At 43.8% G+C, this 144179-nt stretch overlaps 1 protein-coding gene across 1 annotated transcript; it reads left to right on the top strand.

Moving 5' to 3' along the window:
• Positions 1-46767: 46767 nt before the first annotated feature.
• LOC147105274 (liprin-alpha-2-like) lies at positions 46768-137970 on the top strand. Its single transcript, XM_086011457.1, has 3 exons — positions 46768-47296; positions 124444-124523; positions 137401-137970. Exons 1-3 carry the CDS (start codon positions 47057-47059, stop codon positions 137489-137491), a joined length of 411 nt encoding a protein of 136 aa, XP_085867583.1. The 5' UTR covers positions 46768-47056; the 3' UTR covers positions 137492-137970.
• The last annotated feature ends 6209 nt before the right edge of the window (positions 137971-144179 follow it).

Genomic DNA, 144179 nt, shown 5'->3' with positions numbered 1-144179 from the left:
TCATATCTTGAACAATATTCACCAATATAGTAAAACAGCTTTTGTTTAGTGCAATGAGCAGAGTTCCTCTCCTCTCAAACCAATTGGTATTTCAGTGAGTCTGAACTACTTCATTGTTCTTCCAATGTTGTCTGAGAAAGAAACAGCACTAAATTTATCAGCATAATACTATGACAAGAGGTATTTCCCTGTGACCAATGGTCAAAGCTGAACTTCCTAGAGTTGTCACATTGAGCACCTTCCAGTTTGTTTTAACATTATTAACTTTGCCAAAGGCATCAAGGGGTATGGGGAGAGAGCGGGAATATGGCATTGAGATAGAGGATCAGCCATGATCATATTGAATGGCGGAGCAGGCTCGAAGGGCCGAATGGCCTACTCCTGCTCTTATTTTTCTATGTTTCTATCTCACCAAAATTCCTTTTAGTGACTGACAAATTCAAAGAATTCGTGTTCAAAGTAAGTGGTGACTTTTACATGATTGTGATCCCAAGTGTATTAAGCCTACTGTTCAGCGGTTTCAGACTTTACCTACTGACTTATTGGTTTCAGAACAGGAATCTTTTCCACATAATTTGCACATAAAAGACAACATTAAGAAAAGGTTCACTAGTCATGTACAATCTACCCAATCATGAACTCTATCCCACGTATTTGAAAGTTATTGTATTGCACTCTCTCACATCGCAAGCGGTTGCCGACACGCATTGGCTATGCACCTGACATGCCTCTTATATTCTCCTGATACAGAGTCAGTGGAGATAGCCGAAATATTTGAACAGAATATGGAACACGTCTCCTGTGGGCAAAGTTCAAAACAAGTTTTGATAGTTACAGACCTCAGAATGGACATGCAGCTTTGTTGCATGAGATGTTCATGGAATTAATCCTTTCTTTGAGGACTTGCAAGTTTATTCCTTAAGCATTATCTTGGTTATCAACAAACTGACACAGAACTCAAGGCAATATAAATTACAAAGTTGCAAAGTTACATGCAGTTATAGAAGCAGGAAGCTTCAGAATATCACTCAAGGGCAATTATCTCTACAAAGCACCATATGTGGGGGTTAAATTCGATAGCCCCCGAAAATGGGCATGGGGATCGCAATGCATGATTTGGATTTCCAGAAGGCATTCGATAAGGTGCCACATAAAAGGTTACTGCATAAGATAAGAGCTCACGGAGTTCGGGGTAATATATTAGCATGGATAGAGAATTGGCTAACTAACAGAAAGCAGAGAGTCGGGATAAATGGGTCATTTTCCAGTTGACAAACGGTAACTAGTGGGATGCCACAGGGATCGGTGCTGGGGCCTCAACTATTTACAATCTACATTAATGACTTGGATGAAGGGACCGAGTGTAATGTAGCCAAGTTTGCAGATGATACAAAGATGGGTGGGAAAGCAAGTTGTGCAGAGGACTCAGAGAATCTGCAAAGGGATATAGACAGGCTAAGTGAGTGGGCAAACATTTGGCAAATGGAGTATAATGTGGGAAAGTGCGAGGTTATCCACTTTGGCAGGAAAAATGAAAAAGCAAATTATTATTTAAATGGCGAGAGATTATAAAATGCTACAGTTCAGAGGGACCTGGGGGCCCTTGTGCATGAAACACAAAAAGTTAGCATGCAGGTAATCAAAAAGGCAAATGGAATGTTGGCCTTTATTTCAAGGGGGTCGGAGTATAAAAGCAGGGAAGACCTGCTGCAACTGTACAGGGTATTGGTGAGACCACACCTTGAGTACTGCATACAGTTTTGGTTTCCTTATTTAAAGAAGGATATACTTGCATTGGAGGCAGTTCAGAGACGATTCACTCGATTTATTCCTGAGATGAGGGGTTTGACTTATGAAGAAAGGTTGAGCAGGTTGGGCCTATACTCATTGGAATTTAGAAGAATGAGTGGTGATCTTATTGAAACATATAAGATACTGAGGGGGCTCGACAAAGTAGATGCATGGGGAAATCTAGAACTCGGGGGCATAGTTTCAGAATAAAGGGTCACCCTTTTAGAACTGAGATGAGGAGGAACTTCTTCTCTCAGAGGGTCGTAAATCTGTGGAATTCTCTGCCCCAGAGAGCCGTGGAGGCCGGGTCATTAAATACATTTAAGGTGGAGATAGACTGATTTTTGCAAGATAAGGGAGTGAAGGGTTATGGGGAGCGGACAGGGAAGTGGCTTTGAGCCCAAGATCAGCCATGATCTAATTGAATGGCGGAGCAGGCTCGAAGGGTCAAGAGGCCTATTCCTGCTCCTATTTCTTATGTTCTTATGTTCTTAATCCACACATGTTCAATGTGATGCAGGCAGCACAGCAACTTTGTGCTGCCTGCTCATTTTCATGATTTCAGCATGCAGCCAGCGCTAACTGCGTGCACGCATCAGCAGGGGGCTCAAAATTGTGAGAGGCTAGCACCAGTTAAAGCTAGCCTGCACTGCTTAAAGGCAGCCTGCATCTCTTAAAGGGGTGGTGCATTGTGGTTGGAGCAAGTGGTGGAAGTCGTCCTATAACTGAATCTGACCTGGGAAACAGACAAGAATGACACAACATGGGAGGCAGCAGGCTCCAAGGATTTCCAATGCTCCACTGGAGGCTTTGGTGGAGGAGGTGGAAAGGAGGAGAGATGTTCTATATCCACAGGCCGCGAGGAGGCCTTCCAGACACACGCTCAGAAGGTAGTGGGAGCAGATAGCCATAGCGGTCAATGCCAGGAGTCAAGCCCCGAAGACCTGGATGCAGTGCCGCAAGAAGTTCAGTGACCTCACATGAGTGGTCAAGGTCAGTGAATGCATCTGCAAATACCGTATCCTACCAACTGCACCACTAGCCTCAGCCACTGCTCAATGCACCACACCCCCATCACTCACCTACCACCAATCTCTATCAATCAGGGCTCATTCGTAGCTTCACCTCACCCTCACACACTTAGCACTGCTGCAAGCCTCACATCCACATCTCACAGCTTGCACACACTGCCAGCTATTTAACCATGACAACCACATCACCCAAACAGATTGCACGACACTCTCTGATGCGCTTCTCTCTCTCTTGCAGGACAAGGTGGCGCACAACCGGAGGAAGCAGGAGCTAACCGGCGGGGGACAGGTGCGCCTGCATTTCCTAACCCCCATGGAGGAGACGGTGTTCACCATTATTCGAACGACCATTGTTGAGGCCCTGGCCAGCGGGGGACACGAAATCATAGAGGATGACGTATCCTCATATCTAATCCTCCTTCTCACATCCCACTTCCCCCTTAACCCCCAATCTCGTTTGATTTACAAGCTGCAAATGATGTAAGCACGCACCTCTTGCTTGCTCCCCTCCCCTCAACACAACCTTACCCTTGTGCCTTTCTCCTTTCAGATACTCAAGAACTGCAACCTGCCCAGACAGTGGTGGAAGAGCAATAAGGCAGTGATGATGAAGAAACACCATCACTAGATTTCACACTTGCAGCCACTAGCTCAGATACTGTCACTGCATGTAATTTAGAGAATAGTATAGAGGTGAGATCACATGGTGAGACACAACCAACACAAAGACGAAAGCAATGCTGAGTACCTAACGGAACTGCGCAAGCTATCGAAACACTGCCAGTTTGGAGCGGGACTAGCAGACACGTTAAGGGACAAGTTTGTGTGTGGGCTACAAAGTGAAGGAACCCAGAAACGGCTTCTATCAGAAAAGGACCTTACGCTGGACAAAGCTTTCAGTATGGCAGTATCACACGAAGCAGCCACAAGGGGCGCTGCAGAGATACAACGGAGACCGCAAGAATATGGCACCAATGAAATGTCCTATGGAACAGGGAAGTGCTATCGCTGCAGCAGAACAACACATGACCAGAAAGATTGTTGGTTCAAGGACCAAGTGTGCAGACAATGTGGGAAAGCAGGACACATAGCAAGAGTCTGCAGGTCTGGGAAGAAAACCAACAGTAAGAAATCTCCACAGGAGAAGTACAAAAAGGTACACCAGGTGATGGACAGTGGTTCAGATGAACAGAAAAGTGATACAGACTCCGGAAGCAAGGAGCTGGGTTGTCTGAAACTACATAAGGTAACCGAAATGGAGGATCACCAGACTATCTGGGTTACACTCAAGATAGACGGAGTCCAAGTGGAAATGGAATTGGACACAGGGTCAGCTCTAACAGTCATAAATCAAAGAGACTACAAGTGGCTATTTTCACACATACACTTGAAACCTACAGAGATTGTCTTGAAGACGTATACGGGGCAAAAAGTCTACCCCAAAGGAAAAATAAGGGTGAAAGTGACATATAAAGGCCAGGAAATACCTAAAATGGATATATATGTATTGCCAGATGGAGGACCACCACTGCTAGGACGTGAATGGATCCGGAAGATACAATTAGATTGGCATTCCATACAGGCACTGAAGGTTGAGGCCAAAAAGGATGACGACATCACACCTGGACGACTGTCAAAAATGCTAACTGACGCAAAAGAAGTGTTCCAGGAGGGACTAGGAACACTAAAAGGAATAACAGCAATGATTAAAATAGAGGAAAATGCAAGCCCAAAGTTTCTGAAGGCCAGACCAGTGCCTTATGCGATCAGACCAGCTGTTGAAGCAGAGCTGGAAGGGTTGGAACGTTCAGGAGTACTGTCCAAAGTGGACTGGAGCGAGTGGGCTACACCCATCATTCCTGTAATGAAGAGGTCGTTGAGTAATACGCCTGGGGAACCAAAGAAGGTCCGCATCTGTGGGGATTTTAAGGTGACAGTGAACCCAGTCCTTCACACGGTGCAATATCTGCTTGCACAAATTGAGGATATTTTCGCCTCGCTATCTGGAGGTAAACGCTTCACCAAAATTGATCTAGCCCAGGCGTACTTGCAAATGGAGGTAGAAGAAGCTTCGAAACATTACCTTACGATCAACACTCATAAAGGTCTCTATCAATACAACCGGCTGGTGTTTGGAGTAGCCTCGGCTCCGGCTATCTGGCAAAGGGCGATGGATCAGGTCCTGCAAGGGATTCCAGGGACCCAGTGTTATTTGGATGACATCTTGGTCACGGGCGAAAATGACAGTGATCACCTCGCCAACTTGGAGAAGGTGCTCACCAGATTAAAGGAGTATGGGCTACGAGCTAATCGACACAAGTGCGAGTTTTTCCAGAAACAGATCTCGTATTGTGGCCACGTCATCGATGAAGAGGGGTTACATAAGTCCCCTGACAAGATTGAGGCAGTAGTCAAGGCTCCAGCACCGGAAAATGTGTCACAACTGAGGTCGTTCCTCGGGCTGGTAAACTACTACCACAAGTCCTTACCAAATTTGTCTACGGTATTACACCCGCTGAACACCCTACTGCAAACAGGGGTACCATGGAAGTGGGATGACGAACGTAGACGAGCTTTCTAGAAGTGTAAAGAATTGATCACATCAAAAGAGGTGTTGGCCCATTTCAATCCAGCACTACCAATTCGTTTGGCATGTGATGCATCACCCTGCGGTATTGGAGCGGTGCTCGCACAAATTCCCAGACGGGTTGGAGAGGCCAGTAGCCTTTGCGTCTCGGTCACTAACCTCAGCCGAGCGCAACTACGCCCAGATTGACAGGGAGGCCCTCAGCCTAGTATGGGGAGTAAAAAAACTCAACCACTATCTGCATGGGCAGAAGTTCACCTTGCTGACTGACCACCAACCACTTGTCTCCATCTTTAATCCTAAGAAGGGCGTTCCAGTGATGACTGCACAGCGGTTACAAAGATGGTCCCTGTTTCTAGGGGCGAATCAATATGAAATAGAATATAAAGGCACGAAACAGCATGGGAACGCTGATGGGCTATCGCGCCTGCCACTGCCTACTGTGGAGGAAGCACCAGCAGTGGATCCTATCGAGATATTTTATTCGTCAATAATTGAACGATTGCCAGTAACAAACGCGGATATAGAGAAGGAGACCCGCAATGATCCGACGCTGTCACGGGTATATGAATTGACGGTGAGGGGATGGCCAACACATGGCGACTCACTGTTGCCAGCATTCTCATCCAGAAGAGAACAGCTGTCAGAATGCCAGGGGACAGTGATGTGTGGATCCAGAGTGGTGATTCCACCCAAGTTAAGGGAGAGAGTGCTAAATGAGCTACATGAAGGTCATCTGGGGGGAGTGAAAATGAAAAGCCTTGCTAGGGCTTATGTGTGGTGGCCGGGAATCAATCAACAAATCGAAGACCTAACTAAGAGCTGCTTAGGATGCCAGAAGGTCCAAAATGCAACACCACATGCCCCTCTACACCCATGGGAGTGGCCCTCCTCTCCATGGCAACGGGTGCACATTGATTTCGCTGGTCCATTCATGGACTCAATGTTCTTAATAGCAGTGGATGCTCATTCAAAGTGGCCTGAGGTGATAAAAATGTCTTCAACCACTACAGAGAAAACGATTGCAGTCCTACGGACCATATTTGCCAGAAACAGTTTGCCAGAGCAGATTTGCTCTGATAATGGACCACAGTTTGTGTCCGACGAGTTCCAAAAATTCATGAAAAGGAACGGGGTAAGGCATTACACCTCTGCCCCGTATCATCCAGCCACAAATGGATTGGCTGAGAGGTTCGTACAAACCTTTAAGAAGGCGATAAAGGCCATGTGCGACGATGAAATTCCACTACAGCATAAGATGGACAATTTCTTATTAGCCTACCGAAACGCGACACATGCAGTTACCAACCAGACCCCGGCCATGATGTTCTTTAACCGAAGGTTGAGATCTCATCTGGACTTGCTCAGACCAAATGTGCGAAGAAATGTTGAGGACAAACAATTCCAGCACATCAATGAGAAGCCGACAAGGAGCTTCAATGTAGGGCAACCAGCCTTGGCCCGTGACTATCGAACAGAGAAGTGGCAACCCGGAACGATATGTACAAGGCAGGGGCCATTAATGTACACAGTGGATGTCGGGGAGAACATTGTGAGACGCCACGTCGATCAGATCTTAGCGTCACAGGAACGCGTCAACCCCATGTCTCGAGTACCTGGGGATGAACCCGACATACCGGTAGCATCTACTTCAGACCCAGTAGCAGTGGAACCCGATGAACTACCCGATGAAAAGGGGTCAGAATCGCCTCTGCACCAAGAACAAGAACCTCTGGAAAGGCACTATCCCGAAAGGGTCAGGAAGCCGCCCCAAAGACTGAATCTATAAATGGACTTTTGTTGTTTAAAGTACATGTTGAAATGTTAATTGTTATTTGAATATTAGGGGTATTACTAATTTAAAAGGGGAGGAATTGTAGTGTATGTGCCTTTAAGTCAGAACTACTTTTACAGCTCCTGTATACTGTAGTACCGGCAGTGACCACACCGGTATATAAGCTCTGCGCATGCCTCTGTACCCCCAGTCTAGAGACTACCCTCCTCCAGTAAAGACCTGTTATTTGTTAATGTACAGCATCTGTGTGATTATTTAATAATAGCATATCCACTGAACCACGGATCCAACACAACAGTCTTATGAAAATTACTGCTATGAAAAATACAGGTATAAACAATTTCACTTATATGGGAATGGGGAACACACGGTACATCGAGGGAAAACAATTACATTAACAATCCCCTTATCCTTAATCCCACCCCCTATACCTAACTAGATTAAGCTATGAGGGGCCAGGAATTCATGCTCACCAATCCAAAACCTGTTGCTTAAACGGTTGTGAGTTTTGAGGTCCGCTCCCGCTGTCCTTTGGGGTACCCCGTCGCCATGTGGTCTCAGGGCGCAGCGCTGAAGTTGTTGATGCGAAGCACCCCCCTTTTCCTCAGCTACCCTCGTCGTCTCGTCGTGATGGGTTTTCTTCTTCTTCTCCCTCGGGCGGTTGTCGGCGGTAATGTTACGGTTGGGGGTCGGTTGGCGGTCTTTATCGCCTAGATTTTTCTGCCCGTGCTCCGAACGCTAGCTTATCTTTGGACGCCAATATATTCGCAGTGTTCAACATGCGGCGACACCTTTTCGCCAAACGCCAGCTTATAACTATACATTTTTGTTTTCCTAATGCGTCTTTCGCTGCCCTTCTCTGCTTTTACCGGTTTACCTTCTTCTTCGTCTCGTCTCGTCTCGTCTGCCCGTTTGTGGCCTGTGTGTCCTGTGTGGTTTTCGAACTCTGGTCTCGTTCTCCTCCCGCGCTTGGCCCTGGTGTAATGGGCGTCCTTGGTTGTTGAGCGGTGCGGGGAGCGAGAAGAGAGCCCGCCACGAGGTCAGGGCACGAGAACAAGCGGCAGCAAGAGAGCTAAGCGATAAGAGAGCGATTGCTACTGATGGGCCTACAATTATACTCATTCTTCAACTCCTTATCTGCGCGCCAAATCAGGTCAGTCCATTGTTTAACTTTTGGCGGGCTTGTTTAAACGATTACAACCATCTACTTTAACAATTTTTGGAGTGGTTGTCTCCGGGTCTAATGGCCCCGATGTCCTGGTTGTTTGTCATGGATAAGACTTAATTGTCCCCATCCTGACTTGATGGCTACTGTGAGCTGTTACCAATTAAAATATGCAGAAACCTAATGGCCTTGATGAGGCCCATTCTAACCTGATCTGTTTCAAGGCGAATGGAATGCATATTCTGTGTTTGCTTTGTCTGGCCTCACAGAGGCCCATGCATTTTAAGTTTCGTCTCCGGGCCTGCTTGTCTGCAGAGCCTTGCTTTAAAAATCCTGTCGGTTTGGTCGCGAGGTTACATAAGCCATTTTGGGTACCCTGTCTTTAATAATATGTCCAAACAGGGTCCCTTGATCCATAATTTGGGGAGTGTGGGAATTTTGAGAACCCTGGAACTTACACTATGCATGTTGTCATAAATTTTGTTTGGGTAATACAGATTAAAAATTCTGCCTCAGAACTCCTGGACTAGGGAGGGGTATAATCCACCAAGATTTTCGCCGCTGATTGATTGCCAGTCATCCCTATTGGAAAGTACATATATACGGACATTAGGTGAGCACATGATCAAGTTTGGCTGTTGTCATAAATTGCAACTTCTACAAGAAGTAACTCAGGAAGTACTACTGAACGGCCAGCTGAGGGCGCCGCCCGAGGAGTATAAATACTCGGGCGTGGGCCCAACTTGGCCAGAGGCAATCTGGAAACAGGAAGCTAGTGACTACTAACTAGACCTCCATGTTTTGTTACAGGTCGATTAAAGCCTTGCTTTATGTACAACCAAGTGCGTAGTGAGTCTTTATTACGTCAGTTGTGTTCCCCCATGGTTGAATTACCTGCTAATATTCCCTGTCCAGACTCACACACAAAGAATGGCCTCTCGGAAGAGGTGTAGAAGGGAAGATGCCACCTTCAACATGTTAGTGCTATCAGGAGTAGGGGAATAGACCTCAATAAATTGCCCCCGAGTCTTTGCTTCTTAAAGAATATAGACCCAGCTTTTTAAATCTACCTGGGTAGGTAAGTTGTTTTAACCTGGGAATCGTTCTTGCAACCCTCCTCTGAACATTTTCCAAAACCGTAATATAACCCACCATGTGAGGAGACCAAAACTGTATTCTAAATGAGGCCTAACTAAGGACAAAATGGTATGTTTTGTTTTATATTGAATAGTCCTGTGAATGCGGCCCAGTACCGTATTTGCTTTAGTGAGCCTTTAGACAATATGTACTATGATACCGAGATCTTTTTCTTTCTCCACAGGCTTCAGTTCTGTTCTCTGTTAGGTGTAGCATTGGCCTGCCCATGTGCATAACACTGCACTTGTCTAAGTTAAATACCATTTTCCAAACGTAGGCATTCCCCCAATACATCGAAATCAGCTTGCTGCTTTTTCTGGCCATCAAATAAAACCTCTTTAAACTGCCCTTAAACTATGCAAGTTCTTGCTTTTGTAGAGAGTATTAACTATAAAATGCCAAGATATTGTCAGAATTACTGAAGGCTTGCTGTACAGAATCTCCTTTGATAAGCTATCAACCATCTTCTGTCTGGTCACCTACAATGCAACCAAACTAACTTTAACATCAGAATAATGTACTTCTATACCTATTAATATTTCATCACCATAAGGTAAGTGATAACGAGGTCCTTAAGGAAAAATACCATTGATTTCAAAGAATTATCCTCTCAATATCCTCTAGGTGCTTAGCACGTATTCATCTCAAAATAATTGCCGTTCATCATGTAAAATAATCACAGCATAACTGGCAGTTGTAAATGCCACAAAACAAATCTGCGATGTACAAAGCTGTCCAGTTTCATAGGCTGTAATAATGAAGATGACAACTTTGATGACACTCTCACAGTGACGGTGATGGATGAAAAACTTAATGCATCATCTGTTTATTGACTGCACAGGAAAAAAATACTAAAAGATGTAACTGATATCTGTATTACTAAGTGCTTAATCAGCACCGAATAAATATAGAATGGAGGTGAGAGGTTGAAGGAGGATTGATGAAGTTGGATGGATGAAGAAGAATGAAAAAAAGAGATTGTTCCTTCATTGTGGAATTAGAATTGGTTCAGATTATGGAATTGCAATTGCAGATCATAACAATTCTCTATGATATTTTCCATTTGCTGTGCCAGAGATAGCAGGGGCTAAATTATACTGTGTATTGCCCATTTTTTAGGCGATATGCGGCCACCTAACGCTCGAAAATGGGGTCCGAGATGCGCGCACACACTTCCGATGGATTGTGGTGAGGGGAGACGAGAAAGTAAGAAGTGCGTGCTTACACCATTTGCAGCTCTCTGGGATGAGGGAGAAGTGGGACGAGAGAAGGAGGATTAGGCGTGCAGATACCCTCATCATCAATTTCTCCAGCCCTGCCAGTGGCCACAGCCTCAGTGACACCCCGTCCCATGATAGCCAGCATTGTCTCCTCCATGGGGATTAAAAGATGCAGGCGCGCTTGTCTTCATCCAATTCTTTCCTGCTGCCTCCTGCTATGCGCCACCTTCTCCTGCAAGAAAGAAGTGTGTCAGTGAGTGTCCTGCAATATGTTTGGGTGATGTGGCTGTCATGGTTGAATAGCTGCCAGTGTGTGCGAGCTGTGAATTGTGGGTGTGAGGCTTGCAACAGTGTTAGGTGTGTGAGGGTGAGGTAAAGCAAATGAACTAAATGATTGAGTACTGATTGATAGAGATTGTTGGTAGGTGGGTGATGGGGGTGTAGTGAATTGAGCAATGGATGAGGCTAGTGGTGCTGTTGGTAGGATATGCCATTTGAAGTTGAACTCACTCACCTTGACAACTTGTGTCAGATCATTAAACTTCTTCCTGCACTGCATCCATGTTCTTGGAGCAACACTCCTGGCATTGATCTCTGCCGCTACTTCTTCCCACTGCCTCCTGAGCAAATGTCTGGAGGGCCTCCTGCCGCCCTGCAGATACAGGATGTGTCTCCATCTCTCCACGCCTTGCCCAAGGCCACCAGTGCATTGTCAGAAAACCTTGGTGCTCACTGTCTCACATGTTCAACCAAAGTATCACAGCCTAGATTCACTTTAGAAAAAACATCCACCACTTCTTGCAGCCACAATGCACCGCCCCTTTAAGAGGTGCAGGTTGCATTTAAGTAGCGCTAGCCACTAGCAATATCAGGCCCCACTGCTGCTGTGTGCAGCCAATGAGCAGCACAGGGAGCTCTGGCTGCTTGCAGCAATCATTTAAAACAGCAGGCAGCACCAATTTAACATGCTGCCTGCATCGCAATGAACGGGCGGGGGTTAATTGCCTACCGCAATACCCATTTTTGGGGGTAATCCAATTTAACCCCCGATGTCTAATGAGTGTCGGTTTGGCTCAGTTGGTAGCACTCTTCCTTCTGAGTTAGAAGGTTGTGCAGTACAGGCTTTAGCACACAGGAATTGGATAAATACTTGAAGGACAAAAAATTACAGGGCTATGGGGAAAGAGCGAGGGAATGGGACTAACGGGATTGCTCTTCGAAAGATCTGGCACAGACTCGATGGACCGAATGGTCTCCTTCTGTGCTGTACTGTTCTATGATTCTATGATAACCTAAGCTGAGTGCTGCATTACTATTGGTTCCTGCATCTGTGTTTAGATAAGATGTTAATCCGAGATCCCTTGTGTCTGCTCAGTTGGACATAAAAGCATCCATAGCACTATTTAAAGAAGAGCAGGAACTTCTCCTGGTGTTCTGGCCAACATTCTTTCTTCAATCAATACCACTAAAAACAGATGATCTGGCCATTCATTCATTTGCAGATTGTGGGACTTTGCTGTTGGCGATCACAGGTGCCTTGAGGGTGGCTTATGGAGTCTGAGACTGAGTTCCTGTGTACCAAAGTTGTGAGAAGTGGGTGCGGGCTATAGAGGCAGACTGAAGTAAAGGGAGAAGCAGACTAGCCGGGTCAGGTGACAGCCCAAAGCTCAGAATGGGTTGACTGATCACAGATGCTAATTCTTAAGGTCCATGGGAGTGGGGGGGCGGGGGCGGGTGTTGGCTGGCGGAGGTCAAGAGACCGTCACCCTAATGGACAGGTAGGCAGCTGTTTTGGCCAATGGTGGGGAGCCTCCCGACATTGAGCAAGCTCTGGGTAGAGATGGTTGAAACAGTGGGCTGGAGCACAGTTAAGTGGGAGGAGAGGTAGATAAGGCTGTAAGAAGGAGCCATGGCAGTGGAGGAGAGGAAAAGCAAGCCTGATCAGGAGTCCCTATTGAAGCAAAACTGCGGTTTAGGGGAATGAAAATTTATATGACAAATTATACGATATGTAATTATAAAATGTAAAAGTTTGATATGGAGTTGAATGGCCACTAACATGAGGAGAAAAATCACAAAAATATCAAGTTGACAGAGAGCTCAGAAAGCAGTTTACAGTCACTTGTGACTGCGCAATCAGCAAAGCCCATAACAAATGTGAACATAGGAAATTATAATGGGAAAAGTTGACACAAAAAGTGATATTGTGGCAGAGCCACCAAGGAACTCTTATACGAATGTATATAATTGCCTTTAAATCTGTATTCTTTCACTGTATGTAAATAGCGCGGTCTCTAAAGGGTTAAGACCGAACGTGATGACGTCATCACGTGGGTCACGTGACGTTCCCAACGGCGGGAAACGTGATGACATCATGACGTCGGACTGAGGGGCCTCCCCTTCTCAGTCCTCGTGGAGCCAGCATTAAGCAAGCACCTGTTGATTTGTTCTCCTGCGTTTTTGTTTGTTACTTCCACCAGTTTGCATTAAACATCGTTTTGGTTAGCTGATTGACTCGCTCTCAGTATTTTCGTCAGGAATTTACCAATTCCTACAATATAAAACTGACAACAGGAAGTCAAGTGGTGCCGACAGGAAGTGTACTCAGACATAGGAAGTAGGCCATTCAAAGGTATAATTTAAAAAATATATTATAGATATAGTCCATCTCCAATGGCCTTACACATAGGATCCAAGACCAAGGGGGAAAAATTCGGTATTGCCCCGCTTGGGGCGCAATTATCGGCCAAGCGCAAAGTTTAGCTAATTATCGCCTCCGACTGCAAACTTGGCTTCTATCGCCCCTGGAGTTGATTGGAGCGCTAAATCAGGCGCTACACACCTGTCTTAAGGCGCAAAGGCCAAGGAGCGAGGCGCAAACTCAGAGCGCGGGTGCAGCGCAGGTGATGTCAGTTAGCTATGGAACACAGACACGCTGGCTCCGGTCAGTTCTTAAAGGGGAGGGTCGATCTTGCTCTCCATCCACACCCTGCTCATTGCAGCCTTGAATCTCAGCCTAGAAAGACCTCAACTTCAAAGCTGCTGCAAAGGACTATGGAGAGGGCCAGGGAACAAGCTCAGCGCTTCAGCGACCGGGCCTTGGTGGCTCTGGTTGGCGCAGTGGAGCACAGAAGAGCAATACTGTACCAGAGAGTGGCAGGAGGCCATTGCCCTGTGACTATAGAAGAGTGTGGAGGGAGGTGGCTCATCACGTCTCCTCCAGGAGCATGGTGCCCAGGACCCATACACAATGTCGGAAAAAGTTCAACGACCTCACTCGGGTGGTCAGGGTGAGTGGCTGCTTTTCAATACCTCCCCATCCCTCCATCTCAACCTCACTCTATGGCCAGAGAGTGTAAAAACCTCAATGCTCAAAACTCATCCAAGACCTATGGCCATCTCATAAAACATACATGCACCTTCCACACCTTGCATACATTAAGGGCTGTTCAACTATGGGAGGCACATCAGGCAAGCACATGGCTGCATATATTAAGGGCTATTCAACTATGGAAGGCACATCAGGCAAGCACATGGCTGCATATTTACTCAGACGCCGTCCTCTTTCTTGTAGGCCAAGCTATCTCATAACAGGCAGCAGCAGCAATGGACGGGTGGAGGGCCGCCTCAGCTGCAAACCCTCAGCGACCTGGAGGCGCGCGTCCACAGGATCATCGCAAGCCAGGTGACCGGTCCCATCGCTGCTAGAGAGGTCGATCCCCTTCGGGACAGCAATGGTAAGGTTATCAGCTTTCTCTCCTCTCTCATTCCACTTTGATGTGCCTTCAATAACTCAAAGACAAGGAGTTTAGAGGATTCAACTGAAGGCTTTTAATCACTAAGAACATTGCAGCATTGCAGGTCTTTCCACATCGGGTTCGTCTGGTAGAAATGACTCATACAGCTCTTGAGACCTTTATATGGCAAAAGACAGGGGCGTAGCCAATACACACAATAGGAACAAAAGGGGGCGGTTCACACAATACAAAGCAGGTAAAACACAGGGGGTGATGAAGGCATATATTTCATCACATTCACCCCTTCTACAGATTTCGTCTGTCCGGGGGTGTGATAGTCCTTCCTGAACGTCGCAACAGTACCTCGGGTTCCGACCGGGAGTCCGTGGTGCCCTCCTGGGCATACCCATGTGGTGGGGGTGTTGCAGGTACTTCTGGGGGTGGTGAGGATACCTCTGGGGATGGTGGAGGTTCTTCTGGGGGTGGTGGTGATGGGTCATCGTCGTCGCTTCCTGCCGAGGCGAGGTCCTTTATGGACACGGTGTCCTCACGCCCGTCGGCGTGCTTGACGTACGCGTACTGTGGGTTTGCGTGGAGCAGGTGTACTGCCTCCACGAGTGGATCCATTTTGTGGCCCCTCACATGCTTTCGTAATAGGACTGTCCCTGGGGTGGAGAGCCACGAGGGTAGGGACACTCCTGAGGTTGATTTGCGGGGAAAAACAAACATCTTCTCATGAGGAGTGGCGTTAGTAGCGGTACACAGTAGCGACCTTATCGAGTGGAGTACGTCTGGGAGGACCTCTTGCCAGCGGGAGGTGGGGAGGCCTTTAGACCTTAGTGCTAAGGTGACCGCCTTCCACACTGTCGCGTTCTCCCTCTCCACTTGCCCATTACCCCGGGGGTTATAACTAGTGGTCCGACTTGTGGCTATCCCCTTCAACAGCAGGTATTGGCGCAGTTCGTCGCTCATGAACGACGCCCCCCTGTCAGTGTGGATGTAGTTAGGCATGCCGAACGTGCAAAACAGGTTGCCGAGGCACTTGATGACCGTGGCACTGGTCATGTCTGGGCAGGGGTAGGCAAATGGGAAGCGGGAGTACTCGTCCACAATGTTGAGAAAGTACACATTGCGGTCGGTGGAGGGGAGTGGTCCCTAGAAATCTAAGCTCAGGCGCTCGAATGGCCGTGTAGCTTTGATCAGGTGGGCTCGCTCGGGCCTGAAAAAACGGGGCTTGCATTCCGCACAGGTGCGGAAGTCCCTGGTTATAGACCGGACCTCCTCGATGGAATAGGGCAGGTTACGGGATTTTATAAAGTGGAATAGCCGGGTGACCCCCGGGTGGCAGAGGCCATTGTGGAGGCCCTGTAGCCTGTTCCCCTGGATGGTGGCACACATCCCTCGTGATAGGGCGTCAGGGGATTCGTTGAGGGCCCCCGGCCTATATATTATGTCGTACTCAAACGTGGAGAGTTCGATCCGCCACCTGAGAATTTTGTCGTTCTTGATCTTCCCCCTCTGTTTGTTGTTAAACATGAAGGCTACCGACCGCTGGTCGGTAAGCAGTGTGAAGCGTTTGCCGGCTAGGTAGTGCCTCCAGTGCCGCACTGCCTCCACTATGGCCTGGGCCTCCTTCTCTACCGAGGAGTGCCTGATCTCGGGCCCTTGGAGGGTTCTTGAGAAAAAGGCTACGGGCCGCCCATCCTGGTTGAGGGTGGCTGCTAAAGCGAAGTCGGACGCATCGCTTTCGACCTGGAAAGGGATGTTTTCGTCCACTGCCCGCAGCGCGGCCTTCTCAATGTCATGTTTAATGCTGTTGAAGGCGGCGTGGGCCTCGGCCATGAGCGGGAAGGACGTTGATTTCAGGAGGGGACGGGCCTTGTCGGAATAATTGGGGACCCATTGGGCGTAATAGGAGAAGAACCCCAGGCACCTTTTCAGGGCCTTGGGAGTGTTTGGTAGGGGTAGCTCCCGTAGGGGGCACAATCGGTCGGGGTCCGGACCGATTTCCCCGTTTTCCACCGCGCAGCCCAGGATACAAAGGCGCGTGGTGCTAAAGACACACTTATCCTCGTTGTAGGTGAGATTGAGTCTGAGGGCGGTTTTCAGAAATCTCGCGAGGTTCGAGTCGTGGTCTTGCTGGTCGTGGCCGCAGATGGTGACGTTGTCCAGGTATGGGTAGGTGGCTGTTAACTGGTTCTCATCGACCATGCGGTCCATCTCCCGCTGGAAGACCGAGGCCCCGTTCGTTACCCCAAAGGGGACTCTGAGGAAATGGTAGAGGCGTCCGTTCGCCTCGAAGGCAGTGTATGGACGGTCCTCCGGCCTAATGGGGAGCTGGTGGTATGCCGATTTTAGGTCGATGGTGAAAACACCCGGTATTGCGCGATTTGGTTAACCATATCCGCTATGTGGGGCAGAGGGTAGGCGTCTAGCTGGGTGTATAGATTAACCGTCTGGCTATAATCTATCACCATCCGCTTCTTTTCGCTACCCTTAACTACTACTACCTGGGCGCGCCACGGGCTGGTACTGCATTCGATGATACCCTCCCGCTTGAGTCTTTCTACTTCCGACGCAATGAACCGTCTATCCTCCCAGCTGTACCGCCTACTCTTGGTCGCTATGGGTCGACAGTTGGGTGCGAGGTTGGCGAACAGAGAGGGCGGCTTGACCTTCAGGGTAGCCAGACCGCACACTGTGAGGGGCGGCTGGGACCCACTGTAGGTAAGCATGATACTTTGGTGGTGGCACTGGAAGTCCAGACCCAAGATCACGCTCACACAGAGATCTGGCATTATCAATAGTTTAAAATCTCTGTAATCAGTGCCTTTTACCGACAGCATAACCGCGCAGAAACCTGTAATTTTTGAGGTATGAGTCTTATCAGCCATGGCGAGTTTGCCCTGTGTGGGGACTATCGTTAGTGAAAGTCGTTTTACCAGGCTAGGATGAATAAAGCTTTCAGTGCTCCCGCAGTCAATCAAGCATTTAACCTTGTTCCCGTTTACCTCTATGTCCATCATCGATTTAGACAACGGATGCGGCCTGGATTGATCCACTATGATCGAGGCCACCAGTGGGTCCTGGAGGTCCGTGTAGTCGGGGCAAGATGGTGGACTCCATGAGGGTGGACAAGATGGCGTCCAAGATGGCCGCCCCCACGGCGCGCACGCGGCGGTGGTGGAGTTGGAGGCAGGGTTCCCTCTGCAGACTTTGCTGAAATGTCCTTTCTTCCCGCATTTAAAACAGGTGGTGCCCTTCGCTGGGCACAGATGCCTGGAGTGTTTGTCCTGGCCGCAGAAGTAGCATTTCGGGCCCCGATGCATCGCGGCAGTAGTGGGGCTCCTGGGTGGAGGCTGGGGCTCCGATGGTGCTGGGCTGGCCTGAGACCTGGGAGGTGAAGATGGCTTTCAAGATGGCGGCCCCCACGGCGCGCACGAGGCGGAGTGGGCCGCGTGGCCTGAGGAACAGGATTCAGAGTTCCTCTGGGCCATATCCAGCGATCGTGCTATACCCATAGCCTGTTTTAAGTCCAGTCCCTCCTTTTCAAACAGTTTCTGCCGAATGTAATTAGAACTGAGGCCCGCAATAAAGGAGTCTCGGATCAGCTCCTCCGTGTACACGATGGCAGACACGGCCTTACAGTTACAGTCTCTGCCCAGTACTTTGAGGCTTAGCATAAAGTCCTCTAGTGACTCACCATGCCACTGCGTGCGAGTAGTCAGAAGATGCCTGGCGTACACCTCGTTTATTGGCCGCGCGTAGTGGGCCTTCAGAATGGTGCAGGCATCCCCGTAGCTGGTGGCATCTTGAATGAGAGGGGAGACCCGATGGCTCACCCAGTTTCGCAGGATTCCCAGTTTCACGTCTCCGGTGGCGGTTGCGGCTGCTATGGTGGTGGATGAGTTTGCAATGAAAAATTCGAAGCATTGGAACCAGTGTCCGAACTGTGTGGCTGCGTCTGAGGCATGGGGGTCCAGATCCAAGCGCTCTGGTTTCAGGAGTCGATCCATCTTGGTGTTTTAGTGATTAAAATTGATGTGCCTTCAATAACTCAAAGACAAGGAGTTTAGAGGATTCAACTAAAGGCTTTTAATCACTAAGAACATTGCAGCATTGCAGGTCTTTCCACATCGGGTTCGTCTGGTAGAAATGACTCATACAGCTCTTGAGACCTTTATATGGCAAAAGACAGGGGCGTAGCCAATACACACAATAGGAACAAAAGGGGGCGGTTCACACAATACAAAGCAGGTAAAACACAGGGGGTGATGAAGGCATATATTTCATCACACACTTGTCCCTCACAACACCAGCCTTTGACACTTTCAATCCAACTTATTAAATCGCTCCAGTCCTTCCTCCCTTACTGCCCCCCTGTCTTGACGCTAAAGCTACTTTTGTACCTCCCTGCTGTCAGATGGTGGTTCACCAGCCGAGGAGACAGGCCCTCAAGCAGCCAATGGGAGCAACGCTGCAGGCGGGGAGGAAGAGGAAGCCGGAGCATCAGTGCCACGCTCTCCTGAGGAAGCCCATGCCCACACTGGGACCACATCTTCCCTGGAGGGGAGCAGGGGGGAAGAGTCTGATGAGGGTGAAGCTCCGGGACCCAGCTGGCTGCAGCAACGCGGTGTGGCTAGGGAAGCTCGAGGGCCTTCTCCCCAGAGGGAAAGTAGGCCAGCGAGTCCTGCTGCGCTGGACGCAGAGGAGGAGCGGCTCATTGCGGAAATGAACACCCAGGCGTTGGACATGCACACTCAGCTCATGTGTGCAGTGGGAAGGGTGTCCGAAAACATTGATAGACTGGCAAGGAGTGTGGAGCACTATGCTGCAGCACAGGCCGACGCAACGCAACTGCCTAGTGCTGCAATTCAGTCAGTGGCTGTGTAAGCGGTTTTGATCCTAGCCCAATTGCTAGATGGACGGTTCGAATCGCCCCTGCCTTACGAAAGTTCTATACCCGGTGACGTAAGAAAACTACTAGGCACTTGGTCTAAGCATTAAACAAAGCTTTAATCAACAGTTTTACAACATGGAGATCTAGTTGTGTCCTTCACTAGTTCCTGTTAAGAATGTCCTGAGCAAGCTGGGCCCGTGCCTGAGTACTTATACTCTCCCTGGACAGCGCCACCCGCAGACCACCCAGTATCATTTCATAAGTCTTTCTTTTATGAATGACTGAGTCATGTCAACCGGGAATTATTATTCAGAGTGTAAATGGAATAAGTCACAGACAGGAATGCTTCGGTGAAAAATCATACTTATATTTATTTGGTCTAACATACACTGGCTAAAACACGCACTACTAAACAAAATCACTGCCTCTGTGGAGAATAAGATCCAGGTTACAAACAACATACATACAGTACACAACTGGGGACTATAACATGCAGTAATTCCCTTGTTGCTATGGTGGACTCTAACTCCACCCCTACCAACGAATTACCCAGTCGCATAGCCCCTTCGCCTGGCTGAACCAAACGAAGCTTCCACCCCGGAATAGCCCAAAAAAACTTCACTTCTGAGAAAAACCCTGAGCCCTTACACCTCACCCAGCTCGCCTGGGATATCTGATTACCAGCTTGGGACACTCGAGACCACACTTACCACCACACACAGCCGGTCTCGATTGCTCCGCTCAGCTGTGGGAAGTCACTGCCTGGAGGCCGTTCCCTGTGAGGGGTTTGTGGTTCTCAGTCTCAGCGGCTTCTTCCTCTGGTACTTGTTCTTGTTAGGTCGGTCTTGGTGGAGCAAGAGCGAGAGAGAGAGAATGGTGGAAAAGGATCTATCTTTATAGGAGTCTTGCTACCCCTATCTTTCCCGCCAATCTTTAAAATCCTTTTGTTTCTAAGCACTCCGGTGCTTAGTCAGTGATGGGTCATCATCAGACTCATGAGTATTCTGTGATTGGCCTAATGGCCCTAAGTCTGGAACATATCTCAGTCTTTGTGTTGGGAAAAACTGGCTCCTCTTTGGCTGGCTAGGCTAGTGGGTTCATTGTTCTGCTTCTCTCCTGAGATGGAGGTGAGAAGTGCTTTTGCATATTAGAGTGGCTTTCTAATAGGTTCAAGTTAATGGGTGCCTCAGGGTCCTCAACCCCTTCATCAATGCTCCCCCCCTTCCTTTTTCCAGGACTGTTGGGTGAACCCATACATTATGGATGACTGACAGTTCTTTTGTCACAGCCAACTGCCATGTGTTCTCTGGAGTTTTAACAAACCAGTTTTTCACGTATCTGCACAGGACAATCCCATCATAGGGAAAATACCCTCAGAAAAATCCCATAAAGTCCACAAAATATTCTTGACTGAGTCCATTCTTCAAACAGAGTCTTTGCGATCTCTTCAGCTGCTGTGATCCAATCTCAGACTGCACTCATGCAATCTCAGATTGAGGCCACGCGAGCACTGACTGCTGCCATCATTGCTGGTTCAGCCACATTGCCCCGGGGCTCTCACAGTGCCGCAGCAGGCCAGCAATCTGTGCTCCAGCAGATTGCTCCGGATGCTGAGGTGCTGCCCCGTGGGAGTACCAGTGTGTCGGTCGAGCAGGGAGTTGCTGTCCTCTCTCAAGATGACAGCATTCCTGCTGCCACCACTGTCACCTCCCCATTGCACTTCCCACCACCTGTAGCCCAGACTGCTGCCGCCCATGCAGAGTTGGTGCAGTCTGCAGCCGGGCCCTCCAGGCCCAGAGCTGGTCGAGGGCGTTCTTCAAGGGCATCTGTAGTCTCAGGACCTGACATTCAGCAGCCTTCCACCAGCCTTGCTGCAGCCACTGGGGTCCCATTACGGAGGACCAGTAGGGTGGGAAGGGGGGAAGTGCGCAAGGGATGGAGATCACCCTCGAAGGGCAAAAAGTAGGAGGTCTCAAGAAATGTTGGGAATGTTTTTATTAAAGGCCGAGGTTCGTCTGATAACTTTTGTTTAGTGTTTTGGCCATTATCTCCAGGTTGTGAGAACCAGTTATGTTAATTAATGATTTGTTGTGTTTGTTTCTATTAGTTTATCATGAATAAATGACACACAGAGAGGTTGTAAAATAAAAAAGTTGTTGTATTCAAAATGTACATGTTTGGTCTTTGGAATCATTGCTGCCTTGGCCGACTATTGGGGTTGCGGGTTGTTTTCCATCATGTTGGTCTCCATGCCAGAAGCCATCTTCTGAGTAAGGGCCTAGAAGCGGCTTGTTATCAGCCGTTGACGGACAGCCCCTGCAGTTTCAACATTGTGGGCCTCCCTCTCGCCTTGGTGCTGCTGCTGATCATCATCCTCCTCCTCCTCCTCCTCTTCCTCCTCCTCCGGTGGTTTCACCAAGGACTGGTGGCATTGGCTGGGTCCTGAGGACTAAAAGGTTATGAAGAATGCAGCACACAACTATGAAGAGGGAGACTCGCTCAGGCGAGTACTGCAGGGCTCCTCCTGAGTGATCCAGACAGCCGAACCGTTGCTTGAGCATGCCGATTGTCTGCTCAGTTATCTTCCTGGTGGCGAGATGGCTCTCATTGTACCGCAGCTCAGCAGGGGTGTTGGGGTTACGGAGCGGTGTCATCAGCTAGGTGCAGAGTGGATAACCCTTGTCCCCAAGGAGCCAACCACTTGGCTGATGCAGTGCCTGGAAAAGGTCTGGCACACCAGTCTGGCGCAGGATGAAAGCATCGTGGCTGCTGCCAGGATAGCGGGCATTGACGGCGAGTATCAGCTGTCTGTGGTCACAGACCAACTGGACATTTAAGGAGTGGCACACCTTGCCGTTTCAGAAAATCTCTGCATTCTCATGCGGTGCCCACAGTGCCACATGCATGCAGTCAATGGTGCCCTGCAACATGGGGAAGCCTGCTATCCTTGCAAAGCCAAATGCACATTCTTGCAGTTTGGCCCGGGTCATCGGGAAAGAGAGGCACTGGCGTCTCCTTTTATAGAGGGCATTTGTCACCTCCCGGATACAGCAATGGACCGCAAACTGGGAGATATTGGAGATGTCCCAAGTAGCTGCCTGAAAGGAGCCGGAGGCATAAAGATTCAGAGCCACCATGACCTTCACTGCCACCGACAGAGACGTCCAGGTCCTCCGTTGAGGCTGCAGATCTGGTTGCAGCAGGTGGCAGAGCTCAGTGACCACCTCCTTGCTGAAGCGCAGCCTGCGCAAACACTGCTCCTCAGACAAATTAATGTAGGAGAATTGTTCCCGGAATACCCTGGGAGGGTAAGGTCTCCTGTGCAGAGGCCTGTTGGCCCTCTTCCCTCTGGCCATGATTGCCACTCTCTCTCTGTGTCTCTGATGCCTCTGATTCTGCAGGTGCAGGACGACGCTCCGAATCAGTGCAGTCCCCATAGGCTCTTGACAATCAAAGCAATGAAGGTCAAATCCAAAAGAACCTGCAAAGTGCTGCTCAGTAGCCAAAACTACTTCACACAACGTTGAATCTCTCCAGAAGTCTTTCTCTCTCTCAGAATGAGTGGTGCAAAAATGTCTCCCACAAAAAAAGGCAGGAAGAGGGCGCCGTTAAATAGCGCTCCCCCAGCCCTTTCCCGACTGCAAAACATTCCACTCTTCCTGTCGTTGCTTGCAGCAGGCGGAAAGGAAGGGTGCGTCACTCAATATCCGGTCCAGAGCTCCACCGGGGCGTTGCGCGCTCGACTGACATCACGATCTGCGGGCACAGGAGATCATGGCGGTAGAGTTTAGTGCCGCCGCAAAATGTCTGGTTAATTTTGCGAGCGGAGCAAACATCGCAGCGCCTGGGCGCTAGTTGCTTTGCACCCCATTAACGCCCTCTTAGGGTGCTAACGGTGTAAAGGAAAAGCCATATTTCAGAAAAATACACCATCCTATGAACAGAATTCTGATTTTATTAAAACATGACATACTGGGTTTAAAAATCGAAAAAGCCTCAACGACACAAACTGTGAATACAGGCTTCTGAGATAAGATGAAGTGTTAACACAAAAGTTGTAAACACCACACAAGCTTTTGAAATGGGAATTGATTGTTAATATTGAGACAAAGGCCCTATTAAAGAAGCAAAGGCTTGCTTCCAAGGAGTCTGCAGTTTGGAGCCAAAACAATAGCTATACCCAGTTTAAAATGTTAAAAACTACCAGTTCAAACAGAAACACAGAACATTAAAGAACCATGTGCCTTTGATAAATAAGGCATCAAATGAAGGACAGGAAACATAAATTTGTAATACAACCAATTGAAGTAGCTAAGAAATGCATGGAACACACTGGTTGAAGTGGTTTTGATTTACACATTGTAAATATGATACCTACAGAAGACTTTGTAGATATGACTTCAATAGATGACACCAAGCAATCACATGGTTTTTGTATTGAAAATGAAACAGTTAAAAGACACAACGTCTGATTTTAACCAGTTAAGCCAATATTAAGAATGGAATTGAAGTCCTTCGTAAGAATGGCATCAAAGAGATAAATCTGTAATAACTATTATATATGATAAGTGTTATGTCCGTGTATAATCAGACACAGACTGCGGAGAACGGTACAAACGGTGTTTACTCAACGTGGCTCAGACTGCAACTGATCTGTACAGATTACTACTCAACGTTATATACAGGTGTGGTCACTGCCGGTACTACAGTATACATGAGCTGTAAAAAGTAGTTCCCCCCCTTAAAGGTACATACATTACAATTCCTCCCCTTTTAAATTAACAGTACCATAACACTCATTTAACAATTAAATATCAAACTAATTACAATTAACACTTTTAACATGCAACATTAGCTGAAAATAGTCTATTTATAAATTCAGTCTTTGGAGAGGCTTCCTGATCCTTTCTGGATAGCGCCTTTCCCGAGTGTCTTGCTCTTGGTGCGGAGGCGATTCTGGCCCCCTGTCTTCGGTTGGTTCATCAGCTTCCGATGCTACTGTTTCTGGGGTAGATGCTACCTATACGTTGAGTTCATCACCAGGTACGTATGGGCGAGGCATGGGGTTGACTTGTTCCTGTGACTCTAGGATCTGGTCAGCATGGCGTCTCACGATGCTCTCCCCAACGTCCACTGTATACATTAGTGGGCCCTGCCGTGTGCATATCGTTCCTGGCTGCCATTTTTCTGTTCGGTAGTCGCGGGCCAAGACTGGTTGCCCTACATTGAAGCTCCTTGTTGGCTTCTCATGGATGTGCTGGAATTGCTTACTCTCAACATCTCTTCGTACGTTAGGTCTGAGCAAATCCAGGCGAGATCTTAACCTTCGGTTAAAGAACATCATGGCTGGGGCCTGGTTGGTGAACAGGAAATTATCCACCTTGTGCTGCAGCGGGATGTTGTCATTGTACATAGCCTTTATTGCCTTCTTAAAGGTTTGTACGAACCTCTCAGCCAATCCATTTGTGGCTGGATGATACGGGGCGGATGTGTAATGCCTTACCCCATTCTTTTTCAAGAACCTCCGGAACTCTTCGGACACAAACTGTGGTCCGTTGTCGGAGCAAATCTGTTCTGGCAAGCCATTCCTGGCAAAAATGGTCCGTAGAACTGCAATAGTTTTCTCCGTGGTGGTGGAGGACATTTTGATGACCTCAGGCCATTTCAAGTGCACATCCACGGATATTAAAAACATTGAGTCCATGAATGGACCAGCAAAATCAATATGCACCCGTTGCCATGGAGATGAGGGCCACTCCCATGGGTGTAGAGGGGCCTGTGCTGGTACATTTTGGACTTTCTGGCATCCTGAGCAACTCTTGGTCAGGTCCTCGATTTGTTTATCGATTCCCAGCCACCACACATAAGCCCTGGCTAGGCTTTTCATTTTTACCCCTCCCAGATGACCCTCATGAAGCTCATTGAGCACTCTCTCCCTTAACTTGGGTGGAATTACCACTCGGGATCCACACATCAAGGTCCCCCGGCACACTGACAGCTGTTCTCTCCTTGTCGAGAATGCTGGCAACAGTGAGTCGCCATGTGCTGGCCATCCCTTTACCGTCAAATCATATACCCGAGACATTGTCGGGTCATTTCGGGTTTCCTTTTCGATACAAGCGTTAGTTATCGGTAGGTATTCAACTATAGTTGAATGGAATATTTCGACAGGATCCACTGCTGGTGCTTCCTCCGCAGTAGGTACTGGCAGGTGTGATAGCCCATCAGCATTTCCATGCTGTTTCATGCCCTTATATTCAATCTCATAGTGGTGCGCCCCTAGAAAAAGTGACCATCTTTGTAGTCGTTGCGCAGTCATCACCGGAACGCCCTTCTTTGGATTAAAAATGGAGACAAGAGGCTGGTGATCAGTCAGCAAGGTGAATTTCTGCCCGTGCAGATAGTGATTGAACTTTTTCACTCCCCACACTAGGCTGAGGGCCTCCCTGTCAATCTGGGCGTAGTTACGCTCGGCTGAGGTTAGTGATCGTGACGCAAAGGCTATTGGCCTCTCTGAGCCATCCGAGAATTTGTGCGACAGCACTGCTCCAATGCCGTAGAGTGACGCATCACAAGCCAACCGAATTGGTAATGCTGGGTAGTAATGGGCAAATACCTCTTTCGATGTGATTAGTGTTTTGCTCTTCTGGAAAGCTCATCTACATTCATCACTCCACTTCCATGGCACCCCAGTTTGCAGTAGGGTGTTCAGTGGGTGTAGTATTGTAGACAAATTTGGCAAGAACTTATGGTAGTAGTTTACCAGCCCGAGGAACGACCTCAGTTGTGACGCATTTTCCGGTGCTGGAGCCTTGACTACTGCCTCAATCTTCTCTGGGGACTTATGTAACCCCTCTTTATCGATAACGTGGCCACAATACGAGATCTGTTTTCTAAAAAACTCGCATTTGTGGCGGTTAGCTCGGAGCCCATATTCCTGCAATCTAGTGAGCACCTGCTCCAGGTTGGCAAGGTGATCACTGTCATTTTCGCCCGTGACCAGGATGTCATCCAAATAACACTGGGTCCCTGGGATCCCTTGCAGGACTTGTCCATTGCCCTCTGCCAAATAGCCGGAGCTGATGCTACCCCGAATACCAGCCGGTTGTATTGGTAGAGACCTTTATGGGTGTTGATTGTGAGGTATTTTTTTGATGCTTCTTCTATCTCCATTTGCAGATACGCCTGGGCCAGATCAATCTTAGTGAAGCGTTTCCCTCCAGATAGCGAGGCGAAAATATCTTCAATCCGCGGAAGTGGATATTGTACGGTGCGAAGAACCGGGTTCACTGTTACCTTAAAGTCCCCACAGATGCGAACCTTCCTTGGTTCCCCAGGCGTGCTGCTCAACGACTTTTTCATCACAGGGACGATTGGTGTAGCCCACTCGCTCCAGTCTACCTTGGACAGTACACCTGACCGTTCCAGACTCTCCAGCTCTGCTTCGACGGCTGGGCGGATTGCATAAGGTAGCGGTCTGGCCTTAAAAAATTTTGGACTTGCGTTTTCTTCAATTTTAATCGTCGCTGTCATGCCTTTTAGTGTTCCGAGTCCTTGCTGGAACAGTTCTTTCACGTCAGTTAGGATCTTTGACAGTCGCCCAGGTGTGACGTCGTCATCCTTTTTGTCAGCCACAGTCAGTTCCTGTATGGAATGCCAATCCAGTTGTATTTTCCGGATCCATTCACGTCCCAGTAATGGTGGTCCTCCATCTTGCAATACATACAGGTCTAGTTTTGGTGTTTCCTTACCGTTATATATAACGGTCACCCTTATTTTTCCTTTGGGGTAGACTTTTTGCCCCGTGTACGTCTTCAAAATAATTTTTGTGTCTCTCAAGGGTATGTGTGAGAATAGCCGCTCGTAGTCCCGTCAGTTTATGACTGTTAGGGCTGATCCTGTGTCCAATTCCATCTTTACCTGGACTCCTGCTATCTTGAGAGTGACCCAAATGGTTCGGTGATCCTCTGTTGTGATCACATTATGTAGTTTCAGACAACTCAGTTCCCTGCTTTCGGGGTCGTTATCACTCTTTTGTTCGTCTGAACTATTCTCCGTTATCTTATGTACCGTCTTGTACTTTCCTTTGGTCGGTTTCTTATTGCTGGTTTTCTTTCCCGACCTGCAGACTCGTGCTATGTGTCCTACTTTTCCACACTGTCTGCACACTTTGTCTTTGAACCAGCAATCATTCTGGTCGTGTGTTGTTCTGCCGCGGCGATAGCACTTCTCTGTTCCATATGACATTTCGTTTGTGCCATATTCTTGCGGTCTCTGTTGTATCTCTGCAGCGCCCCGTGCTGCTGCTTCATATGATACCGCAATGCTGAAAGCCTTTTCCAGCGTAAGGTCCTTTTCAGATAAAAGCCGTTTCTGGGTTCCTTCACTTTGAAGCCCACACACAAACTTATCCCTTAAGGTATCTGCCAGTCCCGCTCCAAACTGGCAGTGTTTCGATAGTTTGCGCAGTTCTGTTAAATAATCAGCATTGCTTTCATCCTTATGCTGGTTCCGTTTGTGAAACTTGAATCTTTCTGCTATCAGCAACGGTGTGGGGTTTAAATGTTCCTTTAGTATCGTTACTATGTCTTCAAAACTCTTTTCCATTGGCTTCGTTGGGGTGACTAGATTTCGCAATAACCCATACGTCTTTGCACCCATTAAATTCAACAATACCGACGCTTTCTTGTCATCTGACACCCCATTTGCCTTGCAGTACACCTCTATTCGTTCGACATATGTAGTCCAATCTTCGATTTCATTGTCAAATGCGGTGATACTGCCACTCTTCGGCATTTTGGGTGTGGTTTAAAAATGGCGTCTCCCAATGGCTTAAAATGGCGTCTCCCGCGCTTTCCTTCCTCCCCCGCTGCTGCCGGTTCTCGTGGCAATGGCGGCGCCCTGTAGGTTTCGCGCGCTTCTCTCTCCCTCTCTCCGACACTGCTCGGCCCCTGAACACCGGCTGCGCCCTGTGCGCTCTGCCCTCTCTCTCTCTCCCCCGTCGACGCTGCTCGGCCCTTTGCTGTGCCGCTCGGTCGGGCTCTAGCCCGCCGCTGTCCGGGGAGGGTCTGCGCACTACCTGTTGCCAGCCCGTTTCGCTGAACCACCTCGACTGGAAAGCCAAGCCTGGCTCTCGACAGCCTCCCCCACAATTCTCGAGTCTCTGCTGGATGACTGGGCGGTTGCCCGTGGTCGACGCCCGAGTCTCTGGCCTTGACCTCCAATCCACTGATCTCCAGGAACAAATCCCCGGGAGGTGATGCAGAGTTGCAGGTAGGTTCGAACCTGCCTTGTCGCCAATGTTACGTCCGTATATAATCAGACACAGACTGCGGAGAACGGTACAAACGGTGTTTACTCAACATGGCTCAGACTGCAACTGATCTGTACAGATTACTACTCAACGTTATATACAGGTGTGGTCACTGCCAGTACTACAGTATACATGAGCTGTAAAAAGTAGTTCCCCCCCCCTAAAGGTACATACATTACAATAAGTTTTGAAACACCTATACAGCAGACAGGATTCTGAAAGTTAACAGCTGAATTGACAATAGAGTAGAAAGAAGTCAGCAGAGAATGACTGGAGATAATTGGCTTACATCAGTAAAAAACTTCAAAGGATTTACTACTGCAAAAAAGAATGTAAAATATGAAGCTTTCAGATAGAAAGTCAGAAGTCGCTGGAAGGGGCAAGTGATTCTCAACTTCAGAGGCAAGCTCTGTAAGCTTTTAACTCTTTGAGTCTCGGGGATCAAGAGATACTCTTATTTGATTTTGGTGGATATCCTGGATTATAAATAATAAGAAATGTATAAATGTAACGAAGTTAAGATTTGAGAATATGGATCTCTGAGAATAAGAAATGTAAGCTATTTGTATTTTGAACTGTTAAAGTCGCGATTGACTCACCAGTTGTTAACTGCAAGTCGGTTCTTTAATAAATCTGTATATTTTTAGAATTGTCTCACATAGTATTTCTGTGTCAAACTCGGAAACTCAATTTCTGTACTTTCTTTTGTGAGGAGTTGCAGAATTCTGGGGGGATTTTCCGGACCCTCATAATATCCGGAAGGTTACAGTCTAGTTAAACTTATTATAAGTGCTATCTGGAAGACGGTAACATCTTCAAGTCGTTCCTCTCCTTTAGAGAGATATAGCCTGGACCTTTAGACCCAATTAAGCGTCTAATATAATTCGGCTATCTCTAACTTTAGTTGAAGGTGAACGTCTGGGGAATACGCCTGATCTGGGGTAGCCCTAAAAGGGCTAGGACTAGTAATTATCCCTTCAACGGGAGGCGCAAAGCAACCAAATTCCCCCCCCCCAAGTCTTCAAGTGAAATGGCACGAGAGGGTGGGGGATAATTTGACCAGGGTGTGCAGATGTAATTCAATCCCCATTTTAAGTTTGTGCATTCTGTCCTGGTTTTCATATACAGGGTATTCCTAATATAAGTTCCTACTTTGGGAAGTTACTAAATTTAGAACGCCACTTATGTGTTGCAGAATCCCTTTCTTGCAGCATATATGTTATATCAGAGTGCCTTTATTCCCATGATGATGCCTCTGTATAGTTTGAACTGACAACACCTACACTGTAAGCCTATGTTAGGGACAAGTGCCTCCGGAAGTACAGTAGGATTTCAGGCTGTGGTACAAGATTACAAGTCATTATACTAGCATTATACTAGCATTATACTTGCATTAATTGCGGCTAATTTCTGAAAAAAATACCAGGTTATGAAACATCTATCACCACATTTAGCAAACAAATCTTTTTACACACAGTTTGTAATTTAACTGAATTGCCTCAGGGACATTGTAATCCAGTGAGCCTCAATGTCTTTTTGCCCTAAATTACAAATTACAAACTACCACACTCCTGCATTCCCATTACTACTTAAATAATCAAGAAGCCTGCTCCGCCATTCAATCAGATCATGGCTGATCTTCTACCTCATCTCCACTTTCCTGCACTATCCTCATATCCCTTGATTCCCTTAATATTCAAAAATCTCTCAATCTCTGTCTTGAACATACTCAACGACTGAGCCTCCACAGCCCTCTGGGGTAGAGAATTCCAAAGATTCACCACCCTCTGAGTGAAGAAATTTCTCCTCATCTCAGTCCTAAATGGCCGACCCCTTATTCTGAGACTGTGACCCCTGGTTCTAGACTCCCCAGTCAGGGGAAACATCCTTCCTGCATCTACCCTGTCAAGCCCTGTAAGAATTTTGTATGTTTCAATGAGATCACCTCTCATTCTTTTAAACTCTAGAGAATACAGGCCTAATCTACTCAATCTCTCTTCATAGGACAATCCTCCCATCCCAGGAACCAATCTGATGAACCTTCGTTGCACTCCCTCTATGGCAAGTATAGCCTTCCTTAGGTAAGGAGGCCAAAACTGTACACAATACTCCAGGTGTGGTCTCACCAGGGCCCTATATAATTGCAGCAAGACGTCCCCGCATCCTGTGAGGATTTGAGAGCTTCTTTGTTTTCCAAAAAATTTTGACAGAAACTGGAGATTGAATTCTCAAAGTTTTTATTTCAGGCAAATGATGAGTTTATTGAAACATATCGACAATTTTGCTTTTCTGTTATGAAATCCTCACAGACAAACAACTTTGAGCGATAACACATGTGAACAGGAAAGCTGTTTTCAAGTTTTCTTTGTTGATGGTTAGAACAGAAAACAAAGAAGATGTTTTATAAAGAATTGATTTTGTATTCAGTTAATCATCTCTTTTTGGTTGTTTTATATGTAGTTTAATAAATGTGTCTCTCTTGAAACATTTTTAAGGCTTAAGGAATTTGTTTATGCCGTTTCTGAGTTTTATATAAAAATAATGAACTTTTCAGCATTTTATGAGAAAATTTTTCTTCTATGAAAATTTGTGTTTAATAAAAGTCAAAAAACTTGCCAATAATGCATTACATTTCTCCTGGTCCATGCTGGGAGTGCATATCAGGAAACTGTGCACCTCACGCCTGTGATTTTCTGTCCATTAATCATAAGAAGCAGAAAATTTACGTTTGAACGTTTTAAGGCAGCAACAAAAAGACAGGCAGCAACTCGTAAAAGTTTGAGCCCTGATCTCAGGATCTGCCCTAGTATTCCTAGGCCAGGGTCTAAAAATCACGGCCACCTCTTTGCTACCAGACGGGTGTCCAAAATTCGAAATCCATCACCTTGTTTTCTGTTACCTCAAGTGTTCATGGACAATTATGAGGCATAGTTATATAAATAAACATTACATGCTGGTAGGTCTATTAGATACATTTATGGGTTTACAAATTTCAAACCAATAAAAATTTACATAATTATGAGTTTTGCTTCTGTCAACTGTCTGTAGGGCATGGAAGAGTGTCCAAAATGCCTTTAGGGTATGAAATATGTTGATTGGGTCTAATGTCTCATTCATTAAGAAGCACCAACCAAAAGCTGCCACATGTGAAAAAAAGTTCCTAACCCTAACCCTAACCCTAACCCTATTGTTAAAATATTTACTATTTCTTTATTTTTAAAAATCCATTCAGTAAGAAGTAACCAATGATAGAGCAACCAGCAAAAAAGCAAGCAATCAAAATACCCCATTTTTTTCATGTCCTTTTCCACAGTGAGTTTGTTCCTCAGTCATCTCACTATGTATCTGTAATCATAATATTTTTAACATTATAAACTCATTCAAAAATTCTGGGACAAATCACAAAATTTACCCCTAAAGTTACTCATCCCACTCACCCTAAGCTTAGGATTACAATATTTTGTACATTTGCAACCCGTGTGCTGTTTGGTAACCTCATTGTCTCTCAGAATCTCCCAAGCTCAGCTTCCAACATTTTGAAGTAGACACTGGCCCTCCTGTCAATAGGCATCATCAAGCATCCCTAGGATCAAGTGAGCCAGGCCAACCTTTATAGAGATTCGCTTTGTATCATCTGCACAAAAGGATGTGTCTGCTACATCAAAATCATATCTAACTCATGCCTTTACTCTCCACAGGACCATCGAGCGCCCCCCTCCCCACTGTCCAGGATGAACAGCCAGATGACTCCTTAGAGGAACCTGAAGCCTCTAAGGGAGTAGCGTCACCAGGACTCAGCGTACCCAGTGCCAGCACAGAAACGCACATCTCGGCGGGGTCCTCGCGACTTAGAGTAGTGTTGTCACCTGGTCTATCACAGCTCACTAGTGAGATGGTGGAGACAGCAACAGCAGTGGAGAGTCCTCGTTGGAGGTCGCAGGAATCTACTAGCTCTGCTCAGCTGCATGCAGACGCTGTGCCTCTGGGCCATCCAGAAAGAGAGCCATTCGGAAACTACAGGTGTGGTGTATGTAACCTGTTCCACCTTAAGAGAACTGAAGCCTGTTCCACCTTAAGAGATGTACTACTTTCTCTGGCTGCTGTATACGTAATACCGGTGGTGACCACTGGTATATAAGTACTGTGTAGTGATATTGTATTTAGTATAGTCCTGACCTCCAACTAGTAAAGACCTGTTGTACTTTATTCTTGTAGTCTGTGTCAGTAATTAATCTTAATACAACTGGAACACACAGACTTAACAGTGGCGACGAGTCCGATTCTTACCCTGCGGCAGTTTATATCCACGGTGGCTTCGTCTACAGAACGGGCGTCGAAGAGAGGCATCCACCCTCATCACCCTGCTGGAAGACACGTCGCACGGCAGGCACCGAGAACCCGGAGTGCAGAAGACATCCTGAACTTGAAGCCTCCATCAGCGGCAGTCAGCTATCTTCTTTCTACCTTGGTGGCGGGTAAGCCGGTCAGCGATGCGAGCAGAAAGTCGGCCGCGTTGGCTGTACAGACGGGGGGAGGAAGACGGAGGAATAAAGGCGGTGAGATTGATCGCGACCGGAGATAAGGGCCGGGCCGCTTTCGGGCCAAAAAGGCGCAGCGTCTGGGGCGACTGAAGGCGCGAGAGCCGCGGTGAAGGCGAACGCAGCCGGTGCTAATAACCGGGCTGCAAGAAGGGCTGCGAGGCGTGACATCGGGGAAGTGCGAATGCCTGAGGGAGCCGTGGTGAAGCGGAGACAGCGTCGGGGGAGTTACTAACCGCTGGGAAAGGGGAGCAGCAGCGGCACGCCAAACGCCATTGCAGCCAGTGGGTGAAGACCGCCAAGCGCGGGAAAACCGCCATTTTGTAGGTGGAGGACGAAGACAAGAGCGGGAAGCCGCCATCTTGGGATAAAATAAATTGCAACGATGCCTAAACATGGGAACATTGATACCTTTGATAGCGACATCGAGGATTGGGCCATGTATGTAGAACGCATACAAAATTATTGTAAAGCAAATAAAATCCCAGATGCAGAGAAAGCACTAACTTTATTGAACTTAATGGGTGCAAAGACATACGGGCAATTGAAACACCTTTTATCACCAGATGAACCGGCGGATAAGACATTCGAGGAGATTGTTACTGTCCTGAAAAATCATCTAAACCCCACGCTGCTGATGCTAGCGGAACGATTTAAATTTTACAGCAGAAGGCAGCTGAAGGATGAAAGCAATGCTGAATATTTAATGGAATTGCGTAAGCTAGCAAAGTACTGTCAGTTTGGAACGGGACTGACAGAAGCGCTAAGAGATAAATTTGTGTGTGGATTATTAAAAGAAGATACACAAAAGCGACTGCTCGAGGAGAATGAGCTGACGCTTGAGAAAGCGGTCACTATGGCAGCAGCACACGAAGCCGCAGCGAGAGGCACGGCAGTAATGCAGCTACGGTCACCGGAACTCAGTACAAATAAATTGGGTTTGAGTACTGTAAAATGTTATTGTTGTGGAAAGACAACACACGGTCAGAACCAGTGTTGGTTTAAAAACCAAGAATGCAGAACGTGTGGCAGGCTTGGCCACATAGCTAAAGTATGCCGGTCAGGAAAGAAGACCAGCAACAAAAAGTCACCGCAAGGAAAATACATAAAGGTGCACAAGGTGACAAAGACCAGTTCGAACGAACAGAAGTCAGATTCAGACGCTAGCAGTAATGAACTGGGTAGCTTAAGAGTACACAACGTTGGTAAGGATGCAGATCTCCAGACAATTTGGGTCACTCTTCAGATAGCAGGAGTCCAAGTAAAGATGGAATTGGACACTGGATCGGCATTGACGGTCATGAATAAGAAAGATTACAAAAGGTTATTCCAACATATTCCCCTACGGGATACGGAGATTATATTGAAAACATACACGGGGCAAAGAGTGTACCCCATCGGAAAGATAGAGGTAAAAGTGGTCCACAAGGGCGAAGAAAGCCAAGTAATGGACTTATATGTGCTACCTGAAGGAGGTCCACCACTACTGGGACGGGAGTGGATTAGGAAAATGAATATGGACTGGCACTCCTTAAAAGCACTAACGGTAGATTCCGGGGAAACAGATGTCAAACCTAAACAATTGTCCAAAATATTGGATGATGCTAAAGAGGTGTTCCAGCAAGGACTGGGAACACTGAAAGGAATTACGGCAAACATCAAGATTGATGAACATGCACAACCAAAATTTTTCAAAGCCAGACCGGTACCCTATGCAATACGACCTACTGTAGAAGCGGAACTGGAAGCACTACAATGTTCAGGTGTACTGTCTAAGGTAGATTGGAGTGAGTGGGCTACGCCCATTGTTCCTGTTATGAAACGTCCTTCGAGCAACAAGCCAGGAGAACCAGGGAAGGTTCGCATCTGTGGAGATTTCAAGATCACCGTTAATCCGGTGCTTCACACGGTGCAGTATCCGCTTCCGCGGACTGAGGATATTTTTGCTTCGTTGTCTGGCGGGAAACACTTCACCAAGATAGACCTGGCGCAGGCGTACTTGCAGATGGAGGTTGAAGAAGAGTCACGCCAGTACCTCACGATCAACACGCATAGAGGTTTGTACCGGTATAATAGGCTGGTTTTTGGAGTGGCATCGGCTCCGGCAATTTGGCAGAGGGCCATGGAGCAGGTATTACAGGGAATTCCAGGCACACAATGTTACCTGGACGATATTCTGATTACAGGTGATGGTGATGAAGAACACCTCGCAAACTTGGAACTGGTGCTCAACAGACTGAAAGAGTATGGACTTAGAGTTAATCGGCAGAAATGTGAGTTCTTTCAGAAGCGGATCTCGTACTGTGGTCATGTCATTGACCGGGAGGGGCTTCATAAGTCTCCTGACAAGATAGAGGCAGTTGTAAAGGCTCCCGCTCCGGATAATGTCTCTCAGTTGAGGTCGTTTCTGGGATTGATTAACTATTACCATAAGTTTCTACCGAATCTATCCACGGTACTGCACCCGCTGAACGCTCTTTTACAGAAGGGGGTACCATGGGAATGGAGCGAAAACTGTAAGAAGGCATTTCGCAAAAGCAAAGAGTTGATCACCTCAGAGGAAGTGTTGGCTCACTTCAACCCGACACTGCCTATTCGGTTGGCTTGTGATGCTTCTCCATATGGTATTGGGGCAGTACTCTCACACAAGTTGCCAAATGGCACGGAAAGGCCAGTCGCGTTTGCATCCAGATCATTGACCTCCGCTGAGCACAACTATGCGCAGATCGATAGGGAGGCTCTCAGCCTTGTATGGGGAGTGAAGAAGTTTAATCATTACCTGCAGGGCCAAAAATTCACACTTCTGACAGACCATCAGCCGTTGATATCCATTTTTAACCCTAAGAAGGGTGTTTCGGTGATGACAGCACAGCGACTCCAGAGATGGTCCCTTTTCCTAGGGGCACATCAATATCAAATAGAATTCAAAGGTACAAAGCAGCATGGCAATGCTGATGGGCTGTCGCGCCTGCCACTACCTGAAGCAGAAGAGACGACGAAAGTTGACCCTGTTGAGTTATTTCATTCGACCATCATCGAGTGTTTACCAGTCACCAATGCAAGTATTGAAAGAGAAACCAGGAACGACCCGACACTGTCCCGAGTTTACGAGGTGACAGTGAAAGGATGGCCAACACATGGTGATCCTCTGTTACCGGCATTCTCGGCAAGGCGAGACCAGCTGTCCGTCTGCCATGGTACTTTGATGTACGGGACAAGAGTGATTATTCCTCCCAAGTTACGGGAAAGAGTTCTAAAGGAACTGCATGAAGGTCATCTGGGGGGAGTTAAGATGAAAAGTCTTGCTAGGGCTTATGTATGGTGGCCGGGCATTGACCAACAGATAGAGGAGTTGACGAAAAGCTGCGCTGGGTGCCAAAAAGTGCAAAATGCACCTCTGATCGCACCGCTACACCCATGGGAATGGCCTTCAGCCCCATGGCAACGCGTACATATTGACTTTGCTGGTCCATTCATGGACTCCATGTTCCTAATTGCGGTGGACGCACATTCCAAATGGCCAGAAGTGATCAAGATGAATACCACTACTTCAGAAAAGACAATTGCGGTGTTAAGAACAATATTCGCAAGGAACGGATTGCCAGAACAGATATGTTCGGACAACGGACCACAGTTCGTGTCGGAAGAATTCCAAAAATTCTTAAAGAAGAATGGGGTGAAACATTATACCTCTGCCCCATATCATCCGGCGACAAACGGGTTGGCCGAGAGATTTGTCCAAACATTCAAAAAGGCAATAAAGGCCATGAACGATGATCAGATTCCGTTACAACACAAGGTGGACAATTTCCTAATGGCATATCAAAACGCCGCTCATGCAGTGACTAACCAAAGTCCTGCCATGATGTTTTATAACAGGAGGTTGCGGTCCAGGTTGGACTTGTTAAAACCAAATGTGCGGAGGGAAGTGGAAAACAAACAGTTCCGGCATATTAATAACAAGTCCACTCGAAGTTTCGACGTAGGACAACCAGTGTTGGCAAGGGGCTATGGAAACGAAAAATGGCAGTCCGGAACAATTCGGGCCAGACAAGGACCTCTGATGTACACAGTAGATATTGGTAACAATGTGATAAGGCGTCATGCGGATCAACTGGTAGAATCAAGAGCAAGGGTCGAACCCATGGTTGCGACAGAGACAACTGTGGAAGACGTTAATGAACCTGAAGCATCTACCTCGGCAGGGACTGTACCTGATGATGACGTCCAATACATAGGAAACCAACAAGAAGAGTCACCTCAGCAACAAGAATCAGAGACCACTGAAAGGCGTTATCCAAACCGAATCAGAAGGCCTCCTGAGAGACTGAACCTTTGAACTGTTTATACCTGAAGTTATATATGTATATATGTTATTATGTTATGTTAAATGGGGATATGACTGTTAAGCTAAAAAGGGAGGATTGTGGTGTATGTAACCTGTTCCACCTTAAGAGAACTTAAGCCTGTTCCACCTTAAGAGATGTACTACTTTCTCTGGCTGCTGTATACGTAATACCGGTGGTGACCACCGGTATATAAGTACTGTGTAGTGATATTGTATTTAGTATAGTCCTGACCTCCAACTAGTAAAGACCTGTTGAACTTTATTCTTGTAGTCTGTGTCAGTAATTAATCTTAATACAACTGGAACACACAGACTTAACAACAGGAACAAGTGCAGGAGTCTCTGGAAGGGTTTGCCTCCAGGGTAAGTGCGAGTGTGCAGAGAATGGAGGAGTCCATCACTAACATCAGCACTGCCTTGGTGGAGGCAATGGTGCATGAATGCACCTCCATGGATAGGATGGCAACCTCCATGGAAAGGCTGGCAACCGCCATGGAAGAAATAAGTCGCCAGAGTAATGAAAACATGGTGAGTGTTCAAAATAGATTGTCATCTCTGGAGGAGAGATGGGCAGCTATTGAGCAGAGAGACCAGAGCTTCATGGATGTCCTTGTTATGAGGACTGCCAGTACAGATACAGGTCCTCATGGCCCCCCTGATGTGGAGCAAGGTGCTCTCTAGCCACTTGAGTTGCGGCTGACCCATGAGAGGGATGTTGGTGGCAGGCTACAAGGAAGTGTGGGCTCCTCTCCAAGCGCTCACATGACCATGCCACTGCGGAGCCCTCGGTCAGAGGCCCACTTTACAGAGCCAACTGAGATGGCCGTTTCAGCCCCTACACAGCCGCAGGAAGAGCAGACTGTTGCAGAGCCCTCCCAGGCTCCCAAACCCAGAGGACACCCACCAAAGGCATCTAAACAGGCGCAGCATCCTAGTCAGCAAGGTGCCTCTACATCTGCAGAAGCCACAGGGGAAGCAGGCGATCTTATTGAAACATATAAGATTGTGAAGGGGTTGGATCGGGTGGATGCAGGGAGGATGTTCCCGATGATGGGTGAAACTAGAACTAGGGGGCATAGTTTTAGAATAAGGGGCTGCTCTTTCAAAACTGAGATGAGGAGGAACTACTTCACTCAGAGGGTGGTAGGTCCATGGAATATGCTGCCCCAAAAAGCTGTAGAAGCTACATCATTACATAAATTTAAAACAGAAATAGACAGTTTCCGAGAAGTAAAGGGAATAAAGGGTTACGGGGAGTGGGCAGGAATTTGGACATGAGTCTAGGTTCGGATTGGTCATGGCCCTGTGGGTAGCGGAGCGGGCCCAGGGGCCGTGTAGCCTGATCCTGCTCCTATTTCGTGTGTCTAACTCTGTTAGATTCAGGAGATGGTTCTGTGATAGTAGATTGGCGGTTAGGATCAGATCAGCCATGATCTTATTGAATGGCGGAGCAGGCTCGAGGGGCCGATTGGCCTACTCCTGCTCCTATTTCTTATGTTCTTATGTTCACCACGTAGAAGCACGCATAAGAGGAAGATAAAATACATAGGGGACTCACTTGGGTGTTTTGTCATGATTTTTCTGCTCGGACTTGCATTGTGATTCTTTTGTCAATGTAGTAAAGAAAAGTGATGGCAAACAGTTGAATGTGTGGCCTATGTGTTCTGGGAAATGGCAAATGCGCATTGAGGGCTCAGGGCGACTTGCATTTTTAATGATGATGGTGAAAGTGATAGGAAAGACCTGGTTATAGCAGAGATGATGTCTGACGTTGGAGGAAGGTCGCCTACAATTAGAGAGTCATATGGTAGCCACCTATGGTTGAAGAGTAAGCTTATATGAATGTGGCATAGCAGAGTGCATACCCTGCTTGATGGGCAGCAGTGAACTGGAGGGATGCTGCATTGGTCACAACAGGGCCCTCAAGATGCACCTCCTCCTCTTCCTCCTCCTCCTCCTCCTCTTCTTCTTCCTCGTCCTCCTCCTCTTCTTCCGAGGAAGATCTGCGCTGAGCCACACAGCTGCTGCTCCTCTGATTATGACGACTAGGCTGAGAGGACATAAATGGTTCCCATCCTGTTGCTATAGATTTAATTTGAGGCAAGAAGCTTGCAAACGCAGTCGAAGTGGCCTGAAATTATTCCAATCAGGTCACACTGCAGATGGCTGTCAGCTTGAACAGTCACAAGGTCAGTAGATTTGCAAAATCTTATCCCAAAGCTCCAACAACAAAGTTGTTGCATTTGAATGTCAGCCATGTTACAGGAGCGCTTTTAAAATGCTGCACCAATGACTACAAATCATGTCCTCCAGCAACTTATCTCCTTGCAGCTGGATTAGCAAGGCAGTTAACTACCTGCCCCACCGGTTCCAGTCGGGTCAGTTTGGGAGCGGCTGACCCGACACTCACGATGGGCGGGATGGAGGCGGGTTGGCAGTGTGAAGCCATTTTTTTCCGTTTTTTGCTGCCGACCCGCCTCCAAACCCGCCTCCTCAGCGCTATTAAGATCGAGCCCTATGTGTTAAAAGCATCTCCAAGTGTAGTGTCAAATAGAAAAATGAAACAAATTAAAACAAAAAGCCAAAATAAGTAACCTGAACTAGGAAGCAAAATAACAATGATTTAGAAACAGGCAGCACAACTTTTTAAAAAATTGTAAAACAAACAGCAAAAATGATGTGAGACAAAAGTATACATGAACAAAGGAATAATAAAATCGAAGAATCTGAAAAATAACATTTGAAGTAAAGTCAAAATAAGAAAGACAAAATAGTTTTGAAAGATTTGGAATTTTAGAAATATTTTATCTATGGGCTACAACATTGCGGCCAACTAGTGTTATTATAAAATAAAAGAATCGTTGTCGAATGCCACGTAACAATTTATAATGTGTGGCATGTGCTGTGGCAAGTCCTGTGTACAATATTCATTTTCAAAAATAATTTGAGCATTGAGATCCATTATTTATACAACAGCAGGATAGGTACAATTGTGATAAACTACTTGGATCATTCCTGTGAGTTATGTAATCCAATAGAACACAATGAATCATATTGCGTTTTCAACTGATCCACATCAATTATTATAGATATGTTATACAGAGAAGCTATTAATCCAGCACTGACACATAACTGAGTTTATGTCAATTGTGTAAATGGCACATAATTCATACGCAACATAGTTGTGAGAAAATGATCAGATTTTTCTTACAGGTGACAGAAACTCGGTAATCACCTGGAAATGGTACAAAACGTCATATACTTTCAGGGTGCTAATGACCTACAATATATATAAATAACTTCAGCACATTTTTAAAACACTAGTGGATCTTCTAAGGCGATGCTCACCAATTTATATGGAAAGGGCTCTTCCATGTCTCCCGTGCCATCCATGGCTGGTACACAACATGTTGCAGTTATAAGTTGCAGGTTTAGGCTGAGAACCTTGAATTTTTTTGTGCCTCTTCCTGAGTTACGTATGACGTGATACTGTAACATATACCTTGTTCCTTGTTGCTTTTCCCAGGGACAGTTTTTAAGAGTTGGGATAAATGGTTCATTCTCGGGCTGGCAATCAGTAACTAGTGGTGTTCCGCAGGGGTCAGTGCTGGGACCCCAACTCTTTTCAATCTATATTAACGATTTGGAGGAAGGGACCGAGTGCAACATATCCAAGTTTGCCGACGATACAAAGATGGGAGGGAAAGCAGTGAGTGAGGAGGACATAAAAAACCTGCAAAAGGACATAGACAGGCTAAGTGAGTGGGCAGAGATTTGGCAGATGCAATATAATGTTGGAAAGTGTGAGGTTATGCACTTTGGCAGAAAAAATCAAAGAGCAAGTTATTATCTAAATGGAGAGAAACTGCAAAGTGCTACAGTACAAAGGGATCTGGGGGTCCTGGTGCATGAAACACAAAAAGTTAGTATGCAGGTGCAGCAGGTGATCAGGAAGGCCAATGGAATCTTGGCTTTTATTGCAAGGGGGATGGAGTATAAAAACAGGGAAGTCTTGCTGCAGTTATACAGGGTATTGGTGAGGCCACACCTGGAATACTGCGTGCAGTTTTGGTTTCCATATTTAAGAAAAGATATACTTGCTCTCGAGGCGGTTCAGAGAAGGTTCACTCGGTTGATTCCAGAGATGAGGGGGTTGACATATGAGGAAACGTTGAGTAGGTTGGGACTCTACTCATTGGAGTTCAGAAGAATGAGAGGTGATCTTATCGAAACATATAAGATTGTGAGGGGGCTTGATCGGGTGGATGCGGGGAGGATGTTTCCACTGATGGGTGAGACTAGAACTAGGGGGCATAATCTTAGAATAAGGGGTTGCCCTTTCAAAACTGAGATGAGGAGAAACTTCTTCACTCAGAGGGTAGTAAATCTATGGAATTTGCTACCCCAGAGAGCTGTGGAAGCTGCAACATTAAATAAATTTAAAATGGAGATAGACATTTTCCTAGCAGATAAGGGAATTAGGGGTTACGGGGAGAGGGCAGGGAAGTGGACATGAGTCTAGATTCAGATCAGCCATGATCCTATTGAATGGCGGAGCAGGCCCAAGGGGCCGTATGGCCTACTCCTGCTCCTATTTCTTATGTTCTTATGTTCTTATGTTCTAAAGCAAAAGATTATTATAATTCAATAAAGAAGGAAATCTGTCCTCACTTATCGCAGTTACAAAAATAAATAAATCTCCCAAAAAGATCCCAAGGACTCGAGATTTGCATTGCGCTGAACATAACCATAGGTTAAGGGCTCGAAGTGGCAGGAGACAGTGACAACGGACTGGAGGTCCAGGGATGGTGGTTTGGGGAGAAAGGGCTGCTGGGGATTGGGTGATTAGAGCTTGGGTGGGTAGGAAAGAGGAAGACCCGGAGTTGGGGTTGGGGTTTGGGGGTGGGGGGGGGAGGTGGGGGGTGGGGGTGGTTGGAGCTTGGGCGTTGGGGGATAGAGGGAGACTGTGGAATGGGACGGGTGTGGTGCCTAGCATTTCCTGCAGAGCTGGGAGCAGCAGCAGCAACATGGTGAGTGGGAGCGACTCCCGTTCTGACCTCTCTGTCTGGGGCCTCCTACACTGTTACAATGAAGCTCAATGTAAGCTCGAGGAACAGCCCCTGATATTTCTATTAGGCATTTTACAGCCTTCGTTGAGTTCAACAATTTCAGATCATAAACTCTGCCCCCATTTTTTTCAGACGGCAGCTGTTGATGATTCTGCTATTCCCATTTACACCTCCTCTAGACCCATCTTTTGTTTATTTATTTGTCCCATTACCATCTCCTTTCACCTTGCATCATCATCCCTTTTGCCATTTAATCTCTCCTGCTTTCCACCCTATCACAGACTTTCCCTTTAGTACTTTCCTACCCTCCTTCCTTTCCCTGGCTCTGTACTTGCTTAAAACCTGTTACGTCTCTAATTTTTTCCCGTTCTGACGAAAGCTCATCTGTTGTGTATGTAACCTGTTCCACCTTAAGAGAGCTTAAGCCTGTTCCACCTTAAGAGATGTACTACTTTCTCAGGCTGCTGTAGACGTAATACCGGGGGTGAACACACCGGTATATAAGCACTGTGCAGTAATCTTGTATTCAGTATAGTCCCTACCTCCAACCAGTAAAGACCTGTTTTTATTGTTACTCATTAGTCTGTGTCTTAATTAACTAAATAATTCACAGACTTAACATCATCGACCTGAAACGTTAACTTTGTTTCTCTATCACAGATGCAGCCTGACTTGTAGAGTATTTCCAGAATTTTCTGTTTTTATTTTGTATTTATGAACGTTAGTTCTGGTCTCTCCCGCAAGTGAAAACATCTTTACTATGTCTACTCTACCAAACCCATTCATAATCTTAAAGACCTCTATCAGGTCACCCCTCAGTCTTTTCTTTTCTAGAGAAATGAGCTCCCGCCCTTTTAATCTTTCCTGGTAGGTATAATCGCTCAGTTCTGGTAATATTCTAGTTTTTTTAATTCATTCATGGGATGTGGGCATCGCTGGCAAAGCCAGCATTTATTGCCCATCCCTAGTTGCCCTTGAGAAGGTGGTGGTGAGCCGCCTTCTTGAACCGCTGCAGTCGGTGTGGTGAAGGTACTCCCACAGTGCTGTTAGGGAGGGAGTTCCAGGATTTTGACCCAGTGACGATGAAGGATCGACGGTATACTTCCAAGTCAGGATGGTGTGTGACTTGGAGGGGAACTTAGAGGTGGTGGTGTGCCCATGTGCCTGCTGCCCTTGGTCCTTCTAGGTGGAAGAGGTCGCGGGTTTGGGAGGTGCTGCCGAAGAAGCCTTGGCGAGTTGCTGCAATGCATCTTGTAGATGGTACACACTGCAGCCACGTTGTGCTGGTGGTGTAGGGAGTGAATGTTTAAGGTGGTGGATGGGATGCTAATCAAGCGGGCTGCTTTGTCCTGGATGGTGTCGAGCTTCTTGAGTGTTGTTGGAGCTGCACTCATCCAGTCAAGTGGAGAGTATTCCATAACTAAAGGTTTTTGACACCTTCTCCAGTGCCTCTCTATTATGGAGAGCAGAATTGTTCACAGTACTCCAAGTGTGATCTAACTAATGTTCCATACAACTTTAACATAACTTCTCTACTTTTCAATTCTATCCCTTAGAAGTGAACCGCAGTGCTTTGTATTTTTTTATGGCCTTAATAACCTGCGTCGCTACCTTTAGTAATTTGTGTATCTGTACCCCCAGATCCCTCTGCTCCTCTACCTCATTTAGACCCTTATTTTCCAAGGAGTGTGTGGCCTCCTTATTTGTCCTACCAAAATGCACCACCTCACACTCATCTATGTTGAAGTTTATTGGCAAATTACATGCCCATTCTGCAAGTTTATTAATGTATTCCTGTATTTTGTTGCAATCCTCTGCATTAACAATGCCCTCCAATTTGGTGTCATCTACAAATGTTGACATTTTACTTCCAATTCCCCAGTCCAAATCGTTCATGTAAATGGTGAACAACAGTGGTCCCAGCACCGCTTCCCACCTTTTGCCAGTCTGAGTAACTACCTTTAACCCCTACTCATTGTTTCCTATTTTGTAACCAGCTTGCTATCCATTCTGCTACTTGAAGTTCTTGTCCCCTGAAGTCCTTGTACAACAGCTGCTGGTGCGAAACCCGAGCAAAGATGCTCAACTACAAGGGACCCAACCATTATAAGGTAAATGCAGTAACATTTGCAGACATCACGTGATCAATCCTCCAGGAATACCTCCAGAGTTGGCAACCTTACTCAGAATTGTTCTTGATATCCCTACTAACACTTTGTATGTGTTGTGCCTCTTCAACGAGTAAGACAAATTTAAACAAATGGGGATGTGTTCATTATTAAAACAAGGTATGCTTTTAAACCCAAATAACAAAGTGGCTCTTTCACTCCTTAAAAAAATACAACTGCTGAGAATTCACTTTGCTCCAGCCAGGCTTGAGGCATTCCGTGACCGATGGGCGCAGGGTATAGAATGTATTGCAGACACCAATGACAATATTATAGTTTAATTGGTGTTCATTTTCTGTTGCTTATCAAGCATATTATTTAATTGGATGGTTTGTGTTTAGTTATTACATTAATGGTGGCCTGCACACTTGCCCTATTAATTTTATGTTTCCGTTTGGTGACACCGGGGCAACTTAGCGTCATCCACGCATGTCAGCTGTGGCTCAGTTGGTACGACCCTCACCTCTGAGTCAGAAGGTCGTGGGTTCAAGTCCCACTCCAGAGACTTGAACACAAAAATCTTAGCTGACACTCCAGTGCAGTACTGAGGGAGTGTTGTGTTGTCGGAGGTGCTGTCTTTCGGATGAAATGTTAAACCCGTCTGCTCTCTTGGGTGGACATAAAAGATCCCATGGCACTATTTCGAGGAAGAGTGGGGGAATTATCCCCGGTGCCTGGACAATATTTATCCCTCAATCAACATCGCTAAAAAAAAACCAAATTATCCAGTCATTATCACATTGCTGTTTGTGGGAGCTTGCTATGTGTGAATTGGCTGCCGTGTTTCCTACATTACAACAGGGACTGCACTTCAAAAAATGACTAGTGCTTCATTGGCTGTTAAGCGCTTTGGGAAGTCCGGTGGTCGTGAAAGGCACTAATATAAATGCAAGTCTTTCTTTTCAAAATCAAAGAAGTTTTTTTGTGGGACCATAAACAAATAAACTGTAATAAAACATGAAACGAAACTTAACAAATTAAATTGAAATTTGGTTGGCCGGCGTGATGATGCACTCCAGTCCCTGCGGTGCCCACCGGTCGCGGAAGATCAAAGAAGTTTTTTTTTCTCCCGGCCGAACAAATGGATTGTAAAGAAACTTAAAAAACTTAACAAATTAATTTTTTAAAACCTTATCAAATTAAATTTAAATTACATTGGCCGGGGTGATGATGTACTCCAGTCCCCGCGGCACCCACCGGTCTCGGAAGGCCTCAAGTGTGCCGGCGGACACCGTGTGCTCCAACTCCAGGACATCAAAGAAGTTTTTTTAATTTAAAATTTGAACATTTTATTTACAGTTAATAACATTACAGAGCTTAGGTCTCAGCTCTTTGTACAAAGTCACAAGCCATCATTCCCTACAAGGCAGGGGTCCCAGTCTCTTCAAGTTGGTGATGTGATCTCCAAACTTCTTGATCATCTTCACTTGTTCATCCAGATAGTGGGTCTCCAGGAATTCACACAAATGAGGGTCAGCGCTCCCAGTGGAGAGTTTGTGCAGATCCAGCAGACTCTGGTTGACATTCTTCTCCATCTGCAGATCTCTCTGCATCGCTGAGCGGAGCCTCCTGCTCTCCCGGCCGAACACATGAACTGTAAAGAAACTTAAAACACTTAAATTAATTTTTAAAACTAATCAAATTAAATTTACATTGGCCAGGGGTGAGGATGCACTCCAGTCCCCGCGGCGCCCACCGGTCTCGGAAGGCTTCAAGTGTGCCGGCAGACACCGCGTGCTCCATCTCCAGGGCTACCATCAAAGAACTTTTTTTTTTAGTCAAACATATTTATTTAAATATGGGTAGTACTTGTTACAACTCATCAATTACATAATAAATCCATGACATTCATTAGCCGTAATAAAACAAAGCCTTAAAAACAGCTTTAGGATTAACAGTACAAATGCAGTGGTCAATTTTACAGAAAAATATCAAAGAAGTTTTAACCAGGTATTTGGCACAGTGGGCGGGGCGAGAGAAGAAGAAGAAGGAGGAGCCCGAGCATGCGCAGAACCAGACGGTGGTGACGCAGCGGCGAGGAGGAGAGCGTGCGCGCATGTGCGAGGAGCCGCGGATGGATGCATGCGCGGTGGCAGTTGGTGCCGGCAGAGCCCTGGAAGCGCGCGAGTGTGAGTGCCGGTTATCCGAGTGAGCGAGCGGCTAAATTCATGCGAGAGCCGCCGGTTGGGTTGGTTTGTTTGATATATTAAAGAAAAACACATTGTTGGTTTGCGAGTGGCTCGGGTCGGCGGGGAGGATGATGTGCGAGGTGATGCCCACGATCAGCGAGGATACCCTCCAGCAGAGGGGCTCGCAGAACGGCTCGGAGGACGCCAATTTCGAGCAGCTGATGGTGAACATGCTGGACGAGCGCGACAAGCTGATGGAGACCCTGCGGGAGACGCAGGAAACTTTGTCCCTCACTCAGGACAGGATGCAAGAGGTGGCCCACGAGAGGGATCTGCTGCAGCGCCAGCTGAATTCGGCTTTACCCCAGGTAATGGGCGGCCAGGCCGGCCGGTGCACTAGGGCTGTCTGCATTTATATATAAAAAATATATGAAGGACCACCCTCCTCTTCCTCCCTCCTCCCCCACCCCCCCCTCACAAAATCTTTTTAAAATTGCAGAGTTCTGTTGCGCAAAATGTTCGCTCGGGATTGCAACTGGGTGCTGGGATCGCAAGGGAATTCTTTTGTTATTTGTGCATTGCCTCATAATTATATAACGCTTATAAATGATGTGATGTTGCACCCCTTGCAGCACCTGGTCTGTGATCAATGTGGGGACTGTCAGTGATCAATACGGGCAATTATCGACAGTGTCCAATATATTGAAGCAGTGATCGCACACTTTTTTATTAAAGCTGGCACGTATTTTGCTCAATGGAAGGCGGTTTTTGTAGGTGAATCATATAAGAGGACCCCTGATTTCTGTCCCTGAAAGATGCAGGAAACTCTGAAAGGCGGCTCGACGTGTGAATGCACCTGTCTTCAGGTAGATGGGAGGTAACGGGTTTTAAACTGTTCAATACCTGCCCGCAGTCTGCCTGCACGCCGCCACCAGGGGGCTGAAGCTTGAAACAAGAACTGATTTATTTGTGAAGACTGCAAATCATTTTTTTTTTCTTTTTAAAAATTGATGTTTTCGATTTTACAGTCGTAGTGTGGAGCTAGCTGTTTTTAAAAGTCCTACTTGTTTTCCACACAGATTTTGAAATGGTGTATCTATATTAGTACTATAAGGTGATCAAGGGCCATCCTATTGATCATACTGCAGTGTTCATATTTAGATATTCTTAATAAAATGTTTTCTGTGCAGTTCCAGATAGGGATGTAGCCTAATATCTCAACAGACTGTACAATAGCTTATTTTTAATGTTTTAATAAAATTGTGACTTTTTCTTTGAACAAGTTTTTTTTTGTAATGGTTTATTGAAAGCAAAATTTATTGGGGTATCATTTTGACATGGAACACCATGTTCACAATGAGTCCCTGGTGGTAGCTGATACCATATGGAGCAGCAATGCCAACTAAGGGGAAAACCTGCAATACAGTGAAACTAATTACACAATACTCGGGCAATAAAGATTTAATATAGAAAATGATAAATGGCTGGGATTATGCTGTCAAGGCCATAGGACACAGATTTCAGATGATATTATCTAAATACAGAGTGTGCTGCACCTGAGTCTGTTCAGCGTCTTGGAAAAGATGATTTTTCTTCCCCCCCCCCCACCAATCATTTGATTTTTGTCTTTGAAGTTAGTATGTCTTCTGTTTGTACTGGACTCAACTGAGGATGAGCACAAAATAGTAAATATTCTGAAAGACTATTGTCTTCCAAGAATTTACAAGGGAAAACACAAGAAACATGATTTTCCCCAAACAAAGATACACCAATTACTTTGATATAAATAAGATGAGTCCTAGTAAGGTTAAATTGACTCGATATAAGTAAGTACCATGGGATGGATGGTATTTATCCCAGAATGTTGAGACAGTCTGGGGACCAGTTTTGTGTGGCATTGACCGTTATGAGGGATTCACTGGAAACTGGAGCGATCCCAATTAGATTGGAAACAGGCTACCTTTTTTTGTGCACTCATTTTAATCACTTTACTCCTGAATATTATATTATATTTTCAACCTCTGGATTTAGCGACGTTTCTCGTGTTCCTACTGCCACAATTGCTTCCACTTCCGGCATCTTGATTCTAATGCTTCTCATGTTCACATATATACATCGTATTGTAGATTTGTTTCTGCTTGCGTTGCTCAAGTATCTACCCAATTCTGATCTTTGGTTCATGTGTTTCTCTGAGTATTTGTGTCCATACCGACTTGTTGACAGCCTTCTATCTTACGATCTGTTTTGTCGTGGATCCCGTTTCTTGCCTGTCTTTCTTTCAATCCCTCCCGCCCCCAAACAGTCTAGTTTTAATGATTTTCTATTGCTGCTTCAATGCTCCTTGGATGTTGGATCACGGATTAAAACATGATTTTTTTTAGGTGTAGATTCTGATGCTGACAAAGATATATAGAAAGTCAGTTTTCTATTGTTGCAGTTCATTTATGTCTGGAAAAGAGAACACAGCCTTGATAAGATGCTAAAAAACATAAGCAAAGTTGAATGATTTTAGATTTATCTGAGCTCCTTGATGCTACTTCTAGTAAATTATTGTCTTGCCTCTGTTCGTGTCACATGCTGTTTTAGGCCTGTTCTCATGCGTGCAGGTGCCTGTATGCTCGATGCCGCTGAAGTATGAGGAAAGGTTAAAGCAGAAGGGAAGAATCCCTCTGATATAAAATACTTTCTCTTCCGTCTCTCCAAATTACATCATGTTGCACCTCTGAGCTGGTATGAAATAAATGGAGGTAAAGTATCCCCCCCTCTCTCTCTCCCCTCCCCTCCTGTGGAGACCCTGAAAGGTCAGGTCTCCACCCCCCTCAGCATGGAACTCCTTTGTTGCTGGCACTTGTGGGAACATCAGTGAGCATTTCAGTAGGGAAATGTATAGATGGGTGCTCTTTTTCCAATCATAGATACCAGTAGGAAGGTATATGAGCCATGAAAATGTACTACTGATCAACTTCTGGGTCAGATGCCTCAAAAAATGGGCCGAAAGTGTGCTGGTCAGAAGGATGTTCAATATAATTGCTCCAGGAAGCTGAGAGGTGTTTCAAAATGGCAAGCTTCCATTTAGACTGGAGGAGGAGGAAAGTTATAAAATTACAGATCTATCCTTTAAGGAGATTTCTTCCGTTAACAGTACAGGTTGGAGGGATGAGAGTACTTCTGTTTATGTTTCTGCTCTCACTTAATTTCACCTTTTTAATGATTGTGATAAGTTTAGCAAGAAACCATTGCCTATCTCTAGGAATTTCAGTGCCCATTATAGTATGATATGCAAGTTACTGAATTTATTTTAAAAAAGCACACACAAAAAGAACCCGATTAGCAAATTGTACTCCTTCAACTTAATTTTTAAAGTTTGAGAATTTAACAGGATATTTATGTTGTGCCTTTAACATCCCAAGGAAGAAGCAATGCAACTGGAGCTGGAGTCTGAGGTGCAGACATTGCAGGGCATCAGGGATGGGGAGAGTTACCTGGACAGTTTGATCCAAGAGGCAGTCACACCCTTTAGGTTAGGTAGTGGTACAGGTCTGGTTAGGAGGGTGTGACTGCAACTCAGGCAGTAAGGGGACCCCAGGTGCAGTGCTGGAGGAGCCTCAGCCTTTGCCCTTGTCCAACAGGTATGAGGTTCTTGCTGCCTGTGTGGATGAGGGAAAAGCCTGCAGGATGGATGAGCAAGCTGACCATGGTGCAGGAGGCCATTCAAGTGGGGGGAGTGAAAGGGAATGTAGTTGTGGTAGGGGACAGTATAGTCAGTGGGATAGATACTGTTTTCTGCAGCCGCGACCGAGAGTTCCGAAGGTTGTGTTGCCTGCCCAGTGCCAGGGTTAAAGACATCTCCTCGCGGCTGAAGAAGAACTTGGAGTGGGAGGGAGAGGATCTAGTTGTCGTGGGCCACGTTGGAACCAACGACATAGGTAGAACGAGGAATGAGGTTCTGCTGAGGGAGTTTGAGGAGCTAGGATCCAAATTAAAAAGCAGATCCTCAAAGGTAGTAATCTCTGGATTGTTACCTGAACCACGTGCAAATTGGCATAGGGTCAACAGATTAGAGCTTTAAATGCGTGGCTCAGAGTGGTGTGGGAGGAAGGGGCTCCAGTTCATGGGGCACTGTACCGGGGAAAGAGGGAGCTGTGCCATTGGGGTCAGTGTCCTGGCGAACCAAATAACTAAGGCAGTAGCCATGGCTTTAAACTAATGAGGTGGTGGGAGGATTCGGGAAAGAGTAAATTTAAAAGTAGTGAGAAATGTCAAGGCTCTAGAGCAGAGTAGAGTTTTGTGTAAAAATAAGCAGAGTGGGTCAGGAAGGGACAGAGAGTAACAAAGGTAATAAGTCATCAGTGACTAAGGTGACATCAGGGAAAAATAGAAATAAGTCAAAGCTAAAGGCACGATATCTGAATGCGCGAAGCATTAGCAGCAAAATAGATGAATTAATAGCGCAGGTAGAAATTAACAGGTTTGATCTAATAGCCATAACGGAGACGTGGTTGCAAAGTGGCCAAGGTTGGGAACTAAATATTCCAGGATACTTAACTTTTAGAAGATAGGCAGAATGGAAAAGGAGGAGGGGTGCCCCTGATAAAAGGATGGGATAAAGACAGTAGAGAGAAAGGATCTTGGCTCTGAAAATCAAGCAGTAGAATCAGTTTGGGTGGAGCTAAGAAACAGCAAGGGGCAGAATACATTGGTGGGAGTTGTTTATAGGCCCTCAAACAGTAGTTGTAATGTAGGGCAGAGTATAAATCAGGAAATTAGAGGCACATGTAACAAGGGTAATACAGTGATCATGGACTTTAATCTACATATAGACTGGGCAAACCAGTAACAGTTTGGAGGACGAATTTATGGAATATATGTAAGATAGTTTTCTAGATCAGTATGTTGAGGAACCAACTAGGGAACAGGCTATTTTAGATCTAGTATTGTGCAATGAGGAAGGGTTAATTAATAACCTTTGTAGTAAAGGGGCCTTTAGAGAAGAATGACCATAATATGATAGAATTTTATATTGAATTTGGAAGTGATTTAGTTAAATCCGAAACTAGGGTCTTAAATCTAAACGAAGCAAATTATGTAGGTATGAGGGGCGAGTTGGCTACGGTAGATTGGGAAACTACATTGAAAGGTATGACGGTAGACAAACAATAGCTAGCATTTAAAGAATTAATACATAATTTACAACAAATATACATTCCTTAAGGCACAAAAATCCCACAGGAAAAGTGGTCCAACCGTGGCTAACGAGAAGTTAAAGATAGTATTAGATCAAAGGAAGAGGCTTATAATGTTGCCAAAAAGAGTAGTAAGCCAGCGGATTGGGAGGATTTTAGAATTCAGCGAAGGAGGACCAAGAAATTGATAAAGAAAGGGAAAATAGAATATGAGAGTAAACTAGCAAGAGACATAAAAACAGAATGTAAAAGCTTCTATAGGTATGTAAAAAGGAAAAGATTAGTGAAAGTAAATGTGGGTCCCCTACAGGCTGAGACAGGAGAAATTATAATGGGGAATAAGGAAATGGCAGCAAAATTAAACAAATAACTATGTGCCAGATTTTCAGTGTGCCGTGAGGCGGGCCTTTAAGCGTGCGGGGGGGGGGGCAAAAATCCCGAATTCGGGGCTCCCGACACCATCCCGCCCAAAACCCACCTCCACGTAAGTTTCCAAGGAGGCGGGTACCCGCCCCGCACTGGGACCCGCCAACCCGAGGCGGGAAGGGATTAGTGCCAATTAACTGCCTGTTAACAGGTAGTTAACGGGCAGTTTTTAGCCTAATCCCTATTTTGAGGGGTGTCGTGTGGGATTTCCAACGGCTCCAAACCACGCCAGGTTAGAGCAGGCGGGCCGTCGGGTTGAAGGACTTGTAGGGGTCGCGATGTCGGTGTTCAGGTGAGTGATGGGTGCATGAGTGCAAAGGTAAGTGTGTTTGGTGTGTCTGAAGTGTGTGAAGAAGTTTAAATTACCTGTACTTACCTTTACAGCCTTCCTTCCTCTAGGCTTCGGGAGTCCATCACTCAGCCGGCGCAGAATGGCCGCGATCTGTCAAAAGTGACAGCCTGCAGCTTTTGGTGCCGGTAGGAGTTCTAACTGAGTCTGTGTAGAAGGACTCTGGTTAGAACTCAGACAAGACAGTCAGTGTTTTGACAGCTTCAAACAGCTGTGAAACACTGATATTTCATCTGTCAGGACGTCCTGACAGATGAAATTTCAGTCTGTGACGTCACCTGTTGCTGGGTGGCCCTTAATTGGCCTGCTGAGCCCGCTGGGCGGGCTCAACAAGGTCAATCAAGGGAAAATCGCGTGGATTGGCCGGACGTCGATGGAGGCGGGACTAAAACCCGAAAGTTGTAGTCCCAGCTCCTTCCCGACTGCTGGATGAAAATCTACCCCTTTGTGTCTGTCTTCACGGAAGAAGACATAAAAAACCTCCTGGAAATAGTGGAGAACCAAGGGTCTAGCGAGAATGAGGAACTGAAAGAAATTAGTATTAGTAAAAAAAAAATAGTACCGGAGAAACTAATGTGACTGAAAGCTGATAAATTCCCAGGACCTGATGACCTACATCCTAGGGTTTTGAAAGAGGTGGCTATAGAGATAGTGGATGCATTGGTTGTCATTTTCCAAAATTCCATAGATTCTAGAACGGTTCCTGCAGATTGGAAGGTAGCAAATGAAACCCTGCTATTTAAGAAAGGAGAGAAACCGGGGAACTACAAATCAGTTAGCCTGACATCAGTAGTAGAGAAAATGCTAGAATCTATTATTAAGGACGTGATAACAGGGCACTTAGAAAATAATAATAGGATTGGGCAGAGTCAACACGGATTTATGAAAGGGAAATCGTGTTTGACAAATCTGTTAGAACTTTTTGAGGTTGTAACTAGCAGAATAGATAAGGGGAAACCAATGGATGTGGTGTATTTGGATTTTCAGAAGGCATTCGATAAGATGCTGCACGAGGTTAATAAAATTAGGGCTCATGGGATTGGGGGTAATATACTAGCATGGATTGAGGATTGGTAAATGGACAGAAAACAGAGAGTAGGAATAAATGGATTATTTTTGGGTTGGCAGGCTATAACTAGTGGGGTATCGCAAGGATTAGTGCTTGGGCCTCAGCTATTCACAATCTACATCAATGATTTGGATGAGGGGACCAAATGTAATATATCCAAGTTTGCTGATGATACAAAGCTAGGTGGGAATGTAAGTTGTGAGGAGGATGCAAAGAGGCTTCAAGGGGATATAGACAAGTTAAGTGAGTGGGCAAGAACATGGCAAATGGAATGAAATGTGAAGTTAGGTAGGAAAAATAGAAAAGCAGAGTTTTTTAAATGGTGAGAGATTGGGAAATGTAGGTGTTCAGAGAAAGAAAGACTTGCATTTGTATAGTGCCTTTCACGACCACCGGACGTCTCAAAGCACTTTACAGCCAATGAAGTACTTTTGAAGTGGAGTCACTGTTGTAATGTGGGAAATGCGGCAGCCAATTTGCACACAGCAAGATCCCACAAACAGCAATGTTATAATGACCAGATAATCTGTTTTTGTTAGGGACCTGGGTGTCCTTGTACACGAATCACTGAAAGTTAACATGCAGGTACAGCAAGCAGTTAGGAAAGCAAATGGTATGTTGGCCTTTATTACAAGAGGATTTAAGTATAAGAGTAAAGGCGTCTTACTGCAATTATATAGGGCCCTGGTGAGACCCCACCTGGAGTATTGTGTACAGTTTTGGTCTCCTTACCTAAGGAAGGATATACTTGCCACAGAGGGAGTGCAACGAAGGTTCACCAGACTGATTCCTGGGATGGGGGGATTGTCCTATGAGGAGAGATTGAGTAGACTAGGCCTGTATCCTCTAGAGTTTAGAAGAATGAGGTGATCTCATTGAAACATACAAAATTCTTACAGGGCTTGACAGGGTAAATGCAGGAAGGATGTTTCCCCTGGCTGGGGAGTCTAGAACCAGGGGTCACAGTCTCAGAATAAGAGGTCAGTCATTTAGGACTGAGATGTGGAGAAATTTCTTCATTCAGAGGTGGCGAATCTTTGAAATTCTCTACCCCAGAGGGCTGTGGAAGCTCAGTCTTTATGTATATTCAAGACAGAGATTGATAGATTTTTGAATATTAAGGGAATCAAGGGATATGGGGATAGTGCAGGAAAGTGGAGATGAGGTAGAAGATCAGCCATGATCTTATTGAATGGTGGAGCAGGCTCGAAGGGCCAAATGGCCGACTCCTGCTCCTATTTCTTATGTTCTTATGATCAGGAATAGTAGAAAAGTTCTGGAGGGTGACCAAAGGAGCAGACTGAGATTTTGAGGAGTCTTTTGAAGGAAGGGGAAAGAAGTATCAAGTGAAGAAGTTTGCTAAATGCAGTGATTTAGGGAGATATTGGAAAGACCTTGGTAGCTGGAGGGGGATGGAAAGATGCAGATGTTGCTCATAGTGGACTGGACTGAGAAGGTTAGAGCTAGGGCAGGATAGAGCATGGAGGAATTTAAATGAGATTGAAAATTTTAAAATTGATGGAATGGGGGGCAGGAAGCCAGTGAAAGTCAGCAAGAACAAGGGTGATGGGTTTGTGGCAGAGAATACAAGAAGCCGAATTTTCAATGGGTTGGAGTTTATGTAGGGTTGAGCCTTGAAGACCGATGAAAGTATAAGCCTTTAGTGAGAAAGCTGGTTATTAGGGCTTCAGCAATTAGGGGGGTATAAGACCGCGGCAAGGGTTACCATAGCTCCAGTTGTAACAATTATTGGCAGTTAAAGCGGGAGGTACATTTTATGCACCCAGCCAAACAGGCTATTAAAAGATTAAATTCATTGTATATCTAAAGCAGAAGGTGGTAGTACAAGCACAGCATCAGAAATTGATTGTGAACTGACTAAACAGCAAAGGAAAGAACATTAAAGCATGACGAGGCAAAGGAAGATGGGATTTGTTAGAATTCTTTAAACTGGAGACTTGACAAAAGAGCAGTATGAGATTGCAGAAAATGCACAGGACTAGAAATGGAGGAAGGAAATATGTTGCCGATGAGCAGTAAGTGAGAGTTCGTGGATTCAGCCCAAGATTCAATATATAATTACTTTTGTTAAATCTAACTTTATTCCAAAATTTCCAAAGAAGAATTAATCAGGTTCTTCAGAGCTTTCCAATTGTTAGTAAACTACTGAAAAAGAAATATGAGGAGAGAGACTGGTACTGTCACTTAGTACTAAGGCATTTAATGCATTTTCATTGTGTGTATCGAATGTATAGTTGCTGCTATGATGTGGTAAAATGGGAAATTGTTTCTGCGTTTGAACTTGTGGCAGAAGCACATCGGTGTAAATTTAAAATGCACTATAAAGCTAATTGCCGTAGTTATGAGTTCTGGTGCAGTGGCCTATATACATTCGGATACATCAAATTCTCTTAGTGGGTGGCTATGTATTATGGGAGGAAATGGTGCCATTTCAAGAATTTGCCAGAAGGAGCTGAGTGAATATGCTGCTTTAACAGTCATTCCAGTTGTACCTATTGTAAATTAGCTCTTGTGCTGTATAGTATCTGTCTATATCTCTGCTTCTGTAAACACCTAACTGTAAATGCACTTCAGTAGTTTTAGCCTGTATGAGGTGAATCTACTGTCCGATGTTTTTCACTTTCCAGAGTAACAAGAGGCAGTAGGAATCCTATGTAATTGCCAGTTTATGTTTGAGGTAATTGTTAGCCCTGGACTCTGCGGGCTAAGATTTATATTTCCATTTCTAGAGGAGAGACTCGCTGAAGGGGAATCTAGTACAAACACTGATAGGAAATTAGTGTCTCAATAACTTAGAATCTTGGTGTTGGCTATTAGCTCAGATCATTAGATAGAAAGCCCAATATGATGTGGCCAGGTAATTAAGTGAGGAATTCCTGTCTTGCACACATGCAGGCAGGGAATGATGTAATGGGCTGAATCTTACTGGGAAAATAAGGGTGTGTTAATGACGCTCGCTGTTATTAATGTGTAAGTAAATTAGCCAGCAAGTTCAGGGGATTAAGATACGTCGTGAGTTGCGAATCTCCAGAACTTGCTGGTTAATTTACGCCGCATCTGTTGTGTTTGATTTAGTTCTCTGAGAATGGTTACAGCACGGAAGAAGGCCATTCGGCCCGTCGATCCCGTGCCAGCTCTCTGCAAGAGCACTTCAGTTAGTTCCACTCCTCCGCCCTTTCCCCATAGCCCTACAAATTTTTTTCCTTCATCCAAACGGCTCAGGAACCATTGCTTGCTAGTTTCACCCTCTGATGTGATCTGTACTTTGCTCAGACTGAAGTAATAGCTAAATTACAAAAGGATGAACAAGATCAGGATTTCTTGTTTCATTTTTGAAGAGGACTGCGAGTAGTAAAGTTTCATGTTGATCAGGGTGAAGGATCCCATACTGGCAAATGCAACACTTTTTGGTATTACTGTCAGCGCGGAGTACAAACAGACACAAAATTACATTTCTTATGCACTGACTCGTGCCTTTGAAGATCACCCTACCCTGCACAAGTATGTGTTTCTACTTTGAGCAGCGACCATTTTTACTTTTCTAGGTGAGATTGCCTGTTGTGGACAGTTTCTGAGCTGAGGATCTGCAGCCAAAGAGAACTGGCTTGGAACTTCCTATTGGTTTCTCACGTAGGCCACTTGTTTTTTTGCCCAATAGAGAGAAAGATGACTTTTTTTTTTTAAGGCGCTACTGTGTGATTCACAGGTAAGAACCCTTTGGTATTTCAAGTGGACATGCTTCATATGTGTGCCTAAATAGTGAGTGTCAGCAGGCTACTGATTGGTGGAAATAACAACAGAAAATGCTGGAAAAACTCAGGCCAGGCAACATCCGTGGAGAGAGAAATAGTCAACGTTTCAGGTTGAAACCCTTTGTCAAGACTGAAGAAGCACAGGAAATGAAACAGATTAAAAGGCCAGTTTGGGAGCTGGGAGAGAAGTGAAGAGACATTAAGAGGTATTCAAAACGAGATGAGATGGTGATAGGACTAGTGGAGAGACAAAAGATGGCTCTAGATTAGGTGTGAAATACGCTGGCAGAATGGGAGACAGCTGCCAAAATGTTGCTATCGTACTGATTGGTGGAGGTGGGAGAGAGATGGAATTTTGCTGAGCCTGAATCTAATCCTGCCCCTACCCAGAAAGCTTGGACACCTCGAGTGTATGGCATCTCTTGAGTTTAGAACAGGCCATAAAATGAATGCTAACTTGGGAAAATGCACAACTTGAGTTTCTAGCTGTTTTAATTTAGGGTGACCGAATAATGCTAATAAGAACCTCCAGTGGAATGTCTGCACTTGATATGCAAACATTAATGGATCGGCATTTTATTGTTTATCTGTGACTGAATAATACCTGCGTCGTTGCTCTAAGGTGTCTGTTGCCTTTTAAATGGATTACAGTTAAGTAACTATAGTTGCTGCAGCAAAGCTATATGTGCTAATTGTTTTACTGAGTGTCTCCCAAATCTTTTATCACCGCATTTACGTGAGAATGGTAGGGAAGCAAATTAAAACCGTGCGGTGCAGTAAGTTTTGGTGTTAAAATATATGTTTGAAATAAAACTATCCATGAAGTAAAACCTTTGGAAAGATGTCACTGCAAGCTTGGATCAGTTCATTGTGTGTGTAGTGATTACAAGAATAAATTATTTTAAAGCAAAATTGATCAGAACTGTTTTTTCTATGTGCATTTAATAGAATCCATTGGGGAAAACTAGCTATAGAATTCAAATTGACCCAATTTATAACTGTTGGCTGCTATATTCTTGCACATAATGGGCCATTTGTGAATTAAATGACTTTGGTATGTCTAGCATCCAAGAACAGTTGAATTATTTCTTTACTGGTTGGGTTTGGAGTTGAATTTTGCCGGTTACTTGAATGTGCCAATTACATGTTTACCTTCATCTGTTTTTAGTTGAACTGTTAGGTGGGAGCTGAGCACTGTGGGTGGAAGATGGATGAAGGAATTAATTTTTACTTGTCTTCTCCACCCCTCTTCTGCTTTTCCCCCCAGTTGAGCAGATTGCACCATTCAGCTGAATACAGAGCAATTCAGTAGTTATGCAAGTCTAACCTGTATTTTACCTTCACAAGGTGTCTGGAGGCAATTGGCTAAAATGGATGAAGTAATCTTGTGTAAAGACTGTGTGTATAGATAGTGGATCTCTCATGTTGCTCACCGGTGATGCAGAGGGCATGCTGTTCTATGCAACGAAACAAGCAATATATTATCAGGGCCATCAATTTATGGTAATTAAATAAGTAAAATTGTAATTTTATTAGCGTATTGTAGAAGTGTTAAGTGATATTTTTAGACTCCTATGTAGTACAGGAAACTCTTGTTTAAACGGCACCTAAATATCCGGAATTCTCTATTAACCGGCAAAATTCATACTCCGAAAACACCTCAATAACCGGAAATGTTGCCGAGTCCGAGTCTCCCGCGGTGGCTGAGTTAGTCAGTGGGGGTAGTTCTCCAAATTGCCACTACTCGGCTTCTTGGCACTGTCAGAAGTCCGAACACCTCAATAACAGGAGTCTGACTCTTTGTTTGTTAAAAATAGCCTCGGTAGATAACCCTCTCCGTCATCCGGAATTTTTAATCAACCGGCACCATCCCGGTCCCGTCGGTGCCGGATACCAGAGAGTTTCCTGTAAACTCATACTGTCCTGCTTGATCACACTTGCTGCAATCCCCTCTATCCACTGCAGTAATTCTGTCCTTTTTTAAATATTGCTACTCTTCCTCCCTTCCCAATTTCCCTGTCCCTTCTAAAGATCCTACAGCCTAGAATATTTAGTTCCCAGTAATGTTTGGTGTGTTACCCTTCAAGCTGAATTTGTGCTTCTAACTCATTGGTTTTATTATGCTAAGTGCATTTATGTACAGATCTTTTATTTGGGGTAACTGTCCCCACCCTGCCCATATGTCCTCATGATGGAGTCTCTCTCTCACACTTTTTGACTTGCACTGGATTGTCCCCTCCCACCCCCTATCTGGTATACAACCGATAAGTTTTACGGTAAGATTGAGTCAGAAACTAAAGGCCACACATTTAAGATCACCAAAAGAATGAAAAGAGAAGTCAGGGAAAAAATGTTTACACCGAAGATTAGAAACTGTGGTGGAAGCCGAATCCATAATCTCTCTCTAATATATGAAAACTCTTATGTGAAATGAAAATTGCTATGTAAACATTTTGTATGGGATTTGCAATATTAAAATGTTCAATTGTCCTGATTCCTTGTGATGCCTGTAGATGGTGCTTTAATAGGAATTATGTTAATCTGATGAATACGTTGCCAACAGCAGGTTCAGCTGTACCACCAGAAGGAGCTGTGGAGTATGCTGATCGAACTTCCCCACAGCTGCAGCCTATGCAGTTGTGAATAAATTACTTGGACCTTTTTAACAGTTGAATTTCAAGTTCTTATTCACCCCTAATTGAAGCAATCTCTGCAGCCCTTACATCTGAATTGGTGATAGTGCACCCAGAAATCATGAATTCTATTTGCTCCTCTTCATACTTAATTTATATATAATTTATATATTTAATAATTCCAAATACAAGTTGTTGTTAATTTGATGCTTCTCACTTATCCCCATTCTGCACTGGCAGGTCACCCACATGCTGACTCTTCCTGGCCTGACTTTCCTGCGCACTGGCCCTGAAATGAGATTTTCTGCCTCACTCACAGACTTGAGCTGGATCTCGCAAAGATTTGCTGACCTCCTGAAATATTTGACACTGCCCCTTCGAGACATTTGCCGGCTCCTGTTCAGCAACGGTCCCGCTCTTGCGTTTCCTGCTCAGAGTATGGCCTGGCCCCACTAATGTTTGCTGCTCCCATCCAGTATAATTCTTCCTTTAGCAAATGTTCTATGTTCTGAATAAAAAGCAATACAATGATTAATTTCTAATGAGGATATAAAAGTTTGTTTGGTAAGCAGCAAGCCTCATTTGTACAGTAACTTGGACATTTTTCTTGGTTGTCCAGGTTTTTCAACCATTGTGTTGGTAAATAGCGCTTGATTATTGCTGATACTCTTGTGCGTGCTCTTTTCCCAAACCCTTTTGTATTCTTTCTTCAAATTTACCCAATTCCCTTTTATATTATGTTGTAGTCTTCGCTTTAATAGATAACTGTGGTACAGCAGTCATGTTTTAACAACCCCTGCCAAACAATTTATTTTAACCCTTCATTAGTGATAATCCTGAGTTTTGACCCCTTGTTTCCGATTGACCCACCAGCAGAAACTATTTATCACTATTTACCCTTTAAAACATTTTGGAATTATGAAAACCTCTAATATATTGCCCCATAATCATCTGTTTGTTAAAGTTTTAATTATTTTGAGTCCTTTTTCATAACTGTAGCCTCTCGTTGGCATTATCCTTCTATTGAATGAGAGGCTATAGTTATGAAAAATATTTGCTGTACCTGTTTCATAGTTTTCCAATCATTCCTTTAATGAGCTGCCTGGAACTGCAGACCTAACCAATGTTTGTACAAATTATATATCAAGAAATAAGAAGTGAAGAACAAATGGACAAGGAGTGCTGTAAAAGATAGATCTGAAAGTGAACAATTGGTATCTTAGTGTGTTGAATGGATTGGAAGGACATGAAGAGCCACTTGTATTTTGCCTGGCGGTGAGGGGCTGGTCTACATCAGGATGTTGGGGGGCAGGGGGAGGGGATGGTGCCAAGCAGATATGTTGTCAGAAGAAGTGAAATTTAAAGTGATCCACTTTTGCACATCATTGAGCAACTGGTTCAAGCGTGATATGGATGAAGAACTGGGATCATGTTGCTTGCCTGTTCCATCTATGGTGTGGAGATGCCGGAGTTGGACTGGGGTGGACAAATGTAAAAAGTCACACAACACCAGGTTATAGTCCAACAGCTTTATTTGAAGTCACAAGCTTTCGGAGTGCTGCTCCTTCATCAGGTGAAGTGGAGAGATGCATAAAGACACAGCTTATATAGTCAGAGAATAATGTCAGATGTTTACAGGTAATCTTTCTAACTGCCATTTATCACCCTGCCAGTTAGAAAGATTACCTGTAAACATCTGACATTATTCTCTGACTATATAAGCTGTGTCTTCATGCATCTCTCCACTTCACCGGACGAAGGAGCAGCGCTCCGAAAGCTTGTGACTTCAAATAAAGCTGTTGGACTATAACCTGGTGTTGTGTGACTTCTTGCACTAGTCATAGATGGAACAAATGTATGGTGTGGGCGCATCTTCGAATTGGAGGTGAAGGACATTAGAGCTCTGCAATAAAAGATCTAACAAATTGCACTGGTGACACTGCTGTCAGCGTTGCAGCTTATGGTATTGGAGCTTGCAATTCCGGAATGATCAGCATGGGGTAACTCCACTTTTCAGCCCCAAATCATCTGGTGGAATATCATTAGTAGAGATACTGTGTCGTAAATTTAATGCAGGTAGCACCAGTGATGTCATGGAAAAAAACTAGCGCAAAACTTTGATTGCCCAGTGAATGTTTTACACCCAAGATTCTTGAGCAGAGATTAATTTTGTTTTGTTGCCATGGTTAATGTAGGTTTCCAATTGAGAGAACAATAAAGCAGTAATTTTTTTTAAAAAGTGAGCATTAATGACCTTTAAATTTTATAACAGGATTTACATGTAATACCCACTGGAAATGTTATGTACGCTAAGTATGGTTATCAATCTTTAACTTAGACACTGTATTATCATTGTTATAAATCCCTGGGTTAAAGTTGCCCATGTGAAGGTACGGCAAGAACTTTTAAGGACACAATGTGACTAAGAGCAGACTTTCCATAATTCTGCACCAGTATCAACTGTTGCAGACAGTGAGGCTGCGCAGTCTCCAGGCAGAAACCCCAGGAGGAAGGGGTGGAGTCGGGTTTTTTTGAGCTGGAAAAGGAGCGACTGGAAGATAAGAGGACGGGAGCTCTGAAAAGAGGGCTCAGGAGGCAAATGGCTGCCACATCCCGTCCCGGGCTTCCAAACTCGGCTGCCGTCCTTCGTATTAGTAGCTCTGCATCCAGAACTCAAAGTGGGATTCAGTGATCGTGAAGAGAATTCAACGAAGGGGTTCGGAGTCGTAAGTCTTGCAGACATTATACATACCATGAGCTCCAACTTAAGCGCGCCAACGAAAGAGTGCACTCGAATTTGGACACAGGGACAGATTCTCCTTTGAATCCATGTAAATGGAGAATGTATGTTTATTATGTCTAGATTCATTCTAATGTATGCAAATGTCTAATTTAGTTCATTGACCTGTAATCATCTTATACTGTCTGACGTTAAAACTATAAAGTAAGATAATTAGAATTAAGCCATTGTAGTAGTGATCTCCTTACTGGACTATAGAATACTGTCTACAACAGAGACCACATCTCACATATATCTAGAGAACCGTGAAGGGGTTACATACACCTGAGTGATTTAAAAGAAACAAATAATGAACTAGTTCAAATATTAAATATAGCAGTGGATAATTTAGGTGCGCCTTTAGTTTTTTTTGATAATTTATTAGCAAGCCTGATGCTGATTTTTTTTTTCCTCCCCACATAACAGACTAACTTGTGTGGTCAGCATGCAGGCCATGGGGTTTTAATCTTAACTGGGTTTTCAGCTTGAAGACACCCATTAAGACCGATGTTCATGTTTCTGTTCCCTGTGAAAACTAGTTCCAAAAGTCTAGTCATGTAAATAATTGGAACCAAAAATCCAGGGAGAGTGGAGAGTATCAGTAAGGCAAATATATTTAAGGAAGAATTCCAGAGTCCTGGTGGATGAAAGCTCTGCCAACAACTGTAGAAGAGGATAGAGGAGGGGAAAAGCCTGCACTAGACTTGAGTTAAATAGAGAGTGTAAGAACTGGAATGTAGGGCTGACGAAGATTGTAGAAATAGGGTTACCAAAGGCATGGAGGGATTTGAAGACTAAGATAAGGATTTTAAGGTTCATGTGCTGGGAGCGACAAGAGTTAGTGCAAGTAGGCAAGAATGGGGCAATGGCTATGCAAAGTTTTGAGTGATAGGATATGGGTAGCTTGTGAGTAATAAGGTATTACTTGTCTTGCAGGTTAGAATTTGTGTAATATAAAATTGGTAAGGCTATCTCTGAGAGAGTTGGAGAAATTGAGCCACAAGGTGAAGAGGGAATCTTTCAAGGCTCTTTCTGTAGTGTATGTGCCTTTAAGAGCCCCAGGTGTGCTGTAATGCCGGTAATGGCCACTCGGGCTATATAAGCCTGTATATTGTGTATATCCATTAGAACCCCCCCCCCCTCCGAGACCTTGCTTAGTAAACACCTATGAACCAACTCCTGTCTTCAGTGTCTTTATCAACACACGGACACTACAGTGGTGACGAAGTGGAAACGGACTTACCTGCAATTCGGCAGCACCTCAAGGACATCGATTCCTTGGGCGTCCAGAAGACTCAAGGAAGTGAGAGAAGCTGTGGTTTCACCAGTTGGCCAAGCTGGTGGCAGGTACTGCGCTAATCCTTCCTGGGCATCAGGCTGGGGCTCCAGCGGCTGGCTCTACAGCTGAGACAGGCAGCGAAATCGGAGGCAAGCAATAACGGACTGGGAGGGAGCACTCGGGAGACGGCCGGTGCGGCAAGCAGGTCAGCGTTCAGACCTGCAGAGAAAGTCCGGCGGGAACGAGTCTCCAACTGTAAACAAATAAAATGAAAAAAAATAAAAAACAAAGAACGGATACCGCAGGAAACAGCGTCGTCATCGGCAGCAGCGGCGGGAAAGCGCGGGAAGCGCCATATCTTTTCTGAAATGCCTAAGTCTGGCAATATTGATGCTTTTGATAGCGAAATAGAGGATTGGACCACACACGTGGAAAGAGTAGAGGTATATTGCACTGCAAATGGAATAGAAGATGAAAAAAAAGCTTCAGTACTGCTGAACCTAATGGGCGCAAAGGTATACGGGCTGTTAGGAAATTTAATCACTCCAGCCAAACCAAAGGACAAGAATTTTAAAGAAATTGTTGATACCCTGCAGGAGCACTTAAACCCAACACCGCCGCTGATAGCGGAACGATTCAAATTCTTCAAGAGAAATCAACACAAGAATGAAAGTAACGCTGATTACCTAACCGAATTAAGAAAGCTATCTAAGTACTGCCAATTCGGGGCAGGACTAGCAGATTATCTTCGAGACAAATTCGTTTGCGGTCTCTTAAGTGAAGGAACACAAAAAAGGCTGCTTTCTGAAAAAGATTTAACATTGGACAAAGCTTTCAGTATGGCTGTATCATACGAAGCAGCAGCAAGAGGAGCTGCAGAGATACAACAAAAGACACAGGACTTTGGCACCCATGAAATGACACAGGGTTTCGAAAGATGTTATCGCTGCGGCAGATCCACCCATAACCAGAAGGACTGATGGTTCAAGGACAAAGCATGCAGGCAATGCGGAAAGATTGGACACATTGCACGGGTATGCCGATCTGGACAAAATAAATCCACAGACAGAAAAAAAAAAAATCAATAAAGGAAAGTACAGCAAGGTACAAATGATGACGGACAGTAGCTCCGAAGACCAGAAGAGCGATAGCGACTCCGAAAACAAGAGACTAAGCTGTCTCAAATTGCATAATGTACTTGCCAAAGATGATTACCAAACCATTTGGGTTACCCTCACGATAGCAGGGTCCCCTGTTAAAATGGAACTAGATACAGCATCAGCTCTAACTGTAATAAATCGACGGGATTACGAGAGGCTATTTTCGCATATACCTCTAAAAGACACATCCATTATCTTAAAAACATATACGGGGCAGAAAGTATACCCCAAAGGAAAAATAAGGGTGCCTGTTGTATACAACGGCAAAGAAATACAAAAGTTGTATTTATACATTCTACAAGATGGTGGTCCACCGTTGGGACGTGAATGGATCAGAAAGATACGTTTAGACTGGCACTCCATTCAGGCACTGATTGTGACAAGTAAGAAAATAAACAATGATGACATCATACCTGAACGATTAAAAGACATCTTGGCCAATGCCAAAGAAGTGTTTCAAGAGAAACTAGGAACCTTGAAAGGTATCACCGCCTCAATAAAAGTGGAAGATGCAGCAGTTCCCAAATTTTTTAAGGCAAGACCGGTGCCATATGCAATTCGTCCAGCAGTCGAGGCAGAGCTGGAGAATTTGGAAAAGGCAGGCGTATTATCCAAAATAGATTGGAGCGAGTGGGCAACACCCATCGTTCCAGTCATGAAAAAAGCATTGAATAATGATAAATCTGAAGAACAGCGAAAAATTCGCATCTGTGGAGACTTCAAAGTGACTGTAAACCCGGTCCTTCATACAGTACAGTATCCTCTTCCGAGGATAGAAGATATTTTTGCCTAACTATCCGGAGGGAAACGTTTCACCAAAATTGACTTGGCACAGGCATATCTACAAATGGAGGTTGAGGAGACCTCTAAAAAGTATCTCACGATAAACACACACAAAGGCCTGTACCAGTAAAATCGACTGGTTTTTGGAGTAGCATCAGCTCCAGCTATCTGGCAAAGAGCTATGGAGCAAGTCCTGCAAGGGATTCCGGGGACTCAATGCTACCTAGACGACATCCTTGTAACAGGAGAAAACGACGACGAGCACCTTGCCAATTTGGAGCAGGTGCTCACGAGGCTGAAAGAATGGGGCCGAACGGGGCCTACGAGCAAATCGCCCCAAGTGCGAATTTTTCCAAAATCAGATATCATATTGTGGCCACATAATTAATAAGGAAGGGTTGCATAAGTCACCTGAAAATTGAAGCGGTCATAAAAGCCCCAGCACCTGAAAATGTTTCACAATTAAGGTCGTTCCTGGGATTAATAAATTACTATCATAAATTTTTACCGAACTTATCAACTCTTCTACACCCTCTTAATGAACTGCTACAAACAGGAGTGATTTGGAAATGGAACGAAGACTGTAAACGTGCCTTCCATAAATGCAAAGACTTAATCACATCCGAAGAAGTTTTGGCTCATTACAACCCATCACTGCCAATCAGACTGGCGTACGATGCATCCCCTTACGGCATAGGAGCAGTATTATCCCATCCTCGTCGCCACTGTAGTGTCCGTGTGTTGATAAAGACACTGAAGACAGGAGTTGGTTCATAAGTGTTTACTAAGCAAGGTTTGTTGGGGGGGGGGGGGTTCTAACGGATATACACAATATACAGGCTTATATAGCCCGAGTGGCCATTACCGGCATTATCCCATAAATTCCCTGATGGCTCAGAACGGCCGATAGCTTTTGCGTCACGCTCATTAAACTCAGCTGAGCATAACTATGCCCAAATCGACAGGGAAGCACTCAGCCTGGTATGGGGAGTGAAGAAATTCAACCATTACCTACATGGACAAAAATTTACCTTGTTGACTGACCATCAACCCCTCATCTCCATATTCAACCCTAAAAAGGGTGTTCCCATTATGACAGCGCAAAGGCTACAGAGGTGGTCCCTTTTTCTAGGGGCACACCAATATAACATAGAATACAAAGGATCAAAACAGCATGGGAATGCTGACGGTTTATCGCGCCTACCGTTGCCAACGGTAGAAGAGGCACCTACAGTAGACCCAGTGGCGATGTTCCACTCAACCATAGTGGAATGTCTACCAGTAACAAATTCTGCCATTGAAAAGGAAACGAGAAATGACCCGACTCTCTCACGAGTCTACGACTTAACGGTGAAGGGATGGCCAGCACGTGGCGAACAACTGTTGCCAGCATTCTCGCAAAGAAGAGAACAGCTGTCAGTGTGCCGAGGAACCTTGATGTGTGGATCCAGAGTGGTGATTCCACCCAAACTCCAGGATAAAGTGCTAAAGGAGCTTCACGAGGGGCATCTGGGTGGAGTGAAAATGAAGAACCTAGCTAGGGCGTTTGTATGGTGGCCAGGTATCGATGGAGACATCGAAGACATGACCAAGAGCTGCCTAGGATGCCAGAAGGTCCAAAACGCGCCACCACAAGCCCCTCTACATCCATGGGAGTGGCCCTCATCTCCCTGGCAAAGGGTGCACATCGACTTTGCTGGTCCATTTATGGACTTGATGTTCTTAATCGCGGTTGATGCACACTCCAAGTGGCCTGAGGTAATAAAGATGTCCTCCACCACCACGGAAAAAACCATCACAGTATTAAGGACCATATTTGCCAGGAATGGGCTGCCGGAACAGATCTGATAATGGACCGCAATTTGTGTCCGAAGAATTCAGGAAGTTCTTAAAGGAATGGGGTTAAGCACTACACGTCCGCCCCATACCATCCTGCCACCAATGGATTGGCTGAAAGGTTTGTCCAGACCTTCAAGAAGGCCATAAAGGCCATGGGTAATGAAGACATAAAACTTCAGCACAAGGTGGATAACTTCTTATTCGCATACAGGAATGCAACACATGGTTACCAACCAAACTCCCGCCATGATGCTCTTCAATAGAAACCTAAGATGCCAGCTGGATTTGGTCAAGCCCAACATCAGAAGGGACGTGGAGAACCGGCAGTTTCAAGGCATGAATGAAAGGCCAACTAGAACCTTCCAGATAGGTCAACAAGTTTTGGCTCGGGACTACCGTACCGAGAAATGGCAGCCTGGAACTATCTGCACACGACTAGGACCACTGATGTATACCGTGGACATCGGAGAAAGCATAATAAGGCGCCATGCTGACCAAATCATAAAGTCATCCGAAAAGGGACAACCTACACCACAACTCTATACGTCTAACGATGAAGTAGAGATACCCATATCTACCTCCGATCCGGTGATACTGGAACCCGATGAACCCGACACTGGCATGCAAGCCGAATCAGCCTTGCCAAAAGAACCTACTACACCACCAGAAACTACTACACCCCCGAGGCGTTATCCGGACCGAGTCAGGAAGCCTCCTGAGAGACTGACTTATAATTAATTAACTACAGCAATGTGTATATTATTTTTCTTATAACATGTAATTAATAATTACTTAAAATATGATGTACTGGCTAGCTAAAAGGGGAGGAATTGTGGTGTATGTGCCTTTAAGAGCCCCAGGTGTGCTGTAATGGCCACTCGGGCTATATAAGCCTGTATATTGTGTATATCCGTTAGAACCCCCCCCCCCCCCCCCCCCCCCCCCAGACCTTGCTTAGTAAACACCTATGAACCAACTCCTGTCTTCAGTGCCTTTATCAACACACGGACACTACACTTTCCTGTAGTACTAAACTCTGCTCAGTTCTGCACTAAGTAGGCAGTCCCACTCAGAGGTCGTACAGAGACATTCAGTGCAGTAGCTGATCACATCTGCTGAAATTGAAGCTTAAGTTCATTGTTGAGACAGATTAAAAGGAGCTGTAATTTGAATTTGACCATGCAGCACTTGCCCTGATCATGTTTATCATTTGCTCTGGTTACTTGATTTATATTTTTAGAAATGTTTTGTTCCAATGATCCTCCATTTGCTTAATGAGGTAAGTAAGTCTGTGGTCTCAGCATTACGCACATAATGGGGTGATACTATACATATAATAGTGGTTAGTGAGTTTGTTAAGTAAATGTGGGAAGAAGTCAGTCATTGCTGCTGTGGAGTTGAGAGAAAACATGAGGTTGTTGGGGATTTTCTTTGATTGTGTGCTGCAAAACAGTTAACTTTGTTCAGAAAGGGGTGCCTCCACACTGCACCAGCTAGTTAAGCAGTGGGCAACCTTCTGGTATTACCAACTGAATTAATAAGTTTTTTAGAAAAAAAACTTATTCTTGGGGATGCTGGCAAGGCCAAATTTATTGCCCATCCCTAGTTGCTCTGGTGGACCTTCTTGAACCAATACAATCCTTGTGGTGATAGTACTCCCGCAATGGTGATTGGTAGGGAATTCCAGGAATTTGATGCAGCACCGATGACATGATGGCAATATATGTCCAAGTCAGGATAGTGTGTGACTTGGAGGGGAATGTGCCATGATCTTGCTGCTCTCGTCAGTTTTGGTGGTAAGAGGTTGTGTTGAAGTAAACTTGATGATTTCCTGCAGTGCATACTGTAGCTAGCACATGCTTCAGCCATAGCACACTGGTGGACAATGGGTTGGTTATTGAGGCTAATGGTTGGGGTGCCAATCTAGCAGCCTGCTTTGTCCTGAATGGTGTTGAGAGCCAGTTTTGCATTACTAGCTGGCTCATGAATGTCAGCTTTTTAGAAAATAATTGAGATCTTCTCTTTGTTTTCTGCTGTTTACTGGTTCCTCACTAGTACTTTTTGCTACTTTTGAATTGTTCAGATTTAGTCAGATTTTTTAATTGGTAACTTAAAAGATGGGGTGGTTTATTTGATCCAACCACGATTTTGAGCCCTACTGACATGTGACCCCTTTGAAGGGTGTGATGCCACAGCCACATGCCAGTCACAAGACCTTTAATTACACACAGATAAATACTTAATTCTACTCTTTAAAAACATTTCAGTTGCTCGCCACAGGTACAATATGCAACAGCTAATGTCACAACGCATTATGCCCTGGATCTCATAGCAACAGGAATAGGTCATTCAGCCCCTCAAGCCTATTCCACCATTCAATTAGATCATTGCTGATCTGTATCTTAACTACATCTACCGACCATAGTTCTGTAACCTTTAATACCCTTGCCTAACAACAATCTGCCAATCTCAGTTTTTACATTTTCAATTGACCCAGCCGCAACAGCTTTTTTGGGGGAGAGAGTCCCAAGATTCAGCATTAAGACCATTGCTGTTTCTAATTTACACCAATGACTTGGATTCAGAAACTCAGTGCCAATTGATGAAATTTGTAGATGATACCAAATTCAGAAGTGCACTGGAATCAAAGGAGGTAGCCCAGAAATTACAGAATGAGCTAAACAAAATATGTGAGGGGATCCAAACAATGGAAAATGAAGTTTAATGGGTGACGCACGTACTCCAGGAATGATGTTGAAATAGCTGATCCTTACAGCAGATAGAGGAGACTTCGATACTATAAATCTGGGCTGTATTTGATCCCAAGCCCCAGAGGTGAAAAGGCCAGTATCCAACTCACTCCGCCACCCTTGCCTGAACTCTTTATATTTAAAAATGCATTGTTGCACTCACTCATTTTTTTGGCTGTAGATTATGGTCATATCATTGTATGTAAGTTGTTGTATGCAAGATGAGCATATGTGGTTGTGCTTTTACTGTGACTACAAGGGTTGAAATTCTGCTGCTGCATGTGCAAATGTGTTGAGTTCATGCATATTATAATCTCTATTTTCTCATGTTGCTGTAATAACTGCCTAATGATTGACTGACTAATTGCATATAATAATGCCAAGTTTCTCTAGCAAGGGATCAAAGAAAATAAAGGGAATAAAATGGATGTAATTGGGATTGTTTGTTTTGGGATTCAAAGAGTGGTATAATAAAAAGCTATCACATCTGACCCAAGTCTGAATATTTGTGTATAATTGTTGGCTGTCATGACCTTGTCATAATTGAAGTGAAAAATAAACTCATGCAGTTTGCCTTTTATCTTTTAAACTATTGAGTTCGTTGATAATTTTATTTTTGCAATGGGATACTTTGCGAATGGTGGTGACTTTTAGTGACAGCAGCAGTAGAATGAAAACCTAAATTGTATTCAAGTTAAATTTTGTGTTTCCTGATCAACTGTAGATAATCACTCAAAGAATCTGATGGTGACAATTATTCTTCCTCTGGTGAAGACATAATCATTTATCGACAGCATGGATTGTTCTGGCCTTTGTTACCTGTTGTTTCACTTGGTATCAACAAAAAGCATTAACGTGCCTTAAACAGCTCCAGTGTATATGTATATATAATTAACCCCTCCCCTCAGCCCCCAATGTCCCCAATTGGTCCTGACCATGTACCCTGCCTGGGAGGAAAAATGTGACTAGTTCCTAAAGCGCTCTGCTGGGGTTCGTTCTTGTGCCATGTCTGGTCTGTTGTAGACTAATGATCGAGATTGATTGCTATGATTAGTCAACATCTCCATTGTTATTGTACCACACGACTACCACGATGGTAGAAGATGAACTAGATGGACCTCTTGTCTAGCAATTCCTATGCATATTTTACTATTTGTATGATGTCACCAGAAGTGTTGTCAGTCAATTCCTCACAACATTTGCTGCCTTCGGATGGTACAGCATCTTGAAGTGGGGAAAAAAGAATGCTTGATTCTCCCTCTGCTCTCAGTTTTGGACATCTGGTGAGCTGTGTAGGGATTTGCAAGACATCTTTGAACAGCGAAGAAAATCGGACAGGGTGTCCTCACTATGCCTCTGACAGCTGGCCTAAGAGCAGCAATGGCAGTGGCTTGGAAGTGAATTAGATTTTCAGCAGCGAAGTTGCATAGTTTAAAAGAGTACACTGGACAGACTTCTGAGAGCACCTGGACTTCCTTTATGTATTTACCATACAATGAAGTAATGATGCTTTAAAAAGAAGACATTACTTGCCTATTATGTATCTTTTTTAGGCGCATTTGCCTTGTGGTCATGAAATTCGGTTTCATCAGAGTGGCGCTATACTGCCCTCTTGGTACTGTGCTCGCCCGGTAATCCTCTTCATGTGATGCCAAATAGGAACAGATCTGTTTTCTGCATGTGTGCGCAGCATAATGATGCCATTTCAGGTCTCCCAACCAGATGTTTCCATCTGGCAGCTATTGATGTCATGACATTTGACACACTAAGCTGGCTGTGCATGTTTACTAGTCAAAGCAGATAGAGGCAGGTAAAAATTCTCTCAAAATATTGAGTCTCTCCTGTCATCGGAGTAATGACTGATGTGTTCTTCACATTTCTAAATGCAGCCAATAGTGTGAAAAATTGATATTTGCTTTTGGTTGCATTTTACAGGACAGAAGGAGGGAGGCCATTCAAACCATTGTGTGAATGCTGGCTTTCTGAAAGAGCTATTGACAGTCCCATTTGCCTGCCTTTCCCTCATACCCTTAAAAAACTGTTCTTTTTGATCTTAAATTAACACCCTTGAGTTACCAACTCTGAGTGGAAATAGTTTGTCAAAGCTCTCATATTGAACATCACTATTAGAATTTTTGTTCTAATGAAAAGAGCCGCGGTTTCTATAGTCTTTCCTAAAGACTAAAATCTCTTATCCCTGTTAGTCTCTCTCTCTCTCGTACCACCTTACATCTCATCTGACTATCTGCAATATAATGTCTGTGCATCTTTTATGTACCGATAACACCTGTGCTGGTCTAGATTTGGTTTGCTATGTAATAAGTGTGCCCACGATATTCTATAGGGCCTTGATTAAAAACAAAATGAAACCCCTGTTGTTAATTGGTTAAGTATGTTACGTTCGTAATGTTGTAATGCTTGCATATTGGGAATAAACTTTCTCGCCTGATATCCTAATGGCCAGATATTGGTCCATGGTGTTTTTCTTAAATTTGCTAAGCCATATTTTCACATTTGCAGTGTACCATATATTATCCACATTTATCTTATTTTTTTAAATTGCAGGACAACCTTTATTGATCAGTTCCAGTAGAACTAAAATAAGCTGCATGTTGATTTTTCTGGCATCCCTGAAACCATGTAGGAAAAATGCAGAATTAACAATGAAGAACTCAATGAAGGAAGGTAAAGGAAAAGTGAAGGAGAGGCAGGGGTAAGAGAAGGAAGTGAAAACAACTAGGAAGTTAATGGGATGAATAAAGAATCTAAAATACCCATGGGAAGGAATATTTGGACACTGATGTAAAGAATTACAGATAACAAAGTTTTACTTTTTAGGATATGTGGTCCTCTTTCTCATTTTGTCTTGCTCTGATTTCACTGAGGTAGAGATTGTGGCAGTTCCAGGTGAATAATTTTACGACAAATAAAATATGTATGAAAACTGTTGTTTGCCATAACTCTAGAATTTTGGGGGAAATGTTGCATTCCTTGTTAACAGAACTGTGACAACTTAGATATAACCAGTGTTCTTTCTGTATACATGTTTCTTTATAAAATTGAAATAAAAAGTGATATAAGACAGAAATTACATTTTAAAAATGTGCTGGTTAAACAGGTTCTCATTTTATCGGGAGTTTATCGTTGTATATGAAACATGATTGCCTCATTCTTGAAGCTGACTTCCATCAAGCTGAATTCACATAGGTCTTTAGTTGCTGAGCTTGCTGATGTGTTGCTGTCCACTCCAATTATTAGTTTATTGCAGGGGAAAAATACTTCAGTTCTGTTCAACAAAATTTAGTTGAAGGGGAAAAATATATCTTTAATGTATTCTGTTTTGAAATGAACTCTACATCCTTTTCCCTATTCTTCTTCCTCCCAATCTCTAAATACCATTCTGCAGGTGAGATGTTGATTTGTATAATTTGCTTTCAGGCTTCCTTGTATCCCTGCAATCAGCTTCAAGGAAGTGTATGAAAATGTCCCAGAAAGGCACTTGCCCTCATTTTATTTATTCTCCCACCTTTCCTGTGGTTTATCACCTGACTTTCATGCCGCCTCTTAATTCTGTTGATGTGGAGAACAAGATGGGGGGAATCATGGACACATGTCCACATGCTAGCATTCTGCATGTGCTGTCATTTGCTCAGAAATTTCATAACACCCAGTTACGTCTCTGCTGCAGTGACGTTGAGTAATCAAGCTGGAAGTGGTAGACCAGTTACAGATTTCAATTGTGAACCTAATGTGCTCCACTGAACGGTGGAGCAGGGTGAGTCGACAAAAGAACATGGATGGGCCACTCTCTAACTGTTGTGATCAGTCGGGCCCATCTAAATCTGAGGACCATTAATGGTTCAAGTGCTTAAGTTTAATGTACACATCAAAACCGAAATAAAGTTTTTTGAGATCTTGCGATTAATGCCTAGTTTTTACAATATAAGATACATTGAAATGGAAGAGTCACAAGCGTTGGCTATGTGCTTACGCATCTGTGATCATTACAAATGAACGGCGATCTATTGGAAAGACCAGTGACAGCTTGTGTATGTATTGCATTGTCAACAGTTAAATCTGCAACACACACACTGAAGGACTCTTCTAAAAGTGAATCAGATGAACTTGTTTTAATGCTTTGGTAAACAAAATGCTGTACCTGGGGAGTTTGTCATCCAAGTTCTCCTGCCTTTTAATCTTTTGTTCAACTATTGTTCCACCCCCTACTTGGAGGTGTCACCTTCGATGCAATTCACCCAATGCTTCTTCAGCCTTTATTGTGAGACGCCCTGCAAATCAAACACCTGGCATGTTTGTCAGGTAATGCTCCGCATTCATCCGTGTCAGTTGTTAACCGTATAATATCCATTTAGTGATTACTCCTTCGGTGTCCTGCTTTGTTCCAAGCTGTTGCATTATTTTCCGATTCTGGCTCTTCTGGAATCTTATGCAGACAGTTTATTTCAATACTTTTTTTTTGTCATCTGTGTTCTGTACCTTCAATGCTGCTATGAATTTTCACTACACTTTCACTTTGGTTAAAGGTGCTGTACAGTACTGCTGTTACAGCTTGGTCACTGGTATTTTTACATCTTTAATACTTGTATGCTGTTTTTTTAATTCCTTCTTGGGAGATGTGCATTGGTAGCAAGGCCAGCATTTATTGCCTATCCTTAGTTGCCCTTGAGAAGGTTGTGGTGAGCCATCTTCTTGAACCTCTGCATTCAAGATGTACAAACCTCCCAAATTGATTGGAGGCTTTCTTGATTGATTAGTGATACCTTCCCTAAACTAAGTGTTGAATTCTGTCATCTCTCTTTCTCTTCAAACACATTCCAGAGCTAAATGTTTACTCTGGGTGGATGGTTATAGTTCTCCTTGTGGTGCTATTGCAATATCATCAATCTGATTAAACAGAATTTGCACTGGTGACTGCATAAATACAAGGTTCCCCTTTTTTTTTCCAGAAAGGGAACCTGTTTTTATTAAATGTTATTACTAGGCCAGAACTAATTAGGTTTTTTTTCTGTATTTTTGTACATATGGCATTTTGCAGCTGTGCAAGTGGCAATTTTCAGACCAGCTTTGAAAGATATGTACGATAGCAAAATACTGCAGATGTTGGAAATCCGAAATAACAACAGAAAATGCTGGAAAAACTCAGCAAGTCAGGCAACATCCGTGGAGAGAAATTTGAGTTGACGTTTCGGGTTTGACCCTTCTTCAAGACCCTTTTGAAGAAGGGTCAAACCCGAAACGTCAACTCAAATTTCTCCACGGATGTTGCCTGACTTGCTGAGTTTTTCCAGCATTTTCTGTTGTTATTTTGAAAGATATGTATTTGCTTGGGCACTGGCTGTTATTAGTATACAGAGCACATCTGTTTTCTCCAGATGAGCTTTTAAAAATAATTCTCTTGCATTCTCCTTCCCCCCCCCCCCCCACCCCCTGGGCACATGTAGAGTACTGTACGTACTCACTGCTCTCTACAGCACCTGCAACATCTTCACTATCAAACCCGAAAAGAGGTTAATGTCCTGAGATGTGATTTAAGTGGCCGTGGAGAAGCACAAACCTTTGAAGGTGGCTGGACAGGTTCATAAATCATGAGATCCTGGGCTTTATAAATAGAGGCATAGAGTACAAAAGGTAGGAAGTTATGCTAAAGTTATAAAAAAACACTAGTTCGGTCCCAGCTGGAGTATTGTGTCCATTTCTGGGCACCACACTTTAGGAAGGGTGTGATGGCTTTGGAGAGGTACAGAAGAAATTTACCAGAATGGTTCCAGGGGTGAGAGATTACATTTATGTGGATAGACTAGAGAAGCTGTGGTTGTTCTCCTTGGAGCGGCGAAGAGGAGATTTGATCGAGGTGTTTAAAATCATGAAGGGTTTAGATAGAGTAAAAAGAAACTCTTTCCAATGGATGAAGGGTCAATGAGAGGGCACAGATTTAAGGTGATTGGCAAAAGAACCAGAGGCGAAATGAGGAAAAACTTTTTTACGCAACGAGAGTTTAGGACTTGAAATGCACTGCCTGATAGGGTGGTGGATACATGTTCAAAGTAGCCTTCCAAAGGGAATTGGATAAATAATACTCGAAGGAGAAAATAATTGCAGGGTTCTGAGGAAAGAGCGAGGGAGTGGGACTAATTGGATTGCACTTTGAAAGAGCCGGCACATATTCAATGGGCCGAATAGCCTCCTGTGCGCTCTGATTCGATGGTTTGACCTTTCCTGGTTTTCTCCAGTTTTGTTCAGAATAAAGGAACCATTGGAATGGGCAAACCCAGATTATTCCACCAAGTGGATGGCCACTGAATTAGGCATTCATCTTCGACATGTTTCTCCTACCACCTGCAAGGCTTTTACTGTCCACATCCTGCAATATGTTTTAAATTTTAATAGAACAAAGAATGATTTTTTTATGTGAGATGTACAGACCCAGCCTGTATACATTGCATTGAATAGCAGTGTATTCATTATCTTAGTAATCCTATGTGAGAAGTTCATTCTAATTTTTTTAATGGAAAGGCTGCTGGCTATTGAAAATAATTTAGATTGAGAATGCTGCTTCTAACTGGATGCTATAATAGAGCAAACTGCAACTAATCCATTATTGGCTTAACAGCTTTTATGAGACACTAGGAACTGGCCATTTCATCTAGTTGTACTTGGCAAAGTTTCATAGTTGTGTACAATGTGATATGCTAAAAATGGATAAGGTGCTCAATTAAAGGTGGGATAATGAATGTTTTGACCGCTTTCTAGTCATGTTACTTCGATTATAAACGATTACACCTACTTTTAATTACATTTGCTCAAGAGAAACAGCAGATAGAGGAATTTTACCTTGTATGGAGGAGTCCGCATTCAATGGCATCTGCTGTGTTTTTTGAACTTCGGTTTCATATGTTTCCTTGGGTCTACTGAACATTTTGCTAATTTATCTAGCTTTTTTTTCCAGAACTGGTTGGCTACCGATCAGTTTGTGAAATAGTAACATTGGCTCAGAATTTGCTGTCAGCGGCCAAGGAACGGCGCTTGCTGTTCACGCTTGCAGCTGCCCAGACTTCTGAGCAGCAACTTGCTGTTCTTGGTCTGATCTGATCCAGGAGATCTGTGCTGTGTCTGAGCAGGATAGGCAGCAGCGTGGCTTTTCAACCAATCAGATTGAAGAATCTTCACCTGAGACATGCAGAGTCTATACCAGGAAGTATAAATTAGAATATTTAATTCATTTTAAAATCGTGTACAGAGAGTGAAATAGAGATGGAAAGAAAGATGGAATTAAGAGAGAGAGAGAGATAACTGACAGAAAAAAAGTTGAAGAAAAAAATTATTTAAAAAATAACCTCCAATAATTCAATTCTGAAGGAATGAGAATCCACAGTTGTAAAATTAAATTTTCAGGGCCAGCAAGATTGCTTGGCAGTAATTATGATTGATCATGCCGCTAAAAATTCACTTACAACTGATTGCACCAGCCCTCACTTTTTCTGGTGTGTTTAGTGGGTAACTCGTGGGCAAGTACAGCAACTTCACGCCCTTACATGGAGTTCAATGCCAAGTCTCTTGGTGAGGTACTGGTGGAGCACAGCTTGTGGAGGAGCAGGGTAACTCGGACAGCATCTTCCTGATTTCCGCGTTTAACTGTGCACGTGCGAACTACGGAAGTTGCTGTCTGATTTACTCCATAATAACGGTGAGTGCTGATAGTGTCACCGTTAATATTAACGCAAAATCCCGGCCAATGTTTCGATATTGAGGCAATGACCTGGGGCCATGTTACAGAAGGGCGCTTTCTCGACTATTAAGAGCCCAGTATGGATGTTGGCTAAGTTGCTGGGGTGGGTATAAGGCAGGAATGTTAAGAATGATTAATTAGGCTGAACATCAATTTTAAAGCAGTGATTGCAATTTTTCCCCACCCCTTACAAATTACTGGTCCTGAGCCAGGAAACAAAAGTTAGTTGTCATGTGAACTCCATTACTGGACTTCACAGTTTAATAATCCAAAGAAGTACCTACTCCTGTGCTTTAGATGGCATCATCATCATCATTGGCGACCACTCTAATTCGAGTATGGTATGTCCTTCATCAGTCATCTACTTGTGGGTCTTCAGGTGGCTGTGGAGGCCAATCCGAGATCCACAGACTCTACTACAGCGTGGGCATGTAAGACTATTGGTAGTGACTGGAGTATGGGTCTTCATAAGTTGTTGTCTCTCCTTACGGCGCTGGCGTTTATCCTCAGTGGCACGCTGGAGATTCTTTTCATGTAATGCGGCACCGTTGATGCATTTTCTCCAATTGTCTCTGTCCAGTGCGATTTCCTCCCAGTTATTAATATTGATATGGAACTTTTTAAAAATTACTTTGATGTTATCTTTGTAACGCTTTTGACCACCAGGAGGCCTCTGCCCTTCCTTCAACTGGGAGTACAAAACCTGTTTTGGGAGACGCGAGTCTGACATGCGAATGACATGTCCAATCCATCGGAGTTGATGCTGCATGATGAGCGTAGTGATGCTGTAGATATTGGCCTCTTCAAGTATACTCCAGTTGGTACGCTTGTCCTCCCAGCTGACCCTCAAGATTTTGCGTAGAGAGTGTTGGTGGTATTGCTCTAAGGCTTTGAGATGTCTACTGTACGTAGTCCAGGTTTCAGCTCCATATAAAAGGGTGGGAAGGATGATGGCTTTGTATACAAGAATTTTAGTTTGGACTTGGAGGTCATGATTTTCAAAGACTCTCCTCCTCAGTTTAGAAAAGGCTGCACTTGCACAACTCAGGCGGTGATGGATTTCAGAATCAATGTCAGCTTTGGAGGATAAATGGCTACCAAGATATGGAAAGGTGTTGACATTTTCAAGGGTGTTATTATCAATCTTTATAGAGGGAGGAGTTGCAAGCTGATTAGGTGATGGCTGGTGGAGCACCTGGGTTTTCTTTATATTCATGGTGAGGCCCAGAAGTTTGTAGGCTCTGGAAAAAGCATTCAAGGTGTTTTGTAGATCATGCTCGGAAAGAGCTGTGATGGCGTTATCATCTGCATACTGTAACTCCATAATGGTAGTGATGGAGACTTTGCTCTTGGCCTTAAGCCTGTTGAGATTGAAAAGTCGGCCATCAGTACGGTAAAGGATTTGAATTCCGGTGGGCAGATCATTGCCGATGAGATGGAGGATAACTGAGATGAACACTGCAAAAAGGGTTGGAGCAATGATGCAGCCTGTTTTACTCCTGTCTCAACTGTAAAGGGCTCTGAAATAGAACCTGCTGAGAACTTCTGCGGACATGTTGTCATGTAGCAGCCTCAGAACTAAGATGAATTTATCGGGGCAACCAAGCTTAGACAAGACATGCCATAAAGTCTGGCGATGGACAGTGTCAAAAGCTTTAGTTAAGTCTATGAAAGCTATGAACAGTGGTTGCTTTTGTTCACGGCATTTCTCCTGTAATTGACGTGCTGTGAAGATCATATCAGCTGTTCCTCTGGATGGTCGGAAACCACACTGCGACTCCGGAAGCACCACCTCAGATAACGGCAAAAGTCTGTTAGCAAGGACACGGGCAAGCACTTTTCCTGTGGAAGAAAGAAGGGAGATACCTCGGTAGTTACCACACACCGACACCGACTGAAGAACAACTGGTGGTCTCAAAAGTCCCTAGAAATACAACGTATGGCTGATACTGGGGACTCCAGAGGCTTCTTCAGTGCCACCAAGGCAGTTTTCGGACCAAGCTACCGTGGCTTAAACCCCTTACGCTCTAAGGACGGTTTAACTCTGCTCAAGGACAAGGAGGCAATTGACACAAGATGGAGGGAGCATTTTCAGGAACTGCTCAACCGACACAGTAGTGCAGATCTGGAGTCCATCAATCAATTACCGCAGAGACCAGAAAGGGAGGAAATGGGGGCACCCCCAAGCATTGTAGAAGTGCAGAATGCCATCAGGTCCATGAAAAACAACAAAGCTGCCGCTCAGATGGGATTCCAGCAGAAATCCTTAAAAAAAGGTGGCCCTGAGCTCCTGACACACACACACACATGCCTTCCTCCTTTTTAAAAAAAAAAAAAAAAAAAATATGGCAGCAGGAAGAAATTCCACAAGATCTCAGACGCTTTGATTGTTACTATCTTTAAAAAGATGGCATCACCTTACAGTTGAATCAACAAGTGTTTTAGCTAAGAACTTTTAAGCTTGGTTCCGGACTTTGATAAACTTCCAACAACAGCCAATTTTCACACTTTTGTACCTATGACTGCTGCATCATTTATTCAAAAACTGATAACATATTTATTAAAGTGAATAAAGGTCTAAAATTTGTCTGTTTCCAGTGAAATGTGACATTACGAATGTGTGCAGAGCTTCAAAACAAGATGGAGAAAATGTTATGCTTGGATCAGGATTTAGTTTTTAAAATATTCTGCTTGAATGAGAAATTGGTGAAAAGGACATGATTCAATGCAATGGAACGTTTTACTTGAATATGACGAACAGCATTTAATAGTTGAAGAACATCAATTGAGATCAAATTGAATAGCTTTATAGGCACACTATTGCGCATGCAAGATAAACAGATACCAGGGACTATTCAACACAGACTGAACAAAAGTTATCTCCAATGAATTAAGCACACTGAGTGAAATCAATAATAAAAATAAACTCTGCAAAACGTACAAGGAGAAAACGAAAGGAAGCAGCTGGGAAAAATACAGGAGCTGTTCATAGAAAATAAAATGCAAAGGAGTGAAGAGGCTAAATGTAATATTCAAGAAATCCTTCCATTATTCTAATGGTGCGAGAATCTCAAGGACGCAAACTGGTTTAAACGGAGGATGCACTTGATGGGTGCAATTTATGACCATGAGAGTTGGTCCTAACGGGTTGGTCTCAATGGATTGAACAACCATCATTGAAGGAGTGATGTCCCAAGTGGCTAATGGGACACCTTATGATCTAATGTAACTAGACTACCAGCGAACTTTTAATCATCATGCATGAAGGTTGCTACACAAGCTAGAGGCTGTGGTTATCCATGGTGAAACCGGGAGGTAGGTAGGTAAATAACTGTCTGAAAGAGAAGAAGCGATATATACTAGTTAGAATAATGTCAGGCGAGTGAAATATACTGTTTGTAATCTACACATGACCAAGATTTGAAATATAATTTGCATTTAATAAGCATCATGAGGCATAGTGGTTAGAAAGATAGAAAAATAGGAGCAGGAGCAGGCCATTTGAGCCTGCTCCGCCATTCAATATGATCATGACTGATCCTCTATCTCAATACCATATTCCTGCTCTCTCCCCATACCCCTTGATGCCTTTTGTGTCTAGAAATCTATCTACCTCCTTAAATATATTCAGTGACTTGGCCTCCACAGCCTTCTGTGGTAGAGAATTCCACAGGTTCACCACCCTCTGAGTGAAGAAATTTCTCCTCATCTCAATCCTAAATGTCCTACCCCGTATCCTGAGACTGTGACCCCTCGTTCTAGACCCCCCCCCAGCCAGGGGAAACATCCTCCCTGCATCCAGTCTGTCTCGCCCTGTCAGAATTTTATACGTTTCAATGAGATCCCCTCTCATTCTTCTAAACTCTAGTGAATACAGGCCTAGTCGACCCAATCGCTCCTCATACGACAGTCCTGCCATCCCAGGAATCAGTCTGGTGAACCTTCGCTGCACTCCCTGTATGGCAAGTATATCCTTTCTTGGGTAAGGAGACTAAAACTGCACACAGTACTCCAGGTGTGGTCTCACCAAGGCCCTATATAACTGTAGTAAGACATCCTTGCTCCTGTGCTCAAATCCTCTTGCAATTAAGGCAAACATACCATTTGCCTTCCTAACTGCTTGCTGCACCTGCATGTTTGCTTTCAGTGACTGGTGTACAAGGACACCCAGGTCCCTTTGTACATCAACATTTCCCAGTTTATCACCATTTAAATAATACTCTGCCATTCTGTTTTTCCCACCAAAGTGGATAACTTCACATTTATCCACGTTATACTGCATCTGCCATGTTTTTGCCCACTCACTCAACTTGTCTAAATCGCCTTGAAGCCTCTGCATCCTCCTCACAACTCAATCCCACCTAGTTTCGTGTCGTCAGCAAACTTGGAAATATTACATTTGGTTCCCCCATCCAAATCATTGATGTATATTGTGAATAGCTGGGGCCCAAGCACTGATCCCTGCGGTACCCCACTAGTCACCGCCTGCCACCCCGAAAAAGACCCATTTATTCCTACTCTCTGTTTCCTGTCTGTTAACCAATTTTCAGTCCATGCCAGTATATTACCCCCAATCCCATGTGCTTTAATTTTGCACACTAACCCCTTATGTGGGACTTTATCAAAGGCCTTCTGAAAATCCAAATACACCACGTCCACTGGTTCTCCCTTATCTATTCTACCAGTTACACCCTCAAAAAACTTCAGTAGGTTTGTCAAACACGATTTCCCTTTCATAAATCCATGTTGACTTTGTCTAATCCTGTTGATATTTTCTAAGTGTCCTGTTAGCACATCCTTCTCTCTCCATCCTTTTTTAAATAGTGGGATTACATTTGCCACCCTCCAATCTGCAGGAACTATTCCATAATAATCTATAGAATTTTGGAAGCTGACAACCAATGCATCCACTATTTCCATGGCGATCTCTTTTAGTACTCTGGGATGCAGATTATCAGGCCCTGGGGATTTATCAGCTTTCAGTCCCGTTAATTTCTCCAGCACTTTTTTTTACTAGTACTAATTTCCTTTCATTCCTCCTTCTCACTAGACCCTTGGTTCCCTAGCATTTCTGGGAAGTTATATGTGTCCTCTTCCGTGAAGACAGAACCAAAGTATTTGTTTATAATTGCTCAGCCATTTCCTTGTTCCCAATTATAAATTCTCCTGCTTCTGACTGTAAGGGACCTACATTTGTCTTCACTAATCTTTTTCTTTTTACATACTTGTAAAAGCTTTTACAATCCACGTTTATGTCCCTTGCAAGTTTACTCTCGTACTCTATTTTTCCGCTCTTAATCAATCACTTGGTCTTTTTTTGCTGAACTCTAAACTGCTCCCAATCCTCAGGCTTGCTACTTTTTCTGGCAACTTTATATGACTCCTCCTTTGGATCTAATACTATACTTAATTTCTTTTGTTAGCCATGGTTGGGCCGCTTTTCCTTTTTGTTTATGCACCAGGAAGGAATGTATAACTTGCAATTCATGCATTCATTCCTTAAATGTTAGCCATTGCCTATCCACTGTCATGCCTTTTAATGAAGCTCCCCAATCTATCATAGCCAACTCACTCCTCATACCTTAGTAGTTTCCTTTGTTTAGATTTAGGTCCCTAGTTTCGGATTGGACTTCTTCACTTTCCATCTTAATGAAGAATTCTATCATGTTATGGTCACTCTTCCCTAAAGGACCCCGTACAACAAGATTATTAATTAACCCCTTCTCATTGCACAATACCCAATCTAGGATAGCCTGTTCCCTAGTTGGCTCCTCAACATACTGGTCTAAAAAATCCATCTCGTACACACTCCAGGAATTCATCCTCCACAATATTATTGCTAATTTGGTTTGGCCACTCTATGTAGATTAAAGTCACCCATGATTACTGTAGGACCCTTGTTACATGCATCTATAATTTCCTGTTTGATGCCATCCCCTACATTACCACTACTGTTTGGAGGCCTATAGACAACTCCCACCATTTTTTTCTGCCCTTTGGTGCTTCTTAGCTCCACCCAGACTGATTCTACATCTTGATTTTCTGAGCCAGTATCCTTTCTCACTATTGCTCCAATTTCATCTTTTACTAACAAGGCCACCCCACCTCCTTTTCGCCTGTTCTTCCTAAATATCGAATATCCTTGGATATTCAGCTCCCAGCCTTGGTCACCCTGCAGCCATGTCTCCATAATCGCAATTTATATCTACCTTATTACGAATGCTTCGTGCATTCAGATATAGTGCCTTTAGATTTGTCTTTTTAACATTTTTAGACATCTTAACATATTTGTACTATGGCCTTATTTATCTTATTACCATTTTTTCTTACCTGGACCCTATTTGTTCGTGCACTCCTTTGTTTGTAGTCTCAGTCTCTTCCTGACACAATCTGGTTATCCTTACCCCAATCACTTTCCTGCACTCCTTCCTTGTCTTTTCTCTTTAGCATTCTAGATTTCTCTCCACCAGGACCCCCCCCCCCCCCCTCCCCACTTATTTAGTTTAAAGCCCTATCTACCTCCCTAGTTATTCAATTCGCTAGAACTCTGGTCCCAGCATGGTTCAGGTGTAGTCTGTCCCAACAGAACAGCTCTCTCTTTCCCCAGTACTGGTGCCAGTGCCCCACGAATCGAAAACCACTTCTTCCACACCAATCTTTGAGCCACACATTTATCTCCCTGATCCTATTGACCCTATGCCAATTTGCTCGTGGCTTCGGTAATAATCCAGAGATTATGAACTTTGTGGTTCTGCTTTTTAATTTAGTCCTTAGCTGCTCAAACTCTCTCAGCAGAACCTCTTTCTTTGTCCTACCTATGTCGTTGGTACCTACGTGGACCACGACAACTGGATCCTCCCCCTCCCACTCCAAATTCTTCTCCAGCCTGGAGGAGATGTCCTTTACCCTGGCACCGGGTAGGCAACATAGCCTTTGGGACTCATGCTCCTGGCTGAAGAGAACAGTGTCTATCCCCCTAACTATACTGTCACCTACTATAACCACCTTCCTTTTTACTCCCCCCGCCCCCCGCGCCCCCCCCCCCCCCCCACTTGAATGGCTTCCTGTACCATGGTGCCGTGGTCAATTTGCTCGTCCTCCCCGCAGTCCCTGCACTGGTCCACAAAGGTTGCAAGAACCTTGAACCTATTGGACAAGTGCAGGCACTGAGGCTCCTGCAATACTACCTCCTGGATCCCCGTACCTGCCTTACTCGCAGGCACACCCTCCTGTCCTTGACCACATGTCAATTCTAAAGTATTTAATGTAAGGGGTGTGGCTGCCTCCTGGAGCAAATGGTCCAGGTAACTTTCTCCCTCCCTGATGTCTCGCAATGTCTGCAGCTCGGACCCCAGCTCCTCAACTTGGAGCTGAAGTTCCTCGAGCCGCAGGCACTTACCGCAGATGTAGTCGCCCTGGACAAAAATGTCCACAAGCTCCCACATATTGCAGCAGCAACACATCTCCTGTTCTCCTATTTTATTTATGCCACAGTCACTACCAATCACTTACCTGCCTTACCTGTAATGTCACACTGCCGTTTTCTCTTGTTGATGCAGGTCTGTTGCTGCTTTTATCCCCACTCTCGGGCCTCGCTCTGCTCCCACTCGGGTCCGCCGCCGCTCTGCGGGAGAAGTTAAGAAAAGCAAGCACCTCCTTCCTCCACTTCACTGAACTCCCACACTTACCAAACTCGCAGTTGTTCACTCTGTGCTGCTGCACTCTCAGGCCCCTGTGGTTATACTGTTTGTGACTCAGATGAGTCACTGCTCTGCTACTGTTTCAGGAACCAGTTTAATCAAGTTAGCTAATTAACTAACTACAGCAGCCCTCCAGCAGGAGATCTTGCTTGTTTGTCTCTGCTTAAGCCTGAAGAAACTTAAAATTTTAATGTTTAAATTTTAACTTAAACTGTTGTTAATTGCTAGTTGCTCTTAAGTAAGAACATTAGATTTTAAGAGATTAACCCTTAAAACTCCCACACTTGCCAAACTCGCAGTTGTTCACTCTGTGCTGCTGCACTCAGTTTGACGAGGTAACCAAAACACTGCAGAACAAAATTTGTAAGTGGGCAGAAATGTGGTAGGAAAATCTTTAATATGGATACAAGTGCAAGATCAATCATAGAATCATAGAAATTTACAGCACAGAAGGAGGCCATTCGGCCCATTGTGTCTGTGCTGGCCGACAAAGAGCTATCCGCCCTAATCCCACTTTCCAGCACTTGGTCCGTAGCCTTGTAGGTTCCGGCACTTCAAGTGCATATCCAAGTACTTTTTAAATATGATGAGGGTCTCTGCCTCTACCACCCTTTCAGGCAGTGAGTTCCAGACCCCCACCACCCTCTAAACTTCTGACCAATTACTTAATTCTATGCCCCCTGGTTATTGATCCTTCTGTTAAGGGAAATAGTTCCTTCATATCCACTCAATCTAGGCCCCTCATAATTTTATACACCTCAATTAGGTTTCCCCTCAACCTCCTCTGTTCCAAAGAAAACAACCCCAGCCTCTCCAATCTTTCCTCATAGCTAAAATTCTCCAGTCCAGGCAACATCCTCATAAATCCTCTGCACCCTCTCTAGTGCAATCACATCCTTCCTGTAATGTGGTGACCAGAACTGCACGCAGTATTCTAGCTGCGGCCTAACTAGTGTTTTATACAGTTCAAGCATAACCTCCCTGCTCTTATATTCTATGCCTCGGCTAATAAAGGCAAGTATCCCGTATGCCGCCTTAACCACCTTATCTACCTGTCCTGCTACCTTCAGGGATCTGTGGACATGCATCCAAGGTCCCTCTGTTCCTCTGCACTTATCAGTGTCCTGCACTTCTCAGTGTCCTACCATTTATTGTGTATTCCCTTGCATTGTTAGCCCTCCCCAAATGCATTATCTCTCACTTGTCCGGATTGAATTCCATTTGCCACTGTTCTGCCCACCTGACCAGTCCATTGATATCTTCTGCAGTCTGCAGCTTTCTTCTTCATTATCCACCCCAAGGCCAATTTTTGTATCATCTGCAAACTTCTTAATCATACCCCCTACATTCAAGTCTAAATCATTGATATATATCACAAAAAGCAAGGGACCGAGTACTGAGCCCTGTGGTACCCCACTGAAAACAGCCTGCCAGTCACCAAAACACCCATCGACCATAACCCTTTGCCTCCTACTTCTGAGCCAATTTTGGATCTAACTTGCCACTTTTGCCATGGCTCCCATGGGCTTTTACTTTCGTAATACATTACAAGGAAAAAACGGGGAGTACACTTAATAAGTGGTGTTGAACAAGCTGGTGGTGAGGCTGAAATGAGTTCTGAGAGGGATAGATTGCCCAGTCATTTGTGAAGTAACAATCAATAAAGCTAAGACAGTGCTGAGCCAAATCAGTAGAGTACATGCTGAGGTCGTCGGGCTAAAACTGCCACAAAGCTGCCAGAACACACTATATGATACTTCATCAATCAAGACTGAACAGTTCCATGTTGGGCAAGTAAAATACCCTATCTACGCTTTGTGTGTTAAAAAAAAAAGCCTGATTATAAACCTTATAAGGCACTGAATGATTAGTGACTTAGAGAAAGGGGGAAAGACATGCATTTATATAGCACCTTTTATGCCATCAGGATATCCAAAGCATGTTACAGTCACTAAATTACTTCTGAAGTGTAGTGACTTGTTTCATGGGTAAGGTGAGCTCTGCGGTGAAATCTTTTTCATGAAGCACTTTTTCATGGGTGTGATTTCTGTGGTAATTTTCTGTTTTATTTATAAATCCATAATTTAAAGTGTGATGCTGAAGAGCCCAGAAAATGGCATTCAGTGGATGAAGAACTGAAGTGCTCTAGCATAATAAACCAAGCAGATCTTTATAGGGTATGCCTCTCATCTTCCTGCTCTTCTCTTCAATTGCTAGCATCGTACTAAATTTGGATTAGAAATTCTCTGCACAGTAAATCTGTTGGAAGTGGCTTGGTACATTAGAGTTTTATGCACCTGGAGGTTTTCATTCAATACTGTGGTCTGGTTGACTAATTTGAAACTATTTAAATTTTTGTGATTGGAAAAAGAAGAATAAAATTGTATTCTCTCCTCCCTATTCACACAGCTGGGTTTTAACATTCCCAACACTCAGATGGGCTGAGGAAATCGACATCTGTGGCGCATTAATCACTTCCAATAGAGTTCTGTTTTTTTTAAAGCTATTGAATGGACCTGGCAGCGTAAAGATGGCAACCTAGCCAACAACATAGTGCATGGTCAGTCCTTCTACTGTACATAAAAAAAAAAAAAACAGAAGGTCCAGAATTGATTCCAAATACATCTTTGTAAAGAGATGTAAAAGTGGATTAGAAGAGTGACTTCAGATTTGGCAACCCAACTTAGCCCAAGCCTCCGAACAAGTAGGTGAGCCATAAGAACGTGGAAATGACAAATTATTCGTTTCCACAGTAGCACATATGTATTGAATTGGACGGTATCTAAAAATGTGACAATGTAGACAGTTTTTTGGTTAATGCCTGTAACTGCTAGATAATGCCATGCTGTTTGCGTGGGAAGGTGATGCATTTATCACTTAAAAGTAACCAAGATCCAGAAAATGAACTGAGGAAGAAGTAGCATCTGTGAAAAATAGCAGTGCTGTAGTCATCTTCACACCTTGTGTACAACTGCGTAGGTTGAAGTATTCATGGATTTTCAATTTAGAAAATGCACTCGGTAATGTGGAGGAAATCAATTGGATGTCCAATATCGTTGCAGGGGCACAAAAATTACCGCCCTGACTTGTTCTAAAAGCATGCCATATAGCAACAGAACTGTACCATGGAAACTTAAACTTGTCTAAATGTTTTATTCGGCCTCTGTGGTACTTGTAGCATGTTGACATTTTTTTGCAAATAAATAATTTCTCGAATAGGCGAGCTGAAAAATTGAGGCTCCAGTGCCCAGTGAATTCTTGTTTGAACTAAATTTATGCCTTTTTGCTTGAATTAGAAGAAAAATTTAGACTTGTAAATCTTTTGAACCAATGAGTCAAAATATGTTTATTGTTGATGTCCATTGCTAAAAGCCCAGAATGACCTCTGCACCACACCATGCAATCCGGGTCAGTTCACATGACCAGTTTTTAGATTTAGTGTGTTTTTTAAAACTGCAAAATTTGAAATGTTATGTACAGCAAAACCTTTATGAAATCACTGATATCAATTTGTATCAACAATTTGTTTGGAACTGGGGTTGGATAGCCACTGGGGGCAAGGGATGTCTCTGCATAGGTGGATTCCATGGCAGCTTTTGCTTTAGGAGAGTACTGTCTGACTGCAATTTAAAGCACATTTTGATATGTTATCGGCGAAATGTTTGTCGGATTGAATTGCATAATTATTTTTGGTAAACTGTACACCTGAACTTCGATATATCCTGAATATATTGACGGTCATCATTGTTGTTTCCTTGACTCCGTTTTTGGTAAGAATCCACATAATTTGGCTATAACAGTTTAAATTGTCCTACATTTTTATTCTTGAGTCTCAATGTTTTCTGGCAAACCTATTAATGTCGGGGTCTGATTCATCAAAAACATAATGGCCCAAAAATTGCTGTCAAAGTAACGGCGAGGCTAAGAGCGCTTGCCGTTATTTAAGTGCAAATCCCACAGCAACTTCAGGCAAGGGCAGATACGTGATTAAACGTGGAACTAGAGAAGGTGCTGTCGGAGAGGTGCCGCTCTGCTGTTAGCTTTGGAAACAGCATCTCACTGTCTGGCTCCCCATTCAAATGCATTGAGTGACGCGAAGTTCCTTGCACGACAGATATGACGACAACTACTTGCATTTATATAGTGCCTTCAAGGTGCTTCACGAGTGTTACAAAACAAAAATTTGACACTGAGCCACATAAGAAATTAGGGCAGAAAAAGAGGTCGGTTTTAAGGAGCGTCTTAAAGGAGGAAAGAGAAGTAGAGAGACGGAGAGGTTTAAGGGGGGGGGGGGGGGGTGGGGAGTTCTAGAGCTTAGGACCTAGACAGCTGAAGGCACAGCCACCGATGGTTGAGCAATTATAATCAGGAATGCTCAAGGGCAGGATTTGAGCGCAGATATTTCAGGGGGTTTGTGGGGCTGAAGGAGATTACAGAGATAGGGTGGGGCGAGGCCATGGAGGGATTTGAAAACCAGGATGAGAATTTTGAAATCGAGGCATTGCTTAACTGGGAGCCAGTGTAGATCAGTGAGCACAGGAGTGATGGGTGAACGGGACTTGATGCGAGTTAGGATACAGGCAGCCGAATTTTGGATGACCAAGTTTACGTAGGGTGGAATGTGGGAAGCCAGCCAGGAGTCATTGGAATAGTCAAGTCTAGAGGTAACAAAGGCATGGATGAGGGTTTCAGCAGCAGACTAGCTGAGGCAGGGGCGGAGATAGGCAATGTTACGGAGGTGGAAATAGGCGGTATTAGTTATGCCATGGATATGTGGTTGGATGCTCATTGTCGGGTCAAATATGACCCCAAGGCTGCAAACAGTCTGGTTCAGCCTCGGACAGATGCTAGGGAGAGGGACGGAGTCTAATACGAAGTAACCTCGCCACAAAGTCCAGTCAACCTCGCTGCCACTGAAAATGAACTATTAAAAGTGTGGTGTCTCATTCCTTCAGGTTTTAATTGTTGGAGATTTAAAAAAGAAAATATAATGTCCCTTTTTTTTCCTCTCAATCTAATCCATCTTTCCCTCTCTATTTCTCTTTCTGTACCTGATTTGACATTGAATTCACCCATTCTAACTTGTACTTCCTTGTTCAGACTGCACTGTTCATTTCACAATCCTTCAATCTGATTGGTTAAGGAGATGCACAGTTGCTTGCCCTATTCACACAGACCCCAGATGCTCTATAGGGGGTGCCCCGTCGTTTCCATCTGTCACTTCAATCAACTTGCCACACAAAATATCATGGAGATTAAATGGGCAAAGGCAAGCCTAATGGTAGGTGCCGTTCATTGACTGGTTGCACGAATTTTGGGGCCAGTGTAATTTATGAAGGTTCAGTGCTACAAATTGACCAAAAATAATGCTAAACCACTTGGATTAGAGGATAACTTTTTGTTAAATAAGTCTGTTGCTTGAAATATTAAACCTTTTTTAGCATTGCCACCATAATGGTATCTTTACTGTTTGAAGTTGAAATACTGGTAATAAATATGGTTTAAATCAGCTTCATAATATGTTACCATCTTCTGACCATAGGATACTTGTATTTCTAGCAATCCAGATAAACTCACGAGGTGAATCTGATTTAAATTAAGCAGTACTTTAAAACACACTATGTATGCATTCTCCCATTGACCAACATAAGACCTCAAAATACTGTCAAAATTAAGGTGGGCTGTTTTATGAACAATTTTTTTCCTGGTCTAGATACAGTGAGCTCCAATAAGCTATAGTGATCTTGTAGCCTTAATCACTTTTTGTCAAGTGTGCAATTCAACTGTCTAACAAATTTGCTTTTCTAATTTTGCTGTACACCTGTGTGGCATAGATTACTTTAAATAATGGCCTGGATTTTGCAGTGGTAATGATGGCAAAACTCCGCATTCACCGTCATTACTCCTCTGAAAGTGACAGCAACTAATGGAGTCTGTGCACGCGCAGATAAACGCAAATATCCAAAAATTGCTGTTAGTGATTCTACGCTTCACAGGTTGTGCTGTGGAACTCCCCAGAGCCCACAATCAATTCTATTCACACTGAAATATGGTTCCAAGAACATAAGAAGTAGGAGCAGGAGTAGGCTATACGGCCCCTTGGGCCTGCTCCGCCATTCAGTAGGATCATGGCTGATCCGAACCTAGACTCACGTCCACTTCCCTGCCCGCTCCCCGTAACCCCTAATTCCCTTATCAGCTAGGAAACTGTCTCTCTGTTTTAAATTTATTTAATGTCGCAGCTTCCACAGCTCTCTGGGGTAGCAAATTCCATAGATTTACTACCCTCTGAGTGAAGAAGTTTCTCCTCATCTCAGTTTTGAAACGGCAGCCCCTTATTCTAAGATTATGCCCCCTAGTTCTAGTCTCACCCATCAGTGGAAACATCTTCCCCGCATCCACCCGATCAAGCCCCCTCACAATCTTATATGTTTCGATAAGATCGCCTCTCATTCTTCTGAATTCCAATGAGTAGAGGCTCAACCTTTCCTCATAAGTCAACCCCCTCATCTCCGGAATCAACCGAGTGAACCTTCTCTGAACCGCCTCGCGAGCAAGTATATCTTTTCTCAAATATGGAAACCAAAACTGTATGCAGTATTCCAGGTGTGGCCTCACCAGTACCCTGTATAACTGAAGCAAGACTTCCCTGCTTTTATACTCCATCCCCCTTGCAATAAAAGCCAAGATTCCATTGGCCTTCCTGATCACCTGCTGCACCTGCATACTAACCTTCTGTGTTTCATGCACCAGGACCCCCAGATCCTTTTGTACTGTAGCACTTTGCAGTTTCTCTCCATTTAGATAATAACTTGCTCTTTGATTTTTTTCTGCCAAAGTGCATAACCTCACACTTTCCAACATTATATTCCATCTGCCAAATTTCTGCCCACTCACTTAGCCTGTCTGTCCTTTTGCAGGTTTTTTATGTCCTCCTCATTCACTGCTTTCCCTCCCATCTTTGTATCGTCGGCAAACTTGGATATGTTGCACTTGGTCCCCCTCCTCCAAATCGTTAATATAGATTGTAAAGAGTTGGGGTCACAGCACTGACCCCTGCGGAACACCGCTAGCTACTGATTGCCAACCCGAGAATGAACCATTTATCCCAACTCTCTGTTTTCTGTTAGATCGCCAATCTTCCACCCATGCCAGTATATTACCCCCAATCCTGTGATTTTTTTTATCTTGATCAGTAATCTTTTGTGTGGCACCTTGTCAAATGCCTTTTGGAAGTCCAAATACACCACATCCACTGGTTCCCCTTTATCCACCCTGTTTGTTACATCCTCAAAGAATTCGAGCAAATTTGTCAAACATGACTTCCCCTTCATAAAACCATGCTGACTCTGTCCGATTAAATTATGCTTATCCAAATGTCCTGTTACTGCTTCCTTAATAATGGACTCCAACATTTTACCAACCACAGATGTTAGGCTAACTGGTCTATCGTTTCCAGCCTTTTGTCTACCTCCCTTTTTAAATAAGGGCGTTACATTAGCAGTTTTCCAATCTGCTGGGACCTTTCCTGAATCCAGGGAGTTTTGGAAAATTACCACCAATGCATCCGCAATCCCTACCGCTACTTCTCTCAAGACCCTAGGATGTAAGCCATCAGGTCCAGGGGATTTATCCGCCTTAAATCCCATTATCTTACCGAGTACCATCTCCTTAGTGATTTTAATCGTGTTTAGCTCCCCCCCCCCCACCCCCCTATAGCCCCGTTTGTCCAGTGTTGGGATATTTTTAGTGTCCTCTACTGTAAAGACTGACTGACGAAAACTTCCCCTATTACGCTGGAATATAGCTGTTTTAAAATCCCCCTGGCCAAAAAAGTTACGCCTCATTGAAAGAGGTGTAACTGGGTTTTTAAAGGTATATTGACTGCTGAACAAATGTTCTGGCCCTGAAAAACACATTTTATATTTGTGGGATGCCAAATTTTTCCATTATGATAAGAATTACATGGAAGTTTGTTTACGATATTTTGGCTTCTACCTTAATCCTATGTGTATGTCCCAATCTTTATTTTGCTCTCTGTAAAAGTTATAAGAAGTAAATTATAATCTGTGCATTTTAATTCCTGGTTTGCTGTGTGAGAATTCTTCATGGTGATTGGCTGCTTAGACTGCTTGATGACATCACTGTTGCTGGACACTGGAGATTCGCCTGATTTGGTGCAAGATTCAAACTAACGTCGGGAGAAGTGAAATTCACGCCACAGAGATTGTTCGATCTTTGTGGCAGCTTTCTTCAAGGTCAGTGGCAAGCACTGTCACTTCACTGCTGACGGTAAATTCCAGGCCATTAAAAGTCTACCAAGTTGTGTACTACAACAATACGCAACATGCTTTGGCTTGCTTTTAATAATGGGAATTTCTGGGAATTTTTGTTTTGGACAATGTTACTTTCCTTTTGAGGAATCAACTACTACACGGACAGTATGTGGAATTTCTGGGAATTTTTGTTTTGGAAAATGTTACTTTTGAGGAATCAACTACTATACGGACAGTATGTGGTTTTTGTTAGTACATGTTGCTAAATTTTACAAGGAAAAAATGACCAGACTCTAGTTATTGCGAAAGCACAGAATGATCTATTAGCTGCAATTCCTAAAGTGGCAAATATTTGGTACAGTAAACAAGATGTATGCTTGATTTCAAAGTGCCACCTTTTCAAAGGTTTTTAATTTTTCATGGCGGAATGGTACTGGTGTCATACAGATGATTTGCTAAATAAGATAATATAGGCTAAAAGAAAAAAAGCTGAAGTTTTCTCTGAGAACTTAGCAACATACAGGAAACTTTTTTTTATCTGGCACCGACGGGACCGGCGTGGTGCCAGTTGATCAAAAAGTCCGGATTACAGAGAGGTATACTTACCAAGGTACGAGAGCCCCGTACACGGCCACAGGTGCAGGAGCCCCGGTTACCCGGCACTTGTGCAGGAGTCCCAGTTACACAGCCACAGATCCAGGAGTCCCTGTTGCACGGCCACAGGTGCAGGAACCCCGGTTACACGGCTACAGATCCAGGAACCCCGGTTATACGGCCACTAATATATAGTAAAACTTACCTGAACCTACTCCTGAATTTTGCCGGTTAAGAGAGATTTCCGGATATTCAGGTGCCGGTTAAAAGAGAGTTTCCTGTAGTTTCTTATACGGCAGAGGGATCAAATTGATCAGCAAAAACTAGCCAGCTGTCCTTGTCCAAACAGCAGCAGAATTCTTGTGATTTGGTTCCACTTGTTTTCTTTCACAGACTCCCCATTTCTGGCGCAACTACAATTGGGGATTGGACGTAGCAGTTAATCCAATTAAGTCATGGTCATTACAAAGGTCAGGTAGGTAGGTGGCTGTTGTACTGGCCTGCATGCCAATCTAGAAAACTAGCAAAAGCTGACAGAACCTGAAAAAAAGCAAAGGGGTCAAAAATGTCACTAAATACAGGCCTTGACATATGAAAAGATGGAATTAGGCTGAAACTGCAGTGGGATTTGGCTTGCCACATCTTCGGGTGCAGGTATATCCAACAATTCATCACTTTGATTCCAGAGGAAAAAATCTTAAGTATACCAAAGTGCAGTTGTGGTCGATTTAGAAATTACTTAAAGGAATATAAGCGCTGAAGGCAGGCGATGCATTTTTATAGTAAGGGAGAGGGTGGGTAAGGGTAAGTGGTGTGCCCCAGGGGTTATTGTTGGGACTACTGTTCTTGTTGATGGATATTAATAACTTGGATTTGGCTATACAGGGCAAGTTTGCAGATGACCGGGAACTCAGAAATGTAGTAAACAGTGAGCAGGATATTAGCAGACTTTTTTTTATTAGCTCCTGGGATGTGGGTATTGCTGGCAAGGCCAGCTTTTATTGCCCATCCCTAGTTGCCCTTGAGAAGGTGGTGGTGAGCTGCCGCCTTGAAAAGCTGCAGTCCATATGGTGAAGGTACTCCCAAAGTGCTGTTAGGGAGGGAGTTCTAGGATTTTGACCCAGCGACGATGAAGCGATATATTTCCAAGTCAGGATGGTGTATAACTTTGGGGAACTTTGAGATGATGGTGTTACCATGCGCCCGCTGCCTTTGTCCTTCCAGGTGGAAGAGGTTGTGGGTTTGGGAGGTGCTGCTGAAGAAACCTTGGCGAGTTGCTGCAGTGCAGCTTGTAGATGGTATACACTGCAGCCATGGTGCGCTGGCGGTAGAGGGAGTGAATGTTTAAGGTGGTGGATGGGGTGCCAATCAAGCACGCTTTGTCCTGGATAGTGTAGAGATTTTGAGTGTTGTTGGAGTTGCACTCCTCCAGGCAAGTGGAGAGCATTCCATCACACTCCTGACTTGTGCCTTGTAGATGGTGGAAAGGCTTTAGGGAGTCAGGAGATGAGACACTCACTGCAGAATACCCAGCCTCTGACCTGCTCTTGTAGCCACAGTATTTGTGGCTGTTCCAGTTAAGTTTCTGGTCAATGGTGACCCCCGGGATGTTGGGGGATTTGGCAACGGTAATGCCGTTGAATGTCATGGGGAGGTGGTTAGACACTCCCTTGTTGGAGATAGTCTTTGCCCGGCACTTGTGTGGCGCGAATGTTACTTGCCGCTTATCAGCCCAAGCCTGAATGTCGTCCAGGTCCTGCTACATGCGGGCATGGACTGCTTCATTATCTGAGGAGTTGCGAAAGGAACTGAACACTGCTATCATCAGTGAACATCCCCAGTTCTGACCTTATGCTGGAGGGAACATCATTGATGAAGCAGCTGAAGATGGTTGGACCTCGGACACTGGGCTCCTAAAAGACTTCAGGAGGACATAGACAGACTGGTGAAGTGGGCAGACACATGGCAGAGGAAATTTAAGAGGTGTGAAGTGATTCATTTCGGTAGGAAGAATGAGGAGAGGCAATATGAACTAAATGGTACAATTTTAAAGGGGTGCAGGGACAGAGGCACTTGGCGGGGGGGGGTTGTGTATGTACGCATGTCTTTGAAGTTGGCAGGACAAGTTGAGAAGGCTGTTAAAAAGGCATACGGGATCTTTGGTTTTATAAATAGAGGCATAGAGTGCAAAAGCAAGGAAGTTATGCTAAACTTTTATTCAACACTGGTTAGACTCCTGCTGCAGTATTGTGGCCAATTCTGGACACCACACTTTAGGATGGATGTCAAGGCCTTAGAAAGAAAAAAGACTTACATTTATATAGCCAATTAAGTACTTTTTTGGCGTGTAGTCACTGTTGTAATGTGAGAAATGCGGCAGCCAATTTGTGCACAGCAAGCGCTCTCAAACAGCAATGTGATAATGACCAGATAATCTGTTTTAGTGACGTTGGTTGAGGGATAAATATTGGCCAGGACACTGGGGACAGCTCCCCTGCTCCTCTTCGAAATAGTGCCATGGGATCTTTTATGTCCACCTCTGAGAGCAGATGGGGCCTTGGTTTAACGTCTCAACTGAAAGACGGCACCTCCTGACAGTGCAGCACTCCCTCAGCACTGCACTGGAGTGTCAGCGTAGCTTTATATGCTCAAGTCCCTGGAGTGGGACTTGAACCCACAACTTTCTGACTCAGAGGCGAGTGTGCTACCCACTGAGCCACAGCTGAAACTTATTGAGGGTGTAGAGGAGATTTATTAGATTGGAACCAGGGATGAAAGACTTCAGTTATGTGGTGAGACTAGAGAAACTGAGGTTGTTTTCCTTCGAGCAGAGAAAGAAAGGGGAAACTTAAGGTGTTCAAAATCATGAATGGTTTTGATAGAGTAAATACGGAGAAACTGTTTCCAGTGGCAGGAGGGCCAGTAACCAGAGGACACAGATTTAAGGTAATTGGCAAAAGAACCAGAGGTGACATGAGAAAAGTAAAATATTATGCAGTGAGTTATGATCTGGAGTACACTACTTGAAAGGGTGGTGGAAGCAGATTCAGTAATAACTTTCCAAAGGGAATTGGATAAATACTCAAAGGAAAAATTTGCTGGGCTATGGAAAGAGCAGGGGAGTGGGACTAATTGGATAGCTCTTTCAAAGAGCCAGCACAGGCATGATGGACCGAATGGCCTCCTTCTGCGCTGTATCATTCTATGATTCTGTGATGGGGAGTCTGTGGGCATGCTTCCTCTCCCCTGTAAATGGGTTAAATCTTCTGCTAAAATAATGGACAAACATGTTATATAAACATATTAACCATCATTGTGCTATTGTTGCCGCAGTAATTTCTAGTTTATATTGCTTTTTTGACTTTTATTAAAATGCTTCATAGTCTTCTACTGGAAATAAAAATCATTAGATACTATAATAATCTTAAAGAAACTGAGATGCACGAAAACATGGTTTGCAGGGCCTGGCATCATGACCTGTTTTTTGTGTTCACAAGTGGGTCTGACTGGTTCCTTACAGACCATAATGGCCCTGAATTTCCGATCGGAGGCTTCTTGTTGGCGGATGCCTCCGATCGGAAAAAAATCTACGAACTTACCTGCTGGTTCCGTAGATCCCGAGGCTTGCGATCCTGGGCCTCTCCTCTTCGAAATGCACAGAGGCCCTGGTATCCCAGGGGCGCATGTGGTTCGCAAATGCCCCTGGGATCACATGGGCCAGGCGAACCAATGAAAGGAGGGAATCCCCCTTCATCCTTTCGACAGTTCCGTACGGACAGAACTGTCAAAAGTATGAATGAGGATCACATTTAAAAACACACAAACATTAAACCATTTTTAAAAAATTACATATTTAAAATGAATTAAAATGCCATTTAATTAAATATTTTAAACAAAAGTTTAATTTTTTGAAAAAATAATTAAATGTTTTATGGGGCTAAAAATAAACGTACCTTTTTAAAGAATATTTTTAATTTATAAATTAGTGATCTAATTTTATTTGTCTTTTTTTTATGCTGGTAAAAGCAGGCCTTACGTCTGCGATTACCAGGCATAAGAATTTGACAGGCTTTCAGCGGGCGGAAGTTGTGCAAAAGGTGCAACTCTCCACCCTCAGAGGCACTTTTCTTGGGCATGCGGATGATCTGTCAAGAGAATTCTTGACAGATTGCAAGTGCCGGCTTTTAGCGCATGCCTGAAACCGGCACTTGCGCGGCCCCTACGGGTGCGTACACACCTCGTACGCGTTGGAAATCTGGCTCATTGTATACCCTCTCTTCGCTTTTTTTTTTAAACAACACAATTCAAGCTGTTGTGGAATCTGAATTCGTACTTTGTTTAGAACACAATGGATGCCACTTCAGATGTCAATTGGAGCAAATTAACATCTATTTTGTACATGACATAAGCTGATTTCCATAAGTGACTACCTTATTTCTCTCCTTTCTCCCGAAGGACTGTGCCTAGTCTTGGTTTGGTTTTCTAACTAGGTGGCCAGTCATGATTGGGATGCATTGCTGTGAAACACTTTTTTTTAATGCTGTGGGACATCGTCACTGGACCAATGTGCTAAATTTTTTAAAGGCATTCATAATAACATTACAGCTTGCCAAATTGAAGAAATATGATGAAACATTGGCATGTTTTATGTAAATTCTGTGTTCTGAAGAACTGATTTAAAAAAAAAAATAAGTTTAGGAAAAGTTATATCAGAGTATTTAATTTCTTGAGTGACTCCTGTGCGTTGCTGAATTGGACTTGTATTTGTTTCCCCCCCAGATTTGTACCAACTTTGCAACTGAGTGGTACAAAACTTCAAATTGGTGCATCCTTGATTTAATTTTGTATAGGGTACTCGTCAGCATCGTGGGTTATAAAAGATGCAGAGATTGTAATTGAGGCTTTTTTTTCCTTTTTAAAACACTAAGCTCTCCTGCTCGCCCTCCTCGCTGCTTTCCCTAGAAATATATTTTGGCTGGGGCGGGAGAGTGGCTGCTGAAAGCAAGTACTTCAGCATGTAAGACAATATTTTACCCAACCAGTTCAATTTTGCAACTGCAGAATTTAACTACTTTTGGCCAGGTTATTGATTACTCTCCCATTCCAAAACACAAGCTTTAATTTCTTGTTAGCCTACGCCTAACCAGTAACAGTTCCTCTGGGTGAATTGAATTACAGGATTTGTGACCTCTATACAGAGGCCATCTCTCCATTCTCCTTGAATCTCGGATTTCTTTTTTTGAGGGTAGAATCTATGTATTCCCACAGGAAAGTGAGAAACTATAACTATACCCTCTGAATACCACCTCTTTTGACCCCTTTACTGCCTCTGATTTGTCATGCTGCTTGTTTGAAATCCAGTATTGGATGAGCAGAAATTTCCTCCACTTGAATATTGTCTTTATTCCTTGTCACAAACTCTGTTCCAGCCTCCGACTCCATCCCTCTCCCTAACCACTCTGAGGCTGAACCAGACTGTTCACAACCTTGGCGTCCTATTTGACCTTCAGCTGAATGTCCCACCCCATATTCTCTCCATCACCAAGACTGCTTACTTCCACCTCCCATTCTATCGCCCGTCTCCACCCCGCCTCAGCTCATCTGCTGCTGAATCTCTCATTCATGCCTTTGTTACTTCTAGACTCAACTATTCAAATACTCTGCAGGCCGGCCTCCCCACATACACCTGCCGTAAACCTGAGCCCATCCAAAATGGTGCCTGAATCCTACCTCGCACCAAGTCCCGTTCACCCATCACCCCTGTGCTCACTGACCTCCTTTGTCTCTCAGTTCTCAATATTTAAATTCTGATCCTTGTTTTCAAATTCTTCCATGGTCTCGCCCCTCCCTATCTCTGCAACCTCCTCTAGCCCTACAACCCTCCGCGATCTCTCGGTTCCTTCAATTCTGGCCTCTTGAGCATTGATTTTCATTACTCCATCATTGGTGGCCGTCCCTTCAGCTGCCTCGACCTCTCTTCAGGCCCTAAGCTCTGGAATTCCCTCCCTAAACCTTTCCACCTTTCCTCCTTTAAGACACTCCTTAAAACCGGCCTCTTTGACCAAGCTTTTGATCATTTGCCCCAATATCTGTGGCTCGGTGTCAAATATTGTTTGATAACTCTTCTGTGAAGCACCTTGGAATGTTCTACTATTTTAAAGGTGCTGTGGTAATGGTAGTATTAGTAGAATTGACGACATAATGACACCTTCACAGTACAATTCAGAGATGAATGACCATCTTTGGTCCTTTTACCAAATTAGTTTAGTTCAGTGATGCAATAAAGATGGTATAACATCAAGAGCATTTATTCTCCCAACATACAAAATAGTTATGAAGAGCCACTTATCGTACATTCTCTTGAACATGTGTGTATTTGATTATTACAGCAAGATTAAACCATGTACTGTGAATTAGTCAATTTTCTCAATACAATACCCAAATCTAGCAATGGGGTGACTAGGGATTTTGGGCAGTGATTTAGCTTTATAATTCATGGATACTTTTTTTACACTTGTATCAAGCAATCTCCAAGATGGTAACAATGAGAATGAAATGGGATGTGATTCCTTTGCTTAAAAAAAACGAGAAAGAAGTACTTGCTGCTACTTCACTGAAGGAATGGTCTTGTCTGCTGCCTCACCTCCTGCCCCATTCTCCTAATATCCTGACAATGTCGCAAAAAACTATAGAAATTAAAGATCAGAATGATTGTTTAAGGAGCAATTTCTCTTTCCGATACGTTCAGGTTGAAGGGCATTTGAAATGCTGTGGCAGCTAAGGCTGCAGTTTGAACAATTGCTGGAAGAATTTTTTTTTAGCTTTTCAAGAAAAAAGTTGATGTTTCAAATAAGTTTACTTGATATTTATAAAACTTTCCTCTTCCAAAAAGAGTCTGAAAAGAGCTGTAATGAAAACAGGAATAGCTGGAAATACTCAGCACGTCAGGCAGCATCTGTGGCGAAAGAAACAGAGTTAACGTTTCAGGTCGATGACCCTTCGTCAGAACTGGAAAAAGTTTTCCCAGCTGTACCTGAGTGAATAGTTCCAGTGTGTTTGCTGAGATTGATCTAAAGTGGTCCATTTTGAATGTCTGAAGTGATAAAGTTCTCCACCTTGCTGCACGAGTCCTACCCCTCTCATGTTTGAGCTGAGAATGACTTGCTCATGTTTCCAACAGGCAGAATGGATGTCAGAATCCATTCTTAGTTATCTACATGTGGCAGGTCTATTTTGGTACAAATGAAAACCTTCCAAGTGAAACTCTGCTTCTGAACTTCAGGGGAATATTAGGCTTTCAAGTATATTTGTCAGGAGTGGTAGAGTTCTTCTGTCTGAAATGAAAGAATCTGATGACTCTGTTGAATTAATTGTTCGAATGGCCCAGGGTTTAATAAACCGAGGTAGATTTTCTGAAGGAAAGCAGTTTGGTGGATTCTACATTCTTTGCAAAGCCTTCATACATTTTTTTTAGCAATGAAATCTTTTCCATGTCATCATTGTAAATCTCCAGGCACTTTACTATAACCTCCAGGGTGCTGAATTTATTTTTCTAAATATGCGTGCCATCTATGTTCTGTATAATGTGACCTTCTGCCACCTTTACCTTTGTGCTCAGTTCTTTGATGCTAATCTGAAGTGAATCTAATTTCAGAATTTGAATGCTGCCCACAGTCACTCAGCGCTCCAACAGGTAATGATTGTTCTATTCCCTGGTGACATCTTGGAGTAGTGGGCTTTTTAGCTCCTTTTTAAATGTCTTACTACTTGTGGTTGCTGATTCAGGAGGCAGATTCGCTGACTATTCAGTGTTTGAAATGTTTAGGATTGTTAATAGGCAGAGGGAAAAAATCTGGTTCAATTTGGTTGATTCTAGCAATGAAATTGGAGCTCAGCAGAGTTACTGCATCCCTGTTGGCGATGGTGACCACTTTGACAAGTCTCCCAACAAAGTCCAGTTTTGAGTAGTTTGCTTGTGTCAGAGTTGCCCAACAGAATGCACTTCAGCTGAAAGCATACCTTCCAAGCAATTCTCTGCATATTGAAAATATACTCTGCCGTCCTTAAATGTGGCTAATGAACAGCTTAGACCTGTATAGAGCCTTTCATGTAATACATGTCATGAGGAGTAAGAAGTAGACAAGTAAGCTACGTGAGGTGACTGTAGGTGCAGTCAGAGGTAGTTTTTGAAGATGAGGGAGAGGTGGAAAGGTGCAGGTGTTGAGTTTATTCCAGAGTGCATGCATGTGGTGGGTGAAGGCTCTGCCAGTAAGGGGTTGGATACAGATTGCAGCTGGGAGAGTGGAGGGTGTGGTGGGTGAAGGCTCTGCCAGTAAGGGGTTGGATACAGATTGCAGCTGGGAGAGTGGAGGGTGTGTAATGGGATATAGGATGTAGATTGCAAAAATCGGATGGAGTGAGGCCAGGAGGTTTGAGGAGAAGAATTTTGAAGTCTTCTTGGGTATATGGGCCTATATGGAGGTGGGCAAAGACTGGGATAATAGGTGTGTGAGACTTGGTATGGGATAGGATACTAGCTGCAGAATTCTGAATTGAATGGAGTTCAGGATGCTGGCAAGGAGAGTGTTGCAGAAATTAAACATTCACTTTATAAAAAAAAATTTAAAAAAAATGCATTGGTAAGTGTCAGTGGGACTGGCTTATAGGTAGTGGCATAGACGAGATGAATGGAAACAGTCTTGAAGGTGGATTGGATGTGGCTTTGAAGTTTAGATCACAGATGAAAATAGCATACTGAGGTTATGCCATGTCGGATTCAGCCTAAGCAAATAACTGGAAAGGGGGGAAATGGAATGGAGGGTGGCTTCCATCTTGCCAATGGAGAGTTGGAGAAAGTTCCAGCGCACCTAGGAGTTCAGGTTGGTGGAGAGGTGAAGTTGGTGTCATTGGCATTCTTCTGAAAGCTGACTCCAGGTTTATGAATGATGTCACCAAGGGATAACACCAATCAGGAGGATGGAAGTTTGGGGCATGCTAGAGGTGATTATGTGACCTGTGAGAAGAAGCCATTGGAGACTAAATGCTGGCCAGATTGTAATCCATTTTGGTGTTACATTAGGAACAGGATTAGGCCATTCAACCCCTCAAGCCTGTTTCACAATTCGATTAGATTTTGGCTGCGCCCACATTTAATCTCTAATAGCTTTTCCCCTCACGCCACATAATCATCTCTAGCCTGCCCCAAAGCTCCATCCTCAGAAGGTTATGGGGAGATTTAATAGAGGTGTTCAAAATTGTATGGGGTTTTGATAGAGTAATTAAGGAGAAACTGTTTCCGGTGGTGGGTGGGTCAGTAACCAGAGGACACAGATTTAAGATGATTGGCAAAGGAACTAGAGCAGAGATGAAGAATTTTTTTTTTTTTTTTTTTTTTTTAAACCGTGAATTATGATCTGGAATGCACTGCCTGAAAGGGCAGTGGAAGCAGATTCAAAAACTTTCAAAAGGGAATTGGATATATACTTGAAAAGGAAAAAATGACAGAGGAGTGAGACTAATCGATAGCTCCTTCCACGAGCTGGCACTGGCACGATGGGCTGAATTGTCTTTTTCTGTGCTGTATTATTATGATTATCAACTCAATTTTCCGTATACCTTGATACCCTTACCTAAAAAAATAAAAAAATAAAAATAAAAAAAAAATAAAAAACCTCTCTTGATCTTAGTCCTGAAAATTTCAGTTGACCCAGGATCCACAGCCATTTGGGGGAATGAGTTCCAGATTTCCACTACCCTTTGTGTGGAAAAAAATGTTTCCTGATTTCACTCTTGAATGGCCGAGCTCTAATTTTAAGATTATGACCTCTTGTTCTGGATCTCCCTACCAGAGGAAACAGTTTCTCTATCTACTCTATCAAATGCTGTTATCATTCTAAACACCTGAATTCGATCACCCCATATCCTTCTAAACTGCTGGGAATACAAGCCAAGTTTAAGCAACCTGTCCTTTTTTATTTAACCTTTGAAGCCCTAATATCATTCTGGTTAGTCTGCGCTGTACCCCTTCTAAAGCCAATGTATCTTTCATGAGGTTCGGTGTCCAGAACTGAATGCAGTACTCCAATGGGGCCTGACCAAGGCACTGCACAATTGAAGCATCACTTCCTCACATTTGTATTCCAACACCCTGAGATAAAGGCCAACATAGTCTTTTTGTATCTACGCACGAGGTTTTTAGTGATTTGTGTACCTGGACACCTAAATCCCCATGCTCCTTTACAGCTCTCGCCATTCAGAAAATATTCCAATTTTTTTTGATCCAAAATGGATGACCTCACACTCCCTCACATTGAACTCCATCTGCCATAATTTTGCCCATGCACTCAGTCTGTATCCCTTTTCAGCTTCCTGCTCCCATCCACAAATTACTGTGTCTTCTATCTTAGTGTTATCTGAAAACTTGGATATACAATTCTCCATTCATTCAGTCTTTAATATATATGGTGAAAAGCTGAGGCTCCAGTATGGATCCCTGTAAAACATCACTTATGACATCTTGCCAGTCGGTGAATATTTTCTTTTTCCTGACTCCTACCTCCCAACAAATAACTGACCTATGTCTCAAGGTTACCTCTAATTCCGTGCACTCTAACTTTTGCTAAAAATTACTTGTACGTAACCTTATCAAGTGCCTTCTAGAAGTCCATATAGATAACATCCATCGACACTCCCCTATCCACCATGCTAGTGACCTCAAAAAAAAATTGAACTAGATTACTTAGACATGACCCAGCCTTCACAAATCCATGCTTGACTCTCTTTACTCAACTGATCGGTGTCCAAGTGCTCGGTCACCCTGCCTCTGATAGTAGATTCCAGTATTAGCTCCAGTTCAGTATTACAGGACTAGTGTACTTAATGGAAGAACTACCCTTTTGGGTGAGATGTTTAACCAAGTTTTTCTCCATTTGCTGCGGTGAACAATTAAAACTCAGATAGCTATCACAGATAGTAAGGACCAACCTTCGTACGCAGTCCAATACTGCAAGCAAAGGTAAACACTCCAAACCTCCCGCGTTTGAGGGCTCCGGTATAAATGTTGTATACAGTTTCATTGGACTGCCTCAGCTAAATAACTTCAAATATTCTACAACAAGTATGGATAATTTATCTTTATCATTGTAGAGACACAAATCCTATATAAATGGGATTATTTTTCATAGTGACAATATTGGGTTTTATCAAAGCTTCAGTGACTGAGAACTGTCGTATTGTAAGTACGATATGCAGCATGAAAATTAAACTCACCAGCGGTATAGTAAATTACAGAATCACCATTCATAGTCACATTGAAGTGAAGTACAAAAAGCTGGTTTTGATGCCTGTGATGAAAACCTAGAACTGTGACGAAAGGTCATTGACCCGAAAGGTTAACTTTGTTTTTCTCCACAGATACTGCCTGACCTGCTGAGTATTTCCAGGATTTCTGTGTTTATTTCAGATTTCCAGCATCCGCAGTATTTTGCTTTTGCACCTTTCCAAATTTGCTTTGGGTAGATTGAGCACCAGTATAGATCACCGATCAAATAATGATTTAAGTCCGAATCATTTATTCAAAAGCAAAGTGTAAAATCTCAACTTTAGAAAGGCCCATTAGAAATAGATACTCGTACACTCGATACTGGAGACACATTTAAGTCCATAACCTTTGCACCAATGTCGGATAAGAACATATATTGTTATGTCACCTTTTTCTGAGGTTATAAAGTTAGGTGAAAAGATTGACGCTGATGGGTCTGTGGGAAATATATTGTGTGTGCCAAGAAGGTACCAGACTCCATGCTCCGCACTGAATTAGGTCATCTCAGTTTGGAGGGAGGGGGAATGGATGCTGCCACATCAACTCACTTAGCCTCAACGTGTGCAGAAGGAAAAAGGAGCCAGCCAGGATCTCATTCCTGATATAGCTGGGTCATCATGGTTGAGGGAAATGGATTGTGCTTGGTTGTATTTACTCTTGTAATCAAATAACCCACTGTCACTCACTGTCTAGGTGTACATAACCAATTGTGGAAAGCTATTGCATAAGTATCAACATCAATTATTACAGAAAACAATTTTAAGTAGTTTTAGAAAGATATTTATAAATTACAAAACATTCCTAACACATTTCAGCAAGTTCCCATGTAAAATTAAAATGGGCTGATGTGTAAAAATGAATCTGAAGGGAAACTCAACTCTCGGTCCTCTCATACCGTTTGAAACATAAATTTTTGAATGCTGCAGCGAGAAAGATGACTCCCGAGACCGAAGAAATATACAAAGTAGGACAGCCGATCAGGGAGGCACTGCATTATGGGCTGGATGGCTGTTCTAGAATTCTGCTTTATTTCTCTGGGAGGGAGAAACATTGTTGATCCTTTCTGATAAACACTGCGAGTTATGTAGAGCAGGAGAAGGAGAAACTAAAGGATAAGATTACAAAAAAACGGAGTCAAGATTGAGTGGTTTGTATGTGAATGCTAAAAGCTTTCAGGACAAATTTGTAGAGTTAGAAGCAGAAGTAGCTATGAAAGGGTATGATAAAGTATCTCTGTCGGATTGGGCTCTGCTGTGGAAAGAACTGAGAATGCAATCGTCCTGGTTTTCAGGAGAGCGCGAAGGAGAAAAGGGGGATAAGTATTAGTATTAACAAAAAATCCTATCAATGTAAGAATGTTCTAGTAGGTTCTGTTAAGATCGGATACATATGAATAGGGCAGCACGGTGGCATAGTGGTTAGCACTGTTGCCTCACAGCGCCAGGGACCCGGGTTCGAATCCGGCCTCGGGTGACTGTCTGTGTGGAGTTTGCACATTCTCCCCGTGTTTGCGTGGGTTTCCTCCGGGTGCTCCGGTTTCCTCCCACAGTCCAAAGATGTGCGAGTTAGGCTGATTGGCTATGATAAATTGACCCTTAGTGTTAGGGGGATTAATACGTGGGGTTACGGGGATAGGGTGGGATATGTGTTGGTATAGGGGTTACGGGGATCGGGTGGGATATGTCGGTGCAGGCTCGATGGGCCGAAATGGCCTCTATCTGCACTGTAGGGATTCTGTGATTCTGTGATTTGAAGAATATGAAGGGAAATGGTACAATTCTCGGTGTGCATTACAGACCACCAAACCATGGCGATACGATAAAGGGGGAAATTAGTAGATAATTCAGAGAAATGAAGAACACGGCAATAACGAATGATTTTACTTAACCCAAGATAGACTAAGATAAAGGTATGCTTTTTCATAGGAACAGGAGTAGGCATCCAAGACTGCTTCCCAGATCATTATATGTCAAGTCCAACAAATGAAGAAGCATTGTTTGTTTTAGTTCCAGGAAATGAAGTGGGATAACTGATGTGACAGTAGAAGAATTTGGAAACCATGACCACATCATCGTTTGGGTTCATTGTGAAAATGGGGAAGAATAATTAATTGACAGAAATAAAGGTGCTGGACTGGGAAAATGACAAAAGAAGGAGTTCTTGCCCAAATTCACTGGGCAGAAAAGTTAATGTGATGGTGATGGAGGAGTCTGGGACATTTGCTGAAAGGTATGATTCTGTGAGGATGACGATGTCAGGCTGTTGCTTGACTAGTCTGTGGGACAGCTCTCCCAATTTTGGCACAAGTCCCCAGATGTTAATGAGGAGGACTTTTCAGGGTCAACTGGGCTGGGTGTGCCGTTGTCGTGTCCGAAGCCGGTGCCGAATTCGATGCCGGGTGGTCTGTCTGGCTTTATTCTTCTTATGGTTTCTTGTAGCGGTTTGTTACAACTGAGTGGTTTGCTAGGCCATTTCAGAGGGCAGTTAAGAGTCAACCACATTGCTGTGAGTCTGGAGTCACATATAGGGCAGACCGGGTAAGGAAGGCAGATTTCCTTCCCTAAAGGACATTAGTGAACCAGATGAGTTTTTATGACAAAAACTGGAAGTTCCATGGTCATCATTACTGATACTAGCTTTTTATTCCAGATTCTGAAGGGGGAGGGCGAACAGTCAGAGGTCATGGTTCACATTGGCCCCAATGACATGGGTAGAAAGAGGGATGAGGTCTTGCAACAAGAATTTAGGGAGCTAGGTAGCAGATTAAAAAGCAGGACCTCAAAGGTTGTAATCTCTGGATTACTCCCAGTGCCACGTGCTCGTGAGTATAGGAATAGGAGGATAGAGCAGATGAATGCATGGCTAAAGAGTTGGTGCAGGAGGGAGGGCTTTAGTTTCCTGGATCACTGGGTCTGTTTATGGGGAAGGTGGGACCTGTACAAGTCGGACGGGTTGCACCTGAACCGGAATGGGACCAACATCCTTGCGGGGAGGTTTGCTAGTGCTTTTGGGAGGTGTTTAAACTAACTTGGCAGGGGGATGGGATATGGAGTGGAGCTATAGTAGGGGGTGATGCACAGCCAAATATAGAGGGGAAAAAAACAAGTCAGTCTGGAAGGCAGAGCAAATATGTAACGGTACAAGGGAGTATGGCAAGGCTGGATGGCATTTATTTTAATGCAAGGTGTCTTGCGAGTAAGGCAGATGAATTGAAGGTGTTGATGAACACATGGGAGTATGATATTGTTGCTATCACAGAGACATGGTTGAGGGAGGGGCAGGACTGGCAGCTCAATATTCTGCGGTATAGAATCTTCAGGCGAGACAGGAGGGTGTAAAAGGGTGTCGCAATATTAATCGAGTCAATTACTGCTGTAAGGAGGGATGATATCTTAGCAGGTTCCTCTAATGAGGCTATATGGGTACAACTTAAAAACAAAAAGGGGGCAAGCACTTTGCTGGGAGTGCACTATAGGCCCCCAAACAGTCAGGGGGAGATAGAGGAACAGATATGTAGGCAAATCTCAGAAGTGTAGAAATAATAGGGTAATAATAGTAGGGGGTTTCAACTTCCCCAATATTAACTGGGATAGTCAGAGTGTGAAAGGCTTAGAGGATGCGGAATTCTTCGTGCATCCAGGAGAGCTTTTTGAGTCAGCCTGTGGAAAGTCCTACAAGAGAGGGGGCGGTACTGGACCTAATTCTAGGAAATGTAGCCAGGCAAGTGGTAGAAGTGTCAATGGGAGAGCATTTTGGTGATGGTGACCATAATTCGGTGAGATTTAAGGTAGTCATGGAGAAGGACAAAGATGGACCGGAAATAAAGGTTCTAAATTGGGGGGAAGGCCGATTTTAATATGATGAGGCAGGATCTGGCCAAAGTGGACTGGGATCAGCTACTTGTAGGAAAATCCACATCAGAGCAGTGGGAGTCATTCAGAAAGGAAATAGAGAGAGTACAGTGCCAACATGTTCCCGTAAAGGTCAAGGGTGGGACCAACAAGTCCAGGGAACCCTGGATGTCAAGTGATATACAAGAATGGATTAGGAAAAAAAGGGAGGCTTTTGGCAGATACAAAACAGTGGAAGCCCTAGAGGAGTATAGAAAGTGCAGGGGGGTATTTAAAAAAAAAAAAAAATAAATAAATTAGGAGATTGAAGAGGGGCATGAAAAACACTGGCGGGCAAAATAAAGGAAAATCCCAAGGTGTTTTATAAGTATATTAAGGGCAAGACGATAACCAGGGAAAGAGTAGGGCCCATTAGGGACCAAAGTGGCAATCTGTGTGTAGAGCCGGAAGATGTAGGTGGGGTTTTAAATGAATATTTTGCACCTGTGTTCACTATGGAGAAGGACGATCTAGGCATGGATAAATCCTCAGGCCCTGATGGGATGTATCCCAAGCTGCTGTGTGAGGCAAGGGAGGAGATTGTAGGGCCTCTGACACAAATTTTCAGAACCTCTCTGGCCACAGGGGAGGTGCCAGAGGACTGGAGAACAGCTAACGTAGTACCATTATTCAAGAAGGATAGTAGGGATAAACCAGGGAATTATAGGCCAGTGAGCCTAACATCAGTGGTAGGGAAATTATTGGAAAACATTCTGAGGGATAGAATTAGTCTCCACTTGGAGAGGCAAGGATTAATCAAGGATAGCCAACATGGCTTTGTCGGGGGGAGATCATGTCTAACTAATTTGATTGAATTTTTTGAGGGGGTGACTAGGTGTGTGGATGAGGGTAGTGCAGTTGATGTAGTCTACATGAACTTCAGTAAGGCTTTTGACAAAGCCCCGCATGGGAGACTGGTCAAGAAGGTAAGAGCCCATGGGATCCAGGGCAATTTGGCACATTAGATCCAAAATTGGTTTAGTGGCAGGAGGCAGAGGGTGATGGTCGAAGGTTGTTTTTGTGACTGGAAGCCTGTGTCCAGTGGTGTACCGCAGGGATCGGTGCTGGGTCCCTTGCTGTTTGTAGTGTACATTAATGATTTAGATATAAATGTAGGAGGTATGATCAGTAAGTTCACAGATGACACGAAAATTGGTGGTGTGGTAAATGGCGAAGAGGGAAGCCTCAGGCTACAGGATGAAATAGACGGGTTGGTCAGATGGGCAGAACAGTGGCAAATGGAATTTAACCCTGAAAAGTGTGAGGTGATGCATTTTGGGAGGACAAACAAGGCAAGGGAATACACAATGAATGGTAGGACCCTAGGAAGGACAGAGGATCAGAGGGACCTTGGTGTGCATGTACATAGATCCCTGAAGGCAGCGGGACAGGTCAATAAGGTGGTTAAGAAGGCATATGGGATACTTGCCTTCATTAGCCGAGGCATAGAATATAAGAGCAGGGAGGTTATGATGGAGCTGTACAAAACGCTAGTTAGGCCACAGCTGGAATACTGTGTGCAGTTCTGGTCGCCACACTATAGGGAGGATGTGATTGCATTAGAGAGGGTACAGAGGAGATTCACCAGGATGTTAACTGGGCTGGAGCATTTCAGCTATGAAGAGAGACTGGACAGGCTGGGGTTGTTTTCCTTAGAGCAGAGAAGACTGAGGGGGGACCTGATTTGAGGCGTACAAAATTATGAGGGGCATAGATAGGGTAGATAGAAAGGAACTTTTCCCCTTAGTAGAGGGGTCAGTTACCAGGGGGCATAGTTTCAAGGTAAAGGCCAGGAGGTTTAGAGGGGATTTGAGGAAAAACTTTTTCACCCAGAGGGTGGTAGGAATCTGGAACTCACTGCCTGAAAGGGTGGTAGAGGCAGGAACCCTCACAACATTCAAGAAGCATTTAGATGAGCACTTGAAACGCCATAGCATACAAGGCTACGGACCAAGTGCTGGAAAATGGGATTAGAATAGATAGGGCTTGATGGCTGGCGCAGACATGATGGGCTGAAGGGCCTCTTTCTGTGCTGTATAACTCCATGACTGTATGACTATGATTTATTTAATTAACTGAATTTAAATTCCACAGCTGCCATGATGGGATTTGAACTCACATCTCCGGATTACTAGTCCAGTAACATAACCACAATGCTACCATCCCTGGGTATGTCCTGTCCCACTGGCAGGATAGACCCACCAGAGGTGTTGGCACAGTGGTATACAGTCGGGAGGGAGTGGCCCTGAAAGACCTCAACATTTGAAGTCTCATGGCATCAGGTCAAGCATGGACAAGGAAACCTCCTGCTGATTACCACCTACTGCCCTCCCTCTGCTGATGAATCAGTACTCCTCCACGTTGAACACCACTTGGAAGAAGCACGGAGGCCAGCAAGGACACAGAATGTACTCTGGGTGGGGGGATCTTAATGTTCCTCACCAAGAGTGGCTCGCTAGCACCACTACTGACCGAGCTGGCTGAGTTCTGAAGGACATAGCCGCCAGACTGGGCCTATGGCAGGTGGTGAGAGAACCAACACGAGGGGAAAAACCTACTTGACCTTGACCTAACCAACCTACCTGTCGCAGATACATCTGTCCATGACAGTATTGATAGCAGTGACCACCGCACAGTCCTTTTGGAGACGACAGTCCCATTTTCACACTGAGGACACCGTCCATCGTGTTGTGTGGCACTACCACCAAACTAAATGGGATAGATTCAGAACAGATCTAGCAGCTCAAATCCATGGCACTGTGGGCCATCAGCAGCAGCAGAATCTGTAACCTCATGGCCCGGTATATCCCTCACTCTACCATTACCATCAAGCCAGGCTGGTTCAATAAGGAGTGCAGAAGAGCATGCCAGGAGCAGCACCAGGCGTATCCAAAAATGAGGTGCCAACCCGGGGAAGCTGCAACACAGGACTATATGCATGCAAAACAATGGAAGCTGCATGCTATAGACAGAGCTAAGTGATCCCACAATCAATGCATTAGATCAAAGCTCTGTAGTCCTGCCCCATCCAGTTGTGAATGGTGGTGGACCATTAAAAAACTAACTGGAGGAAGAGGCTGCATGAACATCCCCATCCTCAATGATGGCGGAGCCCAGCACACTAGTGTAAAAGACAAGACTGAAGTGTTTGCAACCATCTGCAGCCAGTAGTGCTGAGTGGATAATCCTGAGGTCCCTGCCATCACAGAAGCCAGCTTCAGCCAATTCTATTCACAAGAAATGGCTGAGCGAACTGGATACAGCAAAGGCTATGGGCCCCGACAATATCCCGGCTGTCATGCTGAAGACTTGTGCTCCAGAATTAGCCGCGCCTCTAGCCAAGCTGTTCCAGTACCTGTATAACACTGGCATCTACCCGACAATGTGGAAAACTGCCCAGGTATGCCCTGTCCACAAAAAACAAGATAAATCCAATCCAATTACCGCCCCATCAGTCTACTCTCGATCATCAGCAAAGTGATGGAAGGTGTTGTCGACAGTGCTATCAAGTGGCACTTACTCACCAATGCTCAGTTTGGGTTCCACCAGGGCCACTCGGTTTCAAACCTCATTACAGCCTTGGTCCAAAAGAGCTGAATTCCAGCGGTGAGGTGAGAATTAATGCCCGACATCAAGGCAACATTTGACCGAGTGTGGCATCAAGGAGCCTGAGTAAAATTGAATAGTGGATGCATTGGTTGTAATATACCAAAATTCCCTGGACTCTGGAGAGGTCCCAGTGGATTGGAAAACCGCAAATGTAACACCCCTATTTAAGAAAGGAGGGAGACAGAAAGCAGGAAACTATAGACCAGTTAGCCTAACATCTGTCGTTGGGAAAATGCTGGAGTCCTTCATTAAGGAAGCAGTAGCAGGGCATTTGGAAAATCATAATGCAGTCAAGCAGAATCAGCATGGTTTTATGAAAGGGAAATCATGTTTAACAAATTTGCTGGCGTTCTTTGAGGAGGTAACGAGCAGGGTGGACAAAGGTGAGCCAGTGGATGTGGTGTATTTGGATTTCCAGAAGGCATTCGATAAGGTGCCACATAAAAGGTTACTGCATAAGATAAGAGCTCATGGAATTGGGGGTAATATATTAGCATGGATAGAGAATTGGCTAACTAACAGAAAGCAGAGAGTCGGGATAAATGGGTCATTTTCCAGTTGGCAAACGGTAACTAGTGGGGTGCCACCGGGATCGGTGCTGGGGCCTCAACTATTTACAATCTACACTCAGTCCCTTCATCCAAGTCATTAATGCAATGTAGCCAAGCTTGCAGTGATACAAAGATGGGTGGGAAAGTAAGTTGCGCAGAGGACTCAAAGAACCTGCAAAGGGATATAGACAGGCTAAGTGTGTGGGCAAATATTTGGCAGATGGAGTATAATGTGGGAAAGTGCGAGGTTATCCACTTTGGCAGGAAAAATAAAAAAGCAAATCATTATTTAAATGGAGAGAGATTACAAAATGCTACAGTTCAGAGGGACCTGGGGTGTCCTTGTGCATGAAACACTAAAAGTTAGCATGCAGGTACAGCAAGTAATCAAAAAGGCAAATGGAATGTTGGCCTTTATTTCAAGGGGTTTGGAGTATAAAAGCAGAGAAGTCCTGCTACAACTGTACAGGGTATTGGTGAGACCACACCTTGAGTACTGCGTACAGTTTTGGCCTCCTTATTTACGGAAGGATATACTTGCATTGGAGGCAATTCAGAGACGATTCACTAGGTTAATTTCAGAGATGGAGGGGTTGACGTATGAGGAAAGGTTGGGCCTATACTCATTGGAATTTAGAAGAATGAGAGGTGATCTTATTGAAACATATATAAGATACTGAGGGGGCTCGACAAGGTAGATGCAGAGAGGATGTTTCCCCTTGTGGGGAAATCTAGAATGTGGGGGCACAGTTTCAGAATAAAGGGTCGCCCTTTTAGAACTGAGATGAGGAGGAATTTCTTCTGAGGGTCGTAAATCTGTGGAATTCCCTGCCGCAGAGCGCTGTGGAGGCCGGGTCTTTAAATACATTTAAGGTGGAGATAGCCAGATTTTTGCAAGAGAAGGGAGTGAAGGGTTATGGGGAGCGGGCAGGGAAGTGGCTTTGAACCCAAGATCAGCCATGATCTTATTGAATGGCGGAGCAGGTTCGAGGGGCCAAGTGGTCTATTCCTGCTCCTTGTTCTTATGTTTTTATAAAGTCAATGGGAAACGGGGGGGAAAAATCTCCACTGGCTGGAGTTATACCTTGCACAAAGGCAGATAGTTGTGGTTGTTGGAGGCCAGTCATCTCTATCCATGGACATCGCTGCAGGAGTTCCTCATGGCAGTGTCCTAAGCCCAACCATCTTCAGCTGCTTCAGCAGTGACCTTCCCTCCATCATAAGGTCAGAAGTTGGGATGTTCACTTATGATTGCATAGTATTCACTTCCATTTGCAACTCCTCAGATAATGAAGCAGTCTATGCCCGCTTGCAATAAGACCTGGATGACATTCAGACTTGGGCTGATAAGTGGCAAGTAACATTCGTGCTGCACAAGTGCCAGGCAATGACTATCTCCAACAAGAGAGCGTCTAACCAGCACCCCATGACATTCAACAGCAGTACCATCACCGAATCCCCCAACATCAACATCCAGAAACTTAACTGGACCAGCCACATAAATACTGTGGCTACAAGAGCAGGTCAGAGGCTGGGTAATCTGCGGTGAGTGTCTCACCTCCTGACTTCCCAAAGCCTTTCACCATCTACAAGGCACAAGTCAGGAGTGATGGAATACTCTCCATTTGTCTGGATGAGTGCAGCTCCAACAACACTCAGGAAGCTCGACACCATCCAGGACAAAGCAGCCTGCTTGATTGGCACCCCATCCACCACCTTAAACATTCACTCCCTCCACCACCGTCGTACCGTGGCTGCAGTGTGTGCCCTCTACAAGATGCACTGTAGCAACTCGCCAAGGCTTCTTCGACCGCACCTCCCAAACCTACCACCTAGAAGGACAAGGGCAGCAGGCGCATGGGAACACCATCACCTGCAAGTTCCCCTCTAAGTCACACACCATCCTGACTTGGAAGTATAACTACGTTCCTTTATTGTTGCTGAGTCAAAATCCTGGAAAACCCTCCTTAACAGCACTGTGGGAGTACCTTCACCACACGCCTTGCCAGCGACACCCACATCCCAGGAATGAATTCAAAAAAATATGCAGGACAGTGTCATTAGTGGAAAATCTTCACATATGAAAAAGAGTACAAAATGGATATATTCCTATAAGACGAAAAGGGGGTGCATCAAAAGATAGATTTCTGTGGATAAATAGAGATGAATCTGAAACATGATGGAGGCCATATGGTAAAATTAGGGCTAACCACACTGAAGATAGTATAGCGGGGAGGTAAAAATGTAGAAGGGCTAAAAGGGAATATGAAAAAGGCTAGCAGATAATGTAAAATGAAATGAGGACTTTTGTAAGCATGTAAATAGTAACACAATAGTTAGATAGTAGGAACACTCTGGGATGAAGGCAGGAATCATCTTGTGGAGGATGAAGGTTTGGAAGAGATATTAAAATATTTTGCATTTGTCTTTACAAATGATGGTGGAAGGGAGAGTGTAGGTGTTCTAGAAGAATGTGAAGAAATTGTTAGAGCTAACAGTAAAAAAACCAATTGGTTCCGGAAAAAGGAGCAGATTCAAATTAGGCAAATCACTGGGTCCAAATGGTCTTGTACCCTTTGCTGTTGAAGGAAGTCAGAGATGAGAGAGCGCACCCTTTGAAGATGTGATTAATTGTTTATAGGAAGAGATGTAGTACATATGGATTTTCAGAAGGTGTTTTGGGACTTGTTAGAGGGTTAGAGTATTCGAGTTGATGGGTAATGTTCAGATTGGCAAAGGCTTGAGGAACAGTTGGCAGATGCAACTTGGTGCAGAGTTGTGTGAGGTAATGCATTTTGGGAGTAAACAAGGAATGGGAATAGAAACATAGTGGGAAGTTGCTGAAGGATGTGGAGGAAGAAACACCTACGGTGCAAATGTATACTTAAAAATGCAAGTGCAGGTAGATAAAGACATAAAGTAGCATTTCAGGTTTTATAAATGGCAAGAGTACAAGTGCAGAGTTTAATATATTTGTACAAGGCAATGGTTAGGCCATATTTAGAATACTCTGCAGTTTTGATAGGGTGAACAGGAAAATATTACTTCCTCTAGTTGGGAAGGAGTGATAAGGAGGTCATCAATTTAAAATTGTCCCTGAGAGTTTGAGAGAAATTTCTTGATATGGAGAGTAGCTGGAGCATAGGGAGTATATGAGGTAGAGACATTTGCATCTTAGAGTAACATAGAAACATAGAAGATAGGAGCAGGAGTAGGCCCTTCGAGCCTGCTCCGCCATTCAATGAGATCATGGCTGATCATCCAAATTCAGTACCCTGTCCCTGCCTTCTCCCCATATCCCTTGATCCCTTTAGCCTCAAGAAATATATCCAATTCTTTCTTGAATATAGTTAATGAACTGGCCTCCACCGCCCTCTGTGGCAAAGAATTCCACAGGTTCACCACTCTCTGGGTGAAGAAATTCCTCCTCATCTCTGTCCTAAATGGCCTACCCCTTATCCTTAGACTATGACCCCTGGTTCTGGACTCCCCGGCCATCAGAAACATCCTTCCTGCATCTAGTCTGTCCAGACCTGACAGAATTTTATAGGTTTCGATGAGATCCCCTCTCAATCTTCTAAACTCCAGTGAGTATAAGCCCAATTGACACAATCTCTCCTCGTATGTCATTCCTGCCATCCCAGGTATCAGCCTGGTGAATCTTCGCTGCACTCCCTCCATGGCAAGAACGTCCTTCCTCAGGTAAATGTTGGAGTCCATTATTAAGGAAGCAGTAACAGGACATTTGGATAAGCATAATTTAATCGGACAGAGTCAGCATGGTTTTATGAAGGGGGAGTCATGTTTGACAAATTTGCTCGAATTCTTTGAGGATGTAACAAACAGGGTGGATAAAGGGGAACCAGTGGATGTGGTGTATTTGGACTTCCAAAAGGCATTTGACAAGGTGCCACACAAAAGATTACTGCACAAGATAAAAAATCACGGGATTGGGGGTAATATACTGGCATGGGTGGAAGATTGGCTATCTAACAGAAGGCAGAGAGTTGGGATAAATGGTTCATTCTCGGGTTGGCAATCAGTAACTAGTGGTGTTCCGCAGGGGTCAGTGCTGGGACCCCAACTCTTTACAATCTATATCAACGATTTGGAGGAGGGGACCAAGTGCAACATATCCAAGTTTGCCGACGATACAAAGATGGGAGGGAATGCAGTGAGTGAGGAGGACATAAAAAACCTGCAAAAGGACATAGGCTACGTGAGTGGGCAGAAATTTGGCAGATGGAATATAATGTTGGAAAGTGTGAGGTTATGCACTTTGGCAGAAAAAATCAAAAGAGCAAGTTATTATCTAAATGGATAAACATTTGAAACAGTGGAAGCTACAGGGCAATGGGGAGACACCAGGACAGTGGGATTAGTTTTAGTTTGCTGCAGCACAGAGCTGGCACAAAAACCAATGTCTCACTGGCCTCCTATGTGCTATAAAAAATGTTATGGTTCTTGGGCATTGAGTAAGAACTATCATGAGCTCTGACAAAAAGTATATACAGTACCTGAAGTGTTGACCTATCTTCAGATGCTGACAACCTGCTGTACATTTCCAGCATTTTCTATATTTTATTGCAAAATGTCCATGGACATTTTACCTAAAATTGTTTAACCTTTGAGCATACATATCACGGTCACATCTAATTCTATTTGAACTATCTGTATCTGGTAATCTTCCTTCACATAAGAACCGATATCCATATCTTACATCTGCATGCACTTCCTGTTATACAAAAAAAAATCTTGCTTCATGTGGTCCTGTTTATTGTGACACTTTTATTCATTTTAAATTCCTATATATACATTTATAATAATGGAAAAAGCCTCAACTTGTCACATTGTAACTGCCACTCTGGCCACCAGGAGATTCTGAACCAATTCTCCCAACTGGTTTTCCAGCAATGACAGCATCTTTTAAAGAAGCTTTCAGAAGATAAGTATGCAACCTTCTGTAACTTTTAACTTCAAGTTTTTTTTAAAAACTTTTTTTTTAAACTTTCTGTTAAGCAAGGTTTAGACTGTTTCGGTGGCTGTTGGCTGTCCTGCTCCACTTCCCCTGGCTTTTGTTTATTCACCCACTGGCTGATCATCTGGATGTGTTTCTGTGCCATTGGCATCCCTCCTGCTGGATCCTGCTCTACTCTGGCTTTCCCCTGTGTTTCCGCCCCCCCCACCTGCTCAGCTCCCCATCTGTGCCATTGACATCCCTTCTGTTGGGCTCTACTCTGTTCTGAAGCTTCCATGGTCTTTTCCTGCTCCCTGCCCTTGTTCTTGCTACCGTTGCTCTGACCTCGCTGCTCGGTTGGTCCGGAAGCCTGTTGGGCTATTCTCGTCATAGTTGCTTTATGCCCCAGGACAAGTATTTTTTACTGAAAAAAGGCTCTTTAGGTGGGAAAAAACCCATTTTGTTTCCGCCTTCGCTCAGTTGTAGCAATCTTGCTTCTGAATTAGGTCATGAATGCAAGCCTCACTCAAAAAACTTGAGCGCATAATCTGGTTTGACACTTTGGTTTAGCACTATACTTGCTCAAGAAGAACGTTAAAGATCCCATTGTAGGAACGGAAGTTCCTATCCGAATAACAAGTCCAACGCAGTGAAACGAAATAATTAAACTTTAATAAACAAAATACTTTAACTGATAACTACAAGAGCAAAGGTCAGCAGGTCTGTTCCGGTCCCCAGCCTTTCTCAGACTGCCCTTAAATACTGGAAGCCGACATCATGACGTCATCACGTTTTCCGCGCCAACTGGGGGTCACGTGATCGGCGTCATGACGTCATCACGTGGAAATACAAGAACCTACACACAGCTTAAAGGTGCAGTCCACAACTGCACTACAGAGTGGTTAAAGGAATTATTACAGATTGTTCAGTGTCTCTTGGTGGCTCTGCCACACCATAGCACTAAATGAAGAGCAGCAGTGGAGTTCTCTTTCTTTCTTGGACACCATTTATCCCTCAAACAACATAATTAAAAACTAGATTATCTGACCATTCATCACTTTTATGTAGGAATTTCTGTGTGCAAATTAGCTACTGTATTTGGCTACAAAACAGTGCATAACACTTAAATCATTTAACAATTAAATACTTTATAGGACATCCTGAACATGTGAAATGATATTGTAATATAAAAGTAATATACACTATCTCTTTCTTTCTCTCTCTCTCTCCTAATAGGTAGATATTGATATCTGTAATGGACAACAACTTGTATTTGTATAGCTCTGCTAATGTAGAAAAATATTTCAAGGTGTTTCACAGGCAGAATCAGAAATAAATGAATGCTGAGTCAAAGGCGGCACTGTTAGGGGTGACTGAAAGCTAGTGTTTTAAGGAGGAGAGGGAAATGGAGAGGCAAAGATGTTTGGGAGGGATTGATGGAATTCCAGTCTGTGACATAGGTGGCATGGTTGCCCATGGTCTGGTGAAGGAAAGGGGAATGCACAAGACCCAGAGACAGGAACATAGTTTGGGTGGGTGTTGAGCTAGATGAGGTTACAGAAATAGGGAGAGGCAAGGCCATAAGGGGATTTGAACACACTGATGAGAATTTATGTTTGAGGTTTTGAGGGACTGGAAGCTGTGTAGATTGGTGAGGACACGTGTGATGGGTGATCAGGACTTGACGTGGGCTGCAAAGTTTTGGATGAGATGAAGTTTACTGTTGGTAGAGGGCGAGAAGCTGGCCAGAGAGCATTGGAATGGGAAATTGAGTCTGGTGGTGACAAAGGCATGGATAAGGGAAGAGTGAAGTATATAAAGTGATCGTGTAATCCTCTTGCTCCTGAACATATATTTTACTTTAAATGAGCTTATATTTAGGAGTTTTAATACTTAGACTTTAACCTCTTCTACAGCCTAGTATTTTACGGAAAATGTAGGTCGGATCCATTTTGATCTGTCAAAAGCTGTCTGACTTGAGTTTTCAATCAGTGTGGGTGCAAATCAGATTTTACTCAAGAATAGATCATTTGTTAGTGCCTTGTTGTCTTTCCTTCCCCTCCCTTCCTGCCTTGGTTATATTGAATGGAAATAATCCTACCTTGGCTGTTGAATTTTGGGTTGGTTTAACAATAATGCATTTATACTACAACTAGCATTGCTCAGACACTAAAGCTGCAGTACAAATCCAGACTTGGACCCTGACCTGACTCCAGAGAAAACCGATGAGACTCCTGGAGTGGTTGCCTTGCACTGTTTAGGTTTGACACGGCATGGAGTATAATTCTTGTGTGGTGTCAAAACGCTTAGTGCTCAGGGGCCCAGTGAACCTTCTAGACACTTATAAACTTAACCTAAAATTAAATGTTGAAAGTGCAGGCATCTTAAATGTAAAATGTTAACTATTTGAAAAGGAGCTCTGCTTTTGTGTATAACCACATGCACAGAGCTGTCCCCAGGCAGTATAAACTCTGCCCCCCAGCTGGAATTCAACCTGGCAGCCGCAGTATAAGTTGCAAAAAAGAATTCATGATATGCAGGGGGGAAAAAACGAGTACATGCTTAAGCGCAATGCAGGTATGAGCTGTTAGAATGTCAAGTTGACAAATTAGGGAATTGTCTTTTCCCGGTGAGGATATTGCAGTTGCATAGATAAACGTATTTAGTGTCAAATTTTAATAAAATTGGTGGTAATTTGTGCTGTTTTATGAATGACTGTTGGAGCCACATTTTAGCCAGCACCATTTATGATTAATGATCAAGAATTAAGTTGCTTTTCAGAATCTTTGTTTTGAAAACCCAGGTAATGGATTGCTTTGTCAAACCTGCTGGATACCCAATATTTTCAAATTTACATTTTGCTTTTTACAGAAACTTAACACAGTATGTCACTATGTTGTAGTTCACAGTATTGATAAGTTTGTTGTTCTGAGGTAACTTGTAGTTATTGCGCAACCATAATTTAAAAGTTTTCAAGGGATAATGTGTTGTCTAGAAGAGAGCTGGGTTACCTAGATTCTTAGTTTTGTGAGGATGCATTCCCATCCAGGAAGCCTTCTGACCAGTTCATTAAGAAGTTGTGTTGGCTATGTCCATAGGCTGATAGGTCTCAGCTTCCCAACCAAAATCCTAGCATGTAGGATGAAATAGCAAAGGAGAGGGAACTGATACAGAAGGAAAACTGAAATAATGTGCTACCTATGAGTGGTTGCACAAGACTGTGATTAGAGATGTTTCTAACCAATGTGCCAGTCTTCGCAATCATCCAGGTTAGATCACTGAATGATCAGATTTTGTTAAAAGTAAGTGGAACCAGTTGAAAATTTCCTGAAATCAAGGGAGTGTTGGTCAGTATTACTACACTAGTTCAATGAAGAGGGATACTTTTCTCCCTCCAAAAATAGATTGATTTTATTGGACAATTATGGCTCTAGATCTGTCCAGGTTTACTATCCTGTGTAACGCGCGGACCTCCGCTCAATGTGCTGTAAAGATTATTTTTTCATTTTGAGCACTACTAACTGTTGGAAACCCAAATAAAAATAAATGCACAATATTGGCATCTGAATGAGAAAAGATCGGTTAATGTGTTTGGTGTAAGTCAGTCATAAAAACTGACACATGGCTATATTGTCAACTTTCTTATGCTGCACATTTCCAGTAGTTTCTTGGTAGAATTTCTGTTTCAAATTTTAATAAATGAATATAAACTTCTCTTGATCAGCTTGCATGGAATTGCTGGTAGTTTCCATTTGTTTTTATGAAGTGCAACTTGGAGATCTAATGGGATAGAATGGAAATTGTTTTAAGAGAACAGGAAATACAGCTGCGTTGCTACACTGATCTCTATGAAAGAAAACACTTTTGCACTGTCTGGTCTGCCGTATTCACTGCTGAATGTCAATTAGTTTTTTTTAAAAGTAAAACTGCTGGGATTTCAGGAAAGTTTTATTAATCTAGGCATATAGCCGATTCATTTTTGTCAAACAATCTGTTTGCTTTTTATGACTGAATTCAGTAAACTGTTGCCAAGTATTGGAATTTCTTTACAAGATCTTATGAATACTCACTTTGAATGCAACAAAATTAGACAAGATCACAAAAGTAGACAAAACTTTAAATTCATAATTGTGTCCACTTAAGTTTGGTGTGATTACTTTAAAAGCCAAATAAGTGAGTTTTTCGATGAATTAAAAAAAAGCAATTGATAAAGTAGGTACAATGCTGCTGTGTCTAGGCAGATAATCAGAATACAAGTTAGAATATTTACTGCAGCTGTGCTTGTTGAGCTGTCAGCTGTGCCTTGTAATCACTTAGTGTTTAGCTTTCTAAGTGTGAGTCAGCCTTTCAGGAATGGTTGTAAATTATATTAGCGCCATTACTTCTGTGAATCTGGGTGTTTCAGATGGCACAAAAATAAATGTTTTTTTCTAACTGAACAATATAAATGCAGTGGAACTTGGGTGAAGTGGCCGTATTTTAACCTGAATCTCCATTTCAAATTCTGATTTAATTTCCAAGATTTTGGGGAGAAGAGCAGCTGCAAGCACAAATTGTCTCTCTTTCTGCCTCCCTCACCCCTTTGATCCTCACCCCATATCTGGCTGGCAGGAAGTGCTGTTCAGCTGAAGCCCTTTCACAAGTAGCAGTGCTGGGGAAATAGCCGAATTTGGAACGGTTATCTCAGGGCAACTTCAGTTTCTGCAGCAGCAGTTGCCTTGATTGTAGTCGTCTAACTTAAAAACAAAACAAAGGGTGAAGAAGAAGTATTTGTAGCAGAAACAAACTGCTTAAAGAATAGGGATCCAATTTCCAAATTTTTAAAAAAGTTTATTTTGTGCTCCTCAGGATGAGGATATCAGTGCTGGGAAATGGAAGACTTTGTTGTTTTTGGCACCTGCTGTCAGTAGCAGACACTCCCACATCAGGTATGTCAAGGGATGGATACAGAGAAGAGCTCCCTCTACTGTGCCCAATATTGCCTTCACCTGAAGGACATTTCATGCTGCACAATGTGACAGTTTGACTCTTCGTGCCAGCTGGTTTTGTAGTTTCTCTGAGCTTGAATACCAATTTAATATTACTCCGTGCAAACTGAGCAGTTTGTGCCATGGGCATTGAACTGCCAAACTCATTTCATATGCACTCTTACAACTGGTGAGAAGAGGAGACTTTCTCCATCAGTCTAGATGAAGAAGTTCCACTGTTTAAGCACTTGTTAGTTGCAAGTAATTTTGAAATTCATTAATAAAAATGCAATGTTATTTTTTTGAATGTAGGATGGAGTTGCAGAGTGAGTAACACAATCCAATGACACAAATGACTTGAGTTGTGTAAGCCCCCTAATTGTGCTATTGTCGTTGTCTCTCCCATCTGTTTATAATTGTGTAGCGCCGTGAATTTAGTACATAATTAGGAATCCATGTAATCCTTTTCAGTGAAGATGTCAAAATACTTGTTTTTAAATGAGCAAGGTCGAGTAGATCGCGAATGAAGCTGTGCCATTAATCATGTGATTTGTTGTCAAATATCTTGGTCCAGGTTTAAAAAAAAAAAAAAAAAAAAAATTCCATGCCATTGTTTTCTTGACTCCTATATTGTCAGGTTGTAATTGATTCTAATACCTGGGGTGCGTAAGTAGAAAGATGTAGACGAGCAAAACTAACAATGAACATTCTCCACAGACTCTTGTCAACCTTAATTAGAATTATTGCTTGCTGCAGAGGTTTTCCTATACTTAACCCAATAAGCAAGTGCCTTCCATTGCAACATCAGGCCTTTCCTCACTCTCTGCTCTGACTCTAGAATAGGAGTATGATGAGCTGAATACGGTTGTGGACACTATATTGTCCACCTAGGCCATTCTAATCATAAATGTTCTGTGTGCCAAAATATGTTGAGGTCATCACAGTTGGATAATGAACATGATCTGATAAAAGTCCTGTACAAGCTGAACTGAAATAACAAGTTGAAGATTTTAGTTGATGCTAAACGTATGGGTATAACCTGTGAGTTGTTTTTGGAAAATCAGTTGCAGTTCAGTCCATTAAAATGAGTAGAAGTGTGAAATGGCAAATTTTCTGTGGTGTGCTGTACAATTATAGCTTCAAATCATGTTTTTAAGTTCTAGCTTTGCTACGGATTCTGTACAGAAAGGTGTAACATTTGCCAGTTTGTGTAATCCTCTGATCAGAATCAAGTAACGTGTTTTGTTGGAGTTTCCGATGCCAGTTTCATGCTAAATACTATTGTAATTTGCATAATAATGGCAGAAATCAAAACCTATAATGTAGCAAATGCACAGCAGGTTGGACATCAGTAGGAGACCAGGTAGATATGTGTTTCTAGATGGACTCTTCCCATTACTTTTATTTCAAACTTCCAGCGCCTGCATTTTCTTCTTTCCATCTCTAAGATGAGAAATATAAAAAGCTGCTGTAAGGTACTGCATCTCCACTTCTCCAAGGACAAGTGTCAAAGACTAAATGTGCATCAATTAATAAATCATTGGCGAATAAGGACAGATGATGGATTTTAAATGGCCTTGAAGTGAAATCATTCTTTTGTGAAGGGTGGGAGAACTGGTCCGTTCATTTATTCTGCCAGCATGAAGCACTGAAGTTCAGAAGATGAGCAAGTGAAATGTCACCAAAAATATTTTATTCCAGAATGTAACCTTTTTTCATTGGTGATCATGTCCTTACATACTGGCTCTTGTACATTTGATTGTGGATCCCCATCAAATGATAATTTGAGATCAAAAACATGTTTTTTTTTTGATGGAACGAGCTAATGTTTATTTTTCATAAAACTTTGGTGGGTGGAGTAGCTGTATAATTACAGATTACATCCAGCGCCCATGTAATGCATGTATGAAATATGACTGAGTGAGTACACTGGTGTGAACTATTTTATATATTGCATGTTGCACCTTGTGAAATGCTTTAATCAAGAGATTCCATCAATAGCAATTCCATTTTTTCCCTCTCGCACTAGTGCTTTTTTTTGAGGATGTGCCAGATGATCAATTCAACTGCAGGGGAATGGCTTTGAACTTAGAAATGAAGACGACTTGTGGGATTTGCTGTTAAGAGGTGATGTTAACAGGGATCTGCTTAATATAAAGGCCTGTACAGGAAAACTCTTAGTTACAGCGACTGCATCTGTTGTACTTGCCTTTCAGCCACAACATTCTGGCCTGTAATTGGTTGGTTGAGCAGCTCTGGGTGAGTGAATTGGAGCTTCCAACACTGCGATCGATTGATTTTTTGTTAGGTAAGGGTATTGAGGGATATGGAGAAAAGACGGGTAAATGGGATTGAGGTACAGATCAGCCATGACCTAATTGAATATCTGAGCAGGCTCGAGGGGCTGAATGGGCTACTCCTGTTTCTTGTATTCCTGTGAAGCATTGTAAAATACTTTGAAGAGATCAGTTTGCCATTTGTTTTTGTCTCTTTTGCATAGTGGAGTCAGGAAGTGCTTCAAAAGTTAACTGTGTATTGCTGATCCTGTATGCATCAGTCGAGTAACTTGGAATAAGCTGTGGCTTGTAGCAAAATGAGATATTGTACGTTGGAATCTCCATTATCTGCCCTATTTGAGTGTTCTGATGGATTACAGAGTCTCCAAATGTTGGTCTTGCATGTGTGGTGCAGCATTAATCTAAGCACTAGAATACAGACGTGTAATATAAACAACATGAATTGAATTTGAGCTTCAAGGTTGAGTTAAGTGGAGATTGACAGACTATACAGTGAGGCTACATCTTGCTCGCAGTTTTGTCCTGAAAAATTCTTGCAAATAATCGAAGCATGAATATTAGAGATTCCGCTTGAAATTGTAATCAGTATAACATCATTTCATTATCAGTGTTTTGGAAAAAGTTCCAAAAGAATACAGTTGCCATTGAATTATGCTTTAAAAAAAATTTTTGGGGAAATTATGCAGTCGTTTACGGAAGATGAGGTAGTGACTCTTACAATGCTTTGGTATTTATCGAAAACTGAACATTTTTGCTATGAATTTCAGCGTACAAACCTTCAACACAATCCATACTGGAACTGTCAAAGTCAAATTTGTTCACGCTCCTGTCCAGAGTTTCCATAACTCGCAGGTTCCACTTCATCAGAAGAGTAACCTAGTACTAATTAAATAACAACAGAAAATGCTGGAAACACTCAGCAGGCCAGGCAGCATCCGTGGAGAGAGAGAAACAGAGTTAACGTTTCAGGTCTGGGACCCTTCATCAGAACTGATTCTGCTGAAGGGTCCCAGACCTGAAACGTTGGGGTCGGTTTTCCTGGAGCCGTCAGGCGGGGTTTCAGGCATGTGGGGAGGGGAAAATCCCGAATTCGGGGGTCCCGACACCATCCCGCCAAAACCCGCCTCCACGTAAGTTTCAGGGGAGGCGGGTACCCGCCCCGCACTGGGACCCGCCGACCCGAGGCGGGAAGGGATTAGTGCCAATTAACTGCCTGTTAACAGGTAGTTAACAGGCAGTTTTTAGCCTAATCCCTATTTTGAGGGGTGTCGTGTGGGATTCCTGACTGCTCCAAACCACGCCAGGTTAGAGGAGTCGGGCCGTCGGGTTGAAGGACTTGGAGGGGTCGCGATGTCGGTGTTCAGGTGAGTGATGGGTGCATGAGTGCAAAGGTAAGTGTGTTTGGTGTGTCTAAAGTGTGCAAAGAAGTTAAATTACCTGTACTTACCTTAACAGCCTTTCTTCCTCTAGGTTTCGGGAGTCCATCACTCAGCCGGCAATGAAAGCAAAATGGCTGCGAGCTGTCAAAAGTGACAGCCTTCAGCTTTCATTGCCGGTGAGACTTCTAACTGAGTCTGTGTAGAAGGACTCAGGTTAGAAGTCAGACTGTCAGTGTTTGACAGCTTCAAACAGCTGTGAAACACATATTTCATCTGCCAAGACCTCTTGCCAGATGAAATTTCAGTCTGTGACGTCACCTGGTGCCGGGTGGCCCTTAATTGGCCTGCTGAGCCCACTGGGCGGGCTTAACAAGGTCAATCAAGGGAAAATCGTGTGGATTGGCCGAATGTCGATGTAGGCAGGACTAAAACCCGAAAGTTGTAGTCCCGCCTCCTTCCCGACAGCTTTATGAAAATCGACCCCGTTAACTCTGTTTCTCTCTCCACGGATGCTGCCTGGCCTGCTGAGTATTTCCAGCATTTTCTGTTGTCGTTTCAGATTTCCAGCATCCGCAGTATTTTGCTATTATACCTAGTACGAATGCATTGCTTGGGAATCCCTTTCTTGCTAAGGCTGAGTATATGACCGCTTAATCCTCCTCACATTTTAAGGCTTGTTAAATGAAACCTTTATTCACTGTCTTGTGATGTGCACTGATAACTATTGTAAGCATTAAAGAAGGCTGCCCTTGATTTTAAATACAAATGGTGTAGAGAATTTGAAAGTCCTAATAATTGTATATTGTAGTAGCTTAGCAGTACAAGTCCTGTCCTTTATTTTAACAAGGCATTGATTGGTGTTTGGCAAGGTCCTATCATTAAAGAATGTTAAATTAGTTCCTACTTCAGCTCTGGCATATTTGCTGAGCTAATGGCATTAAAGAAAAAGGCCTGTGACATGGAGAATAACCATAATAAAGATAGGATAATCAAAGACATGAACAAATGCTCTCATCAATGACCTGGTGGAGCATACTTCAAATATTAGGGGCAATGCAGTGTCAGAAGTTGGACATCATTTTGAGACAATTCTTTTGGAAGTTTTTCAGCGAGAGCATACAAACCAATTGTAGAGAATGCACTTTAAAGAGTAGAATAGTGAAGGTTAAGTGGCTTCTGAAAAAGCTCTTAAGGTTATTACATTTGGAGAATTGTGCAGTTTTGTCAGATTTTGAAAGTCGTGTTTGCCGATCAGTAGCTGAAGTTGTTACTATTTTTTTTCAATTGCAGTAATTTAGCCACTAGCATTTGGCTACTGTTGAGAGTATTTCTTGCATTAATGTGAGGTTTCATTATTTAACCTCCTATACATTTCAATGCAATCTACTTGTACCGAATACTGTACCTGGAGCACTACGAATGTATTAACTGCACTGAGCATTTGTCAAGCTTGTTTGTTTGGGTATGTTGACTAGAGTTAACTCTGGACCCTAGGTATTTTCTGGCCCAACTTTATTTTAAGAAAGAACAAGTAATGTGACTAGGTAGAAACATGGGTTTAAATTTTATTCAAAATGCTGAAGTAAGTGCCACCAATAGATGCACTGGCATCCAGCTTTATATACAGCATACAGCAAAATGTTCCAAACCAATTTTCTATTTTTTGTCAGTATTTCCATGTGGAATCAGTTAGTTACTGGAAATTTAAATTTGTTCTGGGGAACTGCTCACTACTTGGGCAAGCTATTTGCAACAAAGTGTCAGTGCTACTTTCTACTCTTCCCTGTCTTTACCCCCCCCCAAGAAAAAAATCCCTTACTTCACTCAAACATGGGTGGCAGAGCCTTCAGCTGCTTTGGTCCCATTATTTGTAACATGCCTGCCTCTGCACATCTCTCTTCACTTTTTAAAAAACTTCTTCAAAACCCTTTTTGACCTAGTTTTGGGTCACGCCTCCTAATCTCGTCCTCCTTTGCTTGCCATCATTTTTATTAAGCCTACTTGTGAAGCATCTTGGCTGTTTTTACATTAAAGATTCGAGTATAAATGCAGCTTGTTAAATGTATCTGTTGTGCTCACGTGCACTGGATACTGTACTGTTGTAATATAGTTAATAGAAGTTAAATAGCGTTCTGGTGAATTGCTCAACCACCTTGTGGGGAAAAAAATCCAACTTATTGACAAGACGGCCTCAGGCTGTCTGCGTCAATTTTTTTCTTTCCCCATTTTACGTCTTGCACCACCCACCATGTCAACGAAGGTACTACATTTTTCTATTGGGTTTTCCCAGTGGGTAACCAAGTCTGAATTTGGGTAGGCTTGACAAATGCATAACCTTGGGGCTGAGGATATGCTTCACTCCATGTCCTTGAGCTATCTTTGTACTTCATACTCTTTGTGGATCTTGAAGTGCTTGGTACTAAGTACTTGGGGTGGAGGCGGGACTTATGTTACTCGGTCACTCTGGCCTCCTGGAGCTTGCTTGATCACCTTTGGTGGTCATAGAGAAAGTTCTCTGGAGCTATTTCCTAAATTGGCCTGATGATTTTTTAAATTAGAGTGGGTGATATCGAAGTCAAATCATGCACTGCGAGAGGAAATAAAGATTGGATGAGAGAGAGGAAAAAAACAAATCAAAAAGTGACAAAGGAAAATTAAGAAAAAAAAATTAAATTTAAGATTTGACTTTTTAAAAATCTCCAACAACAATTGACTACCTCAAGGAATGAGACAGCACACTTTTAATTGATCACTTTCTATCCCAGCGAGGTTGATTGACAGACATTAACAATAATCAAAATTATCGTTAAAGGGGTACTTGCGGCATTAATTATTAGACTTAACTTTCTGTGGCGAGTTTAATAGGCAAAAAATGTGGAAATGCAGCAATTTCATGGAAAAACTCTGAGGTTAAGGGCGAAATGCTGTTTTTGCAATTCTCCGGGTATCTCTTCCTCACCACAAGTTGTTGGCTGATTTGTACGTTAATAACGGTGCGTTTTTCACACTTATTTTTTTTCAGCAAATTCTGGTCCATAAAAATCTGAAATTTCTAACTACCCAACTTCCTTTCTCGGCCCCCATGCTAAACCTTGTGAACGGCTCTTGCTCCACAAGTACTGGTCCCCTCCCTGTCAAAACCACGGTGGTCTGTGTGGAGTTTGCACATTCTCCCCGTGTTTGCGTGGGTTTTCTCCGGGTGCTCCGGTTTCCTCCCACAGTCCAAAGTTGTGCGGGTTAGGTTGATTGGCCATGATAAAAATTGGCCCTTAGTGTTAGGTGGGATTAAATACGTGGGGTTATGGGGATAGGGCTTGGGTGGGATGGCTGTCTGTGTAGGGACCGGGTGCTAGGGTTTGGATGATCAGCCATGATCTCGTTGAATGGCGGAGCAGGCTCGAAGGGCCGAATGGCCTACTCCTGCTCCTATCTTCTATGTTTCTATGTCATCCCTCTCCACAAGGAAACCCACCCTTGAACCCCTTTCCTCTCCTCCCAAATCTGTGCCCATCTTTGCAGTAGCACACTGCTTGAATATCTCCAATCAGGTTTCCTCCCCGGTAGTGGCACTGAACCTCCCTAGCCAAAGTCACAAATTACATAGGAACAAGAAAAAAGACTGAAAGAAAAAGCCCACTGATCGATCGAGTCTGTACCATTCCGTCACGTTGCAACTAGGCATCGTAACCCTCAGTGTTTCCTTCTACCAGCAGCCATGTAATCCCCTGTGAGAAGCAGAAACCAAATTTAAAAGAAACCCTAGGCCAATTCAGATCTAATGACTGATGTTTGGATAGTATCTCTTCTCCTCCCCCTTCCTCCCTCCCCTACTCTGGCAGCTTCATACAACACATACTTTCCAGTAAATTGATAGCCAGAGGTCATTTCCTAGATCAAGCTAGTTTTCAGGTTCTAAGTAATAAATTCGTCATGATCCTGTCATAGTATCTGTTCAGCACAACTGTAGCTTCTATCTGAAGAAATGTGTAGACTAGAGGGAAGGCTGTGTCTGGTAGAAATTCACTCTTCCATGACTATGAACAGACTGCAAAGGGTATTCACCAACCAGGACAGGAAGGAGCGTTTGGACTTGGTACATGCAGAAACTGGGATGTTATGGAGAATCTGTTTTTGAAGCTGAGCCCATAAATGCTTTTAAATAATTGCTTCAAAAGGAGGGATTTTAGGGTAAGATTAGACAAGCTGGCTTGTGTGGATAAAAACACTGGCGCACACAAGTGCCATATGGCCTGTTTCTGTTGCTGTAACATTGATTCTAAGAAAGACGCCTTCCCGGAGCTGTGGCAAGACTGTCTGAAGACCTGGAATAGGAGAGCATCAACAGCTGTCCCGTTAGCTAAATAAATCTAAATATATCTCGGTGGAAGATCGGAGTGACAAAAGCAACATCAATCGCATTTGGGACTGCTTTTCTTCAGTCAGTACCAGTGGAATTCCAGAGTCACTGGGAGTTGATGCCCGCTCATGGAGAATACAGACCAGTAAGATGCACGTGGGCTCCACCGATGTCATCACTGCTTCCAGGTCTGATTGGGAGATAATGATTAATAACATTCAGTGTGAGAGAAGTTGTTTGAAAATAGCAGTTCTGAATTGTGAGGGTAAACTACTTAATGTAGTGCAAATTCCAACCAACGCGAGCACAATGGAGAATTCTTCCCTCAAAGATTCCTCCTTAGACAGGACACCAACCTGGTGACTGACGTTAAAAACTGGTGAGTAGGGAGAAAACACAAACACTTACTTGCATCCCCTTTATACAAGGCCACAAGATTAAATTAGAATTGGAAAAAATAAATACTGAATAAAAATAAGTACATTTCCACCTTATAATGTAATTGAAATGTCTCAAATCACTTCACAATGAATTGCTTTGAGTGGAATGACTTGATAGCATTAGCATAGTTCTGATGTAAACATTTCATACAAAGTTAAGACCTAAATCTAGATCTATCTAAATATCTTTGACCACTGCATTGCAATGAAAGAGAAAAATGACTGGTTCGAAATTGTTTTCTTAAATTGATGTAATAGACTTACTTGTCTAGTTTATCTTTATTTTTCTCCTCTTGAACCCAAATCAAAAATGAAGTATTTAAGAAATGTGCAGCAGCTTGCAGTAGATCTCTTCATTGCTCCCGACATCATGCACCCTAGCTGCCTAAAATTTCAACAACAGGAGAAGCATGCAGTGATATTGATCAGTGTTTCTCAAACTGGGATCCGCGGACCCTTGGAGGTCCGTAGAGACTTTTCAGGAGGTCCGTGACCGGAGGTAATTTGAAGCCTGCTCCTCTTTATAAAATAGCTGGGCCTACCTCCTCAGAGGCCCACAGCTTTCACTCACTTTGCAGCGAGTGCTCCCTGCCAGTCGAGCTGATTTCTCTCCCTGGCTCTGCGACTCTGTACCATCCTCCTGTCACGTGATCAGAGCGCCTGTGGGGCCCTTCAGACATGTACCTGAACGTGTTCACACAAATACTTACAATCCCACAGTGCAGCTGTTACAGAAGATGCCAGTGGGGCAGTACGGCGGTGAGTCATGCTTCCAGCAGCATCCCAGCATGTGCACAGGTGCTCGTGCCCTCGCTCACCTTGGCCAGCCTGCTGACAGCTTTAAAAATTGTCCAGCACTAAGTGGCTAATAGTGGCCATCTGTTGCTGCGGAGTGCCCAGAATTGGTGAGAAGCAGGCGCATCATCTTACTGATACCTGTAAGTAAATACCTGTTTACTTAAAAGCATTATTAAAACATGCTTTACATGCATTGAGTATTATGTAGTATTAGAATTTAGATTGGGGGGTTCCGTGATTACTAATTCATTTGAAAAGGGGTCCTTCAACCAAAAAAGTTTGAGAACCACTGATATAGATTACAGCGCGGCTTTTGCAAGGTGATGAGCTAGACAGGAGCAGATACTGTGAAGAGTGACCATTATTTGATGGTGCTGTAGCAGTATCTAAAGGGCGATCTGTGCGTGGCTGGATTTCCCAGCTGTAATTTTCAAGTTGTATTTTGTGGAGAGTGGCCTTGGTATTGACATCCAGATCCCATGAGTTTAGCCCTTTTAGAAAACCACTTGCAGAACTGAAATCGGTGTAGTAACTAATTTACAGGCTTCAAACTTTTAAATTGAAGTTGAATTTTGACGCCATTGCTGTGTGGAGCTAAACGTTTACTTAGTGGCCTCATGCTTAATATGAACAACCTTAGCAAAACCCTAGTTTGCAGAACAAATGAGACTGCACAGCTATTGTATGCTGTATCTTCACCACATAGAGCTCTGAAGAACTTAGCCGTTTACTATTTTTAACCATCTATTTTCCCACGGCAAAGCAGTTTCTTGGTAAGGAAGTATTGTTCAGATGTAAAAAACTTATTATTTAAAAGCAACAAAGAAGATTCAGTAATTGTTGTTGAGGTGTTAGTACAGGAAAGGCAAATGATGAGCTTCTGGTAAGCAAATTTCAGATTGATACACTGGGAAAAGGCTCAGCATTGCCTTGATCTGAGCCATAGTTTATCTGATGCTTAATACTTAACAGTATAAGGCAAAGTGTTATTAGTTGCAATGCAATTATTGTTGTCCAACCCTTCATCCTACTTTGTGGAGCTCCCTAATTCATTTACTTTTGTCTAAACTGCACTGATTTCCTGAATATGGTGAGCTGTAACCGTAACATTTTTCAAGATAAGACACTGTTGAGCAATGCATTTGGAAATATAAAAAGCGCACTATTTCTCAACACTTGACCTCCTTATCAAATGGTGTCCAAGAGGAACTTAAAGGTATCGTATTTATGTAGTTTTACCCAGAGTTCTGGAAATGATTGCAGTCAAGAAAGTGGAAGGATGACTTTTGGATACAGGGAAACCCAGATAAATGGACCCCCCCCCCCAAACAATGGACTCCTGTAAAATACGGACACTAAATGACTGTCTCAAATAACGTGCATTGTAAAAGATACAAGAGGCACTCTGAAACGACGGGCAAGCAAATTACAAACTATGGACAGCCTTCAATGTACCGAGCCCTATTTGTGTATTTTACACCGCAAAACACCAGACTCTTCAAAATGTTCAAACTATTGTTCCTGTATCGGAGTCAGGTGGCTGCTGCAGAGCTGCTCCTGGAAGTTGCGCATGTGTTTCAGCTGCCAGTCAGTGTCGTCTTTATGCAGTTGTGCACTCTTGGTGGCAGTTTGGTTGCTTGGCAACAGGAGAAGGATGCACTTGCAGAAAGATAACTTAAATGGTTCCTGCTGTGGTATTATTTGCCTGCCTGGTGAGGCCGGGGAGAGGGGGGTACTGCCTGTCGGGTGAGGCTGGAGAGAGGGGGGTGCTGCCTGTCGGGTGAGGCCGGTGAGGGGGGTACTGCCTGTCGGGTGGGGCCGGGGAGAGGGGGGTACTGCCCATTAGGTGAGGCTGGGGAGAGGGGGGTACTGCCCGTTGGGTGAGGCTGGGGAGAGGGGGGTACTGCCCGTCGGGTGAGGCCGGGGAGAGGGGGGTACTGCCTGTTGGGTGAGCCCCGAGGGGGGTGGGGTACTGCCTGGGGGTGAGGTACTGTTCACCGGATGAGGCCAGGGAGAGGAGGAGTTGCTCGTTGGGTGAGGCTGGGGAGAGGGGGGATACAATAGCGCCATTCTCTCGGAGAGCACTGCAGATGGAACAGATTGCCCTTGATGTGGTAGCGAGTTCCACATTTCTTACCACTCTTTGGGTAAAGAAGTTTCCTATTGGATTTATTAGTGAGTATTAAATTTGTGGCCACTAGTTTTGCTCTTCCCCACAAACGGAAACATTTTCTCTATGTCTATCCTATGGGCATATGAAGAATAGGCATATAATTGGCAAATGAAATTCAACACATAAATGAGATATTACATTTTGGTGAGAAAAATAGGGAGGTCACATATTACTTGAAAAATACAAATCTAAGTGGGGTAGAAAGAGCAAAGGGATCTGAGTACAAATACACCACTAAAAGCAGTGATGCAGGTTAACAAGGCCATAAAAAAGCAAACCAAGCACTAGGGTTTATTTCTAGAGGGATTGAATTGAAAAGTAGAGAAGTTATGCTAAACTTGTTTCGAACCTTGGTTAGACCACACTTGGGAGTACTGTGTACAATTCAGGTAGCCATATTATAAAAGGATATAGAAGCACTGGAGAGGGTGCAAAAAAGATTTACAAGGATGATACCAGAAATGCGAGGGTGTACCCATCAGAAAAGGATCAACAGGCTGGGTCTCTTTTGAAGAGAGAAGGCTGAGGGGTAACCAAATAGAGGTCTTTAAAATTATGAAAGATTTTGATAGAATGGATAGAGAGTGTTTCCATTTGTGGGGAAGAGCAAAACTAGAGGCCATCAATATAAGAGAGTCACCAAGAAATCAAATTGGGAATTCAGAAGGAACTTCTTTACCCAGAGAGTGGTGAGAATGTGGAACTCGTTACCACAGCGAGTGGTTGAAGCAAATACTATAGAAGCATTTAAGGGGAGGTTAGATAAGCATATGAGGGAGAAGGGAATAGAGGATTATGCTGATAGTTAGATGAGGAAAGACGAGAGAAGGCTCGAGTGGAGCACAAACGCCGGCATGGACTGGTTGGGCTGAATGGCCTGTTTCTGGGCTGTATATCCTATGTAACCCTATCAAACCCCTTGATAATTTTAAAGACCTCTATTGGGTCACCGTTCAGCCTTCTCTTCTAGAGAAAAGAGCCCCAGCCTGTTCAGCTTTTCCTGATTAGTATACTCTCAGTTCTGGTATCATCCTTGTGAATCTTTTTTGCACTTTCTTTGGTGCCTCTATATTCTTTTTATCATATGGAGACCAGAAGTGTATTCAGTACTTTAAGCAATGTAGGAAAGATCCACCTCCTCTTTCTTCGAGTTGGTGTGTCACCAGTGGTGTTCAGCACTTTCGCTGGAAAGGCAGCGCAGCATAGCTGATATTGAGATCCTTTTATAGAAGGGCCTATAAAAAGGACTGTGATCAGATATTGAAGTGGAATTTGAAATCTAGCTGCTCACCTTTCCAGGTACATTTCTAACAAAGAATATCTAAATGTTTCAGTGTTACTTTCGGCAGCCAAAAAGTGAACCTGAGTTTGAAACCTTTGACTCTTATCCTCAGAAACCTGTTGACCCTGATGCACACTTCTTCTGAAGCAAAGTTGACCATTCTGCATCAAGCCCAAAGTTCTTGGAATGCCTGTGCTGTTTAAAATACGTGAAGTAATCTCAAGATTCCTGGGCCCGCCAAGTCCTTGTTTACTAGAAGCTCTGCTTAACTAAATGTATGTGTATACTGTATATACAATATTGAGGGTGGAAGGTCGTATTGTATCTGTACAAGAAAAAATACTGTAACGGGATTATGTGATCTTCCTATAATAGGTGATGACATCGTATATCTTTGAGCTGCTCGGTTCTGTGGTGAAAACTGAATACACATCATTCACATAGCAGACGGCAGTAGAATAGCTTGCTGTTTATAACCAAGGATGGAAGAGCAGCAAAGGGTTTCAGATTCTTAGTTTTACGCGTACGAGTGTTAATTCCCTGAGCCATGCAGCTTTGCACTTCATTTATACATGGTGTAGCGGATGTATTAATTTTTTTTCAAAAAATTGTCTTGATTTAGGATCCTGATGTACATGGAGTGCTAAATTTGCATTTATATTAAAGTTTTTTTTTGATTATATCTCCGTGTCTTTTAAAAAAAAAAAAAAAAAATTGTTTTTAACTTATTGATGTTTTGGAAAAGTTAGATAGATTATATATGAATGGAAAAACTTGTACATTTTTTGCTGTTCCTTCATTGTTGCTGGGTCAAAATCCTGGAACTCTTTGAGCTAACACATTGTTGGAGTACCTTCACCACACGGATTGCAGTGGTTCATGAAGAAGGCCCACCACCACCTTCTCGGGCCACTAGGGATGGTCAATAAATGTTGGTCTTGTTAACATCCTGAGAGTGATTGTTTTTAAATGACAAGATACAGACCCCCAAACAATGAGAGGGAGATGGAAGAACAAACATGTAGACCAATTTCTGAGAAGTGCAAAAACTATAGGGCAGTAATAGTAGGGGATTTCAACTACCCCAATATTAATTGGGATAAAATTAGTGTGAAAGGTATAGAGGGTGTGGAATTCCTAAAATACATCGAGAACTTTATTAGCCAGTTTGTAGCAAACCCAACAAGGGAGGGGGCGGTTCTGGGCTTAATTTTAGGGAATGAAGCTGGACAGGTAGAAGGCGTATCAGTGGGGGAGCACTTTGGTGCTAGTGACCATAGTTCTGTTAGATTTAAAGTAGTTATGGAAAAGGACAAGGATAGACCAGGAATAAAAATTCTAAATTGGGGAAAAGCAAATTTTGCTAAGCTGAGGGGATTTAGCCATAGTGGACTGGAAACAGCTACTTGAAGGTAAATCAGTGTCAGAGCAGTGGGAGGCTTTCAAGGAGGAGATCTGGAGGGTTCAGACCAAATATGTGCCTTAAAAGAAAAAAGGTGGGACTAACAAATCTAGAGGCCCCTGGATGTCTAGAGACATACATGGTAGGATAAAGAAAAAAAGGGAGGCGTATGACAGATACTGAGGGCTAAATACTCCAGAATCTTTATAGAGGAATACAGAAAGTGCAAGGGTGCAATTAAAAAGGATATTAGGAAAGCAAAGAGAGAGCATGAAAAATTCTTGGCAAGTAAAATCAAGGAAAACCCAAAGATATTTTATAAATATATTAAGAGTAAGAGGATAACTAAAGAAAGGGTAGGGCCTATTAGAGATCATGAGGGTAATCTGTGTGTGGAGGCGGGAGACGTTGGTAGGGTTCTTGATGAATACTTTGCATCTGTTTTCACAAAGGAGAGGGGCAAAGCAGACATTGCTATCGGGGGAGGTGTGTGAAATATTAGATTAAATAAACATAGAGAGGAAGTATGAAGGAGTTTAGCAGCTTTAAAAGTGGATAAATCCTCAGGCCCGTATGAAATGTATCCCAGGCTGTTAAGCGAAGCAAAAGAGGAAATAGCAGAGGCCCTGACCATCATTTTTCAATCCTCTCTGGCTTCAGGTGTGGTGCCAGAGGACTGCTAATGTAGTACCCTTGTTTAAAAAGGGAGAAAAGGATAGACCGAGTAATTACAGGCCAGTCTGCCTAACCTCGGTGGTGGGAAAATTATTGGAAAAAATCTGAAGGACAGGATAAATTTTCATTTAGAAAGACACGGATTAATCAAGGATAGTCAGCATGAATTTGTTAAGGGAAGGTCATGTCTGACAAACTTGATTGAATTTTTTGAGGAGGTAACAAGGTGGGTAGATGAGGGTAGTGCATTTGATGTAGTGTATATGGACTTCAAGGCTTTTGACAAGGTTCCACATGGCAGACTGATCACCAAGTTAAAAGCCCATGGGATCCAGGGCAAAGTGTCAAGTTGGATTCAAAACTGGCTCGGAGACAGGAAGCCGAGGGTCATGGTTGATTGTGACTGGAAGGCTGTTTCCAGTGGGGTTCCGCAGGGCTCAGTACTAGGTCCCTTGCTTTTTGTGGTATATATCAACGATCTTGATTTGAATATAGGGGGTATGATTAAGAAGTTTGCAGATGATACTAAAATTGGCTGTGTGGTTGATACTGACGAAGGAAGCTGTAGACTGCAGGAAGATATCAATAAATTGGGCAGAACAGTGGCAAATAGAATTTAATCTGGAGAAGTGTGAGGTAATGCATTTGGGGAGGGCTAACAAGGAAAGGGAATACACATTAAATGGTAGTGAGTAGTGCAGAGGAACAAAGGGACCTTGGAGTGCATGTTCACAGTTCCCTGAAGGTAGCAGGCCAGGTAGATAAGATGGTTAAGAAGGCATACGGAATGTTTGCCTTTATTAGCCGTGGCATAGAATACAAGAGCAGGGGGATTATGCTTCAACTATATAAAACACTAGTTAGGCATCAGCTAGAGTACTGCGTGCAGTTCTGGTCACCACATTACAGAAAAGATGTGATTGCACTAGAGAAGGTACAGAGGAGATTTACACGGATGTTGCCGGGAGTAGAGAATCTTGGCTATGAGGAAAGACTGGATAGAAACGTAGAAGATAGGAGCAGGAGTAGGCCATTCGGCCCCTCGAGCCTGCTCCGCCATTCAATGCGATCATGGCTGATCATCCAAATTCAGTACCTTGGATAGGCTGGGTCTGTTTGCCTTGGAACAGAGGAGGCTGAGGGGAGACCTTATTGAGGTGTATAAAATTGAGGGGCATAGATAAAGTGGAGAGAAAGGACCTATTTCCCTTAGCAGAGGGGTCAAAAACGAGGGGGCACAGATTTAACATAATTGGTGGAAGGTTTAGGAGGGGATTTGAGGGGAAATTTCTTCACCAAGGAGGGTTATGGGGGTCTGGAACTCGCTGCCTGAAAGGGTGGTAGAGGCAGGAACCCTAACCACATTTAAAAAGTACTTGGATGTGCACTTGGGATGCTGTAACCTGCAGGGCTACGGACCAAGAGCTGGGAAGTGGGATTAGGTTGGATAGCTTTTTGTTGGCCGACGCGGACACGATGGGCCGAAATGGCCTCCTTCTGTGCTGTAACTTTCTATGATTCTATGATGAATGGAATTGTATAATGTGGCATCGTAAATTTATTCTGGTATCAAAAATGTATCTTAGTCTTCATGCAACGTGGGGTGCGGGGTGTGCAGAGAATGATGTGAGGAAAAGGCAGGGCAACGAGAGCAGAACTGGGAGATAGCAGTGGTCGTGGGGGGAGGGTGGGGAAGAGAGGAGATGGGAAGGGTGGAAGGGGAAGAGAGGAGAGAGGCTGGGATTGAGAGAGGATAGAAGAGGATGGGGTGGAGGGCACAGGAGCAGCAGAATTGCAAGGGTGGAGGAGCAAGTCCATCGTATATACATATATCGTATTTGTAGGGAATTGGTGTTAGGAAAATTGACGGGATTGAAGGCCGATAAATCCCAGGGCCTGATAATCTACATCCTAGGGTACTTAAGGAAGTGGCCCTAGAAATAGTAGATGCATTGCTGATCATCTTCCAACATTCGATGGAATCTAGAACAGTACCCATGGATTGGAGGGTAGCTAATGTTACCCCACTATTCAAAAAAGGTGGTAGAGAGAAAACGGGGAATTATAGACCGGTAAGCCTGACATCGGTAGTGGGGAAAATGCTAGAGTCCATTATAAAAGATGTAATAGCAGAGCACTTGGAAAACAGTGACCGGATCGGACAAAGTCAACATGGATTTACAAAAGGTAAATCGTGCTTGACTAATCTACTGGAATTTTTTGAGGATGTAACTGGTAGAATAGATAAGGGAGAACCAGTGGATGTGGTGTATTTGGGCTTTCAGAAGGCTTTCGATAAGGTCCTGCATAAGAGATTAGCGTGCAAAGTTAAAACACACGGGATTGGTGGTAAGGTACTGTCTTGGATAGAGAACTGGTTGGCAGACATGAAGCGAAGAGTTGGAATAAACGGGTCTTTTTCCGAGCGGCAGGCAGTGACTAATGGGTTGCCACAGGGATCGATGCTAGGACCCCAGCTATTCACAATATATATAAATGATCTAGACGAGGGAACTAGATGTAATATCTCAAGTTTGCAGATGACACAAAGCTGGGTGGGCGTGTGTGCTGTGAGGTGGATGCCGAGAAACTGCAGTATGATTTGGACAGGTTGGGTGATTGGGCAGATGCAGTATAATGTGGATAAATACGAGGTTATCCACTTTGGTGGCAAGAACAGGAAGACAAATTATTATCTGAACAGCAATAGATTGGGAAAAGGGGAAGTGCAACGAGACCTGGGTGTCCTTGTGCACCAGTCGCTGAAGGTCAGCATGCAGGTGCAGCAGGCGGTTAAGAAGGCAAATGGTATGTTGGCCTTCATAGCGAGAGGATTTGAGTACAGGAGCAAGGATGTCTTGCTGCAGTTGTACAGGGCCTTGGTGAGACCACACCTTGAGTATTGTGTGCAGTTTTGGTCGCCTTATCTGAGGAAGGATGTTCTTGCCATTGAGGGTGTGCAGTAAAGATTCACCAGACTAATACCTGGGATGGCAGGAATGACGTATGAGGAGAGATTGGGTCGATTAGGCTTATATTCGCTAGAGTTTAGACGAATGAGAGCGGATCTCATTGAAATTTATAAAATTCTAACAGGACTGGACAGACTAGATGCAGGAAGGATGTTCCTAAAAGGAAAAGATTAGTGAAAGTAAATGTGGGTCCCTTACAGGCTGAAACAGGAGAAATTATAATGGGGAATAAGGAAATGGCAGAGAAATTAAAGAAATACTTCATGTCTGTCTTCATGGAAGAAGACACAAAAATTTCCCGGAAATAGTGGAAAACCAACACACTAGTGAGAATGAGGAACTGAAAGAAATTAGTATTAGTAAAAAAAATAGTACTGGAGAAATTAATGGGACTGAAAGCCGATAAATCCCCTGGACCTGATGGCCTACATCCTAGGGTTTTAAGAGGTGCCTTTAGCGATAGTGGATGCATTGGTTGTCATTTTCCAAAATTCCATTGATTCTAGAATGGTTCCCACGGATTGGTAGGTAGCAAATGTAACCCCACTATTTAAGAAAGGAGGGAGACAGAAAATGGGAAACTACAGACCAGTTAGCCTGACATCAGTAGTAGGGAAAATGCTAGAATCAGTTATTAAGGACGTGGTAACAGGGCACTTGGAAAATAATAATAGGATTGGGCAGAGTCAACATGGATTTATGAAAGGGAAATCATGTTTGACAAATCTGTTCGTTTTTTGAGGTTATAACTAGCAGAATAAATAAGGGGAAACCAATGGATGTGGTGCATTTTGTTAGATCCGTGTGTTAATGGAGACACGGAATGCAGGAGTTGATTTAACAAGTGTTTACTGAACAAAGTCTGGAGGTGAACTAACAACACAAGACACTACACAGGCTTATATACCCGAGTGGTCACTACTGGTACTACAGTATACAGGGGCTTCAAAAACATAGTTCCTCTTAAAGGTACATACACTACAATTCCTCCCCTTTTAGATAAATAGTACATAACATTTTAAGTAATCATTAAATAACATTTTTATAAGAACAATAATATACACATTTGCTGAAGTTAATCAATTACAAATTCAGTCTCTCTGGAGGTTTCCCGACTCGCTCCGGATAACGCCTCGGTGGTGTAGTAGGTTCTTTTGGCAAGGTCGATTCGGCTTCAATGCTAGTGTCGGGTTCACCTGGTTCCAGTATCACTGGATCGGAGGTAGATACTATGGGTATCTCTGCTTCATCACTAGGCGTATAGAGTTGTGTAGGTTGTCCTTTTTCGGATGACTCTATGATCTGGTCAGCATGGCGCCTTATTATGCTTTCTCCAATGCCCACGGTATACATCAGCGGTCCTAGTCGTGTGCAAATAGTTCCAGGCTGCCATTTCTCGGTACGGTAGTCCCGGGCCAAAACTGATTGACCTATCTGGAAGGTTCTAGTTGGCCTTTCATTCATGCTTTGAAATTGCCGGTTCTCTACGTCCCTTCTGACGTTTGGCTTGACCAAATCCAGCCGGCATCTTAGTCTTCTATTGAAAAACATCATGGCGGGGGTTTGGTTTGTAACCACATGTGTTGCATTCCTGTACGCAAACAAGAAGTTATCCACCTTGTGCTGAAGTTTTATGTCTTCATTATTTATGGCCTTCTTGAAGGTCTGGACAAACCTTTCAGCCAATCCATTGGTGGCGGGATGGTATGGGGCGGACGTGTAGTGCTTAACCCCATTGTTTTTTAAGAACTTCCTGAATTCTTCGGATACAAATTGCGGTCCATTATCAGAACAGATCTGTTCAGGCAGTCCATTCCTGGCGAATATGGTCCTTAATACTGT

Source organism: Somniosus microcephalus, chromosome 18, assembly GCF_052327205.1.
Source record: "Somniosus microcephalus isolate GS21.2 chromosome 18, FLI_Smic_1.0, whole genome shotgun sequence".
Lineage (NCBI taxonomy): Eukaryota > Metazoa > Chordata > Chondrichthyes > Squaliformes > Somniosidae > Somniosus > Somniosus microcephalus.
Note: the sequence above shows the minus strand (reverse complement) of the source record. Positions and strands in the feature narration are given on the sequence as shown.

Bases quoted from the DNA above. Each gene is read 5' to 3' on its own strand.
- LOC147105274 (XM_086011457.1), top strand. From the start codon at position 47,057: ATGATGTGCGAGGTGATGCCCACGATCAGCGAGGATACCCTCCAGCAG. The intron at 47,297-124,443 runs GTAATGGGCGGC...TGTGCTCCTCAG, and splicing joins TGAATTCGGCTTTACCCCAG to GATGAGGATATCAGTGCTGG. The intron at 124,524-137,400 runs GTATGTCAAGGG...TCTTATCCTCAG, and splicing joins AGCAGACACTCCCACATCAG to AAACCTGTTGACCCTGATGC.